General features: G+C 40.2%; 1 protein-coding gene and 1 long non-coding RNA gene across 18 annotated transcripts; both read right to left on the bottom strand.

Moving 5' to 3' along the window:
* Positions 1 to 16,735: 16,735 nt before the first annotated feature.
* On the bottom strand, positions 16,736 to 54,739 carry MYB (MYB proto-oncogene, transcription factor). Of its 16 annotated transcripts, none has more exons than XR_001718752.3 (16): positions 54,341 to 54,739; positions 49,876 to 49,993; positions 47,994 to 48,065; positions 46,020 to 46,112; positions 45,556 to 45,776; positions 43,341 to 43,575; positions 41,981 to 42,061; positions 41,439 to 41,543; positions 39,896 to 40,150; positions 38,576 to 38,938; positions 36,847 to 36,989; positions 35,698 to 35,812; positions 35,340 to 35,607; positions 34,152 to 34,262; positions 32,576 to 32,683; positions 16,736 to 18,046 (listed from the first exon to the last, which is right to left on the bottom strand). XR_001718752.3 is itself a non-coding variant. In XM_016956327.3 (16 exons), the coding sequence occupies exons 1-16, from the start codon at positions 54,361 to 54,363 to the stop codon at positions 17,930 to 17,932; spliced, it is 2,277 nt and encodes a 758-aa protein (XP_016811816.1). In that variant the 5' UTR covers positions 54,364 to 54,735; the 3' UTR covers positions 16,736 to 17,929. The 16 variants fall into 16 exon arrangements, 14 of the variants coding, with proteins under 14 accessions (XP_016811816.1, XP_016811823.1, XP_063668718.1 ...); XM_016956327.3 differs by having other exon boundaries at positions 35,482 to 35,607; positions 41,448 to 41,543; positions 54,341 to 54,735; XM_016956334.3 differs by having other exon boundaries at positions 35,482 to 35,607; positions 54,341 to 54,732.
* Positions 54,740 to 59,661: 4,922 nt separating this feature from the next.
* LOC134810217 (uncharacterized) lies at positions 59,662 to 70,779 on the bottom strand. Of its 2 annotated transcripts, XR_010157777.1 has the most exons (4): positions 70,295 to 70,779; positions 67,079 to 67,166; positions 60,553 to 60,648; positions 59,662 to 59,824 (listed from the first exon to the last, which is right to left on the bottom strand). It is a non-coding gene; the product is annotated as an uncharacterized LOC134810217 (long non-coding RNA). The 2 variants fall into 2 exon arrangements; XR_010157776.1 differs by lacking the exons at positions 59,662 to 59,824; positions 60,553 to 60,648 and adding an exon at positions 61,255 to 61,607.
* Positions 70,780 to 121,896: the final 51,117 nt, after the last annotated feature.

Here is a 121,896-nt window from a genome sequence, read left to right as displayed (position 1 = left end):
AATCCCCTCACGCTTTGAATTTCTCTGACTTCCTCTTCTGCTACTTTCTAGAGAAAATTCTCTGCTTTAAAGGGCTTGCCTGCTGGGCTAGGCCCACCAGTATGATCTTCATGCAGGGTGGCTGACTCGGGAGTTTAGTGACAACTGCAAAACTCTTTCATAGCTGTGCCTAGCTTAGCATTTGCATAAGTAGGGCACAGGACTCTGCATGAAGGGGTCATCTTTAGAATTCTGCCCACCACAGCTACCAACCTGGAAGCACTTTAGTCCCCTCTGGGGGTCCCGGATGAATGTGGAGGTCTCCATGTTCCAGAGCTGGTAAGAGTATGTTCTGCCAGGGTGGCTTCCGCTTCTGGGGTTACTTGCTGCGTATGGCTTGGATTTTGTCTGCTAGGCCTCTCTGTCGTCTTATTCTTTGTCTTCCTTGGGTGGGAGGTTTAGAGATTCTGCCTACATTTTTCCGAGGCTAAAAATTCTTTTTAAAAGCATGTTTGTTGAAATGTATACAGGAGCTAGTTATATTGGACTAGGAAGGCATTTTGGAGTATATAATCCCATATAATAATAGATTCAATGTCCACAGATTCTTTATTAATCAAATGAATCTCTCTCCCTCCCTGTGTGTGTGTGCATGCGTGCGTGCATGCGTGTGTGTGTTTATTTACTAGTGATATGGTATGGTTACTAAGCAATCAGAAGGGACACCAACTATGAGTGACACACACAGCTAAATAACAGCCCTGCTCTGCTCCAGTATATAGGAGGCACTGTATTAAGTGCTATGGGAGACACCAAGATGAATAGAAAAAAAGGGGTCTGACATAAAAATCTTATGAGAAGCTAGACATGGTGGCTCATTCCTATAATCCCAGCACTTTGGGAGGCTGAGGTAGGAGGATCACTTGATGCCAGGAGTTTCAGGCTGCAGTGAGCCGTGATCGCACCACTGCACTCTAGCCTGGGTGACAGAGTGAGACCCTGTCTCAAAACATAAATAAATAAATAAATCTTGTGAGGAAGATGAAGTATGTGTATAAAGGGTAAAGAGAGATGAAAATATTCATAAACTGTTCTTTGAGGTGAGAGGGGAGAAGGATTATTTCTAGCTCAGGAGTCCAGAAGATTCCATGGGCTTCCTGCTCATGAGGAGAAGCCTGCAGACCAGGCACTCAGGACTTACACATCTCAGCTAGGGAAAAGCTGTTTCTCAAGGTTTCTCTAGAATATGCACACGAATGTACTGCAGAATATAAAAGGCCCTTTGATGTCCAATACAGGAATAACTCTGTTTTCTGAGTTAGACCTAATTTTGAATATTTAAAAAATTAATCATGACATCATGATGTCATCAATTTCATGACGTCAGGAGACTCAGAGACTAGTGAACAGATTATCTATTGCTATTTTGTTCTCCATCCAAAGTAATATTATAGAATGTTCAGATGTTATCTTACTGGCCTTCCATCTGCTCACAAGATTTCCTCGTTTCAGGTTTCTCATCTTTTGATGAGCAATCTTGAAACTGGATTCTGTTTCAACAACTGCACTTATGCTTTAAAGGGGAAGACATGCTGACCTTTCTGGTGGCACCTTTCAGGGTGCAGAGGATTGCTGTGGTGCTCGCTTTGATGGATTGTTTGCAAAAATGGCTGCAATTATTCAGCTCCCTCTGCAGTGGTGGAGTCTGTGTCCACTCCGCTTGACTCTCAGCTGATCCTGTGGCCTGCTTAGACCAAGAGACTGCAAAAGAAGTGACTGTCTGTGTTGAGCCCTCATCTCTAGAGACAATGCATGCTTCCACCTGCCCCTTTCAAACTCTGCTGAGCTGCCTTGTGAACAAACAGCCCAGGCTCCTCATCCAGCCCAATCCAGAGGCAGAGCGGATGGCAGTTGCTTGAGGGAAGGCATCTGAGGTCAGCAGAACTAGAGATTCACCAGAAGGAATTTATGGCTGTTATTTTAAGACACTAAGTTTTGGGTTGCTTTGCTAATATGATCATAGTTCCATTTCTCTTCGGAGGCAGGTCAAACGGATAAGTCCCACCCTGTTCTTGGGAGCAACATTAAACAGTAGTCTGGGACAAAGGTTTCTCACAGAAACTTCACAAGCATGATAGACTCCATATGTTTCAATAACAGGCAAAGTATCTTTCTGTGAAAGTCACACTCAGATTTTGTGTAATTTACTGAAGAACTCCAGTTAAAAGCCACAGTATTTTATTTCCATCGTTTTCCTAAGAGTGGAAAAAAACCATTAAATGCGTGATACATTTTAGGGGCTTCAGACTTAAAGGAGAATTTAATTGAGGGTCTTCAGGACCTCTGATCTTTCAAAATCCTCTAGTGGTGCCATTCACACAGCATTGGCCAAATTTTGGGGGTCGTGTCTGAAATGTTTGGATAACAAAAAAGTCTTTTTATGTTAAAAATTATTTTACTTGATTTCTTTTCTTAAGTAATATTTACAGGGTACTTTATCTTTTTTACTTTATCTCTTACAGAACATTTAAACCTTATAACTTTAAGATGTAGGTATTATCCCCCAAACCCTCCCCCACAAAACACACATGATACATGAAAAAAACTGAGGCTCAGAGAGATGAAGTCACTTCCCATAATGGAAGAGGCAGGGCATGTTCTTATTACCATCTGACACCAAAACTCATCCTTTTTCCACATGTTAGTAAAAGATCAGTGGTTTGGCATCAGATAGTATATTTCCTTTAAGGCCTTCAAAATGTTAATCATTTCTCTTCTTGCACATTTTTTTTTTAGAGACGGAGTTTCGTTCTTGTTGCCCAGGCTGGAGTGCAATGGTGCGATCTTAGCTCACTGCAACCTCTGCCTCCCTGGTTCAAGCGATTCTCCTGCCTCAGCCTCCTGAGTAGCTGGGATTACAGGCACGCGCCACCACACCTGGCTAATTTTGTGTTTTTAGTAGAGATGGGGTTTTACCATGCTGTCCAGGCTAGTCTCGAACTCCTGACCTCAGGTGATCCACCCGCCTTGGCCTCCCAAAGTGCTGGGATTACAGGCATGAGCCTTCATACCCGGTCTAACTTCTGTCTTTAATTTAGAAAATACGGAGTAAAGAAATCATTAACTTATAAGTATAAGCCATTTAATTTTTTAAAAAGGTCAAGTCCAGTTGCTCACACCTGTAATCCCAGCACTTTGGGAGGTGGAGGCAGGTGGATCACTTGAGACCAGGAGTTCGAGAGCAGCTTAGGCAACATGGCGAAACCCTGTCTCTACAAAAAATACAAAAATTAGCCCCATGTGGTGACGCATGCCTGCAGTCCCAGCTATTCAGGAGGCTGAGGTAGGAGGACAGCTTGAGCCTGGGAGGCAGAGGTTGCAGTGAGCCATGATAGTGCCACTATGCTCCAGCCTGGGCAACAGAGCCAGACCATGCCTCCAAAAAACACAAACACATACACACGCACACACACAAAAAAACCCCACAAAAAATCCCATAAGATCTCTCCAGTCTTACTTGTATGCTCAGCTTTCAAATGTTTATAATGTACCACTAACCTTACTAGTGCATGGCATTCACCCTTCCTGTCAACATTTTATTATGAATATTTTAAAAGTCCAGAAAAATCAAAAGTTTTTTCTTTTCTTTGACAGAGTCTTGCTCTGTCGCCCAGTCTGGAGTGCAGTGGTGAGATCCCGGCTCACTACAACCTCCGCCTCCCAGGTTCATGTGATTCTCCTGCCTCAGCCTCCGGAGTAGCTGGAACTACAGGTGCACACCACCACACCTGGCTAGTTTTTATATTTTTAGCAGAGATGGGGTTTTGCCAGTGTTGGCCAGGCTGGTCTTGAACTCCTGACCTCAAGTGATCTGCCCGCCTTGGCCTCTCAAAATGCTGGTATTACAAGCATGAGCCACCGCTCCTAGTCAAAAGATTTTTAAAGCAAACACCCATACACTTGGGCCTAGATCTACAATTGACATCTTACACTACTTGCTCTAGCATAGCATCAAACCATCTAGCCATCCCTATCCATCCACCAACCTATCTGTATTCACCTTTAATTGGATAGGTAGGTAGCCCAGGACAAAAGACTGTTAAGAATATTGCTTTGTGAGCAAAGGTTTTTCACTTCACCTTGGCACCAGGTTCTGCAGACAAAACCACCAATGATCTGTAAGTCAACTTCAAAGGAAGGACACCAATAAAAGCGCCAACTGCAATCAGTTTCAAAATGACTTACATAGTCTGAATGGTGGCATTGCCTGCCTGCTCATAGGAAGGGTTGGCAAGAATGCAACTCCTGCCCGGTGGCTCAGAGAGTGTTCCTTCATTGAAGCTCTAATTCTGAGTCATATTTTGGGTCTGTCTTTATTTTCTTTCTTTCTTTTTTTTTAAACTCCTGGGACTTCCTTCTCTATAGTGATACAAACAAAGATACAAGATAAGGAAAGAAAATCATGGACTAGGGGTCTGTAGAAGGGTAGAAGATTATCTCACGGCTCTGCCAAAGGGGTTAGATATCTGGGACAGAGGGTGAAATCCACTGAGTAGAGAAAACTAAAAAACACATATAGTGGTGGAGAGAAGAGGCAAGGCAACTCCAGAAGAATGATTCAGCTATTATAGAAGTTAGGAGGAAGAGCAGTCAGCATGTGCTACAGAGCTGGAGTTCTGGCAGAGTTCTGGAAGTGGGGCCCTGGAAATACTCCACAACTGTTTTCAACTAGAATAAGGCCCACATAGCCCTATAATTGATTTTATGTCCCAAGCACATGCTACTTCATGTCCCAGACTACTCTCTTAAATAATAATTGAACCAAAGGGACCCCATAATCAGTATTATAAATAGATTTGAGACTTGTGACTTAGGGAGCTCCACAAATTTCAATATATACTGGTTGTTTTTGTAGATGGGGTGGGGTGAGCTCTCTGGCTGCCTGATTATGGTTGCTGGGAGCTTCTCTAGTGAGCGTAGTCCTGCAACTCCTCCTCTCCCTGCTAAAACCACCACCATCCTGCTTGGAGATAAGAAGACGTTTAAAAAATGTTAATACCTATTAAGAGAGCACTCAGAGGAAAACAACTAGAGGAATGGGAAGAGGATGGAAGGAGGGAATTGTGGAGAAACTTACTAATTGTCTTGCAGTAGTCAGTCAGGAAAAATTCTACTCCACCAAAATCTATTATTGGTGTAGTACTTTATTCATGGATTTCCCTGTGGACAAGATTACTGGGACTTTAGCTTAAAAAAAAAAAAAACATGAGGGCCTCTGATACTAGTTTGTAAAAGAAAGAAAAAAGAAAAAAAATTCGGCTGGGCTTGGTGGCTCATGCCTGTAATCCCAGCACTTTGGGAGGGCGAGGTGGGCAGATCGCCTGAGGCCAGGAGTTCAAGACCAGCCTGGCCAGCATGGTGAAACCCCGTCTCTACTAAAAATCAAAAATTAGCCAGGTGCGGTGGCACGTGCCTGTAATCCCAGCTACTCAGGAGGCCGAGGCAGGAGAATCGCTTGAACCTGAGAGGCAGAGCTTGCAGTGAGCCGAGATTGCACCACTGCATTCCAGCCTGGGTGACAGAGTGAGACGCTTTCTCAAGAAAAAAAAAAAATTCAAAAATTAAGCCCAGATCAAAAACAATCCTGTCACCCTATTGGTTATGAAGATAATATGAGGCTGTAACCATTTTGAGAGACAGGGGGTGCTCTTAGTGGGCCTGTAGACCTGCGTGGGCAGAGGGAACAGCAACTGAGCCATGGAAATGAAGACTAAAGGGGAAATTGTGCCATCAGAATCACCGCAGTATCCCAGCTAACCAACCTACCAGCTCAAGGCCTGAATATTGTTGCTGCTGAAACCCTTTTTGTTTCTCCCACACGTCTCTTTGTGTCCTTACAGAAAGGCCCCATTAGCTGAGACCACCTGAGTCTGAATGTGTCTTGGGTCTTTGCAATCTTAAGTAGCTCAAATAACTGGAAGTGGAGACCTCTAATTCTAAGATGGGCTAGCACTCTGGACACTGTATGTGTGTGAGGGGGGCAGAGGAAAGAGCTATATAATCTTCACTCACACCTCCATAGCCTTCCTCTTGGGAATTATGAGGACTATAGATATATTAGAGGCAATCTAATTTCATAATTGATTAAATAGGCCTATGTTTATAGCCAGTGGCAATAAGAACAAAGTAGGAACCTAAATCTGACTCCTGGTGAAGCTCACTTTTTACTCTTCTTTTTATTTATCAAGCAGTGCACGTGCTTTCTCTCTCTCTCTCTGTCTTCCTGCCCCCACACAACTCAACAATCTTTCCAAGTGAGCATTCTCTCCCTGTTTTCCAGTTGACCTAGTGATGATAGACCTTGGCAAAATGCTATTTAAAAGAGGGATTTTCAGAAGGCTAGGAAGCCCTGGGCTCAGTGATTTCTATGGGCCACTACAGTATTCCATGCTTCCCTTTTGCAGCATTCATACCCACTCTTGAGGTCATGTATTTCTCTCTAGAGTGTATGTTCCATGAGGACAGATACTGTTTGTCTTGTTCACTGCTATATCCTAGCATCTAACACAGACGAATTGCCAGCATAGACTCTGCCAGAATTCCATTATCTGTTCAGCAAACACATACAAAGGACTTACTATGGGCCCACGGAAGATGGTAATGGTACAGTGGTTTTCAAAGTGTGGGTCCTGGACCAATGGTATCAACGTCACCCGGGAATTTGTTAGAATTACAAATGCTCAGGCCTCAACCCAGACCTACAGAATCAGAAACTGAGGGGTTGGCACCAAAAATCTGTGTTTTCGCAAGCCCACCAGGTGATTGGTTGCATGCTAATGTTTGAGAACCACTATGCCGGCTTGCCCCAATTATTTATTACAATTGTCCACATTCTTTTCTCCAATTGGAAGGAGTCTATAGCACCTAGCACATGCGTATTGCCAAAAGCTCTTGGTAGTTCCATAGTTCTCAAGCCTTACTGCACTTCAGAATCACCTGGGGTGCTTTCCAAAATTACCAAGGGCTGGGTTTCTCCCCCTTGAGATTCGGCTTCACTTGGTCCTGGGTGTGGCCTGGGCATTGATTTTTTTTTTTTTAAGTTCTTCAGATGATTCTAATACACAGCTAAGATTAAGAATCACTGAGGTAGCTGGAAGACTACAAAGGGAGCGGGGAATTGAAACTGAACACACTGAAGGAAGCCAAAGTATTAGGTTGAGTCACATGAAGTTGACCACATATTGTAGGTCAAATCAGTCAAATATTGCCAATTTAACCTACCAGATGTTCTCAACTCCCAAACAGAAGCAGTCATGGTGTGTAGCCAACAAAAGGACCTAGGTAATAGAAAAATCACGGCTGGGTGCAGTGGCTCACGCCTGTAATACCAGCACTTTGGGAGGCCGAGGCAGGTGGATTACCTGAGATCGGGAGTTCAAGACCAGCCTGACCAACATGGAGAAACCTCATCTCTACAAACATCCAAAATTAGCTGGGAATGGTGGAGCATGCCTGTAATCCCAGCTACTCAGGGGGCTGAGGCAGGAATCGCTTGAACCCAGGAGGTGGAGGTTGCGATAAGCCAAGATCGCTCCATTGCACTCCAGCCTGGGCAACAAGAGCAAAACTCCATCTCAAAAAAAAAAAAAAAAAAAGAAGGAAAAGAAAAATCATAAGCTCAGTTACTGTTTAACTGAAGCAGAATCCATTATCTTCACCACTAATACTGCTATTGTGATTTTTGATTACTTTTCTTCTAGGGCTGGGGTCACAAACTTTTTTCTGTAAAGGGCCAGATAGTAAATATTTCAGGTTTTGGAGGTCACATGGTCTCTGTTGCAACTATTTCACTCCACCATTGCAGCAGAAAACTAACCATAGATAATATGGGAAATAAAAGGGTGTGGCTGTGTTCCAATAAAACTGCATTTATTAAAACAGGAAGTGGGCCAGATTTGGCCAGGAGCTATAATTTGTCCATGTCTGTTCAACAGTATTGGTTTTTCCGTAAGAATGTTAGAAAGTAGGTGTAAGTTGTTTTAGACTTTTGCATGATGAAACAGCTGGCTTGTGATATGAACTAGCTGTAAGACATACAGAAAGCTTCCCGATGTTGCACAGCCTTTAAGTGACACAACTGAGTATTGTTGGGTTCCTTCGACTCCCATTTAAGCAGAAATTTTAAGGCTTGGGGATAGAGATGGGAGGAGACCCAAAGTGTGGAAATGCCTCCCTTCCTTTACTTGGTGTTTAGCAAATGTTATCATCAAAGGCATTACCTTCATGAGCAATACACACTTCAAACAAACCCTCTAAAATCACTGTAGTTTTGTTACCGGTAGAGGGTGTCCAGGTTCTTGGTGTCTTGGACAAAGAATTGGACAAAATGTGCAAATAAAGCAAGGAAAGAATGAAGCAACACAGGCAGAGATTTATTGAAAATGAAAGCATACTCCACAGGGTGGGAGCAGACCTGAGCAAGTGGCTCAGGAGCCCAGTTACACAATTTTCTGGGACTTAAATACCCTCTAGAGGTCTCCCATTGCTTACTTGGTGTACACCCTATGTAAATGAAGTGGTGGCCCATGATCAGTCTGATTGCTTGTGGGAGGGGATAAATTAGAGGCTGAAGTGAAGTTACAAAGTTATACTCCTATGCAAATGAAGACTTGACCCATGACCAACCTGATTGGTTGCAGAAGGGGACCAATCAGAGGTACTTTCAATATTTCATCTGCCATGCGGAAAAAGTTGGGGGGTTGTAAAGGGAGTAGCCTCTGGTCCTTCTGATAGTTGGGCATGGCAAGTTGGGGGTTTTCCTTTTGATTTAGTTCTAGGAATTAATTGTGAATCAGCCCTAGGTTCCCTGCCTCTAGACCCTATTCTCCTGCCTCAGTTTCCCATATTTTCATGACTTCATTTACTCAGAGATAATTAGAGTTGGAGGGAATCTATGGCTGAGCTGATCCCAAATAATTTATAGCTGAGCAAGCAGAGACCCACAGAGATGAAGTGGTTGACCATAGTAACACATGTAGGGTGGAGGTGAGACCACTCACAGATGCTCAACCACATTCATACGTGGATTGTCTGAATATTTACTGAGCACTTATGTCATGTTGGGCATTGGGTTAGACACTAAAGAAAAAAGGGAGTTTCCACCCTGAAAAAGTTCAGACATGCATTAACCCATGAGCCACAGTTAAGCATGTGGCTCTGAGTGTCTGGAGACAGTGGACAAAGTTTTTGGGGAGCAGAACACCTGCTGGTTTCATTACTGATGAAAGTTAGCTGAGATCTCACCACTGCACACTCCAGCCTGGGTGACAGAGTGAGACTTTGTCTCAGAAGAAAAAAAAAAAAAAAAAAGAAACCTAAGGGGTCCTTTCTGAAATTTCTGCTGGTTAATTTCCAAGCTTTTCCTTTATTTTATGGTATCATCAATTATAAGACTCTATGGGTTTAATAAGTTTACAACAAAAGAAAAATCAGACCATGTTAAAGACACAATCTGATGTCAGAAATGGTAAAAGATGAAAAAGAATATGTTAAAGAAATATGGTTATTAAAAAAGCAAATTTGAAACAAGCCTGTTTCTTAATACATCTGTGACTATCCAAGAAAATATTACTCTGCCAGTAACTTTATATATATGTTTACATATTGTTTATATGTAAACATATATGCTGTATATGTAATACATATTTAATTGTTTTGAATTCTGTCTTGCTTGCAGAGGAGGTGCTCAGTAAATATTTGTTGAATAAATAAATGAGTTACAGGCTCTTGACAAATAATCTCTTACCTGTTGTTCTCTTTAACTTGTATATTTATGCCCCTTATTTGCTGATTCATCGTCATTTAGTGAAATTTCATGATGGAGTGGCATTCATTCGTATTTTCAGTCACCGTATTTAACCAGAATACGTGCTCCTAATGTCTTTCATTTCGGAATATTTGAAATGGGGAAGGAAATAAATTTGGGATGTTCAAAGTAAGGCCAAAGTGGCGAGTACCCTAACCAATGACCACTTTCCAGAAGGCTTCAGGTCATACACTGAACACTGAGCACCTTGACTCGGAAACTGACCAAGGAAGGGAAGGGAGTTGTCTGTCCATCGTTAGCTATTTAGGACCATTAAAGAATAGGTGGATGGATTTGTATTCTTTAGAAAAGTGACCGAATGGAAACAAATCCTGACTCTGCCTAACATCTGCCCCCAAACACAGGCGAAGGGTGATTTGTTAACTTACAAGTTCATTTCAGAGGATGTTTTCTAACAGGAAAACCTCACAATTATATCCTTGGTATTCCAATGTCTCTGGGCTACTAAAGCTTTCTTTCAATTTTGTCTTTGATCTGAGGTTCTCCCTGGGCTTTGTAACTATATACAGGATTAAATACTTACCCCATTTAAATAGAAATCCCAAAGCACAGAGGAGTAAAGTGATTTGAAACAAGGGTTTTTGGCATGTTGATTAGAGACTGGTTTAGAACCAAGGATTTCTGAATGAAAATGTGTGTGTGTGTGTGTGTGTGTGTGTGTGTGTGTTTTTGGTCTTGTTTTGTTTATGCGCTTAACTTCGTGAGATATAAATTCCCTTATGACAGATCATATGCAATTGAACCATATTTCTAAAGAGGTTTAGATATATACAAAATTATGCTTCCCCATATATTATAAAAATCAAACAAAAGATGGATCAGCGGCCGAGGTTAGCCTTTATTAGTACCAACATCTGGAACATAATAATTCCCTGGATTTAAGAAAATCTACTTATAGTTAGGGTCTTAATATTTTTCTAATACTCTATAGACAAATGGGCATTTTAATTAAAAATTATGGGCCCCAAAGGAATTGAAAGCTATTGGGGAGTGTTTAGACAGAAAACACAGGGTTAGGGGGAGTAAGGCAGGGTGTTTTAGTGTGGTCCTCTCAGACCACCTGCATTAGAATCAGCTGCAAGCTTGTTAAACCTTCCTAGGTCTACACCTGACTCATAAATCAGAATCCGAGGGTGACGTCAAGAATCTCCATTTTAAACAAATTTCCAATGTGTTTCTGAGGATCATTGACTCTACAAATGCATTCTAGATTAAAGAGTAAAAGAAAATATAAAATTAAGCTAAGAACACCTTCAAGAACAAATATTGGCAGAATTTCTTAATGACCAAAATATCAAAATATAATCAGATTATTCCATATGAAAAATTCAGTAGAAGATTTGGCTTTTGAAAATGATGAGGAAACTTTTAGAGAAATTATTTGTTGATAATATTCTGCTCTTAAAAAAGAAAAGAGTTTTAAGTAATCAGTTCTTCCTGAACTAATTACTTTATGGACTATAAAACGTGAAAACAGCCCTTATGAACTTCGGATCAAAAGATATGTTTTCAATAAGATTTTTCTGGGATTAAAGCACATTCTTTTGAAATTAAGAAGCAGTAGGAAGTGCACTATGTACAATCCAATTAACTGAGTATAAGATTCAGGCCCTGCCAGCATTTGGCCCTGCTAACCTAAGGTTTAATTTTATACTGTCTATGAAAAAGGGATTTGAACAAAATTATTTATATGAATCAGCTATAAATAAGTAATTTTATATCCCTGCCGAAACCATTCCATAACTCCCCATATCTCTACAGACAAAGTTCAAGCTCTATTTACACCGCTTTTCTCTCTGGCCTCGTATCTTTTTTTTTCCTCCAGGTTTCTCTTTCAGTTTCTCAAAACTCACCTCTCAGACATCACCTTTCTTCTTCTTTTCTCTCTCCCTCTTTCTTCTTCCCTAGCATATTGAGAGCACTTCATAAATATTGTGTCATTACTAACAAGATTATTACAGGTAATAGAAAAAGCAGACACATTTAAGATACATTTTGCAGATAGAATATTCAGGTCTTTCTGAGCATTTGAGTGTAAGGAGGGTAATAAGGTAAAGAGAGAAACCAAGGATGACAAATTTTTGGCTTGAGAAATGAAGAAATTAAGATACAAGGGCCAATTACTGCTAATGAGAAAAAAGCATTTAAATGATTATGAGTTCTGTTTTGTTCATACTTAATCTAAGATGCTTATATGGGGAAGATGTTAACATGGAATAGGCTGCAGGAGTCTAGAATTTCAGAGTGGGCTCAGGGGTGAAGAGATGGTATTTAAAGCCACAGCACTGATGAAATCCTTTAGGAAGAATGATGGAGAGAGAAGGAGGAAAGGGCCACTTGAGGCCCAAAGTGAGGAGGAGCAGCAAACAGAGGGAACCAGTGAGAAGCAGGAAAACCAAGAGAGTCATGCCTGAAGCCAAGAGAGAAAAATGGTTAGAGAAAGAGGGGGTGTCAACTCTGTTGACTGCTGCCAATAAGTAAAGTAAAATGAGGCCCAAGAAGTGACTACAGCATTTGGCGAAGTGGAGGTCACTGGTGACATTGAAGAGGCAGGCATGGAGGAGTGGGGGCAATGAAAGTTCATGTGGAGTGGGCAGAGGGGAGGCAACCTGGGGAAGTGGGGACCTGCCATACAGAATTCCCTTAAGCAGTTTTGCTGAGGAGCAGATAAATGGGGTGGTATGAAGGGGTATATAAGGGGATATTGTCCACTTGAGTCCAAGAGTTTGAGACCAGCCTGGGCAACATGGTGAAACCTTGTCTCTACAGAAAGTACGAAAATTAGTGGGGCTTGGGGGCACGTGCCTGTAGTCCCAGCTACTTGGGAAGCTGAGGTAGGAGGATCACATGAGCCCAGGAGGCTGAGGCTGCAGTGAACCCTGATTGTGCCAATACTGATTAGCCTGGTATGACAGAGCATGACTCTGTCCCCCCTCCCCCAAAAAAAAAGAAAAAAGAAAAGAAAAAAAATTAAACTATACTGATTAGGGAATATTGTCTTTCCTGCTGGAAGTTGTAGACCATGTTAATGTGAGGGAATAATTGGGAGAGAGAAGACAATGATGATGTCGGGGAGAGAGAGAGTATTCACAAGATGAAACCCCTGAGGATACAGAGGAATGGCTTGCAGAGGCCAGATGGATGGGCCAGTCCATGACTGCAGCTGGGCATGCTCACCCATGCTAGCAAGAGACAGAGTAGGCATGCAGGTGTGGCTGTTGACGGCTTCTCTTTTCTCATTCGTGTATGAGTCAAAGTTATCTGCGGGGACTGGGTAGAAACGGGATGGAGAGTTTGAGAGAAAGGGGTGTGAAACTGTTGTTTGGAGCATGGGAAAAATATATACTAACTAGATATACTCAGGTAGTAGAATTGCCTGAATGTCCAAATACAATATATCATCATGAATTTAAAGATAAGTTGTTATATTTGGGTGTTTTTATTCAGCAAGTTTAAGATGTCACATCTTACTCTACTGTCCTTTCCAACTTTTGCCTGACTTTATCTGTCAGTCCTGCCTAGGTGTCAGTTCTGTAGGAAACCTGTCTTCTTCCTCCACGTCTTGATCTGGTGCTCTACGTGGTCTCCGTTATCCCTATTCTGATTATATTGTAGTAACCTTTACTCATCTGTATCTCCCATCTGAACATAAGCTCACAGAGGGCAGGGACTTTGATCTATGTTGTTCTGAGCTCTAACCCCAACTTCTGACACAGCACCTGGCACAAAATAGAGCCTCGACATGTACTAGTTGAATTAAAGAAATATAGTGTAAAGACAAATATCAAACAACCTCTTTCATTTCCATATTAGCATCAAGATTACTTTCTTTTCTTTCTTTTTTTTGAGATGGAGCATTCCTCTGTCGCCCATGCTGGAGTGCAGTGGTGCAATCTTAGCTCACTGCAACCTCCGCCTCACAGGTTCAAGTGATTCTCGTTCCTCATCCTCCCAAGTAGCTGGGATTACAGGCACGCACCATCACACCCCACTAATTTTTGTACTTTTAATGGAGATGGGGTTTTGCCATGTTGGCCAGCCAGGCTGGCCTCGAACTCCCGACCTCAGGTGATCCACCTGCCTCAGCCTCCCAAAGTGCTGAGATTACAGGCATGAGCCACTGCACCTGGCCAAGATTATTTTCACTGAATATTAATTTAAAAAAATTATTAACTGTTTATTACCAGAACACTAACAAGTTCCATAAGATTTATAGTTTAGCTTCCTTTTGCTATAGGGAGCAAAGTTACTAGGTATAATTGTATATAAGTAAACTTTACTTTTGAAATTTATTTATTTTCAGAGATGGGGTCTCTCTGTGTTGTCCAGGCTGGTCTCAAACTCCTGGGCTCAAGGGATCCTCCCACCTCAGCCTCCCAAGTCGCTAAATTTTACTTTTACAAAGAGATTTGTATTTTAGCTGACTTCCTTTCCTCAAGGATGAGGACTTGGTGACTAAGGAAGAATTGATTTTTATAATAGTAATGGTTCAAAGGAGAAAAATAAGCCCCAAAGTTGTAAGTATTTTAAGTGGAGTGTAATAGACCTGCACATCACATTTTTTTTGGATTAGAAAGCAGCAAGCTTAAGGAAAAATATGCCCTCTACTTCCCACATACATATTTGTACAAGGAGAAACATATTAACTAAAATATGTTAGAATGATTAGTAATATTTTGAGAAGATATAATTGAGTTTTAAAGTAAGTTTTTAACATAGAATAGTTTTAACACACAATTGGGGACATGGGTCTCGGAGGTATTCACTTTCCCATCGCTGGGTAACAGACATTTTTCTCTAATTGATCATAAGTCATCATGGTGACTTATCTAATCAACAGGCACGGCAACATTTTACAGAGATGCAAGAATGTATTTACTTGCAGAATCTTCACAATAACAACCTTGACTTGAAATGCATTTTTATCTCCAGTATAATTAAAATATAAGTAAAATGAAGCTTTGAGAGATTAAGTAAAACATACAAAGTCACACAGCTGGTAAAGGGTAGGGTCTGAATTCAAATCAAGATTGGTGGCCAGGTGCGGTGGCTCACACCTGTAATCCCAGCACTTTGGGAGGCTGAGGTGGGAGGATTGGTTGAACCCAGGAATTTGAGACCAGTCTGGGCAAGATGGCAAGACACCACCTATATTTAAAAAGAAAAAAAAGATTGGTCTGGCTTCAAAACTGATTTTCTTTCAATAAAGCAAGACAGTGAGCCCCTTATGGGATGCCCTGATGATATCTAATGTCCCTTTCAGTTCTAATATTGTATAATTTCTAAAGAAAGAATGAAGTTTATCCCTGGGCATCTCTCTTATCTTGAATTTTCAGTCCCATCTAGAGGTCGGGGACACAACAGTCTTCTCAGTGTCTCTCCTGTTCTCTGGATGGACATACGCAGAAGCAACTTCACACACAGTAACTCACAAGGGCAGCCTTTCATTTAAGTAGTATATAATACTGTTTTTACTTGTACTACCTGAATTCCTGCTGTAGAGAGCAGGATGATTTTCAAAATTGATCAGAACAATCAACGTTTTGGAGATGCTTGTGAACTGGGTGTGCTGTGTGAGTATTTGACCATAACAGCTAAATTTACACTCCTTTTCATGAAGTTAGGTTTTTAGTCTCTAGTTATTGGGTTACAAGCGTGTTGGAAATATAAATATCTATTTCAGTTCTGTAAGATGTTGAGTTCACTCTTGTCATTAATAATTAAGTGACCTCTCAATCTAACTGTGTAATTGGCAGTGCACATTATCAGCAAGATGGGCATTCGACACACTACACAGCAAGCATCACTGGACTGTGGAAAGTGTACATAATAACAAACATTTGTATAGTGCATTACTTAATAAAAGTTTCACTGTGGGAAAGAACTCATTGCCCAGATAAGGAAAAAAGGCTCAGAGATGTGAGTGACTTGTCTAAGTTCAAACTGCTAGTAAGTGGCAGAGTCAGCGCTTGGAAAAATACTCAGAGAGGGCATGAATATAAAGAGCTTCCTAACACTGGGAAGACGTGTCACGTCATCTATCAGCAGGACAGTAAAAGTCCACCAAATCGACTCAAAAACTAGTAATTAGGCGTAACAAATCCTTGGCTCTATGAACACCAAGTGTATCATGCCCATGAGAATTCTGAATTGGAACAGAGTGAGTAAAGGAAATTTAAAGGAATTTATGTTAAAAGGGATATTACAGCATAGTGAAGAGAACACTAAGCTGAAGATGGAGCCAGTAGAGATTCATCTGTGAAATGGGGCTATTTTGAACAAACGACTCCGCATACCCTTGAAGGCTCACAGGCCGGCTCCCATATGGGAGCTCCCTTGTCCTCCAGCTTCTGGTTGGTTCTGCCAGTGAGGACCCCTAGGCAGAGATAGGAGAAATGGGGAAACAAAGTTAGGGTTTACCCTTGGCTCCCTCCCTGTGAGGTCTCCTTCGATGGCAGTGGTGTCGTCAAAGGCTAGTGCTCCTCTCAAGGGCTCCTGCTTTCCTGACTGTCCCCCTCCAGGCGGCCTTCCAGGTGCCTTCAGGCCTGCACCCTGTTGCTCTCCTAGCCCCTGCCCACATCTGTGGTATCAGTACATTTGTGAACAAATTCCCCTTACAGCATCCGCATTCAAATGCCGCTAGACCCTGACTGATGCATTCTGGAAGATTCCTCCCCATTGTCCATGTGATTGTTTGTGAACTATTTAACTCGGTTTGCTTGTTCTTTCTTCTCCATTGTAATGATTCCTGGCTTCTTCACACGAAGTGCATATGGTGTGCAATTATTAGAGGAAAGTGCTTTGAGTCTGCTCCATTTTCTTTAAAGTGTAACTGTTGTCCATAGTGACAAATAAGAGAGAAAACAAAAGTAGGTAAAATAAGGGCGCATCTTTATTTTGCTACAAGGCAGTGAGTACACCGTCATATCTCAAAAGTTCAGTGCTGGCCATCTTGCATCAAATGTTCTTAAGGCAGTGACTGGCTATCAACCACAGTTTCTGTCTCCCCAGTTGCAAACACAGGATCCATGCAACAGTTCTGAGACCATACACTTAGAAACCACAGGGGATGCGGATCAAATGCAGAACTCCCAAATTATAAAACAGTCAGGCTACACTCAAAACAAAACACAGAACATCAACAACACACATCTCCCAAAAAAGAAGTGCAACGCATGCTTGTATAAACCAACAATAACAAAAAAACCACAATAAAAAATGCAGAGTCTCCCAAACAAGTTTTCAAATGTATTGCAGAAGGAAAAAAAATGTATATATATATAAAATTAAAAAGTCTGAAATACTAGTGCATAGTCAATTACCTAACACCAAGTTTCTTTTCTTTCCGTCCAAGCTCTACTGCCCCTCTGATACTAGCAGCATGTCTACAGGCTAAGACCATAGCAGCAAAAAACGTTTTTCATTTGGCATTTACAAAATTAAATTACTGAATAAAAATATAATTTTTTATAAAACTATTTCTTACAGTAATAATTTTTAAAGCAAGCTAACAGAAAACTCATAAAATGGTTCGGTACAATAAATGTACCTTCAATGTCATTAACCATAAATGAGCATTTACAATCTGGATTAAATGTCTCATGGTATTAAGTCTACACTTAGAGTAATGCTTTTACTGATTTTTAAAAATATATGCATATGTTTAGTGATCGAGAAAAGTGAAATACTGGAGTACCTTTTAATGTGTAAAATTTCAAAAAACCCACCACAGGAAAAAATACTGATCTGTTGGATCCTTTAAAATACAGATAAATCATTTTATGTTTTTTTTTTTAAAAAATCTGCATTAAGATATTAACAACTGGCTACAATTCATTACCTAATAATTTAGGTAAGACTGTTATTTATTTTTAAAAATCCTTTTAGTTGGGTGAAATCCAATAAGACTTCATTCAACTAAATGCACTTGGTGCTGCTCTCAACTGTTGTACCACAACAAAAATAGGTTCTTCTCCCATTCATGAAAAGTTTCATGTTGAGGAATGATATATCCCAAGTCAACTTGAAGTGTTCTGAAAACCATAATGCTTTTCTGGAAATGTCTCACATGACCAGTGTCCGGGCTGAGAATGCATTCACGTATTTACGAGCTTGACTGGAAGCTGTCATCTGCTCCTCCATCTTTCCACAGGATGCAGGTTCCCAGGTACTGCTACAAGGCTGATGGAGAAAGGGACGGCAACAGGAGCGTCAGACAAAGAAGCTCATTCTATAGACCCAGCAGGGCCAGCACTGACCAACAGATGGCAAGTGGTTGACACCAGGAAGGCTTTGTCAGATAGAATCTTACCTCCCTGGCCCCCAGAAATCCGGTGTTCTTAAGGGATATGGATGATCAGAAATTATTTGTTAAGAGGGAAAACCCATTCCAAGCAGCTTCATAAGATATAATCCCATCTTTATATTTTAATGCCTTCCGTCTATTAGGCAATTTTACAAAGCTGGAGATAGGAATGAGCATTATTCTCCAGATACCTAAAGTGAGCTATGGCTATCTACTCACTAAGCAAACTGCTGAGTGTCGTAGCCACAGTGCAAAGCAGCTCATGCACGCACTGGAATTGATCAACACCTGCTAAGTGTCATATATATGTTTTCATCAATTACTTCAGAAATATTTATCAGTATAGTTTAATTTTTTTCCTTTTTTTTTTGAGACAGAGTCATGCTCTGTCATACCAGGCTGATCGGTATTGGCGCAATCACAGCTCACTGTAGCCTCAGCCTCCCGGGCTCAAGTGATCCTCCTACCTCAGCTACCCAAGCAGCTGGGACTACAGGCACGTGCCACCAAGCCCCACTAATTTTTGTATTTTCTGTAGAGACAGGGTTTCACCATGTTGCCCAGGTTGGTCTTGAACTCCTGGACTCAAGTGATCTGCCGGTCTTGGCCTCCCAAAGTGCTGAGATTACAGGCATGAAGCCAGTATAGTTTAATTTTTAAAGATACACTAGAAGATACAAGATGGACCTAATATCTAAGGACAGCATCTCCATGCCAGGGACAGTGGCACTTCACATTTCACATGCATTATTTCATTAAAACAGCACCATCACCTCGGGAGGCAGGTTCATTCTCTCTCTAGACAGGCTCGAGAATGGAGACAGAAAATGGAGGTAACTTGCCCAAGGCCACTCTGTAGGTAAGTGGTGGACTGGCTTTGAACTTTGCTGTCTCCAGCTCCTGCGATGCCTCTGTGTTGCCTCAAATGCAAACATGTACTATTTATGCCCCACTTGGTTTCCAAAAGGATGTAAGATGATTAGAAAAGAAATACAAGACAACAGAGTTTAAAAATGTGTATAAAGAAGAGTCATAATAGGGAAACAAATTTGGAAAAAATAAACACAGTTGGCCCTCTGCATCTGTGGGTCCCATATCTGTGGGTTCCACATCCATAGATTCAATCAATGGCAGATCAAAAATATTCAGAAAAAAATAATTGCTGTGTATTGAACATGTATAGGTGTTTTCCTTGTCATTATCCCCTAACAATATAACAACTATTTCCATAGCATTTACATTGTATTAGCTATTATAAGTAATCTAGAGATGATTTAAAGTATACAGCAATGAACGGGTACAATGTACATTATTCCAACGATAAATACACTCACAGCCTCGAATTTGACCACTATGCAATATATCCATGTAACAAAATTACACTTGTACCCCACGAATGTATACAAATAATAAAAAAAATTATATGGTAAGATGTGTGTAGATTATATGCAAACACAATGCTATTTTATATCAGGGACTTGAGCATCCCTGGACTTTGGTGTCCTTGCGGGTTCTGAAACAAATCCCCCATGGACACTAAGGAACAACTGTAACATGAAGATGGTATGAGATTTGCACACGAAACACCTGGCATAAAGCACAGTGCCCCAGCTAGATGTAACCTCCTGCTTGACTCTGATCTCTCTAGCAGTCAATGCAGAGAGGGGAACAGAAACAAACAGATATAAGATTTGGTGGCTGTAAGCTCAAAAGGAAACCAGTGGGTTAGAAAAGGCACTATTCCTGGTATTGCTATCTGGAGGGATTATTTTCCATGGGACAAAAGAATAAGAAAGGCCTTAGCTGTTCAGAGCCTGCAGTGTCCTTTATGAGACAGAATGGACACAGGTGAAACAGGAAGAATAATAACAGGCCGTGTGCGCAGGTTTGTGGTGTTGTCCATGGGAAGAGGGGATGGGACACTGAGGAACTGTCAAGGCAATGCTGTGGGGAAAGGGTGAAAACAGCTAAGATTAGGGGAGAGAGAGGTGGAAACGCAGGGATGTCATCCAGGGAGCGAGATAGCAGGAAAGAGGCAGGAAGCTGCAATTTGTACATTGCCAGTGGGAGGGGATGTGGAGGGGGGGAGGGCTGAGAAAGAAAGGGTTAAACGACAACATAAAACAAGCCCTCACTATAGGCACCGCATGCCTCTAAGTGTTATTGATATAACTCCTCTCATTTAATTCTCACACAAAACACCTGTGGCATAGCTACCATTCACTGCATCCATTTTACAGACCAGGCAATTTGAAAGGAAGAGAGGATTTAGGCGCCATACTCAAGGTTACCCGGGTAAGAAATGATGGAGCAAGAATGTCACCCATGGGACCACACCCCTGGTGAGTACCTGACGCTGCCTCTAATTCGAGTTCTTATCAGGAACAATAAAAGGAACCTGGGAAGTTGTGTGCTCAGGGCACCAGGGCCTTGGAATCCAGGAAAGTGCTGAGATGGGGTGTGAGAGTCACCAGACTTCTTAGCAAAGAAACATAATTCTACTAAAACAAGGTATGGGTACAGTGGTAGGGTTTCCTTGCCTAGTTGCTGCAACAAAGTTTCCTGACATAGGGTTTGCAGTGTAATGTTCTAGCTTTTAAACTTTCCTAGGGCACAAAGCTTGTGCCATCTCCCCACTGATGTCAACAGCACTGTCTATGAATAGAAATGTTCACTCTGCAAGCTCAGAGGCTCAACATATAACTTGAAATACTACATAGCAAGATGGATTATCATAATATTTTCCAGGAACTGAGTATCTCAAAAATGACAAGACAAAGATAACAGACAGGTATTCTGAATTGCCTTCTATTCCGAATTTAATGTTTTCCTAAACAAAATTACCAGGTTAGTTACAGTATTTGAAATAGTTCTGAATAAATCACGTTTCTCTAGCCTCAAGCATGCAGGTGAAATACACATATCTCTCTGGTGTCTATCTGTCCATACAAATTCCTGAAACATGAAATTGACACAGGAAACCAATTAAAAAACAAAATTTAATGTTATCTTTTCAGTTACTGAGCTTGCATTTGTAGTCGCTACAACAGTGTGACATTTAATAGTGACTACTTCAGGGTGAATAGTTCAATATGGTGAATATGAAGTACGATGCAGGGCTTATGGCAAGGATTAGATGCACATGGAGCCAAGGACTTGGATCTTAAAGAACAAGTGACAAAACAGGAAGCAGAATGAAATATCTTAATATCATAATATCTTGTATGTAAATTTAAATTTACATAAAGACACACATAGAAAAGAAAAATACTTGAAACAAATGGAGGGGAAGGGGAATGAAGGTGAGAATGGAGATGTGAGAACCAGGAAAGAAAGGACTGCTTCTGTTTTACTCTAGCTAAGAATTTTTCCAAAGTCTTTAAAATGGCCTATTAGAATTTTTTTTTTTCTATTTAGCTGGGCTTCAATCAATATAGAATTTTCTTGTCCATTTTTCTTTTTTTTAGATATAGGGCCTCATTCTGTTGCCCAGGCTGGAGTGCAGGGGCGTGATCACAGCTCCCTCAAACTCCTGGGCTCAAGCGAGCCTCCCACCTCAGCCTCCTGAGTAGCTGGGACTACAGGAGTGTGTCACCATGCCCAGCTATGTTTTTTAAAAAAAAATTTTTGTAGAGAGCGGGGGTCTCGCTATGTTGCCTAGGCTGGTCTCAAACTCCTGGCCTCAGGTGATCTTCCTGCCTTAGCCTCTCATAGTGTTAGGATTAAGGATAAGCTAATACAACCAGCCAGAATTAATTTTCTAAATGCGTAAATTACCTTAAATGCTATGTTAAAACGATCTTATGCTTGCTATTACTATGCCTCCTGTTAAAAGTCAAGTTCTGTGTCTTTTTTGTTTTTGTTTTTGAGAGAGGGTCTTGCTCCTTGCCCAGGCTGGCATGATCACAGCTCACTGCAGCCTCCATCTCCGGGGTTAAAGTTGATTCTCCAACCTCAGCCTCCTCAGTAGCTCAGACTACAGGCAGGTGCTACACTACACCTGGCTAATTTTTGTATTTTTGGTAGAGACAGGGTCTCGCTGTGTTGCACAGGCTGGTCTCAACCTCCTGGACTGAAGTGATCCACTTGCCTCGGCTTCCTAAAGTGCTGGGATTACAGGCATGAGCCACTACACCTGGCCTAAAAGTCAAGGTCTGATCCTTTGTAATATAGTCCTTAGGTTGACTCAGAATTCCCAAAGTCGATTCAGGAGAATCTAGTACTAAGTATTATCAACTGAATCTATTTTCAACTTGAAATCTGACTGTGTTCCTGTGAGATCCCCTACACAGCTCATCACTGTATTCATATTTAGCTCTTCCTCCAGGACTAGGTATTTAAAAATGAGATCAATATAAAGAAGGTACCATATATTTGTAATTAGAGTTCTGAGAGACCTTTCCAAATAGTTAGCTTCTCCTAAGTCAAAAGAGAATTTACCAAGAAACAAATAACAATGAAATATCCAAATTCCAGAAAGCATAGCATTTCTGAGTCATATATCCCCTGAAGCTCAGAGCTAGGGCAGCCAAGATGACTTGGAACGCCTGATTCTCCCAGTATAGACAAACACCAGGATGTGGTAGCCACCATGTACGAGAACCACTGTGTGTAGGAACAAAAAGGCCACCAAGCATGAGCGAGGCAGCTCCTTTTCTGCACCAGGAAAGCACAAGACAAGCACATCTTACCACAATAAATGAAACAAACTGGTCAGAGTAGACATATGCCTATGTCGTGAAAGTCAAGGAAGATCAGAAGATTGAGTACTTTGGTACAAAAAAAAAGAAACGCTCCCTTTCTCCCATCTTACCTGAAGCCTGGGAGCCCCATGCCAACTTTTCATGCAGAAAGAATTATTTTGACAAAGGAAGATTAATGTCTTTGTGCTGGAAGAACATTTTTAAATACTGTCATACATATCTTTGCAAATTCTCCTTGTTCTCTCTCCCTAAACTTTAGTTTCATTTACCCTAAAGAACTGCTGAGAATTATGGGTTTCTGCATATGAATTCTTGTTAAGTTACTAACCCATGGTGCTCTTGCAGACATGTCACTCTATCATAATTCATTTCAACATTAATAATCCTACCCACACATCCTCCTCCTGTGGCCGGGGAGTCATCTCGCTTATCCTGTAATGTGCCTTTAATTGCCCCTGGGCAGAAGTGAACTATAAACAGTCTGTCAAAGCTTTAACTGGGATATCCTGTTAAAGCACTTTATATAAATATTGCCATCCTTTGTAGAAAACAGAAGAAATAAAAAGAAACAAGACCATGTCCACAGGTGGTTTTCTGTCAGAATTAGATGATCTTCACATTTTCATTTAGAACATGAATAGTTTTTTCATCAAGCTGAACAAAAACGGTTCTTATTATTATATTCATACAGCAACTTCACCCAGTATCTGCTGGCTTCAAAAGCCTTGGCAAATTATGTGTTTTACAATTTGCTGACCTAATAAGAAACTTGTATAAACTAAAAAAAAAAAAAAAAAAAAGTAAAACCAAAGCAACTCATCAGATGGTATCATGTTTTTATTGTGTTTTGTTTTAAAATAAGCAGGCATCAATGGTATCTAAAACAGTAAAAAATAAGAATTTTCTGCTTATTCTATTTCACCTATCTGAAAAAAAAAATACTTCCTCTGGACTAAAATTCTAAAAATGAGAATTCCTTCCCAAAGGGACATCTTTTGAAAAAATGGATCAGTTATAAGAGAGACTGTAGAAATCTTTAGTTGTCTTTGGAAAGTCAGAGATAAGCTTAAACTGAAATGTTGCTAAGGTAAGATTAATGGTTACCAAACTTTTCTCGAGAGTAAATGCTTCCCTAGGTTGGCACAAATCAATTAAATGACTCCAACTTCAGCACTACTGATTTTCTATAGAAAATAATCTTAAAAGTTAGGGAAATAAAAATCGAGACGGTGATTGGAAGTTGCCTCATCCACCAATGACTCCACTTCCCAAGCCTAACTAACAATTGCAAATGTGGATGGACTTTTCCCAAATTTGGAGTTTGTCCCCGATGTCTCTAGAGGTCTCTTCACCTTTCATGTTGATAGACTTTCTAAGTTTATATCATATAGCCTAGGGTGGCACAACTTTTTGCAATATCCTTTTCCTTAGTCACATATGAGTTCCAAACTATTAAGATTAAGACCAAGTGCCAAATTGCTCTAAAGCAATTCTATCTTTGCTGGCCTGCCCAAGGAAGATTTTTATCTCAGAATGTTTATTCTCTCTAAGTGTCACCAAACAAAACAAATGAAAAATTCACATCTCAAAATGTCTGGGGCAGGGCATTCTGACTCTGAGCTCAACATAGCTTCTCCCTTCACTTAGCCCTTCTCAGTTCAACCCAAAAGCTATACACAGAAAAGCTGCTTAATTTATAACATTTTTTGAAAGCAGGTCACTGAATTACTACTGACAGCCACATGAATTTCTGCCAGGGTAAGTGGAAAAAAGTGACCAAAAGGGAGAACCAAATGAGTGTGCAGGCATCCAGGGGAGCGGGTCAGCACAGCACACTAGATGAAAAAGGCTCGGAAAGATCTCTGTCGTGTGCAGACGGTTTCCATGTCTGTTTAAATGACAACACGAACAGCAGAAAAATAGAGAAAACCAGTAAATCAGTTGCTTCATCTCCATCATACCGCGAGGTCTGACTACATTTATTTCAAGGAATCAGTTGAATCAGCTCTCTCTTTTGGTGACCCACTGACACAGTTCTGTAAGAGTGGGACAGGGAATAGCATGCCAGAGGAAATAATATACCACAATGAAAAAAACAAACAAAAACCCGAAAAACAAAAAACCACCCTGGCCTTTGGTGAGGGCTCCTTGCCTGCATTTCAAGGACAGGGACTATGCGGTGACTCTGCCTAATAATATCACCTGTGTATAGTGGCAAGTGTGCCGCCATCTTGAAAGCAATATTATATCCATTTGATCTTCACAGTAACCTGTGTGATGAGTGAAGGATATTCCATGGTCCCAAACTTATAATTTGCTTAATTGTGTTCACTTGATGAATTAAAGTCATGCCATTTGAAAACGGTGGAGTCTAGCCTGGAACCCAGGTTCTGTTGCCCCCATGCTTGTTTATTATACTGCTCAGCAGTGCCTATCAGGCAAAAAGGGCTTGCCTTATTTTTTTGAAAAATATAAAAGTTCATAGACAAATAACAAAATAGGAGCAATCTAAAACGCGCTGAACCGAAAGCTGAGGGGAGTATCAACTGCTAGCAACATTTTTAAATTCTTTGATACTGTGTAAATGTGTTTAAATAATAATGGCTGGAGAAATTTCTTTAACTCAAACTCTTTGTTTTAAAAAAGTCAGGCCATGGGCAAGCCAAGTCAGGAAATTAAAATTTAAGGCTGTCATTCTGTGGTTACGAAAAAGAGGAAAGTGAGTGAGTAGAAAGCCTATGAACACATCTTTTACACTTGGGTTTTAAATAGGAATAAAAGGAAATTATAATTTAAGAGAAAAATACAGAAGTTCAGAAGGCTTATAACTTAAAGCACAGTTTTTGATCTACCAATAAAAATGTCTACCTTAAGGAAAGTTGATTAGCATAATGTGCTTATTTCAAAACAAAGGAAATGGAAAGCACGCTGAGGAAAGCAGGCAACTCTTTTCTCCTTGCTGAGGAGGGAGCTATGCGTCTGCCTCGGTCTCTCTCGGGTAACTACTGAACGGCAGAATCCAGCAGCATTCCACAGTGCCTTTCCTACCACAAATGCACGCTTTCTAGGCTGAATGTTTTCTCTACTTCCTCATTTGTGACCATTTTATAAGCTTCTAGACTCTATCCTCTATCCCACACAATGTGGAGAAAAGGCTGAATACTGACAATGATATGACATGAAAATCTCATATATTCTGAGCCACATGAAAGACACAAATATGAAAAACATCTCAGAACATTTTTATTATAAGAATATCCTGTTTGCTTTTACAATTTAAAATTAAAACAACTGTGAAAATATAAAAGAAACATAACAATTATAAGATTATGTAGCTGTTGCAAATTCCTTTTGGAAAAAGACTAAGTAATTAAAAAAACAAACATAACATGAGTGTACATAATGGCTTATAAAAGCCTCTATTTAAGCACTGTAGATTATAGATTAGGGGATACATGGAGAGCTCTGGATTATTAAAATTCACTGAGTCTTGGCTGGGTGTGGCGGTTCACGCCTGTAATCCTAGCACTTTGGGAGGCTGAGACAGGCAGGTCACCTGAGGTTGGGAGTTTGAGCCTGGCCTGGCCAACATGGTGAAACCATGTCTCTACTAAAAATATGAAAATTAGCTGAGTGTGGTGGTGGGTGCCTGTAATCCCAACTACTTGGGAAACTGAGGCAGGAGAATAGCTTGGACCCAGGAGGTGGTGGTTGCAGTAAGCCAAGATTGTACCACTGCACTGCAGTCTGGGTGACAGAGTGAGACTCTGTCTCAAAACAAAACAAAAAAAATTATTTGTATCTCAATGACAAACCACATAACAATGGACAGACTTAGCACCCTGATTTTGGTGTCTATGTACCATTTCTCACTAAGAGGATTCAGAGCACCATGTGGAAATGGCTGATTCCAGTAAGAGAGTAAGGAAATGTGGCTATTAAATTAAAGCAACTTAAATTCATTCAAATTGAAAATTCTGCTCCTCGGCAGCACTTGCCATATTTCAAGTGCTCAAAAGCCACTGGCTATCATAGTGGATAGCAGCATGTTAGATATTTCCTTCACATCACCATAGAAGTTCTATTAGACAGCACTGGACTAGAGAGTAAAAGAGATTTAAGAGGCTTAACCAAATGCAATGTGTGAAATTGTTTCAATTTTGATTCTTTTTTGGATTAATGGGAAAATTTAAATACACCTGAGAATGAGAAGATTAAAGAATTATTGTTAAATATGTAATGATGGTATTAGGTTATATATAAAAATGTCTATTTATAGAGACACATCTGGAAGTACATGAGAATAAAATGTTATATTAGTTGGAATTTACTTTAAAATACTTCAGGCTGGGCAGGGTGGCTCCTGCCTGTAATCCCAGCACTTTGGGAGGTCAAGGCAGAAGGATTGCTTGAGCCCAGGAGTTTGAGGCTGGGCTGGGCAACACAGGGAGACCCCATCTCTAAAAAAAAAAAAAAACTAGCTGGTCATGGTGGCATGTGCCTATAGTCCCAGCTACTCAGGAGGCTGAGGTAGGAGGATTGCTTGAGTCCAGGAGGTAGGCTGCAGCGAGCCATGATCTTGCCACTGCACTCCAGTCTGGGTGACAGAGCAAGGCCTTGTCTCAAAAAAATAAAAAATAAAAAACTGGCCGGGTGCAGTGGCTCATGTCTGTAATCCCCGCAGTTTGGTAGGCCAAGGCGGGCCGATCATGAGGTCAGGAGATCGAGACCATCCTGGCTAACACGGTGAAACCCCGTCCCTACTAAAAATACCAAAAATTAGCCGGCATGGTGACAAGCGCCTGTAGTCCCAGCTACTCGAGAGGCTAAGGCAGAAGAATCACTTGAACCCAAGAGGTGGAGGTTGCAGTGAGCCGAGATCGTGCCACTGCACTCCAGCCTGGGTGACAGAACAAGACGCTGTCTCAAAAAAAAATAAATAAATAAATTAAAAAATAAAAATAAAAACTTCATAAAAAAGAGATGAGGTAGGCCAGGCATGGTGGCTCACATCTATAATCCCAGCACTTTGGGAGGCCGAGGCAGATGGATCACTTGAGGTCAGCAGTTCGAGACCAGCCTAGCCAACATGGTGAAACCCTATCTCTACTAAAAATACAAAAATTAGCCAGGCAGATGTCTGTAGTCCCAGCTACTCAGGGGACTGAGGCAGGAGAATCGCTTGAACCTGGGAGGCAGAGGTTACAGTGAGCTGAGATCGCGTCACTGCACCCCAGCCTGGGCAACAGAATGAGATTCCATCTCAAAAAAAAAAAAAAAAAAAAAGAGATGAGGTAAATATGGCAAAAATGATAACAATTGTTGACTCTAGAACATAGTATATTTTCCATACTTCTATGTGTGTACAAAATTTATAATAAAATGTCAAACACATAGCTTCTTGGCATTTCTAATTTTAAAACAGCAAACATGATTTATACATATTGCATGTGCATTTATATGTATGTTAGAAGCAAAACCATAATGGCCCAGTATATGGGCGTCAAAAATAGTAATAATTGCTTGTCTAAAATGTTATTGCCATAGTCAAGCCGGGGTGATTAAAACTGAAATGATAAAACACAGAATTGCGCAGTTCCTGTGTTCTTCAATAAACTGTTCTTGCACCTAAGTTATTTAGACAGTTTAGAGGGACAGACGATCAACTGCATTACACCAGTTGCAAACATTTTACATTTTAGAAGTATTCAAATTTTAAAATATTTTGAAACTCCTATTTTGCTGTTTTAATAAAAGCATTATGACAAAAATGTCTAGATGGTTTGGCTAAAATCCCACTTAATATTTGATTTATTATAAGTACAAATTACAAAAATTATAGATTATATAAAGTACTCTTAAGTAAAATACATATCATTTAATAAATGTGCAATATGTTCAATAATATCATGTGTGAGAAATATGCCTAATTAGGTCAAACTGAATTATCAATAGAAATATATGAAATAGCACTGTGTTTTAAACAAACAAAATTACCAAATTGCATAAAAACATCTATAGAAATATTATTGAGTCAGGATTATATGAAATATAGGCGATGTATGTTTAAATATTTAGAGTCACTTGATGCATTTTCCAATACTTATCACAACAGTCTGAAACATTTTAGAAATCATATATTTCTGTGGTATCAGAAGCTAGAACTCCAGGACATAAAATGAAGGAGATACTTGGTGTATAACATTCATTCATTTAGTGAGTATTTCTTTTTTCCTCCCAACTGGCAAGTATGTAGAACAACATTCACTAAGTATTTCTTAAAATAAATTAGCATCTATTATAGCAGATTAAATTTTTTTTGTTTGTTTGTTTGAGATGGAGTCTCACTCTATTGCCTAGGCTGGAGTGCAATGGCACGATCTGGGCTCACTGCAACTTTCACTTCCTGGGTTCAAGCAATTCTCCTGCCGCAGCCTCCCAAGTAGCTGGGATTACATGTGCGCACCACCATGCCTGGCTATTTTTTTGTATTTTTAGTAAAGACAGGGTTTCACCATGTTGGCCAGGTTGGTCTCAAACTCCTGACCTTGTGATCCACCCGCCCCTGCCTCCCAAAGTGCTGGGATTACAGGCGTGAGCTACCGCGGCTGGCCTTAAAAAAAGTTACTTAGAGACAAGGTCTTGCTCTTATCTCCCAGGCTAGAGTGCAGGGGTATAATCATAGCTCACTGTAACCTCAAACTCCTGGGCTTAAGGGATCCTCCTGCCCTAGCCTCCCAAGTAGCTAGGATTACAGGTGTGTACCACTACACCCAGCTAATTATTATTATAATAATAATTATTATTTTTTGAGATGGAGTCTCGCTCAGTCACCCAGGCTGGAGTGTAGTGGTGCTATCTTAGCTCACTGCAAGCTCCGCCTCCCGGGTTCATGTCATTCTCCTGCCTCAGCCTCCCAAGTAGCTGGGACTACAGGTGCCGGCCACTACGCCCGGCTAATTTTTTTGTATTTTTAGTAGAGACGGGGTTTCACCGTGTTAGCCAGGATGGTCTCGATCTCCTGACCTCGTGATCCGCCCGTCTCGGCCTCCAAAAGTGCTGGGATTACAGGTGTGAGCCACCACGCCCAGCCCAGCTAATTATTTTTTAATAGAGACTGAGTCTCGCTATGTTGCCCAGGCTGGTCTCAAACTCCTGGTCTCAAGCTATCCTCCAGTCTTGGCTTCCGAAAGTATTGTGATTACAGGCATGAGCCACTGAGCCTGGCTTTATAGCAGATAATTAAAATATATCTGGTCAGTGTAAACCAGTAAACTATATGGTTTAGACAGGAGTATTGACTCTAAAATTAACTTTCAAGTCCCAATTATTCAGAGTTTGATAGAATTGACAAATATTACCTTCACCATACACAACTTAATCTCAGTGTACAGATGTTAGAATCCATAAAGTGCCAATATGACTCACTGATAGACAGGAGAATACAGATTAATAAAATAGAGCTATAACTTAATTTTGAGTTTCAAAGATAACCAATATTTCCATTAAATAAAATACAATTATACTGATAAAGCTCAATACTGAACTATGGGTTTCAACTTATGTAATGGTAATTGTCCCCAAGTATGTTGATGTGTTGGCTTTTTGAAATTTAGAACAGACTTTTTCTATACTACTACAAATACAAGTTGGCCCCAGACTAGGTTAGAAAATATAGGCAAAACTTAATCTAACTTAATTAAAACACTAATAGCAGTAGTTGAATTCTGTTCTCTAGAAACCAAGGGCCAAGTAACTTAGGTGGGAATAATTAAAAAAAAAAAAAAAAGCAAAAGCTTTTCTTCTGGACCTAAGAACAGCTCTCATGAAAATTTTGAAATGGCTGCCCTTTGCCTTGAAATCTTTGTAACTCCCTTTCTGCGTTCCTCTTATGTCTGGGTGGAGTTCATTCTCTTCCTCATCTCCCAATTCTTTGTGATATTCTTGTTTTTGAGATGGAGTCTCATTCTGTCACCCAGGCTGGAGTGCAGTGTCATGATCTCGGCTCACTGCAGCCTCTGCCTCCTGGGTTCAAGCGATCCTCCTGTCTCAGCCTCCCGAGTAGCTGGGATTAGTAGAGATGGGGTTTCACCGTGTTGGCCAGGCTGGTCTCAAACTCCTGACCTCAAGTTATCCACCCGCCTTGGCCTCCCAAAGTGCTGGGATTACAGGCATGAGCCACTGCGTCTGGCCTCTTTGTGGTATTCTGAGTCTTCTCCACACGGGGCCGACTCCAGCCTCACTGACGCAGGAACTTGTCCAGATTCCCCATAAATACTGACTCCCTGTCTCACACTCCAGTCCACAGCCATTTTACCAAAACAACTGCTGTCAGAGAGAGGCCAGGAAGGAAGCAATCTGATTTAATTAAACAAAATGTGCTTGCAATCCTTATTTTAAAATAATACTACGCACTGGCCAGGTGCAGTAGCTCACACCTGTAATCCCAGCACTGTAGGAGGCCGAGGTGGGCAGATCACTTGAAACCAGGAATTCGAGACCTGCCTGGCCAACATGGCAAAACCTTGTCTCTATCCAAAAATACAAAAAAACAGCTGGGTTGCCGGTGGCTCACACCTGTAATTCCAGCTAATTGGGAGGCTGAGGCATGAGAATCACTTGAATCTGGGAGGCGGAGGTTGCAGTGAGCCGAGATCACCCCACTACACTCCAGCCTGGGCCACAGGGTAAGACCCTGTTTCAAAAAACAAAGCAACATCAACAAAAAACCCTGAAAAACTAAGCATCACAAATACTTAAACAGGGCAAGTTTTCAGATTCTCACAATTTGGAATGAGAAACTATCACAAGAATGGGAAATCCCTTTAAGGTAATGGGCAGACTCAACGGCTGCTGTCCTATGATCGTGCCATTTAACTTACAGCAAGAAATATGACCTTCAGCTTCTGAATCCAGGCTCTTCACTTCCTCTAGGGTTATGAAGTTTCCCTCTGCAGGCACAGGGGGATGGAGGAGAGGGCTCTGCAGGTGGCTGGGTATTGGGCTATTTAATGTTAGAAACTGCTTTAAATAATTTAGAGAAGCAAAATTTGCATTCTTATTTACATTTGGCTCAGGATTAATTTGGAATTTGTTATATTTCATCAACACACACCCACTTTAGGGTTACAAGGGAAATCTCTTTTGATATTAAAACCTGACAGCAGATGGTCAACTTCAGATCGGCCTCACAACATTGACAGTTGACTTTCTTATTCTGACAGTCAAATACATTGCAATTATTTTCTGTCTGACTAATTTCAGACTTCATTTAAAATTGGAACAGTCTCTGAGCTTTGGTTGCCTAGGGATACAGCATAAAAAATAAAAAATTTGGAACATAAAGTAAACTATATTGATACATTTTTATAAAACATTTGAGGGCAGAAGAAGATAGTGACACACGTGTAATACATCTTAGTCTCAGTCACAGTAAGAAATGTTTCATTTCATCATGCTTTGGGGAATCTGCACTGATAAAAAATTTCTAGCATGTCTCATATGAGTAGCAAAAAGGAATTATTGGATTTTTCTAGACATCAAGAATTGTATAAAAGCATTACTCCCCTATGTCTAAAATGTTGAAAACGAAAAACAGACCACCAGCACTACCATCACCACCACCACCACCACCACCACCACCGAAGATGACAGTTTTTCAGTGAATGAATTTTAAAATACCAATGTTGGAATAGTAATTACCTGCAAGGGGCTCGCCAGGGACCTGTTTTTAGGTACTGTAAATGCTTTGAGAACATTGTCTTCATCTTCTGATGCTGGTGCCATTAAAACGGAGCTTGTAAGAATATTCTAAAGGGAAGAGAATAATTTGAAATTTAAATGAGGTTGGATAATATGAGAGCCAACATTTTTCTAACACTGTGGAGAGTAGATTACTATGAGATGATACACATTAGCATAAAAAAATGCACTTATCTGCCAGAAATTCTCCCCACTATGAGCTAAAAGGAGAAATCAACTATGTCTGAACCTTAATCCCATTGTGGCAAACATCACCACAACACAAAGCTCCTTTGGGATCCCAGAGTTCCAGGCATGTGTTAGGCACTCAAAAAACATCTGCTAAATGAATTAATAAATACATGCCTTTCAAAATAGAAGATTTACCAAGTTCTGGGGAGAGAACACTTTATTCCATATATTGGTACAGAACTATCAATATTTTAGAGCTATAAATTATTGGCAAAAAATGGTGAAAAGTAGGGAATTTAGAACAAGACCTTCTGAGTTCCAACCCAGCACCATCCCTTATTAGGTATACAATCTTGAGCAAATGACTAAACCTCTTTGTGCCTCTGTTTTCCAGTTGACATAATAGAAATGATAATAATACCCACCAGGCCGGGCGCGGTGGCTCACGCCTGTAATCCCAGCACTTTGGGAGGCCGAGGCGGGTAGATCACCTGAGGTCAGGAGTTCAAGACCAGCCTGACCAACATGGAGAAACCCCGTCTCTACTAAAAATTCAAAATTAGCCAGGCATGGTGGCGGGTGCCTGTAATCCCAGCTTCTCGGGAGACTGAGGCAGGAGAATCGCTTGAACCCAGGAGGCAGAGGTTGCGGTGAGCCGAAATCGTGCCATTGCACTCCAGTCTGGGCAACAAGAGCGAAACTCCGTCTCAAAAAAAATAAAAATTAATAAAAATAATACCAACCTTACAGGATAATTGTGAGAATTAACTGAATCAATTCATCGAAAGCCCCTAGAGCAGTACTTACCACTTAGTACCTACTAAATAAATCTTAGCAGTTGTTATTAGCTCTGATTTTCCTTAAGACATAAGGACAACCCTTCACAAATTATAAACTTTAAAAATGGTGGTAGTAACCCAAAGCAATTGGGTACAATACTGGGCATCTACTATAGACAACGTGGTTGATACCATATGAGATGCTACACAAACCAAACAAGAGACAACTTAACAAGAAGACAATATTATTTAGAAGACAAATAAAGGAAAATATATAAATGAACATAGTTTTTATATCCATGTAGATTTTTTTAAATGGCCAAGGCACTCAAATAATGAGAAAACAAATAATGAAAAAGTCTGCAATGTTTCTAATACGTGAAAAAATCTCAACTTTATACTCTACATTAATAATCATTTTTTAAAAATCATGTGCAGGAGAACATTTAGAAATAAGATGTGTTAAAGAGGGAGTGCTGAAACCGCAGCAGCCCTATGCCACACACAGGATTTTGTGAGGCACCAGTGTCACATAACAACTTGGGGGCTGGTGCACACGTACTTACCGGTGCATCTGCCACAGGCGAGGTCTGCGTGAACAGTTGGGTATTCAGACTGTCCCCTTCCCAGTGGTGTGAGCAGAAGAAGTTTCCTGATTTATCAGTTGGAGATTCCACCTAAAAGCATATAGAAAGTTGTTTCTAGAACTTCCTATGAAACATGTACAGTCAGGAGTATATTTCTGGCCAGTCCCTCAAATACTTTTATAAAACTATGTTGCTAACTTACATTATCAGCTCAATATGCTCTATCTTCTGGATTCAACAAAGAAACACTGATGGCAAATTTAAAATGTGACTAGCTCCAAATTTACTGCCCCTGTAAAGCTCCTACATTTTCAACCAATGTTCTGATTCTAGGTGTTTATTCTATTAAGAATATATTTTAATGATACACCTAGTAGTGTTGTATCTGTCAAGGATTTTATTTTGGTGACATAAAAGATCTTTTGGTGACAAAAGACTGGTTTTTAATCACACTTCTGGTAAAACTCTCCATTACTAAATAATCAAATCAGATTTTTAGCTATAAAAAACCAAATACTTATCTTTATATGAAAATAAATTCAAGAAGCACTGTATCTAACCTGGTGGAAAACAGCTGTTGCCAACAAGCTAAAACTTTGATCCTTGCAGGTTAGATTCCCTTTTTTAATTTTAATTTTTATTTTTTTTGAGACGGAGTCTTGCTGTCACCCAGGCTGGAGTGCAGTGGTACGATCTTGGCTCACTGCAAGATCTGCCTCCCGGGTTCACACCATAATCCTGCTTCAGACTCCTGAGTAGCTGGGACTACAGGCACCCGCCACCAAACCCAGCTAATTTTTTTGTATTTTTAGTAGATACGGGGTTTCACCATGTTAGCCAGGATGATCTCGATCTCCTGACCTTGTGATCTGCCCACCTCGGCCTCCCAAAGTGCTGGGATTACAGGCGTGAGCCACTGCGCCCAGCCTCCCTTTTTTTAATACAATTAATTAAAGATACTATTATTTTCATTTAAATTCCAATTCTTCACATCTAAAAATGAAATATCAACTTTATATAATCAGTAATGTTTAAAAGTACATTAAAAACCTCTTTCCCTCCCTTTTCTTGATACTCTCTAGCATGTTTTCTGTCCAAACATGAAGTAGATAGAGATGGCTTGGCTTCCCAAAGGAAAGGTTGATGATGCCTACAGTCTGGCAGTACCTTTTCGCTGCACCTTGTATGAAAATCTTGCACGAAAAGTGGTGGTGTTGCACAGTGCCAATGGCAGACACATCAAGCTGCACACAAGGAACAAAGGGGGCAGGATTCTCGGCTTGTTGCTTCCAAAGGATTGCGTGTTTACCTCTTGTTTGATTTTCTTCAGTAAGGGTGGTCCATTTTCTTGAAACTCAGCAACAATTCCAGATTCATCAGATTCCTGTTTGATCACATCCTGCAGATCTTCTACTAGATGAGAGGGTGTCTGAGGCTAAAGGGAAGAGTGGGTATTTTTGCATCAGAGAGAACTCCTGATGGGACTAATAAACCAATGAAACCCAAAAACTTTTCTAGAACTTACTAGCATCTTCAGGGGACCGTATTTAATTTCTTGAGCTGCAAGTGCATGTTTGAATGGTGTAGGAGTTCTTGGAGAGCTTTCTAAGATTGACCTTTTGATAGCTGGGGTTCTAAAACTTTAAAAAGAAAACAAGCAGTGGCTCAATACAAAAGAATAAATGTCCCTACATGGCTTTACCTGTTACATTTAACATTTTTCCACTGAATACAATAAACTCTGTTCCGGATATGGAATTGGGGTGTGCTGATTAATCACGTTATTCGTTAAGAAAAAGAGAATATGCATATCACATATTTTCAAATATTTCAAAATATTATACCTCGAAGACTAAAAGCATTAAATGATTTAACATCTTTCCTTAATGGCTCTGAAGACACATGTAGTGCCTATGATCTGTATAAGACTATGAGCATCAAGAAGACCTGATGTCATTTACAAATCAGGTTTCCCTATTCATGAAAACAGAGCCCATACTACAAAACATGTTAAACTTTTAAAATTTACTTTTTGTACTTCGAAATAACAGTGCATTTCTTTTCAAGGTTTCTGATAATTCACACTTTCTCTACCATTTCTCTGAATTGATTAAGGCTTTATTGAATAAAAATGACTGCTTACTCATCCCTTGGCTTCTAATCATATAATATTCCTGGGGATGTCAGAAGAGGTCCTATCTACACATAAATTCAAAAAGAAAAAATAAGATTAAAAAATACAAACTAAAAATAAATAAATAATAAACAAATAAAATTAAATAAAAATACAAACTAGGTAAGAAACCATACTCGTTCTTATTCTGAAGCTTACAATTAGAGAGGAAAGGAGGTTGAAAATCTGGCTTTCATAAGAAGGCCTTATGGAGGGAACAAACAAACTGAATGGAAAAGTTTTATGAAAACTACTTGTGCATATATAGGAAATTTTGGAGTAAGTTACAAAAGGAATCTAGTTTATCTTCCCATCTTCTACCTGTAGGTAGTTGTAATATGCCCAGGACAGATATATTCAATGTGGGAATAGACATGATTATATATAAATGGTCAGTAAAATTATGCACATACAAGTGGATCAGACATCTGGGAACTATATTCCATTAATTAAATATAAGTAAATAAGATAAATCATTTTATTCCTGAACCAAAGACTTACACAGTATTTTCCTTTTGAGTTTTCACAGTCTGGTCTCTATGAAATGGTGTTGTAACAGTCAATTTGTGACCAATGAGGGGGGTGGAAGTTAAAGAAGGCATTTCCAAGTCTGAGTTTTCATGGTTACTGGAAGTGTTTAAGAACTAAATATGGAGAGAAAGAAAAAAATACTTAGATTAGATGGTAATACTTTATTCTCCCCAATTTAAAAATCACACCTAGATAACAAGAATGTTTTACTGACCCACTATATTAAATAATAAAGATGCTAACAAGCATGTTATATTGACTAGGGTATTGTTTTATTTCAATTGAGCACCCAGGATTTGGGTGTGGTTTCCAAGAAATAAAATTTAGGGTCATTGCTGAAAAACTTGCAAAACTGTGAGAAAATACTCTCAATAAATGACACTTGTCATTAAAGAGAATGAGATGTGTTCTTTATTAACATTTAAAAGGCTTTAGTGATTTTGGGGAAAATAATAGTTAATAATTAATAGTTTCCTTTCATACTTTGTTTTTTCTCTTTAATAATCTATGAACCAAAATTAGTATTACAGAAGGTTTACATTATATGGAAAATTCTTGAATAATAAACTGTGTCTCTCAGAACACTAAAGTTCTGGGAAAAAACTAGGTGTTCCTTAAACAATTCCAAGGTAAAATAAATTTGGGAAATACAACATATCGTAATCTCCTCCTGGAAATTCACAAGGCACAACGGCATATTAATAACTCTGAGAAGGCCTGCAGTTTAAAAAAAAAAAAGTTTTTAAAGAAATGGGGTCTCGCTATGTTCACCAGGCTGAACTTGAACTCCTGTGCTTAAGCGATCCTCTTGCCTTAGCTTCCCCAGTAGCTAGGACTACAGGCCCATGCCACTATGCCCAGCTAAGAAACCTACTTGTAACTTTGTTTGATTCAGTGTTTCCCAAATGTATATACCTATATCATACCTAAATCTGTTCTTAAAACAAATTCAACAGATACAATTGGAAAAATGTTTTAAAGTGCCAAATTATCTATTAATTTAATTATTTAAATAATTTAGGAACACAAATCTCTGATAAGAATTGTGATTTTCATGCCTTAAAAAAGCTGTATGAAATAAAAATATTCCTTGGCAAAAACTGCACTAGTAAAATAGTATGGCACAACTCAAAAGAGCCAATGTTGAGAAACTGAAATTAAAAATATGTTCTTTTCCTTAAGCATTTGTTTCTCATCCTCTTCCCAAACTCTTCCACTTAAAGATGAATTGGAACCTTTAAATTTTCTAGCTTTAAATTTTCTAGTTGCAACCCAAATGTTATATAAACACAATTTGGTTCCCTCCTCCCCTGGGTCAGTGAATTGCATAAGAATAAATGAACAACAAGGAAGAAATGATGTTAACAATTTTAAAGGGAGGGATCAGGTGGGAGAAAAAGAAAGGGACAGAAATGTTAAACTCTAGTGTTGAAGGAAATAAAAGTACGTTTCATGCAACTATCTTTCAAAACCACCCAAAAGTAAAAGAGAGAGAATGATGCCAAAATCAACAGTTAGCCTGCAGACAGCCTAAACTTTGGGAGGCAGTATAACTTAGCAACAGCTAGATTCAACGACAGAATGAAATCAGCAAAGGCAGCAGTAATTAGTCATTTGTTCCGAAGTATTAGTTTCTAGATTATTAAGGCTCAGGTGTCTGTTGAAAATGAGTAACAGCTGTGCAGAAATTGTGTTCTACCTGCGAGGGAGAGAAGGGTAGGCTTTTGACAGGGGAACGCTTGGGAGTTGAACTGCTGACGTCAGCAAATATGAAGGAGCTAGAGTCTCCAGTGGCTAAGGGGCTGGCCTGGCCCCGTTTTTTTCGAAGGATGACCAGTGGAATTGTGCTGTGCCTTGCAGGAGGTAAGACCTTGGGTGGGTCAAGTGAACTCTCACTCAACATACGTTTGTTCACCCTTGGGCTAGGTTCTCCTGCAGGTTTAGTCCCATTGCCCTCTCTTTGCTGAAGCTGTAGGGCTTTGCCTGTGTGATGTTGGCTAGGTGAAAAATCTGCTTCTTCAAAGAATTCAAAACTGCTGAGATCACACCATGATGAAGAATCCTGAAACAATGTGGGAGGCACAGAACTTTGAGATAGTGTGTGCCATCATCACCTGAAACAGCACTGAGAGAGAGATGCTCAACGCAAAGCAAACACTGGGCCCGTTGGTTTGGCTTCTTGAGCAACAGCTTCGAGATGAGCAGTTGCTCTATTATACTGCAGTAGAGCGGGGTCTAGTGGGCTGCCTCAAGGCTGGCCCTCTGATGTGCTGCAGGGACCTCCCGACACTCTACATCTGCATGCAATGGAAAGCAAAATGAAGACCTTTTCTAGATGGCATATTATGGCAATGGTCATCTCCTATCCAATGAGTGTGCAATCAATGATTTTTAATCAACTGGGAAAGGAACCAAGTGTTCGCTGAGGAGGTGCTGAATACAAATTTGTTTCACGAAAGATGATTCATCTCAGTGAAGCAATGGGACCAGTAATCAATAATCACCATTTTGTGGAAAGAGCCAGGTATGACCAAGGAGCTGATTATCACTTCAAATACACTAAAAGATTGCTTTCAGCTCTGAGTAAGCCAAATCATTAATGTGCTGTTCAAAAGCAAGACAAAATTCTAGAGAAGCACCATGAAGTAAGCAAAGAAAAAAAAAGTTAAAAGTAACTCAAACACCATTCCGTTCCCATAATCCAAGCTCTGCTTTATAAGTCATCAATCTGACTATTTTTAAAAATATGACTTTTGAAGGAAAAGTGTGAAAATGTGAAAAAAAACTCTTCCTTCAAAAGTCCTATTTTGTAAGTATTTATAAATACTTTTGTCTCTCTCGGTAGGCTATGAAATCAGATCTTTGAAAAAACATATTCATGAAGATGAAAATCATACTTCTACCTTTACATTAATATATGCTAATAACAGCTTGGCTATAGAAAATGGCAATGATTTAAGAAATGGGTTTTCTAATTTATCTTCCAGAATCGTTAACTTCCCTTCACAATTCTACTTACAGAATCTATAAATTGGAGTGTTTCTGCAAATTCTAAGAGGTTCTTAACATTATCCAGAATGGTGCCCTGGTGGACGATCATGCACCTTGCTGGCGAGGCGCTTTCTTCAGGTAGGGAGCCAGGATCCGCTGGCAGAGATGGAGTGGAGTGGTGTTCTCCCAAACAGGAAACAGGTGCACTGTCTCCATGAGGTCTGGTGTGGTCGGCAATGGTGGTGCTGTGCCACCCGGGGTAGCTGCATGTGTGGTTCTGTGTCTAAGGAAGGGGGAAGGGTGTAGAAATAAAGAGAGGACAGAAGAAAGGGAGAAGGAACTTAGCAATGTAGTTGCACAAGGTATCAGATGCTGTTGGAGGAAAGATAAGAGTAGTTGCATCATCCCAAACTTACGCCTATGAAACAGTTGTCAAGATGTTTCCTTTTATCAATGCAAGACCCTGTTTTTAATAGTGCTAGAGGTTGTACCTATATGATTACCTTGTTATCATTTTGTAAAAATGTCAAATCATAGGTCTATATTTCGAAGTATAATTATCATATTGTCTTAAAATTCCACTTTAATATAATTTGCCAAAGGTCCATAAATGTTTGCTGTGAGTGAAGAACTGAAGAACTGTCCTATTTGCATTCTAACCACAAAAAAGCTAGAGGACTCAGGAGTTAGAGTTGCTTTGATCTACACATATTCTTGTTGCTTCTATCCCTTTCTAATGCTACAGATTGCACTGATGCAGTGAAGCACTGCCAAATCAACGTGGTTAGGAAAGCAGAAGAGCAAATTAACAGAAGTCTCCTTACAGTATGACCACACAACAGGAGAAATTGCAAAACATTAACTAAAGTTAAAAAGTGGTCGAACTAGCATGTGCACATAATCATCTTATTATTTAACAAAAAATAAATTTACCCCTAGGAATACCTACTGGGCATCACTTCTCTTTTATTGTCTTTGTTGGTTAACTATATATGTTGCAAAGCACAAGGAGCCATCCCAGTTGGCTGCCCAGTCGCTAAAGATGTCAGAATTCAGTAATGGCCCACATAACTTTCACACATGCAAATAAAAGAGAGCAGCTAATGTTATTTATGAAGAGGTTTTATATATAACCTTTTACATGTATATACTGAACATGCATCAAATCATGCCTGAAATTATAAAATATGAAAATATAGGTTAACAAAATAATAGAAAAAAACCAAAATGGTACCATATAGATACATAGCTCTGTAGAAAATGCAGATTTTCATTCATTTTATCTTTGCTAGTCTTTAAACTGATTATAGTCCTTCTGAAGAAAAAAAATTGATGATAACAATCATAAGTGGATATTGCATTTTTATTGCAATTACAAAAAGACTGCTTCCAATTTAATCAGCATATAATCTGATACCAACTACATTTTACTACAAGCAACTTCTTGTGTTGAGACATTCTGAATGGATATATGGAGCCTTGCTAAGTGTAATATTTAGAAGAGAAGAGCGCTTAGGTAAACTGAGGCAAAGCTGCTATCCCCTCATTCAAGCACATGATGACAGTCTTACTGGTAGCACCTGCTGTCCTTTTAGCTCATTCTCGGTTGACATTAGGAGCAATTCTAATTCCTTTATTCGCTTTTCCTTCTCAGGGTCTTCATCATTATAGTGTCTCTGAAATTACAAAGTAAGGGAAATAAAGACAAAGGTCTGATTGGAAGCTGCAAATACAATGGGTGTAGCCAATATGGTCATGAGGTGCTGCACAGCCCAAAGAGCCTCACTGTGACAACACCACCAACCAAATTTGGCTCCTGCAGAACTCTTTGTGAATGTTATTTCAGACTTAAGGGAGTGATGTGAAATCTCAGGCTAGAGTGGATGCTGACTGATGAGTTATTTCACCTTGCAACATCAAAGAATCAGAAAATTCCAGAGCAAACTCATTCTAGAAGACAAGATTAATAGATTGCTGGCCAAGACTCTGCTCTCCTCTCCATGTTCCCTTTCCTTTTTACTTTAGTTGCTCAGGTGAAAATATGTGTTTAGATGAAAGAAATAAGCATTTCTTAAGAGTGGTGCTTTGAACAGTGAATGATCAATGATCTTACCTGAATGGCTGCGGCAGCTGGCTGAGGGACATTGACTATATTTACATGTAACGCTACAGGGTATGGAACATGACTGGAGACCTAGATGCAAAAGACAAAACAAAGGCCACGTCATTCAGGGCTACATATGCTTCAGGGGACTTGGCTTCCTGAGGTTTTGTTCTGGGACTGAGAGAAAAAAAACACTTTACTGATAAAATACCCTAAACAAATTTTTAAAACCTTTTAATGTGAAATTTAGCCAGGCCTTTAAAATGGCTAAACAGCTAAAGGAACATGGTGAAAAATCCTTGGGAGGTGTTGATGAGCACTTTAAATTTTGGGAAGTGTTCCTTAATTAGAGAAAAACACAATGAAAAAAACAATAAAAAATATATTCTAAAATACATTAATGAATGTTTCAAAATTGTTTCTATGGGAAAAATTGATGGCACCAGCTGTTTGTAAATAAAAATATTTTTCTTGGAATAATTTTGAGTTTTAATAAAAAGCACAGGACTTCTTATGATAATTTATTCATCTGAGACCTTTCTGTAAAGTTTGTAGTCAAATCCATGGACAGAGAAGAATAAAAACTATTTATGAACATGTTTTGCATATAATTTGCATATGAGCTCTCTATTCTTGGGTAAGTTTTATCATTTAATATTGTTATTCTTAAGATTAAAGTTTCTCGATTTTTTTCCTCTTTCTTCTTCTTTTTCCACCTATTATGGATTATCACTTTCCCTAAATATAAATATCTAGAAATAAGGAAGGGATCACACTGATCCAACGGAGACTAAAAGGAGACATCAGAAAATGAATGTCACAAAGTTCTGCTCCTGACTCAGAGTAAGAAGGTAAACACTTACTGAGTGAATAAATTAAGACATGTCTGCCTGATCACTGCCAGAATGAAACATACCATAACCACTGAATTTCAGTGTCAAACTCTCTCCTCTTTAAACATAATACTACCTTCCCTTTTCGTTTTGGAAGAGAAAAACATTACATCTACAAATGCGACTCCATTCCCCTATTCTTCAACAGTACCTTAAGTAAATTTACATTCAAAGGTTGCCTTCAAATTAGATTTGAAGCAGCAATTTAGAATCGGACAGCTCGTTTTCTAGTCAGCACTATCTCTATGAGCTGTGTCACCCTGGGCAAAGCGCTTACCATCCTCGTTTCTGGAGACATAAACCAGGGGTAACACACAATACCTACACCCTATCTACTTCAAAGGGCATAGGTGAAGACTGGCCATGATCATGCTCAGGAAAGTTCTCTGAAAAGTATACAACTGCAAAGTATGATTATTACCTGGAGCTAAACTAACCGTCTCTCTCATTAAACTAGATTCACAGGAACGGCTTACATTTTGTGCTTCAGAAATGTGGTAATAGGAATAGTCGTTGTTAACAGTGGGCTGGCCAGTGGCAGGGAGTTGAGCTGTAGGCGGAGCCTGAGCAAAACCCATCAAATGACTGTTCTTCTGGAAGCTTGTGGCTGCTGCTGGCTGGCTGGCTTTTGAAGACTCCTGCAGATAACCTTCCTGTTCGACCTTCCGACGCATTGTAGAATTCCAGTGGTTCTTGATAGCATTATCAGTTCTGCACAGAAAGATATCACACGAATTTCACAAACAAAAATTTCAATTCAGATTAAAGGGAATTGACAGAAAACTGTTTCTAACAGAGACCTTTCCCTTGGGCCTAATAGTTGTTTTCTCTTTTTAATTGTTTCCTTCTTCTCCACCCTCTAAGATCAGGCTTTCTCTATTGCTTAGTTAGATTTCTCTTAGTTACACAATCTGGAATGCATGTCGTTTTCTAGAAATATCAGTATCTTTTAACCACTTCATTTCCTTGGTAAAGGAGTATTTTTCAATACAATAACGCTTCACGTTTATTCTGACCGGTCGCGGTACAAGACTCCAACACAATGTAAAGTTCCAGCTGCCTTGGGGAAATTGCTCCTTTGAATGTGGCACAGCAGGGCCTACACACCACGAGAGGGACATGGTGAAGTTTGGTGGATGATAAGATGCTGCTGATGAAGAATACTTCACTCTTTATCTCTCAAAGCACTAGTGAGAACTTCTGAGACCAAAAAACCTCCTACCCTTTGAAAGCCACCCCAATCGTTTTCTGAATCAGACAGAGACGAGAGTGGAAAATGGGATCCCGAAGGGAAAGATCCTAACCCCCAGTATATTTTCAAAAGGCAACGCATTTTTACTAAAGTCTTTCCATTCTCAGGAAAACAGTTTCTCAATTCAAAAAAACCGTTTAAGCCTCCCTTTTTCTATTTCAATGGGGGTGGGGGAATGTATGCTAAAGAAAGAGGAAGTTCAATAGCCCTGTTAATTTTGAGAAGAATCAGCAGTGTATCCTCTCAGGCCATATGGGAGGAAAGGCCTTTTTTTACCAACCTCTTAAAATTTCTAAGTTTATACTGAACCACAAGGGTGCAAATGCTTTGGAGCATCACTAGAGAATACTATACAAAGTTTCTCCTGGATTATGAAGCTCAAGAATAAAACTATTTTTAATATTTTTGATCTACATCATTTTAATGTAAGATTTATCATTAAAAGTATTGCTTTCCAAAGGAACAAAATCTGTTATATACTACTTAAGTGGGAAAAACGGGACAAAAATGAGCTTCCATAGTTATCCCTCATAATGAGGTCATTTTCTTGCCTTGTTCATTAAAAAGAAAGCATTATTACCCTGACATTATTTAAAAACCTGGAAGTAGTATGAGAATTCAAGAAATACATTATTTCTTTAATCAATGAAGTAAAAAATTAATGAAAAGTGGTATAATGAAATGAATACTGGTGGCCAGGTATGGTGGCCCATGCCTATAATCCCAGCACTTTGGGAGGTGAAAGGATTGTTTGAGGCCAGGAGTTTGATACCAGCCTGGGTAACATAGCAAGATTCCATCTCTACAAAAAGTATTTTAAAATCAGCTGGGTGTAGTGGGGTGCACCTGTAGTCCTAGCTACTCAAGAAGCTGAGGTGGGAGGATCCCTTGAGCCCAGGAGTTCAAGGATGTATTGAGCTATGATCATGCCACTGCACTCTTGTCACTCATGTGTGACACAACAAGCCTCTGTCTCTAAAAAATAATAATTAAAAAAAATAAAAGAAATGAATGATGGTTATCAGGAAAATGGTAGCTGAGTTCCTTTGAGTAACTTAACCAGCTACGTGAACTGCCAGAGACAAACTGTCTTCAGTTTCTTTCTATGCATTTAGAGTTTTATAGTTTACCAAGTCCTTTGACATTCATTTTACTTGATCCTAACACTGGCCCTGTATGATTCATTTTGGAAATGGGGAAATTGAGGCTGGGGAAAGCTAAATGTCTTCACCCAGGGCTCACTGTCAGGTGGATCCTGGAAGTTCTCAACCAAATAAACTCTAAGATGTCTTCAATCTCTAAAAGCTATGTAGCTGGTTTATCTAATAAAACACTTACGACTGATGAAATATAATTTACTCACCATACATTTAAAGCAGAATGTTCAATACCCACTCCCTCATTCTTCCCGATCAATATATTTTTTGACATATTATTACCGTCCAGGCAGTAGCTTTGCGATTTCTGCCCATCTGTTCCCCAGTCTCTTGTGTGCCTGGTAAATAATTCTGTCTTCCTCTTCTGTCCAGGAGGTTTTCTTAACTTCTGGATTCAAGTGGTTATGCCACCTCTCCCTACATTGTTTTCCAATTCTCCCCTTTAAGTGCTTGGCAATAACAGACCAACGTTTCGGACCGTATTTCTGTACAAGCTCTATCACCTTCAGATAAACACACAAAAATAACCTATGTTTTAAAGTTATGTAATGAGTCAGTATAATCATTCTTCAGTGTTACAAGATCTTTAGAAAATTTCCAAAATTTGCTTTCATTCACTGGAAATATGGGAATAGAGTCCTCTACTTCCTGTTTGCCCATTTTACCTGCTTCCTCAAATAGGAAAATATTAGCATTTTGGGAATATTCGTAATTACGAGTCACACACCAATGAAGAAAGAACTTACTCTCTGATCTTCTTCTTTGGTCCAAGGACCCTTGATGAGCTCAGGGTTTAGTACTTTCTGCCATCGGTGCTGGCACTGCACATCTGTTCGATTCTAGACAAATAAAGTATGCACCACCATAAAGATATGATGTGATAAGCACGTGAATTTTTTGTTGTAATAGGAATCACACATAGACCATATGCAGTGAAAATATTTAAGAACATTTTAGAGCATGTTTAGAGCCCATCTATCCCTCATTACTTACAGGCTACAGAACATGCAAGTATATATCAAAGTTGCATCTAAAATTAGACACTCTGCCTCCTGAGGGAAACATTCCTGCCACATGATCTAAAGGACCATCGTACTACACATGTGCCTGCCAAGTTAACCTTAACCTCAGATACTTTTGCAGAGTATCTACATAGCCTGAGGCTTGATAGAGATTCTATGTTGTCAGGCTTTCATGGAAACCACCCTAAAAGACTAAAGTTTGCTTCCCATTCAGACAAGAGATGCGCTTCAATCCAGGACCAAAGTATTTATATTGCAGAAAGAAAAAAGATGCATAAAAGATAGGTCCTATGTTACAGGAGTTTGTAAACTTATAAGAAGGAAAAGACAAGTAGATGACTGACTATCACAGATGCTGAATTTGATTCACTTGGAAGAAAAGACCAAAGCAAAATGATACTGAAGTGAGGAGAGAAGCATCTTCTTAGGAGGAGAAATGGTTTCCTTGGGAGGAGTCTTGGAGAGATCTTCATAAGGACTTTGAAGGATGGACAGAACTTTAATTGGTGACATAAAGGGAGAATATTCTAGGAGGTGGGAAGACCAGGAGCAAAAGCCCAGAGGAGGTAAAGCAGAAATAAATTCAAGCAAACCTGCTTAGAGAGAGGAAGCAGGAAACAGAACTGGAGCTGTAAGTTGGGGCAATAGAGGAGGGCCTCTGTGTGCCAGGTCAAGGCAGTTTACTTAATTTGTGAGATTCTGTCACTGTGGTTGGTTTTGAAAAGATAAGGTACAGCTGCATTTTAGGAAGTTCCACCTGCCAATGGTGTTTGGGATGAATGGAAAAGTAGAAAACTGGCTGGGCACGGTGGCTCATGCCTGCAATCCTAGCACTTCGGGAGGCTGAGGTGGGCAGATCACTTGAGGTCAGGAGTTTGGGACCAGCCTGATCAATATGGTGAAACCTTGTCTCTACTAAAAATACAAAAATTAGCCAGGCATGGTGGCGGGCACCTGTAATCCCATCTACTAAGGGGGCTGAGGCACGAGAATCGCTTGAACCTGGGAGGCGGAGGTTGCAGTGAGCTGAGATCGTGCCACTGCACTCCAGCCTGGGCAACAAAGCTAGATTCCATCTCAAAAAACAAAAAACAAAAAACAAAAAAAAAAAGAAAGAAAAATGGAAAACTACAAGTGGGGAAGCCAGTTAGGAAGTTATATGATAGTCCAAATGAGAGGACAGGAGCCCAACCTTCAGCACAGCCATGAGAATGAAAAGGACGGGACTGACTATAAAGGAATTCCAGGGTCCTTAGTAACTGCTTAGATGTAGGGATTAGGGGAATGTGATAAGTCAAGAAAGGTCTTCAGAATTTTAAACCTTGGTGCCAAAAGTATTGCTATTGACAAAAATAGGGAATTCAGGAAAAACTGACTTGGAGGAAATATCAAGTTTAATCATCTACCATGTAACAAATCATCAAAATACTAATTATCCTATAAATGAAAAGATAAAACAAGAAGCAACTGTTTTTAAAATTGGATAATCTAAATTATAATAATCGATTCTAATAATCTAAATTCTAATAATTTAATTATATGCATTATAATATAAAATATAAGTTATGGGTAGGGCATTTCTCCCACTTCTTAAATGTGAGTAAATTATACACTATCTTAATAACTCCTCCTAGAATATTTTATAGAAATCTTTGGGAGAAGCTTTCCTTTCGTTATAAGAAAAACTTACTAACTTACCGGGAGATAATTGGCAATAACTTTCCAGTCATCTGTTCCATTCTGTTCCACCAGCTTCTTCAGTTTTTCATCCTAAGACATTTAAAGGTAATCCTAGGATATCAGTTATTTACTATATAACTCTGTTCAAGTTAAAGTGAATGAGGGAACGAATCTAGAATAAAGAATCTCTCTAAAGTATCCAAATACAGCAGATATTAATGTAACATACGGACTTGGGAGTATAGATTTATTTAGAGTCAGACCAGAGTTGGCATCTTGACTCAACTATTAATTGTGTAAAGCGGGTATACCATTTTACCTTTCTGGGCCTTAGTATTGCCATCTATAAAATGGAAATTAACAGGGTTATTTGGGGATTACATGGGGCAATTTATTAACATGAGGCTGATATTAACAGGGTTATTTGGGGATTACATGAGGCAATTTTGCAAAACATTTATCATAATGCCTGGCATATATTGAGTGTTTATTATAAATAACTGCTTTACTCTGTTAGGAAAAAATGCATTCCAGTGCTAGATTCAGTACACGTTTACCTATGGTAATAAATAGGATCTTGAGCAAGAAATAGAATATTTCCAGTTAGTTTAACTTTTTATAAAGAAATAAAGACCATTTTTAAAATTAAATTTGAAAGCTATATAAGAAAATCAGTTAGATTTAGATAGGCCAAATGTGTTAGAACATAAAAGACATTAAACATTTCCAGCTAATCAGTTCTTTTAGTTTATATGCTGTTCACAATCCTACCAGTTCATAAGTATATAAATGCATTCCTTCTTATGTTTCTGCAAAGGTAACATTCACACACAATGGAGGTCCCCGGTACAATACAGACACAAGAATTAGGAAACCAATGTTGACAACAGAATTTCCGTATCATAAGGATTATCCAAGTGGATAATCTTAATAGGTAAAATATGAATTTCCTATGGGCCTCTCTGGGAATCCCACCTGCCTGTTAAAAGGAGCTCTGGTTTAAATGAAGCAGAGAACAGTGAAACTGAAGAAGAGCCAATACCATTTATTGTAACATGAATCATCTAAAATTAGTTGCAAAAATGTTTAAGAACATTAGAGAAACTTTTCTCCACATATTAATAATTTTGCTTCTAAAATATTTTTCCATTCCTACAAAATCAAACTTTTGATAAGCCAGCCGAAAAAGAAACAGGAGAAGCAGATGTGTCTCCATCCATTATCGGATGCTTTTAAAACATACCTTCATATAGATGGCTCTGTTAAGTATATCAAGGATATTAAATGAATACACTGTAAAAAGATGAGTTCTCTGAGTGTTTTGTTTTATTCTTTTGTTTGTTTTGTTTTTGGGAGTAGCAAGTCATTCACTTATCGAGAGAACATTTATTAATATCCTATTTTGGGTCCAAGCACTTGTGAATTCAGGAAACACAAAGATGAATAGACATTAGCCCTGCCCTCAACAGACTTGCAGTCAGCTGGAGGAGGTATATATGTCCCAGCAACAATAAAGTAGAACATGCACTCATGCATGGGATCACAGGAGGATGCATCCAATCCTGTCCGGCAAAGCCAGGGATGGCTTCACAGAAGAGGTGATGCCTTCATGGGTAATGTAAAAGTAGGAAGAAGAGGTGGGACAAAAGGATGAGAACTCAACAGGCAGAAGGAAACACAGATGAAGCCTAAAATGAGAAGAGGACATTCAAAGAACTGCAAATAGTGTGGAAATGGATAATATAATGAAGTGGGGGGCATAGGGCACACTGCACATGCGGGCTAGGATAAGATCTCAAGGAGCCTGCTAATGAGCTTGAGCACCTGTAGTTTAGTTGAAATTTTGTTTTTTATAAATTATACACTCTATTTTCTGCGCCTTGATAAAATGATTAGTTACCTCTTCCCGGGTCCACCTTGTTTTCCCCAAGTGACGCTTTCCAGACTTGGGAAGCAGCCCATCATAGTCATGGTCACACATCTCAAAGTCCTCATCATCCTCGTCACTGCTATATATGCTGCAGAAATAAGAATGGGTAGACGTGGGCTGAAACAAGAGGATTTAGACTACTACTGGATTACAAAACTTACACAAAACTCCTCAACAATCTTTTCAAAGGTTATGAAGACAAAACTTTGAAAACTTGCACAACAAGATTGTTTGCTGCATTCTGTTGCTCTAGTACTGTAAACTGGTTCTGCTGTTATGGGTATCCACAGATACGGCCAAGGACCTGGCACCTTCCTATTCCCCTGCATGTCTGAACCTGCTGTTACTATTAGACCAGGGACAAGTTACACATTTGGCCACCTTCCAACCAGTGAAGGTTTAAGTTGAAAACTTAAGGTTAAGGATAAGAAAAGGAACAAGAACCCATGTCCTTTATATAAGTGCACACTCAAAATCTTTGGCATTTGTCACATCGTTTAAATAATATTTCTCAAACATAATAAACAATTCAACTATGCTATTCCAATGGGGTTTTTGTTTTATTAAAAGAAGAAAAAAATCAAGAAGTAGTACAGCCCAAAACAGAATTATAGTGATCCCATAAAGTCTAGAGGATTAGAAGAATCTAAGAGGAAAGGATTTTAAAACCAAAGCAAAGATAAGAACATTGAGTGATCAAACTTTAATGTTTTGTAAATAAAATTAATACCAAATTGCTCACAACTCCAGGCCTGGTTGATCCAACTTGTGCCCATGTTTACAATACTTAGTTTCTAGAGTAACTAAGTGAATAATTAGGCCACTTGTTAGTCAGAGTCTTACTTACTCTTGTTTTTTCTGTCTCTGATGGAATGGTGTTTGAAATATTATAAAATGTAACCTAATCCAGAAGGGATTTCCCCAGAAAAAAGCCATGGATTTAAAAGAACCCATTACTATTTTCGAAAGCTTTTTCTTTTATTTAGTTAACCTAACCTAGGAAATTTTATGACTTTTGAAGAAGTAACTATATGCTTACTGTTTATCATAATCATAATGTTTGTTAATCTAATCAACTGATCAGATGACAATAATTTTACAGACACGGTTTATTTTATAGTTTTTCTTATAAAACTGAAAATAGGAAAAATACTATCTTAGAAACTTCACTAAAATTTGTCATTGCAATGTTGGGAAACCCATTAAACTAAGACCAATAAAAACAATGATATAAAGCCATATCATAATGTAAATCATTGTTTTTAAAAAGAAAAGTTATATTCATTACAGGTTTTGTCTTCCCAAACTAACTCACATATGCATATTACCAGCCCCCTACAAGTGAAGTTGAAGTGCTTATCAAAAATCCTGAATTGGGGGTTCTCATAATTTAAAGCTATTATTTTAAGCAACAATCTGATAGTCCAGGTTGAATGGCGACATGATGTAATCCAAATTTAAAATACCACCACCACCAAATAAAATCCCAGGAAATATATATTTATAATCTGTAATAATTCCTTTCATTTAGTGTCTGTGTTTTGAAACAATAGCCTAGTTCTGTTTCCACCGTCAACAGGAGGCACTAAACAACTTCTGAACGAGAACTACAAAAATGTAAAACACGATATGATAAAGCAAAAAAAAAAAAAAAAAAAAGCTATAAAGCCCAGAGGTGTAAGTCTGCATCTTTTGAAAGATTCATAGGGAACTCCTTGGAAAGCCCCCAAATGCAGTCCCTTGTGAAATGTGAGAGACACCAAGAAAACCAGAGGAATCTGAAACTGCAGTCATAGATTCAAGTCGAATTAACTTTTCAGGTTTGGCTGGATCTAGAGGTCACATTTTCAGAACTGAGCACATTTTTCAGAGTAGTCATTGAACACCTCTCTCTCGGCAGCAGTTTAACAACCCAGGAACAAGCAACTTATTCAGCCGCCCGCAGGGGGCAGCCAACGTCAGGTGAGAGCACGGGAATCAAAAGGACTAGGGTTCTGGAGGCAAAGGTTCTAGTCTAGCCTCCACCTAGCTGTATGACTTGGACAAATCACTTCCTCTCTCTCAAGACTTCAGTTCCTCGCCTTTACAATAAGGGCTTGCTTGGATCCTATTTCTAAGGTACTTTCCAGCGCTAATACATGAGCATGCCATGTCCTTCCGTGCCTCTTAAAAGCTAAGCACAGAGGCAAAGATGTGCAAAACCAAGGTCTTGGGGGCAAGGTGGAGAGTGACTTCTGCAGGACCTGAAGGGGCCAGGACGCAGCAGGGCGAGTCCGGGGCTGCTCACGCGCCCAGCTCCTGAGTTTCCCTGCCAGGCTGGCCACCCAGGCTCGCCTTTGAACTTTGCATGCGATTTGCTTGCTCTAAGTCGTCCTAGAAGCATGATTAATTTCTACTAAGGAACCTGAAATAACTTTTCCTTTATCTGCTCTGACAAGATCTCAGACCCAACAGTCAGAGGATTTTCAAAGGCTGATTTCAGGGTTGATGCACTCGACTCCCCACCTGCTAGACCCGGTGTGGTTACAAGAGTACAACTATGAATGTTACATTCTGTCAAGGAAACAAACCGTGCAAAGAAACGAAAAAGAAAAGAGGTGCTGGGGGTAAGGAAGAGGGAGGGGAGCGGGAGGAAGTGCCTTGTGGCCGCTACTGTGATTCGGAGGGGTTCAAACTCATTTCGCTGACCTGGTTAATATAATCCCTGCCGAGTTGACGCTCGCCCTTGCAAGAAACGGCTCCGAGCCCGCAGTCGGGTTTCTCTTCCCCTGAGGCAGGTTCAAGGCTCCCGCCCCTCCCAGCCGCCTCCCCTCTGGGCTACCTGGAGCCTCAGGGAACCTGCGCGGCCCCGCCCCGCGGGGGCGGCCGAGACCTCGGGGCGCGGAGCCTCTGCCGCGCCTCCTCCCAGCACCCCTGGCCGACTCCCTCCTCCTGCTGCCAGTTTCAGCTCTCGGAAAAAAAAAAAAAAAATACAGATGACCCCGGTAGCTGTCCTGTGAAGTCCTAAAGGCGAAAAGTGGAGCCCTCGAGGGGCAGCACACCGCCCTGCGCCGCCAGGCTCCGGAGGAGGCATAGGTAGCCCGGAGCTCCCCCAAGTCGCCCTCTCGTCCCCAGAGCCCAACCAAGCCCCGGCGCTGCTCCCCGCCCAGCCCAGCCCGCGGGTGCTGCTGCAGGGTCTCCACCCACGCTCTTTGCAACTTCCCAGCACCGCGCGGGGACCAGCGCCCGCAGGCTCAACAACAAACCAGTAGGAGAAAATCAAACAATCTAAGGAAAGGCGAATGGATTTGCTTTGCCTCCATGGACTTCTCCTTAGAACTCCTTCGCGAGGGTCTGTCCGGTCACCGCGCCTCGGCCGGGGCGACCTAAGGCGGCTGAAGGAGGGTACGAGAAGGCGCGGCGACCTCAGCCGCATCCACGTGTGCGCGCCGCGCAGGGACCTTTCGCCTGGGGGCAGAGCCCGCGGGGATCGCGTCCCGGTTGCGCGGCAGCGGCCTTGGGTGCTGCCGGCCTCTGTCCCCTTGAGCCGAGTGGCGACTGCGACGGCTGCCGAGCTAGCCCTGGCACCCGCCGCTCGCAGGGAGCCCCGGCGTGTGCTGCTGGGGAAGTCCAGAGGCCGCTGGAGGCTGGGGAACGAGCAACTGACAGTTCGGACGAGGATTTCCCTCCTCCTCCTCCTCTCCCTCTTCCCATCTGTCCGGCCAAAAATGTGAAGGGATTGCACCCATCTTCCCGGCGAGCCTCCCTAAGTGCAGTGACATGTGCGACGGCGGCGCGTGTGGGTGCGCGTGCAATGTTTGCAGTGGAAGTAAAAGCCTTTCAGAGAAAAATGATTCGAACCTCCAAAACCAGGTCTTAAGACAATTTGCAAAAGTAGAGACCCCTTTATCCCCCTAAAATCTGCTTTTCAGCCGCCTGTCAGCTGACACTGGTCCTCGCCTCCATAAAGAATGAATGAAATTTAAATGAACTACCTGCAGCTACTAAACAATCCAGCATTTTCCCTGTATCTGCCATATGCTCTGCACTTCCAAGTCCAAACATATCTCAATGCATCCAGCAATTACGCTGCGGATCCCTCGCCGACACCCGCGGCATCAAGCCAGGCACCTGGTGGGCTCCCCGGGGCTGGTGGGCACCGCTCTGCCCTCGGCTGGAACGTGCTGCTTTCTTTTTCCCCCTAAAGAAAAATGTATCCCCATGCAACTTGCAAAATGAGCCGCAGGGCGTGCTTCCCAACGTCCGGATACATTTCCCGCAAAGACTCTTCCATTCATCAGTCTCTGGAGCGGCTTCTGCTGCCGAGGCAGGGGCTCCAGGTCCTCGGAGGGTCTGACAGCCCCTCAGATGATCCCGGAACGAATTCCCACATGCTCCCGGGAGCCTGGCGCCTCGCGCGCCCCCGCCCTCGGCCGCCCGCCCGGCTCCCCGTTACCTGTGCCGGGGTCTTCGGGCCATGGCGCGGCGGGCGCGGGGCTCCGCCGAGAGCCGCGGGGACCGCACCGGGCTGCCGCCTCCCGCTGCCCGCCGCCTGCCTGCGTCCCTCCCCGGCTGCGCAGCGGCGCTCCGCACCGCTGGGGCGAAGTTTCTCAGGAGAAAGAGGAGGAGGAGGTCACGGAGGAGGAGGAGAAGGAGGAGGAGGAAACAGGTTGATATTAAAGTGTAAACTCTGTAAACAGAGATGCCATCAAACAAAGAGCTTTGGACACTCCCCCTCCCGCCAAATCTGGCGCCCCTGCAGTGCGCACGCGCCCTGCCCGCCGCCTCCGCGGTCGCCCTGGCTGCCGCCCGCGGGGCTGCCGGGCCGGCCGGGTCGCCGCTCCCATTCGGCGCTCGCGCCGCCGTGGTGCGCCTAGCGCGCCGCGAGGCCCGGGAGGCGCGCGGGCAGGGAGCCCGGGGCCGGGGAGGGGTGGCCGGGGGCCGCGACGGCGCCTTTTCCTGAGCAAACCCCGCTCCCGGGCCGCGGCGGCGCCGACCCGCGCCCAGTCCCGCCGCCTCCCCTCCTCCCTGGCTGCCGCACCGCGGTCGCCCGGCTCCGCGTGCTCCCGGGCAGCGGGACCAGAGCTCCTCCAGCTCCCACTCACTGTCGCGGGGGCGGCAAGCGGTGGGGGGAAATTCCCGCACAGAAGATTGGATTTTCGTCAAGATTTACAACTGTGCCCTCTGGAGACGGGGAAATTAGGAGTTGGAGGAGTAGGGGATGTGAGCATATGTATTCATAGGATGTTTGGCTAGGGTTTTTTTTCCTTCTTAAATAAATAACATCTCTAATTTAACTTGTTAGTGACAAAGGACGCTTCAGTACAAGTGGGCGGCAACTATCACCGCTCACTAATGGAGCGCCCCGGCGGAGCTTTCACTCCCCTCCCGGATCCTGCAGCCGCTACCGTCGTATTGTCACATGTCCTTCACTCTCACCCCAGCACACACCCGGGCCCCACCCACCCCGCCCCGCCCGGCCCAGGCGGTGCCCACCGCACACCTCTGCTCCCCTCCCTGCACAGCGCGCGCACCCTGGATTGCACACCTGCAAAAAAAAAAAATACACGGGGGTCCAGACAGCCCGCCCCTAGCAGAACTCAGGAAACCCCACGTTTGCATGCATGGTTTTAGAAGTAAAACAGTTTGTGATTTTGGAGGTCGGTATCCCTGCTTAGTGTCATTTGAGGGCTCTATTTTACGAGATAAAAGTCAGCAAAGGCTTTCGTGTTGTTTAATGAGGGTCTCCAGAAGTAAAGGAAGAAGATAAGTGCTGAATTTATAAGGATTGATGATTGGGGGGATTTTAGGGGAGTTTTAGTTTTACTTCCGTTTATAGATTAGAACCATTGGGGATTTTTTTTTCATTCTCTGTACACACTAATGTATTTTTCCTTTAATCTTTTAGGAGTTTGAGACTTCTGCTGACTGGGTTTGTGGGTGTCCCATGTGCCCCAGCAGTTCAAACTTAGCTCAGAAAGCATTTTTTCTTACTAAAAAAGCATGTTCTTACTAAAATGAGTCATAATTTTATTAAACGGTGAAGCATGCGAGGTTTCAAGACTATCTGGTGTTTTAGACTTTCTTTAAAATTGTTATATAGTTTAAATCTTTATCAAGTGTTAGTTGCTAGTAAGGTTTTAACATTCCTTTCCTCCTGAGAAGAAAATAACACTGAAACAAAATTATTGTGAGATATTTCGGATCACAATTACAAAGGACAAGGCAAATTAATACTTTTAAAGCCAATATTTATTTCTAGATTCTATAATAATTTTCTTTCTTCACATCAAAAATAAACAAAATCTTTTAAAAATATCTAGAATAAACATCTAGAAACCACCCCTAAAGAAATTGCATTCTGGCTTTCGGATTGCTTTATGAATCTAACTGGCAAGATTCCCAATTGCTGAGTCTCTTGGACACAATGTGAGTATCTGAACCCTTTGTGAAGTGAGTTCATAGCCTCTTTTCCAAAATTTTAGGAGGTGTGTAACTACTCCTAAGTTCTTGAACCCCTTTAAAGTAGAAAGATACTAAGTTCAGTTTTCCTTTTTTTCTTTGTAAATCATTTTCCTATGTATCATTTTGAGAATTTATAATTTTTCATTTCCCAGATATAGTTTTACATTTTTCCCTCAGTTGTATGACAATAATATGTTTGGGAATATGCATAGTCCAATAAAGAATTCACATGCAGTAATTTTATTAGGCTAATGTTGGATATATTGCTATCTGATAAGCTTATGGAAAAACAAAATCAAATGGAGTTATCAAAATTCTTGTATGGATGAAACTATATTTTTAAACTCATTACAGAATGTTTGTATTTATACATTTTCTCTCTCCATTTATAATTATTACAAAAGTATTTTTAGATGACAACTTTACACATTTCATCACTTTTTTTTTTTTTTAAGATCTGCTTGCTACATCAGTTATTTCAGCTGTGGCAGGGCTGCACTGGAGCTAAATTTGGGTACAGCCTTTCATTTGCAGTGCACTAGAAAGGGGTCAGAAAACTCTTCTGTAAAAGACCAGATAGTAAATGCTTTGTAGGCTATGTTGCATATTCTTCTGTGTCTTTCCTTGTCTGTCTGTCTTTCTTTTTGTCTTTTTTTACAACCCTTTAAAAATGTAAAGCCCGTTTTTAGCTCAAAGGCTGTATTGAGTCTGCAGGCCAACACTAGAGTAGTTGGCCAACACTAGAGCAGTGGTCCTCAATCTTTAGAGCCCAAGTGTCCAATCTTTTGGCTTCCCTGGGCCACATTGGAAGAAGAAGGGCCACACATGAAATATACTAACACTAACGATAGCTGATGAGCTTAAAGAAATACCGCAAAAAAACTCATAATGTTTTAAGAAAGTTTACAAATTTGCGTTGGGCTGCATTCAAAGCCGTCCTTGGCTATATGCGGCCTGCGGGTCACAGGTTAGACAAACTTGCTTTCGAGTGTATCAGAATTGCTGGGCGTACCCATGAAAGATGCACAGTCCCAGGCTGTCCCCCTAGAGACCATGATTCAGTAGGTTTGAGATGAGGCCTAACAATCTGCGTCTTTAACAGTAGTTTTCATGGAAGGTCTGCAGAGCACTGGTTGATAATCTCAGTATCAGAGTGAAGGCAGACTGCTTTGATACACTTTTACCTTTTTTTAAAATAAAAAAAATCTGTATATTTTTGAGACAGGGTCTCCCTCTATTGCTCAGGCTGGAGTGCAGTGGCACCATCACAGTTCATTGTAGCCTCCACCTCCCAGGCTTAAGTGATTTTCCCATCTCAGCCTCCCAAGTAGCTAGAACTACAGGCATGCACCTCCATGCCCAGTTAATTTTTAAATATTTTGTTGAGAAGAGGTCTCACCATATTGCCCAAGCTGGTCTCAAACTCCTAGGCTCAAGCATTTGATCCTCCTGCCTCAGCCTCCCAAAGTGCTGGGATTACAGTTGTGAGCCACTGCACCCAGCCCACTTTTACCTTTGCCATTTGTCTCTCACCGCCTTCCTCTCCCTCATTCACTTTCACCTCTCCTGGGCTAAAGATTCAGGCTCTCCATAACCCAAACTAATTTAACTCCGTGAGAAAGTTGGTGCTGCTGACCAGAGGGCTGTGGCTGCCTGTTCCTTCTTCCTTCGCTACTGAACTTCAACCTCAGCTTGAAGGAAAAGGTATCGCTTGATCACATGCTGCTCATCATTAGGATTTTCCTGCTGAAAAAAGCAAGCACTGGAGAAGGGCTGAAGGACAAAATATATATAAAAGATACAAATTCTAGTTTCTTTGCTTCTAATTGCTGGGCAATCCTGGGCACGTGGTGGATCTTTAATCCTCGTAATCCACATCCCAAAGATGAATGAGGCTCATCAATGGTGAAAACAGACCAGATTAGGGGCTCCATGTCTCTACCACCCACCTTTCCTCACCCACTCAACCCAGTTTGGCTCAGGGCATTAAGAGGGAAATAGTTACAGTAAATGGTTAAAATGAAGACAATTCTTAGTTATTTCAGTTAATGAAGAACAGCTGTGGCATGTATAATTGAAATCCATAGTTTTGAGATAAATCTCCTGTTGACTCCCCCAGAAAATCTTTTAGTAATGACAGTGGACTAAGTGCTACCTCAATGTAGCATGTTTCATAGAACCTCCATAACAGTGTAGTATGTTTCATAGAACCTCCATAACAGATAGTGACCAAATAAATTTTTATTTTAAAATGATTCCTGGATTTGGCACTTCTTGTTTGTTTCCGCTCTCCAGATTCTCATCAACTTATATATTCCTATGACAACCAACCCACATATTTTTATTGTTGTTTGAGCTGTCTTGTATAAAAGATATGAGTCTTTCCATAAGGAGGGAAGGACAGTCCAGAGAAAGGCAAAAGTAAGAGCAAAAGCACACAATCAGAATCCACAAGGCATGTTCCCAGCACAGGAAAGAAGGAGCTAGCCAGATTGCCTGAAGCAAGGAGAGCTTTGAAGGCCGGATTCGTGTATGTGTGTTGAATAGCAAAGCTATATTATCAGAGCTGTGTGTGTGGAAGATTAATCTAACAGTATTGTCAGATAGATTGGAGTGAGAAGAGACAAGGGGAAGAGGCTAGGTAATTGTCTGGGGTAGGACAGTAACCGTAAGTGGAATGAAAAGGAGGAGGCAGATCAGAAGAACATAGGCAGAGCCTTCAAGACTTAGCAACTAATTGGGTTGCTAAGGATATTAGAGGCACCATTAATAGAAATAGGGAAGTCAAGAGGGGAAGAGAAGTATGCACTGGGAGATTCAAAGAGGAAAGCATGTTTAGATTTCGGTATGTGAAATTTGTGGTTTCTTATGGAAGACATCCGGGTAGAGTTGTTCAGCAGGTGGTAGAGAGTGTGGGATCAGAGCCTGCTGGCGAAGTCAAGCTGGGTCAGGAATACACGGGAGCTAAATTTTGTGAGTTAGTTGTTAGACACAGCCATTATTAAAAAGTAAATTATATAAACTTACAGTTAAATATATTTTATTTTAAAAGACAATAAATATTCAAAACTCATCACTTCCTATTTTATGACATTTTCCTATTATCTACATACTTGAGGTTATTTATGTCTATCACACAATGTAATATGTGCTGTTGTGCATCTCTTTCCAATTTCATATGTAGTGATGTAATGTTAGTAGCTTGAAATTGGCTCTAGTTGGAGTATTTACACCACAGGAAATGGCAAGTGCTACAAATAAGGGCTTTTTCTTATTGGAAAACTGATTGTTAAACATTCACCAGTAACACATCAAATAAATGCTTTATTTAAGAGTTTATTTACATGAAGGCAACAACTGTGCTATTTCATAGAGTTGCTAATGTAGAGATCTGACCAAGGGAAAGTCTTTGGATAATATTTAAGAGGTTAAAAGACAGGGCTGAGACTGAGAGGTAGAGGCTGGGTGGAGAGACCTGTTGGGGAATAAAGAAAGATTATATATATATATATATATACACACACACACACACAAATGTTTTCTTCTTTTAATAAAATTCTGTATTTTTCCAACTGATTTTGAAAGGCTTTGATTTATTTGAGGAAAAGGTGGCTTTCAAATACACACACACATACATATATACATATATGTTTTGAGACAGAGTCTCGCTCTTATTGCTCAGGCTGGAGTGCAATGGTGCGATCTTGGCTCACGGCAACCTCTGCTTCCCGAGTTCAAGTGATTCTCCTGCCACAGCCTCCCGAGTAGCTGGGATTACAGGCACCTTCCACCATGCCCAGCTAATATTTTGTATTTTTAGTAGAGACGGGGTTTCACAATGTTGGCCAGGCTGGTCTCGAACTCCTGACCTCAGGTGGTCCACCCTCCTCAACCTCCCAAAGTGTTGGGATTACAGGCGTGAGCCACCGCACCCGGCCTCAAATATTTTTATATGTGACACAATAAGAAGCACATCTTACATCCTATCTCAACGCACATGTGCACACACACACACACGCACACAGAGCTAAGAAAAGTTCTGGCCATGTGTGGTGGCTCACACCTGTAATCCCAGCACTTTTTTGGTATGCCGAGGTGGGAGGATTGTTTGAGACCAGGAGTTTGAGACCAGCCTGGGCAACATAGTGAGACCTTGTCCCTATTAAATAATAATTTTTAAAAGTTTCACAAAACAATGCTTACCCCTTACTACCAAGCATGCAATCTGAGACCTCTTCTCTTCTCTTCTCTTCTCTTCTCTTTTCATTCTGGTCAGGATCCCAAAGTTGTTTTCGTGCTCTGTTTATAGGTAGTGAATCACAGTTTGAAAAACATTGCTGTAGAGGATGAAGGTCTTACCTCTTTCTGCTTTAGAATATCTGTTTTATGGAATCGTTAACTTTTCTCCAAGTGACAGTCCTATCTTTTTAAAGCTTTCGGGGAAATTCTTCAAGACCAGTTTACAGATGTAATTTCTTTCTTTCTTTCTTTCTTTCTTTTCTTTTTTTTTTTTTTTTGACGGAGTCTAGCTCTGTCACCTGGGCTGGAGTGCAATGGCACGATCTCGGCTCACTGCAACCTCCGACTTCCTGGTTCAAGCAATTCTCCTGCCTCAGCCTCCTGAGCAGCTGGGATTACAAGCGCCTGCCACCACGCCCAGCTAATTTTTGTATTTTTAGTACAGACGGGGTTTCACTGTGTTGGCCAGGCTGGTCTTGAACTCCTGACCTCGTGATCCGCCTGCCTGGGCCTCCCAAAGTGTTGGGATTACAGGCGTGAGCCACTGCACCCGGCCTACAGATGTAATTTCTCTCCTATCTCTTCTCACAACTGTTCTTAGTCAATTCCCCTCCTTCTCTATACTTTCCCACATGTTATAAATGTAAAATAGCAGCTTTCAAAGTTAGTCAACAAAATAGTAAGCTTTTATTAGTAGAAATGCTAATAGAAACAACAGCAACAAAAGATTAATAACATTTAGGGGCTTATTGGAATAACAAATAACAGGGTGTTTAAGGCAGGTTCATCAAATGTATGAGCAGCACACAGTTTCTCTGAGCCTCATATTTCAAACCTTCAATCCATGGAGGCTGCAGTAGAGATCTTTAACAATGTTTCCAGTCTTTAATATTCTGTTTCTTTCTTAAATACTCAGGTCTCTCAATTTACCTTTGTATCCCTGACAATGTTTCCATAGTTCCTTACAGTTGATAAACACATGTGTTTACTTAGTGTTGGGCACTGTGCAAGGCTTGGGCCTGCAGAAAGAAAGAAGTGGAACTTTTACTAGATGATTCCTGCACATTCAGGGCCTGTTTTCTCTTTCTATTGTCACCACCTTCTTCTAGGCTATTATTACTTCACCCTGAACTACCATAACAGCCCCCTAATTAATTTTCCACCCTGTGGCCACTTTTCCCCCATGCATTCTACATCCCACTGCTCAATAATCTCATTATACTCACTTTTAGCATATTAGTCATCTGTTTAAATACCCTTAACTGGCTCCCTAATGTTGACAAGATAGAGATCTGAACTCCTTAACTTGGCATTCCCTATATTGAGCTTGCTCTGGCCTCTGTGCCCAGACAACTTTACCCCCAGGGGTGATAGTATTTAATACCTGAAATGGCTCATGTATTGGCCAATCAGAGTGGGCCTGGCTATAGACAATCTGCAGGGCTTGACGGGCACACTGACTGCATGCCATTTTGCCTTAGAACACAACCTACCTTCCAGCCTTATCTCTTATCATACTCTGTTCACTCTGTTTCCTCCCCAAAAAACCATTGGCAATCTCAGGCCTTTGGTTACGAGCATGCCTCCTGCCTGCAATGCCTTCCTTTCTCCTCTCTGCTTATGTAAGTTCTACCCATTCTTCAGGCCCTGCTGAAGTCCAAATCTTCCTTCTGAAGCCTTCTTGGACCTTGCTAATCCACAGTCATCTCTTCCACCTGTGAGTTGTGTTAATACCTACCTTCCCTGACTCTTATTGAGTGTATGGCCTATGTTACCTTTCTTTGCTATCATCTATCTATCTATGTATCTATCTATGTATGTATGTATCTATCTATCTATCTATCTATCTATCTATCTATCTATCTATCTGTCATCTATCTATTACCTATCTATCTATCTAAGCATCATCTATCTATCTATTTATAAATGTGTCGTATTTCATCTGGAGCCTTCGTTATAGGTCAGAGAGGAGAGACAGTATCTTTTATCTTTCTACCTACTCAGTTCCTAGAACGGGGTCTTGAACATAAGTACGTACATAAATCTTTGTTGTGCTGATGACAACTGATGAGAACTAGTTGGAGCTGTTTTATTTATTTTTTATTTAAGATACTTAATAGCACGTTATATTTGGCTTTAGAGATTACAACAGGCTGTGCCATATATTATATCATTTAATCCTCACAGCAGTTCATGCCTTTCTGCCTATGTCTCCCCTGCAGGTATTATTTTCCTCAATTCCAGGTCAAGTAACTGAAATTGAAACAGGTGAAGTAATTTGCACAAGGTCACACAGATAACATTTACCAGAGCTGGGACTGTTTAAATGAAGGTTTTTTTGTCCCAAATCCAAAGTTCTTTCCGCTACTCTCTGGCAGCCTTCAACTTTTAACTCCTATGCCTTTATGTTCTTGTAATTCTTCCTGTATTGTGAGTCCTTCAAAGGGATTCAATTCTGTCCTCAGATAAAGGTTGATAACCTTACAAATGATAGCAAAATCATAATTTTAAGCTTACTTGTAGTGCTTTATTTCTATGATTTGGATAGATTGCTGTCTGTTTGGCAATATGACTTTGGAACTGTTTTTCTTTTAAAGCATGATGTTTCACATATTATTTTTCTGAATCTTGATTCTGTCTCTCCTACTTTATCATTGTATATTTATCTGATTGTTGACTTTACTACATCCTTATATAATATTGAATTTACCTCAATGGGCCATCCATTTTAAAATTAGTCATAAAATCAATAAGTGAATGAGTGCTTAATTCCAGCAACTGTAGGTTTTTTTAGGCTTTGTGAAAACCATTTGGTAAGAAATGGCATGTTTTTTAATCACCACTATGTCTTTCCTTGTTTTTTTTTTTTTTTTTTTTTAACCGAAGTCTAAGAAAATAAAGTTTTTAACTCGAACAGAACAAGAAGAAAGGAACGGATTTAAGGGAGTTATTTTTCTTGGGCCCTTCACAGAAGTGGACTACATGATTTTAAATGTGAACCCTGTTAGGATGAAGTGTACCATAACTCTACTCTTTCTTTTACATTTGTTGCTAGAAATACAAAGTTTGTGGATGATGTAAAAAATCAATTTTACAAAGTTTTGACATCTATAGAAATTGCTTATTCCAATTTACTCTTCAGTTAAGGTAACGGTTCTGAGAAAAATAAAAACAATCAGTTTATGAAACATATCAGTTCTTGAGTTATCTTAATTTGGTTTCAATATTTGTGTTAAGCAAAACATTCAGCCTCTAAGGAAACTATATCAAAGTGTTTATAATCCTTTGTTTTAAAATTTTGACAAAGTTCCAAAGTGCTAGTTCTGCTGGGAGCTTGGGGAGGCTCATTTGATCCTTTAGTTTGGAGCTTGACAGAGAGCACTTTGGCCCCAAAAGGCGGAATTTGTTTGAAAAATGTCAGGTACACCAAAATCGTGATATAAAAGCTCTTATTTCTTTATCAATAATTGATAAATTATAAGTGTATATATTTATGGGGAACAATATGACATTTTGATATATGTATAAAATTTCTAATTATGTTTTAATCTAGGTTACATGGAGTTTTGATAACTTTTTCTTTTTTTTTTTTTGAGATGAGATGTTGCTATGTTGCCCAAGCTGGTTTTGACTTCCTGGGCTCAAGTGATCCTCCTGCCTCAGCCTCCCAAGCAGCTGGGACTTAGAGGGTGTGCATAGCACTTTAGCTGGCTTTTAGATTGCATATGCTTTTTTTTCTCTGAAAACTCTTTTGCTGCTTTTTTCTTTCTTTTAAATAACTGGTAGTTAAGAATATCCTCATGGAACATTTAAAGAACAATATCTATGCAAAATACTTTTTAAAAGAAGATACCTTTTACCTTCACACTGTTACATGTTTTTCTCAATGATTTGACATACATGCATATAAAGTTGGTGTTACTAATATTTAAAACTCTGAAAAAAACCTCACTCTATTGCACTTAAAGGTAACTTTCAGTGTGTAAATATCAAAATTTTCATGATGATAATGTTGATGAAAATCCCCAAAACATTTTGTCATAAATAGGTCTCTTTGAAAATATAAGATGGGAACAGATTTTATTAATAAAAACTTGATGCAGTTCCTCCATAGTGGTGTACAATCTTGTGCCATGTTATGTCTTCATTGGTTCCTTTTGAAGACTGTCAACAGGTTTTGCATGTAATGACTCATTCAAGAGAACATGCCAAGCAAAGTTTTGAAATTAGAACAGGCTTGGTTGTTGACGTTCTCTCTCAGTGAATGGCATTACCACCCTTTCAGTTGTAGTCAAGCCAGGAACTTGGAGTCGCCCTAAACTCTCCCCTCACCGACATTCAGTCAAGTTCAAAGCCCTGCTAAGTTCACTGCTTTATTTCCCTCCTTTTTAATCTCTGTTACCATCACTTTAGTTTAGAGAATGATCAACTCCCTTGTGCTGGGCTAGCCCCTCTCAGAGCCATTTTCCTCTCACCTGTCAGGCAGAAAAATTCCTAAACACAGTCCTGGCTATAATACTCCTTTGCTTAAAATGCTGCTGGTAGCAGTGGCTCTTGAGCAGAATATCAGTGTGATCTGGAAACTGTCTTCAAACTCCACATGCCTCCCCTATTTCTTCCACCAATGTCCCCTTCACCCTAAGAAAACCCCTACTCTTAAGATTAAAGCATTTCATCTAAGGTTTTTATAGCCTCATATTACACTTATGCCCGAGTAACAGTGCACTTCTCATAGGTCCTCATATATGCCATAAGGACTTGTGCCCAGATATCTCACTCATTCTGAGCCTCTGCTTGCTACTCTCCTCCCAGCCTTCTTTGGTGACTAATTCCTGCTCGTCATTATAAATTCGTTTAGAAACCTGCTGCACAAAAAGTCTTTCATGGCATACTGTGAATGCCTCCATGCCTCCAGCAGAGTACTTACACAATATCCACTGTTTCATGTCTCACTCTTGCCCTCTGAAAGAGGGAATCATACTTTAGTGGCATAAGAATAACCATTTAACACTCAGACTCCTGAGTAACCATCTCCAGAAGTTGAATTCAATAGGCCTAGCTAAGACTTAAGAATATGCATTTTTAACAGGCAGAATCAGGTGATGCTGACGTGATGGTTTCTGGACCATGTCTTGAGAAATACTGCACTTGGATATAAGCACCTTAGAGGCTGGAATTTTGGGCTCTATTAACCTTCACGTAACAAATCACTTACACTTTGTAGATGTCCCATAAATATTTGAGGCAATGAATTAAACTGAGCATAGCTTTTAATTCAAGAGTTATGTCAATTTCAGTATTTTTAGGCCTTTTCACTTCTCCAGTCCTATCCCACCAAAGAAAATCCCACATTCTTGCCCTCTGTCTGCCTGTCTCAGAGAAAGTAGCATCTTTGAAAACCTTCAGTAGTGAAGAATCTGAGACTCAGGCCTGTCAAAAATGAAAATTGGTTAATAAAATAAAAAGTGACATTATACGTGATTTTCTCTGGTTACATAGCTCATTGGGTTTCCTTTAGGACAGTGCTGCCAGATAAAATTCAATTCGAGCCATATATCTACTTAAAATTTTTTTGTGCCATGCTAAAAAAAGAAGAAAAGAAACAGATATCCCTAAAAAAAGAAACAGATATCCCTAATTGTAATGACATATATACACATATGTATACATATGTATATATATACTTTTTTTTGAGATAGAATCTTGCTCTATTGCCAGGCTGGAGTACAGTGGCATGATCTCGGCTCACTGCAACCTCTGTCTCCTTGGTTCAAGGAATTCTCCTGCCTCACCCTCCTGAGTAGCTGGGATTACAGGTGCACACCACCATGCCGGGCTAATTTTTGTATTTTTAGTAGAGACAGGGTTTCACCATGTTAGCCAGGCTGGTCTTGAACTCTTGACCTAAAGTGATCCTCCTGCCTTGGCCTTCCAAAATGCTGGGATTAGAGGGGTGGATATGTTTCATTTAAACTAATATATCCAAAATGTTATCATTTCAATGTGCAGTCAATAATAAAAATTATTAAGAAGATATTTTACATTCTTTTCTTGGTACTAAGTCTTTGAAATCTGGTGTATATATTATACCCATGGCACAACTCAATTCAGATACTCAATACTCATCAGAAATACTTTATTTACAAATTTAGAATTCATAAAATGTATAGTTGGAAAAGTAGATTGCATACCCAAGTTGTTTAAAACATACTTAAAATTTTTTATACTTAAAAGTTTTCCTGTAACTAAAGCAACTGTCAGTTTTAAATTTAATATTAAATTAATTAATGTTAATTATAAATAAGTTAGTCATTAACTATCAATAAATTAACAATCAATAATTGTTAAATTAATTAAAAATAAATAAATTTTAAAATTCAGTTCCTCAGCCACACAAACTGCAGTTCAATTGCTCAATGGCCATATGTAGTTATGGCTCCTATATTAGACAGTACAGCTGTAGGGCATGGAATTGTTCAAGGTCAGATACCTTGGCTTAAGGTATTACGCTGTCTTCAAGTTATTCATACTCATCTTCATCATTTTCTTAAAGATCAAATTTGTAGAATTCCTGAGTGCTGGAAAATAAAAAGATTTATCCTAGTAGGTTCCAGTTAGATCATTTGATATTCAGCTTTTGATCAAACAATAAACATTTACCTTAAATGGATGTGTAGGCTGCCTGAGTCAGTGATAGCAGGCAGGGTAGAAGGAGGGCAGGACGTACATATCTGACTTGGAGTCAGAGACCCTGAGCTTGAGTCCTAGGGCTCCCAAACTCACTGTGCAGCTTTGGGCAAAATGTTTAATATTTGACCCTAAATCTTCATCAATATAAGAGAAATGGTACGTGTACTATGCATGACCCCACAGAACCAGAGTGAGGATCTAGTGGATAATATATGTCCAAGTGTTTCATAACCTGTGGATAAATTACTACAAGAACACAAATATGGTTTGTAATTAATAGATTGAGACACTAGATTAATAGCTACTATTTATTAAGCATTTGCTATATGTCAGCCACTTTTTTAGACTAATGCTAACCCTCAAAGCATCCTTGCCAGTAGTGAGTCTTATCTCCATTTGACTGAGGAGGAAATAGAGCAGTTGAGAGTTTAAGTACATGTGCAAATTTACACAACCTTTAAAGTTTAGAGCTAGGTTTTGAACCCAGGCTTTTATGATCACAAAACCTTAGGGCTTTCCTAAGAGATTTTTTTTAAAGTGATATTATTCCTAGATTTCTTTTCAGTAATTGAATAGTTCATCTATGAGTATTGCAAATAATGAGTGAACTGAGAATACTACTTATTTTAAGAGGGATTGTGAAATTCCAGACCTATAAGAGGGTTAACTCATTGCAACAAATAGAATAAAGAGTAACTCCACAGAGATTTTTGAATAAGAATTTACTCCAGCTAATTTTCCAAAGAAGGAATACGTGACCTACTGAGGTCAGTAATTATTGGCATTTCTGGCTTTGAGTCATTCCTGGGGCCATAGGACTTAGTTGGCCATGATTAGGCATAAACTGATTAAGAAAACAACTGGGATTTAGTAGTATTATGGTCAGTTTTCATGTAAAATGTAAAAGCTTTTCCTTTATGGAATATATGACTTGGTGTTAGTGAAGGCAATGAAGGGAATCAACAACAAATCAGCACCTCTGATATTTTGAGTATCACCATGCAGAAATCAGCTTCCAAAAAATCCAAAAGGTAGGGCTTTCATTTTATTTAAGCTATTTAGATATCCTCTGGATCACTGATTTGTACCAAAAAGGATGCAAGGGAGCTCTAACAACAGGACCTAGAAAATTTATGTTGCCTCCATATAGTAAAAAAGAAATGTATCTGTCTTTTATTTTTCCTTCTGGGATTTCAAAAATAATTTTCAAGATTCATAGTTGGCATGGTGCTGTGTTGGACATATCACAAAAATAGGGCATTTATCACTTCTTCTTTTTTTTTTTTTTTTGAGACCAAGTCTCACTTTGTCTCCCAGGCTGGAGTGCAATGGCGTAATCTTGGGTCACTGCAACCTCCACTTCCCGGGTTCAAGCAATTCTCTCGCCTCAGCCTTCTGAGTAGCTGGGAGCTGGGATTACAGGTGCCCACCACCATGCCCGGCTAATTTTTGTATTTTTAGTAGAGATGGGGTTTCACCATGTTGGTCAAGCTGGTCTCAAACTCCTGACCTTGTGATCAGCCTGCCTCAGCCTCCCAATTTATCACTTCTTTGGAGGCCAACAAACACTCAAGGAGGGTTTACTTTGTGACAAGCACTTGCTAGGAGCTTGCAGACAAAAGATGAGTGTGACAAGTACCTGCCCTTGGAGGTGCTTAGTGGGAGGAAACCAGCATGTAGTAATTACCATACAAGGTGCATAAAGTTCTGTCGGAGGGAGCTTGGGTTATTCTTAATTCCAACAACCAGGTAAGAAGTTGGTGAGCACTTGCCCTATGTAACCCAGGCTTTTCTTTTCTTTTTCTTTTTTTTTTTCTTTTTGAGACAGGGTCTTGCTCTGTCACCCAGGCTGGAGTGCGGTGGCACAATCACAGTTCACTGCAGCCTTGACCTCCTGGGCCCAAGTGACCCTCCCACCTCGGCCTCCTGAGTAGCTGGGACCGCACATGTGTGCCACCATGACTGGCTAATTAGTTTTATTTTTTGTAGCAACAGGGTCTCCCTATGTTTGCCCAGGCTGGGCTCAAACTCCTGGGCTCAAGTGATCCTGTCTCCTCAGCCTCCCAAAGTGCTGGGATTATAGGTATGAGCCACCGTGCACAGCACAATGTTAAGTGTTTTCAGTAGATTGCCCTGAGCAAAGTTACTTTCCCTGTTGTTCTGACACTTAATAACCCTAGGGTGTTGTCAGACTCCTGTTCCAACCATTGCTTTGAATTAAATGACCACATTGATCCATTTGTAATCATTACCTCTTGGTGTACATTAGTTTTTGAGCTGGGGGTTTGGTCAAGAGTAGGCCCACATGAGACTCTGGAGTAAAAAAATCTCAATTAACCTCATTAGGTAGGTGATAAATCTTAGCAAGTGTATTGCATTTGGTAGCCTTGGAAAGAGGACTTTTTCAGTTTTGCTCTGCCTCTCTAATAAATGTAGTACCCATAAATGCATGTTATATTCAACATGTTATAAAGTGCTTTTTAAAAATAATTTCTTCAAAGACATATAGTTTTTTGGCTATCATCGAAGTCTTTAAGAATTGTAGTATTAGATTCTTATTTTCTGTGTGGTACATATACACCATGGAATACTATGTGGCCATAAAAAAGAAAGAGAGTATGTCCTTTGCAGGTACATGGATGGAACTGGAGGGCATTATCCTTAACAAACTAACATAGAAACAGAAAACCAAATATCACATGTTCTCACTTTTAAGCAGGAGCTAAATGATTAGAACACATGGATACATAAAGGGGAACAATACACACTGGGACCTACCTGAAGGTGGAGGGCTGGAGGAGGAAGAGGAGCAGAAAAAATAACTATTGGGTACTAGGCTTAGTACATGGGTGATGAAATAATCTGTACAACAAACCCCCATGACCCAAGTTTACCTATATAAACCTGCACGCGTACCTGTGAACCTAAAAGTTTTTAAAAAATAGATTCTTGTTTTCCTTACTGTAAACAATCATGCCAAGGCCTCTTGAACTGCTCTCTGAGAGCAACTACTCACCTAAAAGAGATGAGTGAATCCATTGTGGCATGAGGGACTCCATTTACTGTCCAGTCTCCTGGGAGGAACTCTGCAGCCATGCATGTCATACCAAGAGAGTCGCTCCAGTGATTACTTCCCAGAACAAAGAAAACCTCAGGCCAATATTAAATATCCAATCTTCATGTTGTGTTCCACCTCTACGTAGATCTAAGAGAAGCTTGATTTTGAAGGTAGCATCCCATAGCCTAACTGAAGGCTTTGAAATGAGATCGTGGCTTGTCTATCACCAAGTGAAAGAAAGCAACAGATATGTCCAGGAGACTGAGATCCTTCCTCTGAGACTGGCTGCAGCATCTCTCCTCCTGAGATGCTCCATTTAGTGAGTGACAGCATTGGGGGTGACGTTCTTTGGGATTCAGAAAACAAGAGCAAGCTCTCCTATTTTCTGTTTTCTCTTCACAGTTCTGCCTGCCTTGCCTAAGGGGAGTTTTTGGAAAGAAACCTCCCTTCTTAGCCACCCTTCGCTTTGAGAATACCAGATAACTCCTGAAGGTGGGGGAATTCAGAACTAAAGACAGAAGCTGACAATCTGGAGCCAGCGGATAGATCTGCAGAGGCTGCATCACCTGGGAGTCAGTGATGGCAACCCTGCAGGATCGGAAAGACAGTGTTACCTCAGGAATATGTCAGGAAATAGAAATATATATAAAATAGTATATGTGTGTATATATATATGCAATAGTATATGTGTATATATATGTATACATAAAAGTATGTATATATACATAAAATGAACATTCTGAACCTATATGAAAATTAATCGAAGGAAGGAAGGATGGGAAGTAGAAGTAGCAATATTTGCAGTGTTTGTGTACTAAAAGTTGGTCTAATTTCCTGACCAGTGTGTACATTAAAATATTGCCAGTATTCTATGTGGCATGTGATTATCTGCCATGATTTTCTTTCCTTAAAAGTTTTTAGGCTGGGCGCGGTGACTCACTCCTGTAATCTCAGCACTCTGGGAGGCTGAGGTGGGCAGATTACTTGAGGTCAGGAGTTCAAGACCAACCTGGCCAACATGGTGAAACCCCGTCTCTGCTAAAAATACAAAAATTAGCCAGGCATGATGGTGCACACCTGTAATTCCAGCTACTCAGGAGGCTGAGGCAGGAGAATAGCTTGGACCTGGGAGGTGGAGTTTGCAGTGAGCCAAGATCACGCCACTGCACTCCAGCCTGGGTAACAGAGCAAGACTCCATCTAAATAAATAAATAAATAAATAAGTAAACGTTTTTAATTAAGTTCTCACTCTACTTCAGTGCTCCTGATAGAAAACACTCATACAAATTAAAAATTCAATGTATATTTTAGGTCTGTGAGTAGACTTTAGGAGACAAAATTTTATGTAAAATACAATGAATATATTCAAGTTTTCATTTTTTAAAGGCGAGAGTTTCCATAGCAGTCATTAGATTCATGAAGTCACTGTTGGAACCAAAAAGTGAGGAGTCACTCGTGTCTTATTATGTGCCATTTTGTAGAATCAACCTAATTCTGCCTTACAGAATGAAGCTGAAAGAAGTTCAACTAATTTAAATCTAGTTCTAAACAACTATTTCATCCATAAATGTGAATTTGATGGAACCATAGTCAAGTATGTTATTTGCTACATACAAAGATTGGAGACAAATCTAAGTATTGTATTTTATAATTATTAAAAATTAAATCGTGTAGTTTTCTGCCAAAAGTCAGAAACTTCTAGTTCAAAGAATTTGCTTTTAAAATGTAGTTGTTGATTTCCAAAAAAAGATGAAACCTTGTGTAAGATTTTGGTATAAGAACGTTAATCTTTTCCTCTCCCCAGAAATACACATTAAACTAAAGAGAATCAGAATTCTAGTCATAAGCTTTTATTTTTTGCACTTGAAGAACTGAAAGCTTTCTCTGTTTGTTATTTTCTGAAGGAGGGGGTTTCCTGTGTGTCTTTCTGAAGTTCTGGGGATCCCCTCATCTTTTCAGTCCTAGGCACCTTTTTCTTCATATTGAGCATCCTTTGAACCAATAAGAGTGTCTGTGGCCACGGTTTGCCATCCCCTGGCAGAGCGATCTGCGTTTTTTCTTGACTGAATCAGGGTGCTGCCTCCTGGTATAAGGCTTGAGGTATCTCCAAGTGCTGACTGCAGGGCCAGCCTCAGAAGGAGACAGAAACTGACTGATTTGAAGGCATGAAAGACTGGATTCTCAGCTGCACTTATCATATTCATGATGTCTAAATTTCTTTCTTTCTTTCTTTCTTTTTTTGAAATAGCATCTCATTTTGTCACCCAAGCTGGAGTGCAGTGGTGTAATCATGGCTCTCTGCAGCCTCGACCTCCTGGGCTCAAGTAATCTTCTCACCTCAGCCTCCTGAGTATCTGGGATTACCAGCGTGAGCCGCCATGCCCAGCCTGAAATTCTATTTTAAAAAATGTACTACTTTGAGGTTTTTCTACTCCTTTTCTTACTATTATTAATCTAATATTTTGGCTAGGGGCATTCGGACATCTATTTACATATAAACGATGAGAAAAGAGGTTGGTTGGTGGGTGCATGAGAACCTAGGAGGGAACAGTTGGGGCGGGTTCAGCATGGGAAGCAGGGAAGTTCTCCCAGCATGAGCTTTGGCTGAGCCTCTTCCAGGAGGAAGAGCCCAGGGCTTGATGCTGCCGCTCCTGCTGCAATGCCAAGAATGGCCACTAGGGAACTGGGCCCACTTGTCAACTTGCCTTCTACCCAAGTTGGTAATAAAAAAAGCCTAAAACCTGCGTCCGTTTTTCAAATCATTGTGGAGTAAAAGATACATATTTCTTTTATGCTGAGATCTGGAACTTTAAAAAATCACAAGTGGTGTTTTAAATGTATTATTAATGCAGAACACTTTATTATAGTTCAATAAAGAATTCTATGTCTCCATTACACAGACTAATGACACCTCCAGACATATTTATAGTAATTTTCCCAGCTGATACAGTTTAATTAATGATATAAGGACATAATTACATGTTTCAGTGATCTTTCACATATTTACAGGAACTGCTGTAACTAGCTTAATTAGAGTAATTATGTAAATAGCTGATAATGCACAACAAATTACAGGAAAAAATCTTCTATAGTTTGGTGTGTTCAATTTCTAAGCAAGCTTATAGAAGGAAAACATTTACATCTTGGGATAAAATGTAAGACTATGTGGCCTCTAAATTTTGTTGTTCCTAACCCAGCAGAACATAACTGTTGGAGGTTTAACAGTTAACTTGTCTTCCTTTTGTAGTTCTGTTGCAGACCTCATGTCAGTTGTTGGTTGTGTTCTATGAAATTGCTCATTCTGCTTTGCCACTGGCTGAAGTTTCATGATGAGTTTTTTTGTCATGTTGGGTAGTTATTATATTGCACTCACTGAGAACTGGAAAGGGCGCTTAGGGAAAAGGTTGACAAATCTCACACCTCTTTTTCATTTCCTTTCTTGTCCTTTCTTTAACTGATATCTTCTGTTTCCTTCACACTCAAACACAAAGATGTTTCTTTGGACTGTCCTTTAAGCACTCTTTCTGTAGTTAAACACATATTTGTAAAGACTACAATTGATGTTCTCCTGTGGAGTTCTAGTTCTGGTTACCCACCACTCAAGTCCTTTCGATGTTGTCTTTCTCATTGAAGTGATCAGCCTTTGAGTCCTTAGAGAGAAGCAAGAGCCCCTTTTTAAGTGAAATAATGCCCCTCCTTAATCAGCTGGTGTGTTTCCATTGGCTGACATCAGGCACGCCCTCTAACTTCCTTTACTTTTGCAGACTACTAGATCCATATCTTGGTGCTTCTTGTGGAAGAAGACCTAAGGAAATCCAACTGAGCCAAAAGAAATATCAGCCTTAGGTAGAGGATAGGGTCAAATTTTAATTCCAGTTTGCTTAAATCAATGACTCATCATTTTGCTCATTCATGCTCTGCCTAATTTTTCTGTCTTTTACCTGCCCTACTTTCTGTCCTGCTGTCCCACAGCATGAGACCTCTCTGTTGGTCAGGCCAGACTTTTTACTGTCCTGTGAACACACTTCTAAATCCATGTATTTATTTCGTTTTTGTCTTCCTTTTTACTGGATTTTACCAGTTTTTGAGCCCCTCTTAAGTTTACTTCCTGCAAGAAGCCTTTCATTGCTAATCTCATTGATTTTTATCTTCCAGGACACACCCTACACTATGAAAATCAAACAATTCTACACTGTCACATATTGTGCATCCACCTCTTCTCTCCAACTACATGGAAGCTCCTGGAGGACAGAAGAACTGTGATTGATACTTTATCTCCCACCAGATATCAGGCATTCAGTAAATTCTCATTCACAGATTCAGGAATATTTAATCAGGACCTCTACATGTGATTGTGCAGACTATGTACACACAATTCTAGGGGGCACCATCCAACATCAACTTTGCAAGGCTTTTTACTGTTACAAATATCTGCCTCTTCTACAGTGCCTCTTGCTGCAGCCACTGATGTCTATACCCTCATCTTTACCAATTGGTCTCACCCTGCAGAAATCTGGCATTAGTTAGTTCACCTCTACACAATAAGATTCACTAATCTCCCTCAAAGAATTCACAGTCTAACAGGTGACACAGACATACAAGTAAATAATTGCTAAATCTTTGGATATACAGAATTATAAAAGTATATGGGAGGGCTGGGCATGGTGTTCCACATCTGTAATCCCAGCACTTGGGGAGGCTGAGGTGGGTGGATCACTTGAGGTCAGGAGTTCCAGACTGGCCTGGCCAATATGGCACAACTCCATCTCTACTAAAAATAAAAAAATTAGTTGGGTGTGGTGGTGTGTACCTGTAACCCCAGCTACTCAGGAGGCTGAGGCACAAGAATCACTTGAATCTGGGAGGCAGAGGTTGCAGTGAGCCAAGATCGCGCCACTGCACTCCAGCCTGGATGAAAGAAGACTCCATCTCAAAAAAAAAAAAAAAAAAAAAAAAAGCATGCAGGAATTGCAGAAATGGCGTAGGGGAGAAAGTAATATTTAAATTGTAGAATTAGCAAGTCTAACTGGATGCTGGGTTGAAGTGGGGAGAGTGAAAGAGTCTAGGGTCACTCCTAGGTTTTTGGCTCTGGAGACTTCATAAGTGATGGTGAAGCTTGTGGGAGAGGGAATTCTGGATAAGGAAGAGAATGTCTGGAGAAAAATGAATGGTTTGGGATGTGTGGCTTCTGAGATGCCTGTGACACAGGGGAGATAACTGGTGAAGCATTGTTTTCATGAGCTTTGTGCTGAGAAATGGCAAAATGAGGAGCCTCAGCAGATAAGTGGTGGTTATATGGAGTGTTGGAGTTCCCAGAGAGAGTGTGTGTACAGGATGAAAAGCGAAAAGGGCCAAAAACTGAGTTCCTGAGGGTAGGAAGGGGAAAGCTAGCAAAGACCAGGCACAGGCAAAAAAGCCCCCAAAGCCCCAAGTGTCACCCCATGTCACAGGTCATGAGTTATGATAACTGAGGATAGACCCCCTCGAAGATCCTGCCTTAATAAATCCAACCAAATGGCAATTTAAGCATGAAATTTTATTTCCATATGAAATGGGTAGATAAACATTTCCTTTCTAAACTTTGTTCACATTTTTAAAATATAGCAAATCCTTTAGAAAATTATTATCTTTTAAATAGAAAGATTAAGTTGGAATTAAATAATGAAGCAAGTGTCCCTTGACTGTGGAGGGTAGGTCGAGGTGTAAGAACCAGTAAAGTGAGATCATCGGGGCACACTGGTGAACACAGAGGAGGCAGAATTGCTCATCTGCCTTCACAGCCCTGCCCCCATGGCCAGTTTCCTGTCACAGTGTGCTGTGCTTGGCATGCTTGACCCTGAAGTCCCTTGCAGGAACCATCATTACCCATTGCTTTCCATTTCTGTGTTCTTTTCCCCTGCTCTCCTCTGCTCTACTTGATCAAAGTCTGTTTTAGGTGTTTATCCCATCCTTGCTTTACAGCTTCTTACAAATGGCTTTAAATTCATTCTATATTCTTATGATTCTGAATTGTCTTTTCTTTTTTCTTTTTTTTTTTTTTGAGACAGGGTCTACCTCTGTTGCCCAGACTGGAGTACAGTGGAGCGATCATAGCTCACTGCAGGCTTGAACTCCTGGCCTTAAGGAATCCTCCTGCCTCAGCCTCCCAAAGCCAGCTTGGATCTCTCTCTTCAATTCCAGACTGACGTAGCTAAATACCTGGTCCTCATTTTCCAACCCTTCTCTCTCACGCAGCTCCTTCTAAGTCTTTTCTTGCTTGTTGAATGGTAACCTCATTTGCCCAGTTATAACATTTGGGGGTTATCCTTGATTTCTCTCTTCATAATCCATTAAGAAATCTTATTGGCTCTACCCGTAAAAAATATCCAGAATATGACCACACCTCCCCACCTCTCTTGCTCCTGCTCTGTTATTAGCCACCGTTATCTCCCACCTACAATATTATACTGTTCTTCTAACTGGCAGCTTGCTGTCTATTCTCAACACAGCAGCCAGAATGATCCTCTTAACAGGTAAATCAGGCCATGTCACCCCTCTTCTCAAACCCTTTTTGATGGCTTCCCATTTGAGAGTAAAAACCTAGGACTTGGCCAGGCGCAGTGGTTCTTGCGTATAATCCCAACACTTTGAGAGGCCAGGGTGAGAGGATCCCTTGAGGTCAGAAGTTTGAGACCAGCCTGTGAAACAGAGTGAGACCCCATCTCTACTAAAAAAAAAAAAAAAAAAAAAAAAAAAAAAAAAATTATCCTGGCGTGGTAGCCTGTGTCTGTAGTCCCAGGTACTCAGAAGGTTGAAGTGAAAGGTTCTCTTGTGCCCAGGAGTCTGAGGTTGCAGTAAAGCTAAGATTGTGCCACAACATTCCATCCTGAGCAACAGAGCCAGACCCTGTCTAACAAAAGTAAAAACCTAGGTTCCTATAATGAGTTATGTATGATTCACCAGCTGCTGCCCCCATACTGGTTTTGTACCTCCTTCTATTGTTTTTGCTCAGGGCTTCCAATCACCGTGGCCACTTGGCTGAATTTGGACTTACTGGGCTTGCCCCACTTCAGGACCTTGGCTCGTTTTTTTTTTTTTTTAACCTGGATGTTTTTGTTTTTTTCCTCTATCCATGTGATTTGCTCCCTCACAGCCTTTAGGTCTTTTTTGTTTGTTTGTTTTTTGAGACAGAGTCTCCTTCCATCACCCAGGCTGGAGCGCAGTGGTAGTATCTCAGCTCACTGCAACTTCTGCCTTCCGGGTTCAAGCGATTCTCCTGCCTCAGCCTCCCGAATAGCTGGGACTACCAGTGCGTGCCACCATGCCGGGCTAATTTTTGTATTTTTAGTAGAGATGGGGGGTTTCACCATGTTGGTCAGGCTGGTCTCAAACTCCTCACCTCAAGTGATCCACCTGCCTTGGCCTTCCAAAGTGCTGGGATTACAGGCATGAGCCACCACGCCCTGCCCCTTTAGGTCTTTATTCAAATTTCTTTTTGCTGTATGATCCTCCTGTACACATCAGTATTTAAGCTCCCCGCTCCCACATTCCCAATGCCCCTTCCTTGCTGAATTTTTCTTTTCAACATTTAAACACTTTATTTGGACTTATTTATCTTTTTAATTGTCTCCCCTGCCTCTAGAATATAAACTGAGAGGGCAGGAGGCATCGTTTCCCCCAGCTGTATCTCCTGTGCCTGGTGATGGGCCTGGCACATGTTGGGCACACAGTAATAATTGATGAATGAAGGAAGAGAAAGGACACAGTCACTTCTGCACAGCTTGTCCATAGACTCTCTGTCATCCCTCAATACCATTCAAAAAGATGTAAAACCCTTACTGTCTTCCCAACAGCTCCTGGATTGAGTGGGAAGAATTAATAAATTCTGTCTAGTATACATGGGTTGGATATGGAGTAACCAAAATCATCCTCTTCTACTTTTTTCTATCTCCCATTATCAACTATTGTCTTTGTTGTCATTATCTTTGTTGTCATTATCACTTATTGATCACTTTTTTATGCTCTAGGAATTAGACCAGGAACTTGACACACATTATCCCACTTAATCTTTACAGTAACACTATAATTTAGGTATTATATACCCTTCCTTTTGAGATGATGGAATTGAATGTTAAAGAAGTTAAGAAATTTGGCCAAGATCACAGCAGCTAGTAAGTTAAAGGGACTCAATACTGCTATCATTTCTCATACACCCAGATTTATATTTGAAATATATCCAGCCAGGCATGGTGGCTCATGCCTGTAATTTCAGCACTTTGGGAGGCCGAGGTGGGTGGATCACTTGAGGTCAGGAGTTCAAGACCAGCCTGACCTACATGGTGAAACCCCGTCTCTATAAAAATACAAAATTAGCCAGGCAAGGTGGCAAGCACCTGTAATCCCAGCTACTTGGGAAGCTGAAGAATTGCTTGAACCTGGGAGGCGGAGGTTGCAGTGAGTCAAGATCACACTCCAGCCTGGGCAGTGAGAGCAAAACTCTGTCTTAAAAAAAAAAGAACTATATCCATACGTAAGACTGGAGCTCCTTGTAAACGGTTTGGGCCACGTGTTAACAGGCAATGTAATAAGTTCCAATACAGAATAAATAAAGCTACAAAACAAAACAAAGCCTTTTATCAAAAAACATAAGCTCATTTAAGTAAGTTGAATTATGGTGGGCACTGCTATACTTGGGAGGTTGTTCATTTCAATAGAAAATGATAGGTAAGATAGAAAAGAGGGTAGCTGGCAAGGTGGCTGAATAGGAACAGTTCCAGTCTGCAGCTCCTAGTGAGATCAATGCAGAAAGTGGGTGATTTCTGCATTTCCAACTGAGATACCCAGCTCATCTCATTGGGACTGGTTAGACAGTGGGTGCAGCCCACAGAGGGCGAGCTGAAGCAGGGTGGGGCATTGCCTCACCTGGGAAGCACAAGAGGTCAGGGCACTCTTTCCCCTAACAAGGGAAGCTGTGAGGGACTGGGCTGTGACGGACAGTGCATTCTGGCCCAGGTACTATGCTTTTCCCATGGTCTTCACAACCCACAGACCAGGAAATTCCCTCAGCTCCCTATGCCACCAGAGCCCTGGGTTTCAAGCACGAAACTGGGCACTCGTTTGGGCAGACACCGAGCTAGCAGCAGGAATTTTCTTTCATACCCCAGTGGCACCTGGAACGCCAGCAAGACAGAACTGTTCACTCCCCAGGAAAGGGTGCTGAAGCCAGGGAGCCAAGTGGTCTAGCTCAGTGGGTCCCATCCCCATGGAGCCCAGCAAGCTAAGATCCACTGGCTTGAAATTCTTACTGCCAGCACAGCAGTCTGAAATTGACCTGGAATGCTGGAGTTTGGTCGGGGGAGGTGTGTCCACCATTACTGAGGCTTGAATAGGTAGTTTTCCCCTCACAGTGTAAACAAAGCCACTGGGAAATTTGGACTGGGCAGAGCCCACCGCAGCACAGCAAAGCCACCGTAGCCAGACTGCCTCTAGATTCCTCCTGTCTGGACAGGGCATCCCTGAAAGAAAGGCAGCAGCCCCAGTCAGGCGCTTATAGATAAAGCTCTCATCTCCCTGGGACAGAGCACCTGAGGGAAGGGGTGGCTGTGGGTGCAGCTTCAGCAACATTCCTGCCTACTGGCTCTGAAGAGAGCAGCAGATCTCCCAGCGCAGCGCTTGAGCTCTTCTAAGGGACAGACTGCCTTCTCAAGTGGGTCCCTGACCCCCGTGCCTCCTGACTGGGAGACATCTCCCAGCAGGGGTCGACAGACACCTCATACAGGAGAGCTCTGGGTGGCATCTGGCGGGTGCCCCTCTGGGACCAAGCTTCCAGAGGAAGGAACAGGCAGCAATCTTTGCTGTTCTGCAGCCTCCACTGGTGACACCCAGGCAAACATGGTCTGGAATGGATCTCCAGCAAACTCCAGCAGACCTGCAGCAGAGGTCTTAATGCCTGACCATTAGAAGGAAAACAAACAGAGAGGAATAGCCTCAACATCAACAAAAAGGATGGCCAACAGGAACCCCATCTGAAGGTCATCAACATCAAAGACGAAAGGTAGATAGATCCACGAAGATGAGGAAAAACCAGCACAAAAGGGCTGAAAAATCCAAAAACCGGAATGCCCCTTCTCCTCCAAAGGATCACAACTCCTTGCCAGTAAAGGAACAAAACTGGACGGAGAGTGACTTTGATAATTGACAGAAGTAGGCTTCAGAAGGTGGGTAATAACAAACTCCTCTGAGCTAAAGAAGTGTGTTCTAACCCAATGCAGGGAAGCTACGAACTTTGAAAAAAGGTTAGAGGAATTGCTAACTAGAATAACCAGTTTAGAGAAGAATATAAATGACCTGATGGAGCTGAAAAACACAGCACGAGAATTTCATGAAGCATACACAAGTATCAATAGCCAAATTGATCAAGTGGAAGAAAGGATATCAGAGATTGAAGATCAACTTAATGAAATAAAGTGTGAAGACAAGATTAGAGAAAAAAGAATGAAAAAGAATGAACAAAGCCTCCAAGAAATATGGGAGTATGTGAAAAGACCAAACCTACGTTTGATTGGTGTACCTGAAAGTGATGGGGAGAATGGAACCAAGATGGAAAACACTCTTTAGGATATTATCCAGGAGAACTTCCCCAATCTAGAAAGACAGGCCAACATTCAAATTCAGGAAATACAGAGAACACCACAAAGATACTCCTCAAGAAGAGCAACCCAAGACACATAATCATCAGATTCACCAAGGTTGAAATAAAGGAAAAAATGTTAAGAACAGCCAGAGAGAAAGATTGGGTTACCCACAAAGGGAAGCCCATTAGACTAACAGTGGATCTCTCTGCAGAAACCCTGCAAGCCAGAAGAGAGTGGGGCCAATATTTAAAATTCTTAAAGAAAAGAATTTTCAACCCAGAATTTCATATCCAGCCAAACTAAGATTCATAAGTGAAGGAGAAATAAAATCCTTTACAGACAAGCAAATGCTGAGAGATTTTGTCACCACCAGGACTGCTTTACAAGAGCTCCTGAAGGAAGTACTAAATATGGAAAGAAAAAACTGGTACCAGCCACTGTAAAAACATACCAAATTGTAAAGACCATCGACACCATGAAGAAACTGCATCAACTAGCAGGCAAAATAACGAGCTAGCATCATAATGACAGGATCAAATTCACACATAACAATATTAACCTTAAATGTAAATGGGCTAAATGCCTCAATTAAAAGACTCAGACTGGCAAATTGGATAAAGAGTCGAGACCCATTGGTGTGCTGTATTCAGGAGACCAATCTCACATGCAAAGACACATATAGGCTCAAAATAAAGGGATGGAGGAATATTTACCAAGCAAATGGAAATTAAAAAAAAAAAAGCAGGGATTGCAATCCTAGTCTCTGACAAAACAGACTTTAAACTAACAAAGATCAAAAAAGACAAAGAAAGGCATTACATAATGGTAAAAGGATAAATGCAACAAGAAGAGCTAACTATCCTAAATATATATGCACCCAATACAGGAGCACCCAGATTCATAAAGCAAGTTCTTAGAGACCTACAGAGACTTAGACTCCCACACAATAATTGTGGGAGACTTTAACACCCCAGTGTCAATATTAGATGGATCAATGAGACAGAAAATTAACAAGGATATTCAGGACTTGAACTCAGCTGTGGACCAAGCAGACCTAATAGACATCTATAGAACTCTCCACCCTAAATCAACAGAATATACATTCTTTTTGGCACCACATTGCAATTCTAAAATTGACCATTTAATTGGAAGTAAAACACTCCTCAGCAAATGCAAAAGAATGGAAATTATAACAAACAGTCTCTCAGGCCACAGTGCAATCAAATTAGAACTCAGGATTAAGAAACTCACTCAAAACCACACAACTACATGGAAACTGAACAACCTGCTCCTGAATGACTACTTGGTACATAACGAAATTAAGGCAGAAATAAATAAGTTCTTTGAAACCAATGAGAACAAAGACACAATGTACCAGAATCTCTGGGACACAGCTAAAGCAGTGTTTAGAAGGAAATTTATAGCACTAAACGCCCACAGGAGAAAGCAGGAAAGATCTAAAGTCGACACCCTAACATCACGATTAAAAGGACTAGAGAAGCAGGAGCAAACAAATTCAAAGCTAACAGAAGACAAAAAATAACTAAGATCAGAGCAGAACTGAAGGAGATAGAGACATGAAAAACCCTTCAAAAAATCGATGAATCCAGGAGCTGGTTTCTTGAAAAGATTAACAAAATAGATAGACTACTAGCCAGATTAATAAAAAGAAAAGAGAGAAGAATCAAATAGACACAATAAAAAATGATAAAGGGGATATCACCACTGATCCCACAGAAATACAAACTACCATCGGAGAATACTATAAACACCTCTAATGCAAATAAACTAGAAAATCTAGAAGAAATGGATAAATTTCTGGACACATACACCCTCCCAAGACTAAACCAGGAAGAAGTGGAATCCCTGAAAAGATCAATAACACCTTCTGAAATTGAGGCAGTAATTAATAGCCTACCAACCAAAACAAGCCTGGGACCAGACGGATTCCCAGACAAATTCTACCAGAGGTACAAAGAGGAACTGGTACCATTCCTTCTGAAACTATTCCAAATAATAGAAAAAGAGGGACTCCTCTCTAACTCATTTTATGAGGCCTGCATCATCCTGATACCAAAACCTGGCAGAGACACAACAAAAAAAGAAAATTTCAGGCCAATATCCCTGATGAACATCAATGCAAAAATCCTCAATAAAATACTGGCAAACTGAATCCAGCAGCACATCAAAAAGCTTATCCACCATTATCCCAGGGCTTCATCCCTGGAATGCAAGGCTGGCTCAACATATGCAAATCAACAAACCTAATCCATCACATAAACAGAACCAATGACAAAAATCACATGATTATCTCAATAGATGCAGAAAAGGCCTTTGACAAAATTCAATGTCCCTTAATGCTAAAAACTCTCAGTAAACTAGATATTGATGGAACATATCTCAAAATAATAAAAGCTATTTATGACAAACCAACAGGCAATATCATACTGAACGGGCAAAAACTGGAAGCATTCCCTTTGAAAATTGGCACAAGACAAGGATGCCCTCTCTCACCAGTCATATTCAACATAGTATTGCAAGTTCTGGCCAGGGCAATCAGGAAAGAGAAAGAAATAAAGGGTATTCAAATAGGAAGAGAGAAAGTCAAATTGTCTCTGTTTGCAGATGATATAATTGTATATTTAGAAAACCCCATTGTCTTGGCCTAAAATCTCCTTAAGCTGATAAGCAACTTCAGCAAAGTCTCAGGATACAAAATCGATGTGCAAAAATCACAGGCATCCCTATACACCAAAACTAGACAACAGAGAGCCAAATCATGAGTGAACTCCAGTTCACAATTGCTACAATGAAAATAAAATACCTAGAAATACAACTAACAAGGGATGTGAAGGACCTCTTCAAGGAGAACTACAAACCACTGCTCAAGAAAATAAGACAGGACACAAACAAATGGAAAAACATTCCATGCTCATGGATAGGAAGAATTAATATCATGAAAACGGCCATATTGCCCCAAGTAATTTATAGATTCAATGCTATCCCCATCAAGCTACCACTGACTTTCTTCATAGAATTAGAAAAAACTACTTTAAATTTCATATGGAACCAAAAAAAGAGCCCGTACAGCCAAGACAATTCTAAACAAAAAGAACAGAGCTGGAGGCATCATGCTACCTGACTTCAAACTATACTACAAGGCTACAGTAACCAAAACAGCATGGTGCTGGTACCAAAACAGACATCTAGACCAATAGAACAGAATAGAGGCCTCAGAAATAGCGCCACACATCTACAACCATCTGATCTTTGATAAACCTGACAAAAACAAGCAATGGGGAAAGGATTTCCTATTTAATAAATGGTGTTGGGAAAACTGGCTAGCCATATGCAGAAAACTGAAACTGGACCCCTTCCTTACACCTTATACAAAAATTAACTCAAAATGGATTAAAGATTTAAACATAAGACCTAAAACCATAAAAACCCTAGAAGAAAACCTAGGCAGCACCATTCAGCACATAGGCATGGGCAAAGACTTCCTGACTAAAAACACCAAAAGCAACAGCAACAAAAGCCAAAATTGACAAATGGGATCTAATTAAACTAAAGAGCTTCTGCACAACAAAAGAAACTATCATCAGAGTGAACAGGCAACCTACAGAATGAGAGAAAATTTTTGCAATCTATCCATCTGACAAAGGGCAAATATCCAGAATCTACAAAGAACTTAAACAAATTTACAAGAAAAAAACAAACAACCCCATCAAAAAGTGGGCGAAGGATATGAACAGACACTTCTCAAAAGAAGACATTTATGTGGCCAAGAAACATACGAAAAAAAGCTAATCATCACTGGTCATTAGAGAAATGCAAATCAAAACCACAATGAGATACCATCTCATGCCAGTTAGAATGGCGATCATTAAAAAGTCAGGAAACAACAGATGTTGGAGAGGATGTGGAGAAATAGAAATGCTTTTACACTGTTGGGGGCAGTGTAAACTAGTTCAACTATTGTGGAAGACAGTGTGTCAAATTCTTAAGGATCTAGAACCAGAAAGACCATTTGACCCAGCAATCCCATTACTGGGTATATACCCAAAGGATTATAAACCATTCTACTAAAAAGACACTTGCATGCACATGTTTATTGCAACACTGTTCACAATAGCAAAGACTTGGAACCAACCCAAATGCCCATCAATGATAGACTGGATAAAGAAAATGTGGCACATATACATTATGGAATATTTTGCAGCCATAAAAAAGGATGAGTTCATGTCCTTTGCAGGAACATGGATGAATCTGGAAACCATAATTCTCAGCAAACTAACACAGGAACAGAAAGCCAAACACCACGTATTCTCAGTCATAATTGGGAGTTGAACAATGAGAACATGGACACAGGGAGGGGAACATCACACACTGGACCTGTTGGGGGTTGGGGGCTAGGGGAGGGATAGCATTAGAAGAAATACCTAATGTAGATGACAGGTTGATGGGTGCAGTGAACCACCAAGGCATGTGTATACCTATGCAACAAACCTGCGTGTTCTACACATGTATCCCAGAACTTAAAGTGTAATTAAAAAAAAAAAAAGAAAGAAAAAAGAAAGATACAACAGGGAAATCATGTGTTATTAGAGTCATAGTTCATACCTTAACATCCCACTGTAAGCACAGGATACAAAAAGTCCAGGAAGTCCTGGATAAACTTGCAGAATATCCAGTACCAAATAAGGCATGAACTGAAAAATTCCAAAATTTATTTCCAAGTACTTTTCGCTACTGAATAAAATTAATGGATGCCTAAAAAAAAAAAAAAAAAAGAAAAGAATAGGTAAGATCTTATTCTGACTAATTTATTGAAAATAGATAATAAATTTTGCATTCTTCTTACAAGTCAAAAGTCTCTTAAAAGTCAAAATCGCTTATGGCAAAGAACAGGAATAGAAGATTATAATCAGACTATAACTAATAAGTTATAGCTATTGCATATAACTATAAAAAATAAAACTACAACTAATGTTACTTTGTCTTAACTGTCCTGGTGAAATTTTAGTCAGTTTTCCAAAGGAAGCAATTTAGATCCCTAGGATCAAGAAAACAGAGTCAAGAAACCAGTTTTAAAATATATATATTTATAGACTGTGAAACCTATACAGTTTGCTGTTCATTCAAGTAAAATAAAACATTTAATTTTAAAAACTGGTGACAGGAAAGGATTTGACCGTGATCATAGATGGTTTAGAATGATAATGTGGAGACATACTTTCTTCCTCCCAGAAACCATTTCAGTTCTTCCTCTTAGCATTTCTACGTCTTATTTGCTTATAAAGCAGAGGTTTTGGGGGTAGGGGCATGGGATTGAGGACGAATGTTCGGATGCTGGGGACCGTCTAACGGCACAAACTGAAGTCAGAGATATTGAACACAGTGTTTAAAGAGGCTGTTATTTCATCATGAGTTTTGTAACTCCATAGAAGACACTTGAGGAAATTAGTAGCTTATACTTACATGTGCATGTTTTCTATTTTCAACAGGATTTTGTAAGAGAGAAAAAACTTAAAAATTAAGAGCACACCACTCAGTTGATGTTATACCAGAACAATATGAGGTACCTTGAAGTCATTCAAAAATAACTCTCCCATGTAAACCGTCACCTTGCAGACACTACACTTCCTTTCTTTCATTTAAAAAATTGGCAACTTGTCCTTCTAAGTCAAGTGCTCCATGCCTCTTTCTTCTTCCTTTTTAAGCAGCTAATAGAAAAGAAGGCGGAGTACATTAATAATAGGTGGTATGAAGGATACATTTAAAGGCCTGTAGGCATGCATTTGTCAGAGTACTTCACTTAGAAGCTAAAGGAGGTGCTCTAAGAAGATGAGAGCACGTGTACCTCTTAGAGTAGTAAAGAACTGCTTTACACACACCAGAAGACTGTTTACTAGTGCAGGGTATTCGTTTTCTTGTTATGATGCATGCAAATAATTTTTACTTTTCAGGTGCCTCATTCAGTCAACAACTGTTCACCAGTTCCTTCATGTTTTTGTTGCTTACTAGAATTAATTTAAGATGCAAACGTAAGAGATTTTAAAACCCTGTAATGGTAATTGTTGCTTTAGGAAAATACAGTTAACTTCTGGTCTCCCTAGCAGTCAAACCCTTCAGATGTTAAGGGTTCACTATTCCCCTGGTCCCCATCTTCATTCTTTAGTGAAAGGTTTAAAAAAATGGGAGTTACTTTCTCCTTGTTTTTGTTTTTTCTTCCACAACATACATTTGGCAATTTGAACCTCTTATCTCTGTAATGTAGAGGAATTGGTTTATAAACAATTTCTGAAATTGACTTTCCTTAATTGTAAGAACAATACGACTTCATTTGAAAATGGTTTTAGCTAGAGAATGTAAATACAAATACTCTCCTCATGTCTCTGTTTCCTTCACAGTTTTCCTCATGTTGTCTTCATCTTCTTCTCCCTTTTCTTCTCCTTCATCTTCTCCTCCTTCTCCTTCCTCTCTTCTTCTTTTTCTATTTTACCTATCTGTATTTGGAAGGTATGTACTGCTTTTTGCATTTGTTCTTACGCAAGGATTCTGCTTGTGTTCTTAACTTTATTGCTACCCTACTTTTTTGCTCCACTTTCAACCACTGTTAACCCAATTGACGCCTGACTCAGAAAAAGTAGTCACTTTCCCTTCAATGTCATGGGAATTTATTGAGACTTTTCTATATCATGTTATGACTGTCTTGGATACTTACTCATTCATTATCATCAGTGCTAAATATTGGTGATACAGAGATAAATAGTAACAGAGATTCTCGTACTTGAGGAGACCAGTAGTCAGGGAGTTGTTGTTTATAATGAATGTTGATATATTGTGGTCAGTCCTATGCTAACAGTGTGTATCAGGGATCACAGCCGAATGAGAAAGGATCACAAATGAAGGACTTCACAGAGGAGGAGATACTGGGTTGGCACTAGCAGAAGCATATGGGAGAGAAACTCAGAACATTTCCCAAAGAGGAACTAGCATGAGGGAACAATATGGAATTATAAAGTGTGTGACCCTATGGAGACAAATCAGATAAAGAAAATGAATGACCAGCTAAGAATGATGCAATGAAAAGGGGTGGAGATTGTAGAGAACTAGAGAACATGCCACATTTAAAGCAAACAGCAATTACTTAGCTTTGACTGGTTGCTGCCATGCAGGATGTGGGCCCAATGTTAGTGAATCTTCCATTTCTTTACAAAAAAAAATTAAAGTTCTTTTTTTTTTTAATTAGCTATCTTCTACAGGAAGGAGAGAAAAATAGAAGTTCTGTAAAATGTCCAAACAAAAATCTTTTTAAACACTCTCAGGCCCAAACAAAACATGTCTGCAGGATGGATGGGCCCACAGACCTACAGTTGGCAATCTTGGCCAATAACACACTCCGAAAATGGTTAGTTCTGGATAGCAGGATCAGGGAGTGTGTTCTGGGGAACAGGAGAGCTGGTAGGTAGTGGTTTAAGATAAAGATGGAGAGATATGTTGGAGATAGTTTGTAAAAGATACTGGATTCCTTATACTGGCAGTTTAGATTTCATTTTAAAGGTAACAGAGAACAATAAACAATTTAATGTAGAAAACATTGGGATTGGATTTATTATAACTTAGTGAAAATGTTAATAGTAATTGATTTTTTGTATTAAAAAATTTCTGAATATAGATTTATATGATCTCTTCATAGAGATAGTGTGCATAGACATTGCTTTGGCTACAGCTGTCTACCCCAGGCCACCCTACTACTCTGTACTCACTGAAGCCTGGTAATAAATGGGTTTAAAGAAAAAAAAAAAAATATATATATATATATATATATATATTGTCTGCAGAGGAGTAGCTTCAGTACTTGTTTGTAGTTACAATTAGTATTAATCACGTACTCAGGAACTAAGCGAACCATAATACAAGTCTATTACCACCACCTCCACCACATGTGTTTACAGATGCAATTGTGTAAACTGGGTACTCAGCCAGAATTGTCTGTACTGTTAAAAAGGGTTGTCAGCCACCTCCCATTCTCAGCATTAAACAGAATCAGCCTTGCTAAAAGCAATTTGACATGCACAGCTAGAATAAACACAACAGAACACTTCCTTAGACTTTTACTTGTTTGTGCATAGAGCTGGGTCAAAGTTGGAGTGACCTCATGCCAGAAGGAAGTGACTGGGCTATCACACACTGTCTACCTGCATCATGGCCATGGCTACTGGCATTGCTTTGGCCACCACTGTCTAATCTAAACCACTCTACCACTCCCTTCTCTCTACCCGCCGAGGCCTGGTAATGAATGGGCTTAAAGGAAAGAGATCTCTATTTTCTACCAGAGGATCAATGCATTGCCATAGCTGCACATACTGCGAGATGGTAGGTCTACATTAAAATTCAGCCCTTTCTTCGGCATGCTGAAATGAGACTCCGATGATCTACAGTCTTGTATATGGAGGAGTCTGACTTTGTAGTGGGGTTTAATGTTCCTGGCATCAAGTTACGAGCTGAGTTATAAGCACCGCAGGAGGGATGTGTTCTCTTGCCTCCTCTTCACTGGAGCTTTAAGTAGGGTCTCTGGCTTTACACAGGTCCAGACAGAGTTTAGGGTCAAAAGTTGAAACTAATGACTAAAATTGTACTTGGAGCATTTAGTCATAGTAGGTCTTAGAACTAGGACATAACTATCCTTAAGGGGAAAATGAATCTTCAAATCTCTACCAGCCCAGAGGTAATAAAGCAGGAAAGTTCATTTCAAAGTAGAACTGTGGATTAGGAGTGATGAGCCTAACTTCATTTGAAGGTCTTTGTCAAATCACCTTTTGTCTCTCTCTCAGTTGGTCCAGTTGTAAAATGGAAGTAAGTATTGTACTTTCCTACTTGATGGAAGTGAGTATCCTTTGAATGTGTATTGAGATCGGCAGGCGAAAAGTTCTTGATGGCGCCTATTCTTATTTTTATTGGTTAAAAATTACCCTTGTATAAAAAAGAAAAGACAGTCCTCTTCAACTCTGCTTTAATTACAACAAATACTTCATGTTAGAAGATGAACCAGATAGAAGTTAGTCTTTAATTAGACTTTTACTTTAGTTAATTTCTAATGAGTGGTATGTTTATTTGGTGACTCTGGAGTATAATACAAATGGTGAAAGTGAAAATGAAAACAATTTTAAGAATAGATGAGGCAATGGAAAATTCCTGGGCTTTCTCACCCTTCTGTATGCTGCCCATTGGCAGTCAGAGAAAGGCATAACCAAGTTTCCTCACAGATGTTGTCCATATAAACCCAAATCTTCCATTCCCACTTTCACCCAAAAAGGGGAAAAAAGATATCCATAATTAACGGGAACTCTGGGACTCAATTTTTATGGTTTGCCAACTTCCCTGTTCTAACTTTCACTACTTTCATTATCAGTATCAAAGACTGCATACCCTGGAATCACTTTTGCTCATTTCCATTCCTAGCATTTATTTTTGTAGTGATTCTTTTAACTCACTCTTCAATTATTCTAAGAAAGTCTCTGAGTTCTTATTTTTCTCATCATGTTTTTTGATCTTATTCACCTCCCACCTCACGTTAACTTACAAGGAAAGCTTTGGCTCTTCCATTTAATACACAATGTTGGCTCTTTGATCTTTCTTTTTCTTTCTTTCTTTCTTTTTTTTTCTTTTCTTTCTTTTTTTTTTTTAAGTGAAAGCAAGTTTAATAAAAGTTAAGGAATAAAAGAATGGCTACTCCACAGGTAGGCCAAGCAGCCTTGTCTCTTTCTGAGAGAGGTGGGCCATCTACTGTTGCCTTTTGGTATGACTTTGAAATTAGAAAATTCTGGTGGCAGAGTGTAGGTAAATTTATAAAATAAACAACAATTCAAGCAGTTGTATACGTTTACAAATTAAGCCTATTCGCAAAAATATTGTTTAAAACATCGAATTCATTTGCTATTACTTTCATTATGCAATGCACATTTTTTTTTTTTTTTTTTGCCTAGCATGGTTAGGGATGAGGAGGCAGAGAAGACAGATGCGAGGTCTTGAATAAGCTCAGCACTCTGATAACAGGCAAGCAAACTGTTCCTGGCTTTGCCGCACATTAGAATCACCCAGGAAGCTCTTAAAAACTCACTAAGGCCCAGGCTCCACCCCCAAGAAATTCTTGTTTAATTGGTCTGGGATGGGGCTCAAGTATTAGTATTTTTTCAAAACTCTCCAGATGATTCAAATGTATTAGAGTCAAAAACTACTGCTATTGATTTTGCAGCTTTTTATTTCTTAGAGCAGGTTTTTGTTTTGGTTTGTTTGGTTTTTTGTCAGTAAGCAAAGAGGCTGCTTTTGTCAGGTTTCTCACAAAGCAGAAGCTCCCTCATGGAATATAGTTCTAAAAGGGTTTCCAGAGAGAAATTGTCAAGACTTAACATGGCCAAATGACCAAATCCTGCCACTGGCCAGTCAGAGCTGAAAATTTCCTCCTGAACTTTTTGTATTTTTCAATGAAATGTGTGCAGCGAATCAGAGAGAAATAATTTCATTCACAATTCTGCTCTCCCTTTGGTTGAAAGTGTCAACCTGAGCTAGTTACTTCACTTCTCAACTCTAAAAGGAGGACAATGACAGCAGGTAAATCACAGGGGCTTATAAGAATGAAGAGAAAGCATGCACACCCAGCCCTAGCACTGAGCCTAGCATTTGGCACATGGGAAGTTCTCTGTGAACGTTAAAATTGCTATTGGTAAAGGGAATTGTACTGAGTAGCAACTGTAGTGAGTGATGTTTATTGGTTTCAGGAAATGTCTTTTTAATTTTTGCTGAACTGGCTTTAGTCCCTAATGGATTCTTTACAGAAAGTTAAATTGAACTGCATATAGTCAACTCTTGACTTTTCATGCATAGCTAAGCAGTTTAACTAAATTTAACTACGATTTTACTGCCAAAATATGCTCCTACGACTATGACTAGGCCAGGATACAGCTCACGTGTCTACAGAGGAATAAACTAAAATCTACTTTTTCTCTTACAATCCTCAGCAAGATGCTAATGACGGTGTGTGGGCATGCTCCATTGTCAAATGATGCAAGCTGGGTTTATTTTTCCTTCAAAAATTGCTTTATAACAACCTTAAATGAACTGTTAAAAGTAACCAAAAACCAAAAACAAAAAAATCCATATCTACCTATCATCCTAGCCTCTTACCCTAACATGGTTGTTAACTTTTTTTTTTTTTTTTGGCTTCTTCCAATTCTATTACATGTTTGACCCGTATTATTCTTTCCTGACTGAGGAATCACTGTATTTATTTTGTATTTGATCTTTTCCCCTTGGAAAGATCTTGGGCTGCGCAGCTTAGTAAGCAGAAGCATGAGCACCGGTGTCCGAGTCAGTGCCTTCCGAGTCTACGCTATTTCTGGCCGTATGACTTTGAACCCTTAGCTCAACCTTTCTGTGCTTCATAAAGTTGTATGAGGATTTATTATATGGGTACTCCACATAACTTCAGCTATGATTTAACAGTTTTTTGTAAGTCCTTTCAATTTGCTGCATGACATACACTTTCATTATTTAAATGCTGATGTAACTTCACCAATGAAATGTTAATACTCTGAGGAGTGGAAGTTGTGTAGACTAAAAAGTACAAATTTCTCTTCTTATTTTCCATATTAAATTAATTTTTTTTGAGACAGGGTCTCACTTTGTTGCCCAGGCTGGAGTGCAATGGTGCGATCTTGGCTCACTGCAACCTCCACCTCCTGGGCTTAAGCAATCCTCCCACCTCACCTCCTGAGTAGCTGGGACTACAGGCACATGCCACCATGCCCGGCTAATTTTTTGATTTTTTGTAGAGATGGGGTTTCTCCATGTTGCCTAGGTTGGTCTCGAACTCTGGGCTCAAGCAATCTGCCTGCCTCAACCTCCCAAAATGCTGGGATTATAGGTGTGAGCCACCATGCCCAGCCAAATTAATTTGAATTGGATACATCCCAGTGTATTGAGCGAGTATGTGTAGATAGAAAAGAATGAATAAGATACGGTTATTTGAGGAAGATTCTACCAGACAACCATGCAAGACATTGTTATGTAGCTCAAGATTACACAAAATGAATTCTAAACCTCTGCCAGTTTACTGGGTGGTTCGTCACAGATGAAGAAGTTACTATGGACTCACTAGACTCACATTCAAATGAATCTGATCAAGAGAATGCTTCCTTGACCGAGTGTGGTGGCTCACACCTGTAATCTCAGCATTTTGGGTGGCAGAGGCAGGTGGATCACTTGAGGTCAGGAGTTCCAGACCACCCTGGCCAATATGGTGAAAACCTGTCTCTACTAAAAATACAAAAATTAGCTGGGTGTGGTGGCGTGGGCCTGTAGTCCCAGCTTGTTGGGAAGCTAAGGCAGGAGAATCACTTGAACCTGGGAGGCAGAGGTTGCAGTGAGCTGAGATAGTGCCACTGCACTCCAGCCTGGGCAACAGAGGGAGACTCCACCTCAAAAAAAAAAAAAGAGTGCTTCCTTTATGTGAAGCACAGTCAGGTATGGCGTTGGTGGAGAAGAAAGACAGAAAGATTAACTCTGCACTTCACACTTTCCACCTTCAAATAAAAAGTGACTAGCTGATGATTTACTGGGACTGGGGATGATCCGTGATGCTCATTCATTCAACAAATTGTCATCACACCTTTGTTATTTGCCAGGCTATGTGATAAGGATGCCATGGGAACAGAAGCATTCAGGGCCCATCCTCCCAGAGCTTACCATCAAGGAGGGGAGACAGACATTAATCAAATGATCAATGGAACAGTGTAAAATTGTTCAATCGACATGCCCTAGGAGGGAAAGGTGCATGGTACAAAGCAACAGTCTAGAATTAAGGTAGTTGACCTGGCCAGGGAGGTCAGAAAATCTTGCTTAAAGAAGTCACAGTTGTGCTGAGAACAGATGAATGAGTAGACATTGATTAGGTGTAAAGGAAGGAAAGAGCATCCTAGCAGAAGGAACAGAAAGTACAAAAGTCCTGTTGCAGGAGGAAGCAGAGCAAGTAAAGGGAATTGAAAGAAGGCCAGGTGGCCAGTCCTGTGACAGAGTGGAGTGAATTACCCTCATGTGGATTGAGCCAGTGCTGTGCTGGAGCTGGCTGTACTAGCTTCTGTGAGCATGATTCCACACATATCTCTTTTCAGCTCCACCTTCAGGGATGTAAAGTTTGTAGCTTGAAACTGGCCAAGGTGGATGCATTTGCGTAGTAAAAATCAGCCAGCTCCCCTACCTTCCCACCCCCTTGGCTGGTTAAACAGCACACCACTGGATTGGACTATGTGGAGCTAGGTCCAGATTTAAAATCCAACCATTCCAGATGGTCTGGGATCTGAGATTTGAAGCAGGGAAGAGACACATCTTGGGAGACAGCAAGGTTGTGACTTTCTGTGTTTATCATGCCTTATACAGCCAGAGCAAACTTGTTAGGTATGAGGACTGTCTTCTGCCCTTGTGCTTTTACCCTTTCCTTCTTTTCTTTTCCCTTCCCTTCCCTTCCCTTCCCTTCCCTTTCTGTTGTTACAAATTTAAATGACTCAACATTCATACAAAATACTGGAGGAAGCCGAGTTTCCTCCCCGCAATCCCAGGATGGATGCCTCTTCCTCATGGCCCCTCTCACCTTGAGCTCCAGCTGAATCCTCTCTCTATGCACTCTTCCGCCTGCTGCCCCTGCTTGCTGCTTCACCCCAATGAGGTCATCACCTATCTCAAGGCCATTACCTCTCTTCTTTTTTTTTTTTTTTGAGATGGAGTCTCGCTCTGTCACCCAGGCTGGAGTACAATGGCGCAATCTCGGCTCACTGCAACCTCTGCCTTCCAGGTTCAAGCGATTCTCCTGCCTCAGCCTCCTGACTAGCTGGGATTAGAGGGGTGCACCACCATGCCTGGCTAATTTTTGTATTTTTAGTAGAGACAGGGTTTCACCATGTTGGTCGGGCTGGTCTCAAACTCCTGACCTTGTGATCTGCCTGCCTCGGCCTCCCAAAGTGCTGGGATTACAGGCATGAGCCACTGCGCCCGGCCCACCTCTCTTCTTTCATTCCCCAAAGCAGCACCAGCACCAGGCACAGGAAAGAAACCACCTTGAACTTCAAGTCCTTATTGCCCTAAGCTCTGGCCTTGGATGGTCTTTCCTCCTGGGGCTCTCAAAGCCCTAGCATCCACCTTCCGTACCCCGGTTCCTGTAATATGATTTGGAAAATTTAAGTTTGCAGACTTTATTCCAGATTAGGCTCAATGTGTATCTTTGCATATCACAAAAGCTCACCATATTGTTGGCTAAACAAAAGAAAAGTCTCCCAGATTGACCCTCAGCAGTAGGATAAACTAACAATATGTTTGTAATTATAATTTGTTTTTTCCTTGGCCAAGATTGTCTTTTTAAGCAACGTTCACTACTTCACCAACCTATGATCTTGAGCCTTGGGTTTTTATTGTTTGAACATTAATTTTCCTTCACAATGGCAAGTTTGTCATAAGTGGAGAGCTGGAAACACTATCTCTTCCCTGAACTGAATGTTGGTAGGTCAGTTCATTTTAGACTGCAATTTACAATCTTCCAGTGTTGCTGAGATTTTTTTTTTTTTTTTTTTTTCACTTTTTGAGACAGGGTCTCACTCTGTCGCCCAGGCTGGAGTGCAGTGGTGCAATCTCAGCTCACTGCAACCTCTGCCTCCCAGGTTCAAGCAATTCTTGGGCCACAGCCTCCCGATTAGCTGGGATCATAGGCACCCACCAACACGCCCAGCTAATTTTTGTATTTTTAGTAGAGACAGGTTTTTTTGAGATGCAGTCTTGCTCTGTCACCCAGGCTGGTGTGCAGTGGTGCAATCTTGGCTCACTGCAACCTCCACCTGCCGGGTTTAAGTGATCCTCCTGCCTCAGCCTCCTGAGTAGCTGGGATTACAGGTGCCCGACACCAAGCCCGGCTAATTTTTGTATTTTTAGTAGAGACAGGGTTTTGCCATGTTAGCCAGACTAGTCTCGAACTCCTGACTTCAGGCAATCCGCCCACCTCGGCCTCCCAAAGTGCTGGGATTACAGGCGTGAGCCACTATGCCACGCCAGAGATTTTATTTTTTTTAGTTTAGATTCCTTGGCATAATTAGAATGAGACATTCTGCACTCCTCCCCTCATTGGGTCTGGAACCCTGGTTGCTGGCGTGTTGCTGCAGGTTTTCTTCACCATCACAGCCAGCTTGCAAGCTATTAACAGCATCCCTGCTGGGCACAGGGGAAGCATTAACCCTAGCACCTTTCTCTTCTTCTCATCTTCTTATTCTCCTAACACAGAATTCCTCTGTAGACTTTAAAGAAAAGGTTCTCTGTGCCATTTCAGCCATAAAAGAAAGAAGCACCTAGAGGGAATAGAAGGAAGGCTGCCTTATTGTTGAGAAAATACCTGGCCAGTTTAAAGTTACAGAGTTTTTTTCTCGGTGCTTCAGACTTCCTTAGGCTTTCCCTTTCAGTCTCTTTTCCACCCCGACAGAATCTGTTCAATTCATTCACACTAAGGTATAAATGACTAACAAGACTTAATACATTATCATTTCTAGAGCTATTTTCATTTCATTAGGGTAAAAGGATTTAGTTAAAGGAAATATTATTACTGGATGGAGAAGAATTATGTTGAAAAGTCATCTTTGGGCTGAGCGCGGTGGCTCACGCCTGTAATCCCAGCACTTTGGGAAGCCGAGGCGGGTGGATCACCTAAGGTCAGGAGTTTGAGACCAGCTTGGCCAATGTGGTGAAACCCCGTCTCTACTAAAAATACAAAAATTAGCCAGGCATGGTGGCATGAGCCTGTAATCCCAGCTACTCAGGAGGCTGAGACAGGAGAATCGCTTGAACCTGGAAGGCAGAGGTTGCAGATTGCGCCATTGCACTCCAGCCTGGGCGTCAAGAGTGAAACTCCGTCTCAAAAAAAAAAAAAAAAAAAAAAGGGAAAGAAAAGGTACCTTTGTGACACCTTTGAAATTATTTTCCCCACTCAGTGGGTCACTCCTTGAGACTAAATATGAGGGCAGAAATTGAAGGCTTGTGATTTTTGGATACAGAGGTCCCTATTGTAATGAATTCAGCACTGATGAATAAAGTCAGTTTTCCCTTTTTAGAACTAGATTGAATTGGTCCCTCTTTTTTAAGGTAAAATCTCTGAGAGGGGTTGAGAGAAAGGAGGTAGTATCTTCTATCCAATCTTTTATTAATATAAATGTGTATTACTCATCAATACTAGCCCTAACGCTCATCTCAATAAACTCTAAAACAGCCATAAAGGAAGGAAAACAGGGCTAGGCGCAGTGGCTCACTGCTGTAATCCTGGCACTTTGGGAGGTTGAGACAAGAAGATTGCTTGAGTGAGGTGGAGACCTGCAACATGGGGAGATCTTGTCTCTAAAAAAAATTTTTTTTTTTGAGATGGAGTCTCGCTCTGTTGCCAGGCTGGAGTGCAGTGGCATGATCTCTGCTTCCTGGGTTCAAGCAATTCTCCTGCCTCAGCCTCCCGAGTGGCTGGGACTACAGGCATGCGCCACCATACCCAGCTAATTTTTTTGTATTTAGCCAGGTGTGGTGGTGCACACCTGTGGTTACAGCCACTCCAAGCTGCAGTGAGCCGTGATTGCACCACTGGGTGACAGAGTGAGGCCCTGTCTCAAAAAAAGAGAAGAAAAAAGAAAAAACAAAAAAGGAATGAAAACACTCACAGCCTATGTTGGTCGTGCCTGAAAATAAAGGGTCCTCAGTGCTATTAATCCTTGCCTTTGAACAAATCTAATTCAAACAAGAAATACTACAAATGCTGAAACTTGTCATTTTATTACCTGGTCTTTGCTCACACTGGTATCTTACATCTTAAGGTTTTGATAGACTATTGAGGCAAAGTCAAATAAACGTCATGAGGTCATGACTGGGGTTGGATTGGGAAATTTGGTCTACTAATTCCAGAAATGAGGACTAGAGATATGTGCAGATGGAAATGAAGGCCAATTAGACATGATTAACATGTAGATTCAAAAATAAGATAGCATAGCACTTTACTCTGAGACTTTGCCAGTATAGGTTAGTAAATTAAAATGAAATGCAGTCAAGTTGAGACATCAGAAAATGAGGTTCACAGCAACATTATGCAAACATCACAAGACCTGATTAGTGGATCTTCACGCTTTGGGAAGATGGATTCCCTAAAGCTGAACAGTGGGTTCTTTTGTGGTTTGATGACCTTATCCACTTTCTGAAGGAAAGGACTTGCACACAAAATAAGGGAGAAGTATTTTTGGTTAGGGCAAATATCAAAATTGGGGATGCATATAAAGCTTTAGAGTTGCCCAAAGCTTTTAAAAGTTACTGATATTTAAAAGTATTTGTTTCCTTTTATTTATGCCTAGGTTCTCCCACTACAAGATCTGCTTGTAATGGTGCTATTAGCTGCTATGAAAAGAAAACTAAATAGTTAAATATAAATTATATTTTGTGGATCTAAAGAGTAGGTGATTAGAAAATAGACTGAAGGATCATAAGTCCTGGATTATTTTTTAAAGTTCTACCTTTGCTCTTCCTAAGATTTCATTTCCATAAAGCTTTAGGCTGTTATGGTGCAAATTGCTTGTTGCTTAAGGGCAGCGAGATTTACTTAATGACTATCTGCAAATCATTTTAGAATCTTGAGGGAGGAATGTTATTAGAGCATAGAGCAGTAAATGTTCTCTGTGCAGGGAAAAGCTTCCCCAGCCCATGGCCACAGGCTTTGATCTCATCAGCCCTCATAAAGTCAAATGAATTTCTGTCCTGTGTTTTATAGAGACTTTCTTCTAAGGAGAGCAAACCTCAGTGCAGACATTATCTAATTCTTCCTCTTACATTCATGTAAGGTTGGGTGGGGCAGGTGTTATTATTACCCAACCCATTCTGCAGATGGGGAAATAAAATAGAAAGTTAAGTGACTTTCCCAAGGTCAAAGAGAAGCTGAACAAGAGCCAGGAGGGTTCAATTTGGGGTTTCCCAATTGGTGGCCCAGAGCTTTTGTATGCTGACCCCAGAATCATCAAGGAGCAGTTAGACAACTGGCAGGTCATATAGGGCTATGAAAGGAGAGTAGGATCCTGAGCCCAGGGGGCTGAGTGTTAACCCTTCTGTTGTTTACTGTGTGATGTTAAACAAGTTGTTGGTCCTGCTGGAATTAGTTCCTCTTCTTTAAAAGAGGGTATTCTATATTAGAAGTGTGTGCCCCACAAGACTGCTGGATTAGATGAAATAATGCATTTTCAAGTGACAGCATATGATAAAATAGTCCGCATCACATAACATTCCAGAGAGTAAAGTTTATGTCCATTATGTTGACATTCATAAGTACAAATATGAAAGTTAATCAATAAATGTATTATCCAGATTCATTTCAAAATATGCAAAGTAGTCCATCATTATATTTACTGTAGAATTTATATGATTTTAATGCAGTAAAGGTATGCACAAATCCATGTGTCTTTGATTCTTTCTTTCAGTCATTATTCCATGACCCTCACTCAGACACAATTATAATTCCTAGGAGGCCCAAGGAGAAGTCTCATTTGTACTCACAAGGAAGACCTACTAGCTATCATATGGTTCTGTCATTTGCTTCCTTTTCAAGCTTTTCCCCTCACCTCTTTGTGCCTGCCACAGCTGCCTGTGGTGCCCATGATCATCATTTCCACCAGGCACAGTTGTTGGGCTCTAGGCATGGCCACCACTGCAGCTGGTGTGCTGGGTTCCTCATGGAGCCCAAGAGCCCTGTGTTCTCTGAGTTTTCAAAGTACTACAACCAAGCTGTGTATGGAGCTGGAATTGCTGGTGGAGGTTGGCGGGGACTTTCCTCTCTACAGGTTAGACCTTTCTCCGTGGCTTTTCTTCCTGTGTCCTGATGTCACAAAGTTTTCGTGTAATGGCTTCATGACCCACACAGCACTTGGGGGCTGGGTCAGGGGAGAAAATTGAGGGTTGATCACTGTGCTGCTCTTAGAAGTAGCACAGTGCTGCTTCTTTTCTGATCACTAGTGCTGTTTATTAAAAAATTGGATCACGACTGTATTGTGCTTGTCTCAATTGCTTTTTTTAAGGAAGGATTTTCTTCCAAGAGGTATGTCAGACTCTCAGTTAAATGATTTCTGGTAGGCAACCAATCTAGAATAAGAGACATGTCTGAATCCTGGACTGAGCACAGCCATCCCTCTCAATTCTCCCACAGGGAAATAACTGTGGGCTGGGCATGGTGGCTCACACTTGTAATCCTAGCACTTTGGGAGGCCAAGGCAGACAGGCAGATCACTCGAGGTCAGGAGTTCAAGACCAGCCTGGCCAACATGGCAAAACCCTGTCTCTACTAAAACTACAAAGATTAGCCAGGCATGGTGTTGGGCACCTGTAATCCCAGCTACTCAGGAGGCTGAGACAGGAAGATCGCTTAAACCTAGCAGGTGGAGGTTGCAGTGAGCCAAGATTGTGCCACTGCACTCTAGCCTGGGTGACAGAGCAAGACTGCATCTCAAAAAAAAAAAAAAAAAAAAAGAGAGAGAGAGAACTGTGATGTAAACAAACAAACAAACAAAAAACACCAAAGTTAATAAATAAAAACATGATTTAAAGGTTAGTTTTTTATTCAATGTTTTCAACGAATCATATGTGCTCCTGGACTTAATTAACTTTATTAGGGAGTGATCGGTTCTTTAGTTTGTAGTAGCTCCTCTTTTCCCTCAAACATATGAGAATGAAAATAAAAAAGAACTATCCATTGACCACACATACTTAACGTTTCAGAGATTATAGCATTTATTAGGCCAAACAATGTCCCTATTTGTAGCTGGAAAGTCTATGTTCCAATGATTCATATAATTATCATTTTTTTGAGGTGGAGGAAGAAGATTATTCTAAATTTTTTTCTCCTTTTCCTTTTTATCCTGTCTGTCTGTCCTAAATCCAACTCCACATCTGGAGATATAAATGTTACAGATTATAAAGTGAGATTGTCAATCTGTTGCTGTTGTTGTTAGCATGAAAAACTATTTCCTCTGGGGGGAGAAAGGCTAATGACAGCATTCAAAACTGAATTGTTCAATTTCTGCCAGATATATGACATCTGAAAAATGATTTCACTTTTTCTTTTAAAAGACAAATTTTTAAAGCAGTTTTATTTTTTATTTTTGAGATGGGATCTCACCCTGTCACCCAGGCTGGAATGCAGTGGTGCGATCTCGGCTCATTGCAACCTTCGCCTCCCAGGTTCAATCGATCCTCCCACCTCAGTCTTCTGAATAGCCGGGACCACAGGCACGTGCCACCATGCCTGGCTAATTTTTCATATTTTTGGTAAAGACTGGGTTTCACCATGTTGCCCAGGCTGGTTTCAAACTCCTGAGCTCAAGTGATCCTCCTGCCTTGGCCTCCCAAAGTGCTGGAATTACAGGCATGAGCCACTGTGCCTGGCCTAGATTCACAGCAAAATTGAGCAGAGAGTGTAGAGATTTCCCATAAATCTCCTGCCTTCCCACCCACATGGATAGGCTCCCTATTACCAACCTCCTCGACCAGAGTGGTACATTTTTACAATTAATGAATGTACATTGATATGCCATAGTCATTCTTTACCTTAGGGTTCTCTGTTGGTATTGTGCATTCTGTAGATTTGGACAAATGTACAATAATATGTCCCCATTATTATAGTATCATACAGAGTATTTTCACCGTCCCCCAAATCCTCTGTATTCTGCCTATTCATCCCTCTCCCAATATCTAATTCCTCATATTTTTACTGTCTCCACAGTTTTGCCTTTTCCAGAATGCCATGTAGTTGGAATTATACAATATACAGCCTTTTCAGGTTGGCTTCTTTCGCTGAGTAATATGCAGTAAGTTTCTGCCATGTCTTTTCATGGCATGATAGCTCATTTGTTTCTAGCACTGAATAATATTGCATTGTCTGGGTGTACCAGAGTCTATCCTTTCACCCAATGAAGGGCATCTTGGTTGCTTCCAAGTTTTGACAATTATGAATAAAGCTGCTATAAACATCAGTGTGCAGAGTTTTGTGTGGACTCTCTTTTTTGGCTCTAAATATCTAGAAGAGTACTCACTATATACGTATTATGGTTTTTTGGGTCTGTTAAATTATTTATTTATTTATTTATTTATTTCTGAGACAGAGTCTCGATCTGTTGCCTAGGCTGGAGTGCAGTGGTGCGATCTCAGCTCACTGCAACCTCTGCCTCCTGGGTTCAAGCAATTCTTCTGCCTCAGTCTCCAAAGTAGCTGGGATTACAAGCATGTGCCACCACACATGGCTAATTTTTGTAGTTTAAGTAGAGACAGGGTTTTGCCATGTTGGCCAGGCTTGTCTCGAACTCCTGACTTCAGGCAATCACCCGCCTCGGCCTCCTAAAGTGCTAGGATTACAAGAATAAGCCACTGCGCCCAGACTGGGTTTGTTAAGTTATATTTGAGACTTTTCATGGAGCAGAACTTTTATGAAACTTAAAACACATGAATTGAACATACATTCCTGCCCTCACCCTGTAAATGTAAGTTTGGCTCAAAGATGAATTCTGAAAGAATTTCTGTGGCTGAACTAGAGGCATGAAGAACTGGAGGCTTTACTATGTATCTGGACTAGGCTTTTAAACATATACTCATTAGAATATGAAGATTTATTATGGTGGTTTTTTTTTTCAATATTCTGTTTCAGGACACTAAAAGTGCTGGAACAAAAGTGCTAAAATTTTGACTCCTAGTTTTTCTCTAGGACCATATGTGTATAACTAGATCAGGAGAAAAATCTGTAAGCTCACAGGTAAATTAATGTTCGTAAAATTTTCGAACTGTTCTTCTGGACTAAGAATGATACATTGAATATCAGAATGTTGCTCTGAATAGAAGTTTGGAGGTTTTCTTGAACTCTGAAAAATGTGCATGTTTTTATATATGCGTATGTGAGTGCACTGGCTGTTAAGGAAATAGTTACACTGACTAAACTTCTAATCAAAGGCATAATAGCTAAAGACCTCAAAGCTCATTTATTTTAATTTTTGTGCTCTAGACTTTTGACTAGCAAACCTTTATAATACGCACACAGGAGCCTAATAATAGAAATCTCACTGCTCAACTCATTTTGAATGTTCATTAAGAAGTACTTTTCCCCCCAAACCGAGAAGAGAGTTTTTTTTTTGGTACACTCAAGACTCCTATCAACTCTGTGGCATATAAATAAAGGGGTTAGAAAAAACCAAAGAACTTCCAGAATGACCGTAGGCTACAGGTGTAAGAAGAAAGCACCAACAATGTGGCATATTTATAAAAACTGGCAAATCACAGAAGAGACTGGATGGCATGGGGAAGGGTACTTGCCTCCCCTCAGTTTGTCCCCGTGCAAAAGCGGTTAAATCAAGTTACAGCCTGACCTGCTGGGAAAGTACGGTTTAGCAGTCTCACAATTATCACTGTTGTTCAGCTGTAAAGGAAAGAAGAGAAGGGTTTTTTGTTGTTGTTGCTCGATTTTATTTTGATTTTAAGAAGTGTTTCAGCATGTTTAGGAAGAGGAAGTTAGATTTATGCCAAGTTATCACTGATTTCTCTGGATATTCCCTCTTGCTCTCCTCCAGAGGTGGGAATTTCCCTACCTTTCTCCTTGCTTCCCCTGCTGCTTCCAGCTCAATAGTGGAACAACTTGCATATAAGCCTTTTCCTAGGCTGCCCACCTTTGACTGAATCCAGGCCTGAGCTAAGTTTTTGATATATTTGAATATAGTACAACAATTCAGGCAGAACTTTATCATCCAAAGAATCTTTTTTTTCTCAACCCAGAAGATAATTTAACAAGCACAGAAGAACATTTTCTCATCTGATTATCTCAAAATATGCATACATAAAGACATATAGCTTTGTAATTTTAATCTTCTTTATGTTATGTTTCCCCCTAGTTTATAGTATTTTGCTATATTTAAAAAAAAAATTTTTTTTTTTTTGGTCCAGATGCAGTGGCTCATGCGTGTAATCCCAGCACTTTGGGAGGCTGAGGTAGGAGGACTGCCTGAGCCTAGGCATTCAAGACCAGCCTGAACAACATGGCAACACCCTGTCTCTATTTAATTATTATTATTATTTTTCTGAGTTGGAGTCTCACTCTGTTGCCCAGGCTGGAGTGCAGTGGCGAGATCTTCGCTTACTGCAGCCTCAGCCTCCTGGGTTCAAGCAATTCTCCCGCCTCAGCCTCCCGAGTAGCTGGGATTACAGATGCCAGCCACCATGCCTGGCTAATATTTTGTATTTTTGTTAGAGACGGGGTTTCACCATGCTGGCCAGGCTGGTCTCAAACTCCTGACCTCAGGTGATCCACCCACCTCGGCCTCCTAAACTGCTGGGATTACAAGCATGAGCCACTGCACCCAGCCAAAAATTTTTTCAGAGTCAAGGTCTTACCCTGTCATGCAAGGTGGAGTGTAGTGGCACCATCATAGCTCACTGCAACCTCCTGGGCTCAAGTGATCCTCCCACCTTGGCCTCCAGAGTAGCTGGGACTATAGACATGTGCCACCATAAATGGCTTAGCTTTTTCATTTTTCATTAGAAATTCATAGTTTTTTTTTTACATTTAGTTTGGGAATTTCAAAATTTAAATTATTGCATATAGTTATATTGTTATCACTTATCATAATAGAATAAAAATAAAGATATAAGCTAGTGCTTATATTCTATTTTCAGTTTCCTCATTTACAGAATATTACTGAATCTTGACATTTTCAGTCACCTGTAATCCTGCTTCTTATTTAACTCAAAGATTTTTAAAAATTGATAAGAAAATAGTGGTTTTTCCCATTTTTAAAGATAAGGTTAATTAGATTATTTCAATTCTGAATATTATTTTATGCCCACACGATGGCTGTGGGAGAGTATCACGCTGGGAATGGATGGTAATTGTCCATTTTAGTGCTGTATAAGCACCCGAATGAAGTTTAATACTGAATTTATTAAAAGAGAGTCTTGATTCTATTCTGGGATTGAGTGTGGCCCTGAGGGCCAAAGAAATGGACATACGCATCTTGAATTATTGATTCTTTCCTACAGGGCGGGACTAGGGAGAGGAGTGGGTACCTCTGATTATTCTTTTTGCCTCAGGCTCCAATATGGTTTGGGAAGGCACTGATACTGATCTTATCTGCATTTAAAATTTTAATATTTTGTTCATCACGATTTTTTGTGTGTTAATTCAGATTTCTAAAATTATTCTTTAGAATATTATTTCCCTGGATGACTTTGTTTTTTATGACACACCTCCCCCAACCTTAAATTTGGTGCACAAGACAATTTTGTGCCTAGCCCTAGCCTGTTTTTCTGTATTTGCTGTTTCCCTAACTCTCAAGGGTGAGTATCATGGCCATCTCTGATTAGTTAAAATGCTTAGAACCTGAAACAGTACTCCACACAGAATAGATGTTTGTTAAGAGGTTAATGGTACCACTGATAGAGATTCGACACTTACACAGGCCAGGTCCCTTCCAATGCAACGAGTCCAGCGATGTGGGCCAAGGAGTCATAACAATTTGCTTCATGACCTCTCCCAAAAGGTAGGGAGAGGCGAGCAGCACTCCCTGAGAATACTAGGCTCATTTACGAAGTCAAAGCATCTGCAGGACCATCTTGAATGTAGCCTCTATACTGTGAGAGTGGCCTGAGTCTACATGATGTACAATATAGAGGCTATGGAGCTAGATCACCTGGGTTTGCAGTTCAGCTGGCCCACTTAGCACTTGCAGGACTCTGGGTAAGTTGCACAACTGTTGTGCTAAGTTTCTTTCCCTATATCATGGGGATATTAAGAGTACCTGCCTCAGATTACATGCCTGTAATCCCAGCACTTTGGGAGGCTGAGGCGGGTGGATCATGAGGTCAGGAGTTTGAGACCAACCTGGCCAACATAGTGAAACCCTGTCTCTAATAAAAATACAAAAAATTAGCTGGGTGTGGTGGTGTTTTTGCCTGTAATCCCAGCTACTTGAGAGGCTGAGGCAGGAGAATCATGTGAACCTGGAGGTGGAGGTTGCAGTGAGCTGAGATTGCGCCATTACACTCCATCCTGGGCGACCGTGTGGGCTTGAGACTCTGTCTCAAAAAACAAAAAACAAAAAAACAAAAAAGGATTACCTGCCTCATGAGCTTTCTGTGAGGATAAAATGAATTAATGCATGTATCTTTGAATAGGTTCCTTGGAAAACTGCCTAAGGCAAAAGCTTCTGTGTTAATTTTTTTTTTAGGGAGTGCAATCCCAGGAGGCAAGAGAGGGGAAAAGGAATGTAAGACAGGAGAGGAGGGAGAGCAAATACAGAGGGTGCATTGCGCTGCTGGCCCGTCTTCCTGATCATTTGGTCTCACAGAACTGCTCCAAGGCTGTATGAAAACGTCTAGAAACAGGCCCTCAGAAAGGAGGAAGAGCAAGCTATTCATCTGTCGGCTCCTTCCTGTCTCCTTTCTTTCATAGGTCAAAGTAGACCTATGGAGTTGGAACTCCACCACCTGTAAGAATTGCATTAGCTGGCCCTCTGGGCAGCTGCTAGGAAAACCAGAATCTCCACAAGGCCAGTCAAGCCAGTGTGCAGGTCCAGTGGTCTCTGTCAGTCACAGCCCTATATGGTGGCTCCTTCCACTTTAGCTACAGCAGCTACGGCAGCTGTGGCTTCACAGCCACAGGAACAATCTGAGCTGTATTGTTGGAGCCTGGATTCTTCTCGATACTCTCAAACCTAGAAACTAGTTGCTGCTCCCTCAGCAAAGTTTTTTTGTATGTGTTTGAGGGACATATTTGTTTTTGGCTCTGCCTGGTCTCTCTGTCTCCTACACTGTCCTTGAGATCTTCAAATATCTTTTTTTTTTTTTTTTTTGGTCATTTGGAGCTCAACTCAAATGTCACCTTCTCAGAAAGGCCTTCCAATGATGGGTGCAACTTTCCTTGTTCTCAGACATAAAGAGATGCATGTATATCCTTCTTCCCTTAAACTCTTAACCCTGTTTGTCAAATGCATCTACTTTTGTCCCACAGATGAGGACATTTTATGTTACAAGAGGAAAAGGTGAGAATCGGGGCCTGCGGCTCACTCTCACACTCTGCAGCCTGGCAGTTCACAGCCAAACCACAAATGGAACTAATGTCTCATTATTGGCTTCCCATCACATCTGACCTATTATGAATCAACCCCCTTTCCCTATCAATGTCAAAACTGGCTTGTTCAGGATGTGAAAAGATGTCATTTCTCTTCCTGTTTCTTTTTCATTCTCTTTAAAACAATTAATGTTGACTTTGAAGTCTTGGCTTATAGTAAATTTAGTGCTGGCAGTGAAATTTGGAAAGAAAAATCAGCCACTTACAAATATAAAAGATGCGTTTTACTTTATTTCTTTCCACTTCATCTTTCTATGCCTCCCTCCTCACAGAACATGTGTATAGTAACCCCCACCCTGCCACCCTGGGCTACTACAAGTTCAGTTCTTTATTCCAGGTACTTGTTCCTGGAATGGTTTCTAACCCTCTTTGGTCAACACATGCTAAGTTACTCACAAGGCTCGAGAATTCATATTTTGTGATAAAGATAATGTGTGATTATAAAATAAAAGTTCTAATATTTCCATTATAATCACCCTCTAATTTAATTTAGGGTTCTTTCAGGAATTTTTTTTTCTTTTTCTCTGCTTTCTTATTTGATCCACTTCCAAGCAACTTCTGTATAAAGGATAATGGTCAGAACTGACACCTTAACTTAATAAATCCAGAAATAAACACTCTCATAATGGATTGAATTCCTTGGCTTCCATGCAGCACAATCGTCTGTCTGTTGAGCACTCAGTTCTTTTTTAAATTTTTAAAAATTTTTTTATTATTTCAATAATTTTGGGGGACAGGTGGTGTTTGGTTACATGGATAAGTTCTTTAGTGGTGATTTCTGAGATTTTGGTGCACCCATCACCTGAGCAGTGGACACTGTACCCAATGTGTAGTCTTTTATCCCCTACCCCTCTCCCATCCTTCCCCCCAAGTCCCTAGAATCCATTCTATCATTCTTATGCCTTAAGTCCTCATAGCTTAGCTCCCACATATGAGTGAGAACATACGATGTTTGGTTTGCCATTTCTGAGTTACTTCACTTAGAATAATGGTCTTCAACTCCATCCAGGTTGCTGCAAATGCCATTATTATTATTATTATTATTATTTGAGAAGGAGTTCTGCTCTTGTTGCCCGGGCTGGTGTGCAATGGCATGATCTCAGTTCACCGCAACCTCTGCCTCCTGGGTTCAAGTGATTCTCCTGCCTCAGCCTCCCAAGTAGCTGGAATTACAAGCATGCGCCACCACGCCCAGCTAATTTTGTATTTTTAGTAGAGACGGTGTTTCTCCATGTTGGTCAGGCTGGTCTCAAACTCCTGACCTCAGGTGATTTGCCCACCTTAGCCTCCCAAAGTGCTGGGATTACAGACGTGAACCACTGCACCTGGCCTAAATTTCTTTAAGTTGGTTTTCACCTTTCTCTGATGCATCATTGAGTAGCTTAATAATCGACCTTCTGAATTCTTTATCTGACAATTCAGAGATTTCTTCTTGGTTTGGATCCATTGTTGGAGAGCTAGTGTGATCTTTTGGTGGTGTTATAGAACCTTGTTTCATCATATTACCAGAATTACTTTTCTGTTTCCTTCTCATTTAGGTGGACTCTTTCAGCGGAAAGATCTGGAACTCAAGCGCTGCTGCTCAGATTCTTTTGTCCCACATGATGATCCCTTAATATGGTCCCCTCCCCCTTCTCCTAGGGATAGGGCTTCCTGAAAGCCAGACTGCAGTGATTGTTATTGCCCTCCTGGGCCTAGCCACCCAGTAGGGCTACTGGCCTTCAGGCTGGTGCTGAAGAGTGTCTGCAAAGAGTCCTGTGATGTGATCTGTCTTCAGTCTCCCAGCTGTGGATACCAGCACCTGCTCTAGTAGAGGTCGCAGGGGAGTGAAGTGTACTCTGGGAGTCCTTGGTGTAGTTTTGTTTAGTGTGCTGGTTTTCTTGAATGCTAGTTATGCTAGCAGTGAAGTTGTCATGTGGATGGACTCAGGACCTCTGGTTAGCCAGAGTGTTGCAGGCAGTGGAATTAGCTGTTGTTTTCTCCTTCTTTGGGGCAGGGTTGTTCTGTTTTGAGTTGCTATAATGGCTTGGGTTGGTTGGCCTCCAGTCAGGAAGTGGCACTTTCCATACAGCACCAGCCGCAGTAGTAAAAGGGGGATATAATCTTGCCCTACATTGGCCAGAATGGGTCCTCGGGTGCCCCAGGTGATGGGCAGGGCCATAGAGCTCCCAAGAGCTTATGTCTTTTGTCTTCAGAGTTTTTCAGCTGTCTTGTGGCATTTGCAGCAGCAAGCCCTGAACACTCACTTCTATGATGTCTTGACTGTGGTCAACCAGAGTCTGGTTGGACCCGGCCATTGAAGGGAATGCACAACCATGTGAAACAAGTCTCCTCACTTCAGAGCACCTCCAATGGTGAGAAAGGTCTTTGAATATTGAGCTGAAATCTACATCCTGTGACCCTGGCCCACTGTACTGGTTCACCTTATGAAACAGTGCTTCCGAAAGCACTCCCTGTGGTTCTCCTGGAAATGAAATCTTTCCACCCTCCATGTGAGGCCCTTTGCATGACAGTTGGTGGTTGTGGAGCCCAGATCCCTGCTTTCATAAGCTTAAGTTTGAAGATCTGTGCTCCAAAGCTAAATAGAATAATGAGGCCAATGCTTCTTATGCATCCTAGTCCTTCAGATAGATGGAGACAGGTTATTGTTATCTCTTTGTTTCTCCATGTCATCTGTTCTCCAAACCATTTCCCCAATTTTTCCAACTGCCCCTTATAGGAAATAGCTCCAAGTCTTATTCTCTTCAAACTATGTTTTATTATTAGCATTTGTCCTAAAATTTCATACTCAGAACTAAACATAGTGCTCCAACTGTGCCCTGAAAGAGGTTGGGGAGAAGGGTAAAGAATGAAAGTACCAGCCTTCCTTCTTAGAACAGATACCCTATTTCTTATAAGAGAAATCATTGATGAAATTAAACAAATTTCTTTGGTTCAAGATCTTCACTTAGCTATAGAAAATTTGGTCTAGAGAGAAACAGTTTAAATATAACTATGGAACTGCAAAAGAGAATACTGATGGGTTAGCCTGAGCACTGTGTATGGTAAAACCTCACTCATTACTCTGGATTGCCGATTTAGAACTTTTGGTAGTTGGGATGGGGTTAAGATAAAGATTGTCTTTGGCTTATCTGTGTCAAGCGGATTTAGTAAGCAAAAAATGGTGTAAAAAATTGCCAGGATATACTTAATTTATTTCAGAGAACACATTTTTAAAGTTTGGAATATGATATCATCTGTATTCTCTGTATGTATTCTCATTTTATATATGAATAAAGTAATTCTTGTTATTTATGAAAGCAAGTCTATGAGAGTATCTACTTGCTGGCACTCTTTTTGGCCTAAGAGGACATCATCGGATAGATATAAGACAATAAAATTTTATTTTTTTAAAGAATATCATATAATTCATAGCTTTCAGTAGTTTAGACTGGCCTCTTTCTCTGCCTGAGTTGAGTCAAAGTTAACTGCATGGAACACTTGGTAGACCAGCTAAGGGTCCTGACATAATTTATGATGTTTACATATTTTTCCTTCATATGGTAACTCGATGGTTATTATTGTCTATAAGAACAGGTACATCTAAAACTCAAACAAATAGAAGATAATTAGTGAATCTTTCCCAACAAGTCATGAATATTGAGCACAGGACTAGTGTGGAAGCAAACCACTGCAGAGTGGAGAACTACTTCCTTCATTTATAGCTCCAAAATAACCTCACTCATTACTCTGGATTGCCTATTTAGAACTTTTGGGTTTTATGCCCCGTCTTTTTACAAATTATTTGTCTCTTCCTGATGACTCCTCTTCCTCCTTCCACCTCACTAGAGTTAGGGTTTGAATCTTAGTTTTCTCTGCCTAACTTTTTCTCTTTTGGAGAGTTCATTTCACTCTTATGGCTCTATCTCCACTTATCCTCTACCCCTGACTTCTTGATCTTTCTCTGTAACGCTATCCTCTGGACCAGCTGCTGCTATTTGATTTCGAGAGCAAAGTAAATGTTAATCAAGCATCCACTCTGTGGTCCTTCATATCAGTAATCTTATTTATCCTCATAATAATCTCTTGAGGTAGGCTGTGTTACTCCTGTTCAAATATGGGAAACCAGAAGCTTAGAAAATGATATTCAACGTTGTCTTAAACTCAACATTAGTTTGTGAGGATAATTTGATTATTGTCTGTCACTGTGAGGTCTTCATAATGTTTATAGACCATATCTGCGTTTGCTCAACAATTGTTTGTACTCTGCCTTGTAGACAGTAAGCACTAAATAAATATCTGTGAATGAATGAGTAAATGAGTGAATGAATGGTCAGATATAAATTTTAGGTATATGATATGTAATAATTAGTTTGATTTGAGAAGTCCAAAGGCAGCAAGAAGACTAGGAAGCAACTGCACCAAGCCAGATGAGAGACGACGTGTGTGGTGGTCATGAAGGTAGTAAGGAGATGGAAGCCATGCTCCTGGTTTACAGAAGAGAGGGCAGTTCATTCAGAGTAGAATTGCCCTGCAAAGATCTTTGGGTTCTCGCACTCACAGGATTTGGAGACTGACTGAACTCCCAGATTTCTGGGTGGGTGACAGGGTGCTTGATGTTGCCACCAACTAAGTATGGGAATACAGGAGAAAAATCTTTAGGTCTTTGAGCACCCCACTACCAGATTAATCTTCATCAGACACCATTTTCATTATGTAACTCTCAAGATCAAGAATCCATAGTGACTCTTTTCTGCACCACAAAACAAATACTGATTTTTTTATTTTGGTGTCCAGAGAACTTATTTTGGCATTCAACGATTTGGTACCTTCTCCTCCCCTGATCCCCGCTGGATTATAAACCCTTTAAGGGCTGGGAGCATATCACATAGTTTTTTGCTGTTGTTGTTGTTATTGTTGTTATTGTAGTGCCTAAACATAGCCCTCGGTGAGTAGTATGTGTGTAATAATGTTTGTTTAAAGGACTTGAAAACAATTATATAATGATGCCTTTGAAAGTCATGATTACGAGTATGGGGTAATTCAGGAAAATAATAATGTAATTTGCCTTTACATGAATTTATGTTACAATTCATAATAGCAATCATTTATATAATGAATTTCATGTGCTACATATTAATTCTAAATGCTTTACACTGAGGAATTCATTTAATTCTTACAACCCTATAAGATAGATATTATTCCCATTCTATAAATGAGAACACTGGGAAGTTAAGAACATTGGTTAAAGTTGCATAGGTAGTAAGTGTAGAGAGTTTGGATTTGGACACAGGCAAGTCTGGCTTAAATGTTCACGTAACTATCACATCATATACAGCATCTTGTAGCTAACTCAGGACCCATCGATTATCATAGTTACAAGATAAGTAGTTATCTCATTTATCAAAGATGAACACACAACTAAATGCTAAAAAAAAGAGTAATCAAAATCTTTATCACCTTTGAGCAAATGTATTTCCTAATTCTCCATCATGTTATACTCATGCTTAGAATTATTGAAAATGGTAAAGGTTTAAGAAGTTCTTTTGCATCTATAACTCATTTGATTCTCACAAAAAGTTGTGCAGTTGTGGACAAATTTGTTATGCCTCATTGTTTTGTTTGTTTTTTGTTTTTTGAGATGGAGTCTCACTCTGTCATCCAGGCTGGAGTGCAATGGAGTGATCTCGGCTCACTGCAACCTCCACCTCCCAGGTTCAGGCAATTCTCCCGTCCCAGCCTCCTGAGTAACTGGGATTATAGGCATGCACAACCACACCCAGCTAATTTTTCTATTTTTAGTAGAGACGGGGCTTCACCATTTTGGTCAGGCTGGTCTTGAACTCCTGACCTCGTGATCCACCTGCCTCGGCCTCCCAAAGTGCTGGGATTACAGGTGTGAGCCACTGCACCTGGCCTGTCATGCCCCATTTTTAAGAGGAAGGTGACACAGCAGAGCTGGAAGAGAAGAGTTTTGCTCAGGGCTCCTGTTTCTAGCCCAGTGTTTCCACAGCGTTAGAGATTGGGTGTCTGACCTGAACTCTTTCAACAAGAGCACAACTTTCAGGAAACAAGCTCTGGGATCCAGTGTTACCACACGTGTAGGAAATATTGAACTTTGGATTGAGATCTCCTAGGTCAGATGCGCATGTGTAAACCACCGAGATTTTGTAAGAATACTTGCTAAAATGTTTTATTCAAAATATTCCTATATAGTCTTCTAAAATTTTGAAACAATTTACTGTTTATATCCTAATTCTTAGGAGCTTTTTAAAAAAACAGTTAATGTTTTTTTACATTATTAAGTTTCATAACTTAATAATCTTAGTTTTTACCATCTTGCTGAATTACCAATAATAATTATTGCTAACAATGGTTGTGATTTGGTAACCTGTATTTGATTAATTCACTGAAAATTAATCTAGGCTCATAGATTCACCAAAATGGGAGGGGAGTAATAACAAGAATCTGCCACTTAGAGTTGTTCTCAGGATTGGCTATATGCATTAATTTACAAAGTGCTTCAAACAGCTCCCCATGCCTAGCAAATATTCAGTAAATATAAACTATTATTTTTATTAACATTATTATTAACATAAGTACTAATGGTCCATAACAATTACCTTTTCAGGATGGTATTCCAGTATTTTAAACAGTGGCACCAAGAGCTGTTTTATGGAAGACCTGTGTCCCCAACTATTCCTGAGAGTTCTTTTGGGATCTTTCACCTACTATTTTCTCTTAAGTCCTTACCAAGCCATTATATTATCCCAGGCCACTGTTAAGAGTCTTTCTCTCTGTTAGATAAAAGTAGTAGTTTTTTCCTCCAGTGTTATCTTCTAGGTGACATATTGAAAACTCAGTGGAAAGTTGAAGTCTGGAGTTAAATAAAGATCTAGTAGTGGTGTGAAAAGCATTTTATTGCTATTGTCTACCAGCTAACAACTTATTGATAAAGAAGATAAAAATTTTAGTGATCTTTATCAATTGTACCCTACAAGACTGATGCCCCTGTGTTTAACCTTACTTTGTGGTGATGGCCACAACTACTTTTTCGTTATGTCACCTGACACTATTTTTTTTTTTGACAGATCAAGAAATAAACTATTCAAAACAAAGAAAATCCACAAGAAAAAGATTTTGACTCATGAAAGGGGTACCCCTAACTTTCCTTGCTGGGTAAAATGAATCATTGTTAGATAATGACCTCAGGACAGACTTTTTAAAACAAAACATAATATTTTCATTTTCCTTTATCTTTGAATTTCACTCTTACGGATTTGTGGTTATAATGAAACATCCCTCATTTTATTTCAGAGCTATCTTCTGAGACTAGAGCCATTTCTGTGCCAAAGCTACAACCCTCAAAGATGCCTGGCTGTACACACTGGGAAATTCGTGTGAACAAATGAGCTAATGTACTGTTGTGTTCTGTATGACCAGTGGGAAAATAGTCAAGATTCCTCCTAATTCTTGGAAAATTTCTTTCCTTCCCACCTTCCCGCCCTTGTCCAATTTCTCTGGTTTTACCTTCCTCTGTCTGTTTCCTTTTCACTTCATATTGTCTTCTCCTATTTTCATTTCTTTTCTCCTATCTTCCCTCCATTCCTTTACCTTGACCCTTTCACTCTGATTTCTTCTATTATTTATTTCCATCTAGGAAATTCTATGGCAGCTTGTAAATCCAAAATACAAACCATTACTGATAAGACCGAGGGACTAAAGCTAAAACATGTAATCAGGTCATCTTCCTGTCCTTGCATGCTTGCCCTGTTTCCCTGAGAATTCAGTTCCACCATAGTTCTTGGCTCTTGGTTCCCTGTCACATTTACAGTCTTGTTCCTAGGCCTACCCCTTTATGCTTTGCATCTTTCTGTAATCTTTTTCTTTCTTACCTTTAGCTCACTCTACCAGACTCTGGTGTGGGTTTGCAGTGCTGCGTCTGCTCCTTGTCACCTTCGTGACACCTTCTGTGTCCTGCTTCTATCTAATTGTCCTCTAGTGAGCCCTACAATGAGCCTGCCCAACCTGCTTCAGGGAGGGCATGGCCATCTCTCCAGCTCACTCCTTCCCTGACATTTGCTAGGTCAGTGTCATCTCCTGGGCTGAATGGTTCAAGTAGTAATTTATTATAATATTTATTCATTCAACAAAAGTGTATCAAGCTCTATACATGATAATAAAGGTAGCAGACCTTTTCTTTTTTCACATATTCCTATTTTTCCTTGAGTTTCTTAAATTCTACTGAATTTGGGAAAGCAAATATTGTTATACATTTCGTCTAACACCCTTCAAATAATACTGGATAATTAATTTTTATGCAAAATTAAACCTAGCAGGCATTTTTAATTGAAGTATAATTTACACGGCACCAACCTCTGACTCACATTGTTTCATTGGCTCTAAGTACGATGTCCTCATAAAATTAAACAAAACAAAACTGAATGATTAACAGAGTTCTCCATTTTTGATTCAGACATTTGACCCTGTTTAGGTCTGAAGCTTTATACAGACACAATAAGAATTGAATAATAATAAGTACATTTCACCCAGGTGTTATTTGGGGGTTGTATGTGTTTACCAAAATGGAAAAAAAAAAAAAAAAACCAACAAACTGCACAAAACATATTGAAAAGTCCATGAGGAATCTGACTTATCTTAAAGTGCACACATTCGCAGAAAAATAAAGTTTCAAAAAGCAATGTATATTGAAGTTAGGACAAATACCCAAATACCTAATGCATGCAGGGCTTAAAACCTAGATGTTGGGTTGAGAGGTGCAGCAAACCACCATGGCGCATATATATCTATGTAACAAACTTGCACTTTCTGCACATGTATCCTGGAACATAAAGTTAAAAAAAATAAAAGGGCCGGGCACAGTGGCACACGCCTGTAATCCCAGCACTTTGGGAGGCCGAGGCGGGCAGATCACCTGAGGTCAGGAGTTCAAGACCAGCGTGGCCAACATGGTGAAACCCCATCTCTACTCAAAGTACAAAAATTAGCTGGGCGTGTTGACGGGCACCTATAATCCCAGCTACTCAGGAGGCTAAGACAGGAGAATCACTTGAACCCGGGAGGCGGAGGTTGCAATGAGCTGAGATCGTGCCACTGCACTCCAGCCTGGGAGACAAGAGCAAGACTCTGCCTCAAAAAAAAAAAAAAAAAAAAAGGAAACAACAACAACAACAACAACAAAACAATGTATGTTAAAGTGAATGGAAAACAGATTAAGATCCTTGTTGAGTCAAAAAAAATTATAGCTTTTTATGTAACTCACAGTCAAAAATAATGCTGAACATTCCTTACTTCTGTCTTTCTGACTTCAACCCTCAACAGAACGAGTCTTATCATTTTAATATTAGTATGTTAACAGTAATAACGATAATGTCATTAAGTTAAGTGTATATACAATTATAAGCACTATTAAGTTTTAGCTTGGTTTTCTTTTCAGGTAATTTTTAACAACCAATGTTTCTATTTGCAAAGCAATGCATGGATGTGAGTAATTGATATATTATTTGTAGTAACACTCTCCTTTGCGAGACAAGTACTCTAATTAAAATCAAGCAGATAGCATGAAATCACGCTAGCTCCAGCAAAATGAGCACTTTGGAAAATGCATCCCAAATGAGAAAATGAGATTTCCTTGAGTCTGGTGTCTTTTGTGCCTCTGTGCAGAAACACCACATAGCTTAGGACATTGAACAGAGATGTTACACTACTTCCCTGTTCTCCAGGCTAAAAATAAGCAGTATTTAAATTTCCCACTAAATCATTCTGCTTAAAGCTTAAAATATAAAATGCAGCATCTTCTCTTAATGAACACTTAAGGGTAAAGAATTAATGTGAACTGAGCCCCTGTGATGCATGTTATTTTATTTATTCCTTTAACACTTTGGGGTAGACACTGGTGTCCCTGTTTCACTGGTGAGGGAATCGGAGCTCCAAGAAGTTAGGTCAGCTGTCCAAGGTTGTGGAGGCAGAGATGCTATTCAAACCTATGTCTGTTGACTCCCAAACCCATGCTTGTTTCACTATATATTACTTACTTTCTCCTGTTTGCATTTGAGTTGATAGGACAGAAAATCACTCTGTCATCCATAGTTGCTGCCAGGTGTTTCCACTGGCAGGGGCTGAGGACAGGCTTACAACCTCCTCTCTTGAGAGGTTCTTTCCAAAGTGCCAGTTCAGAAAATAAGGATCACAAGAGTGGAAATAAGCAGCCCCGGACAGGCACAGGAACAGTGGAAGAGAGGTAGTAGAGACCTATTTACGACACTGTCCGAGCAGTGCAGTTGGAAGCTGGTTGGAAAACCATTAGGGGGCTTTAGAATAGGGGCAGATGAAGAAAGGGCAGGGGGGACTGGGAGAGAGAAGAGGAGTGAGGCAGGTAATACAGAATTGAGGGAGGGAGAAAATGGCTTGAAGGTGAAGAGGTTAAGTGGTTAGAGAAGGGAGAGTGGATGAGGATTATCAGAAGGCACAAGGAGGGCTTTGTGGTGAGAGCAGAGGGTGGAGGGCAAGGCACAGATGAGACGGGAAGGAACTTTGCCTAAAGAACGAATGAAAGAATAAGCGCAGTTTTATCTTCATTAGAAGTGGAAGTTTGTCTTATGTGACAGGTTGTTCCAACCCATTGTGTTGGGCAAAGATATTGGATTATCTCAACTGTTTACCATTAGAAATGTGTAGATTCCTGGGGCCACTTTATAGCAAATGCTCCCTAATATGTCCGAGCTTGTGGAATTCATTGTATGCAGTGGTGTGGTGAGGTGAAAACAGCATGTATTGAAAGTTCCCTAACTTCTGATCAATTAACCAGAATTCTCCCAATTTAAGAGCATACAGAGATAAAAAATAATTTTTCAAAGTGTAGACAACTTATCTCTGGGGGCCAATTCTATGTGATTCATAGATTTCCTGGGGATGAATTATACTTTAAAATATAACAGAGTCATCACCAGGTCCTAAAAGTCCTGTTTAAGTTTGTTGGAAATGTTGGGAAACTTCCTTAGATACCCAAAGGCCACATTGAGTTCACAGCTCATTTCATGGAGGTTTGCAAACCTTTCAGCAATGCTGAATTGGATTTCAGTTGAATTGCATGCGAACGTGGGCCAAGTTTCAAGGGAACATTGGGTATTTCTTTCAGGTAGAAGCCAGGTGAAACTCAAAGGGTCCAAACTGGGTTTTGCTTTGAGTTTCCTTTTGGTTCTGCTTGAACTTGACACTCAAAGTGAAACTCAGGAGATCTGTACTTCTTGCAAACTCGGGCTCAAAGGGAGGTTTTTGGAAGCAGAACTTGCATGCTGAAAATGCTGAGCTAACAGTACAAATTGGTGCTTCACTTTGCTCTGCTTAAACCTCTGAAGAGGGTTTCATCTGGAAAAAGTTTTCTTGTAGTATGTACACAGTTCAGTAAAGCGTTGCAAGAGGATTTGGGCTTGCCGATAGATTGCCTGCAACAAATTCCTATGATGCCAGATTGCCAACTAGAGTCCTCTAAGTAGCCTATGGAATGGATTAACCAAGTTCCTATATCACATCCTTGAATTTACATTAAAGCCATCTTGTTTAATTCAAATGAAATCTGAATGTATTACCTGGATAGTTGACCACAGTGACATGAAAATATTATCTTATTTGTGAAAATGAATAACTGGAAAGAAAATCCTGAGTTTCCTCCCCTCACCCCGCCTCCATTAAACACATCCATAAAGACCAACATATGACTGTCGTTAAAAGGTAAAGGCACAATAAGCATATAGATGACCCAATTTCCAAGATATTTTAAAAGATATTCTTCTGACCTGAATAGGGGTTGGTGCTAGGGCAGAGGGAATCTAATTTAGTTTTGGCAAACAAGCCTGAATACTAAATTAAACTTAACAGAAATGAGGGGTTTTTCGAGAAAGGAAACAGGCTGGCAGAATTTTGGCATATCAACAAAAGGAAATCACACAAAGAGAAAAGGATTAGTCAAAATAAAGATCAAATGAAGATCAAAAATAAATTGGCTTCAACCCAGGAAACATTTGTTACATTTTACAAGCAGGTCTTTCCTTCCCCGGTGTGAAGAACAGAGGAACCACCTGATCTTCCCTTAAAGGTCACTGAGCACTCTACATGCCTGTGATGAAATGCTCCTGGAGCCCCTGAGAAAGGCCAGCACAGGTGCGGTATTGGAAAAAAAAAAAAACTTCCTATTCCTATAACGATAAATGACATAAAGCCAATCATTATTGGTAAGCAGATTCTAAGGAAGTGATGGACCAAGTATTTACGCTTCCCAAGTACTTGCACAGTAGCTGCTTTCACATAATGAACAAACAATATCTATTTCACTATCTGATCTTTCTATATGTTAGGCATTCTGAAAGATAGTGAACTTTTTCAGTCTCAAAGGATCTTGTTTGATGCATCATTATAACCAAGGTCACACAATTTGTGGGGGCCTGTGCAACATGAAAATGCAGGATCCCTTGTTCCAAAAGCAGGAAAAAGTGCAGTAAGAGGTACTAAATGTAAGACTTTTTCTTTTCTTCTGGGACCTCTTTCTCGACTTACAGTGTTTTTTATTTTCTAATTAATGTTATTCTATGTAAAGAAAAATTAAAACTTGAAATCATTAGCATGAATTTTACTGCTCATTTTTATTTTGTGCATGGCTAGTCTTACAAGCAAACGTAAGAGCATTGCCTTAGTATTGAGGAATTACCGAAATTGTGCAATTCGTAGTTTGTAGTTCACACATACATACGCATTTCATTCTTACCAGAAAGGTGGAAATGCTTCACAAAATTAACTCAACTGTTTTCATTTCACTCCTTGATATGCGTATATTGTGGCAACACTCTCTACCTTCAGCTTACTGATGAGTAAGGAAGGCTTGAAAGAAAAGGAACTATGGGTTGCCCTATCTGTCCCTAACACAGAGGATTTACAGAAGGCTTTGCTGGAGAAAGTTACATCTGGAGACAGTAGAAGCAAAGTATAGATGTGAGAATTTCAGGATAATAGTCTGGTAAAGGGCAGGATTACTGCATGAGACTTAATACACTTTAGCACAACTGATGGTTTTATTTTTTTCTTGTTTTTGCATCTTTTGGATTCTCTATAATTAATTGACACATTTTCTAAGTGAGGTGTTCAGACTCATCATGAGAATTAGATCACCTCCACCAAGTGCCAGTGTCATTCAGAAACTTCCATCTTAGGTCAGAGATTATAAATCCAGTCCTGACTAAGCCATTCACACAAACATTCACAATATATAGGCAGTCCCAATATCTTTTCTAAAACAATGTCTAAAAATAAATGCTACAAACAATACAATATTTTAGACTCCACGGAGGAGCTAAAAATGGAATGCTGCTGGACATCGAAATGTTATTTAATTCTGAAAGGTGATTTTCTGTGAAATCAAACTCTGAGGTCCTTGTGATACTATAATTATCCTACCTGTTTAAAGAACAAGGAGGTCCCAATTGGAGGAAACCATTAGCTTTTGTGTTTTTGTGTGTTTTGTACTTTTTTCAAATAGATGAAGACATACAAATAAGATTTTAATATATCCTTAAAAAGAGTGCTGTATATTAGCTTCTGAATTTGAAATGCATTTACTCTTCATGTTGTTTTATTATTTTGCAAATAAACACACACAAATTATTTACAAACACATGCACTCATTTTACTGGTATATGCAAGTAAGTACCGATATATAAACTTAAGGAGCTATTATACAAGGATGGGTAAATTAGGTGAGTGTGGGCAGGAAGGGAAACAAATTCTCAAGGTGTATACTGCAGTGTCTCTTCAAATTACTTGGTGGTCTCGGACAGCTGTGGCATGCAAGGATCTGATAGACGGGCCGAGCATCAAGCCATGAAGCCTGAGCCATCTCTTGGGGAAAAGCCTGAGCAGAACCCGAAGAAATGATGACCCACACATTTTTATCGGAGGCATCAGTCAGAGAGCCAGTGCAGAAAAACACCATTTTTTCTTAAACCATTCAATTATAGCTAAATAGATTATCTTTTAAAACAAAAATGAAAAAGAAAAGAGGAGAAGGAAGGCTGATCCGCTAAGTATGTGAGATCATGTTTATACTCAGGGTATGGGCCCAGTCAGTGTTGTACCCTTGATGGCTACAGATATTCCTCTAAATCATAACCTCAGAGCTGTGCTTCATTAGTCATATGAAGAATCACAGAAGAAAATGTGGGTTAGTTTGTGCAAACGAAACACGACTCCAGGAAAAAACAGCGCAACGTGCGTGCCCTGGAGACCACGGTTCAGAAATATTTCACACAAGGGAAAAACATTTTATAAACAGCAAATGCCACATGCTTTTGAGTGTCTGAATACTAGAAGTGGCTTTTCACTCTCATTCGGTATCCCTTGTGACCAAGCATCTGGTCCCTACCTACATATAGCAATGACCACAAATCCTATATTTAGTAGATCTATACTTACTTGTCACTTAGAAAAATAAATTGCCCATTTGAATTTTTGTTTATTATGATCTAAAACTCACATGGATTATCTGCTTTACTTTTGCCCTTACAAGTCTGAAGGGAAAAAAAAGTTTAATTTTGATAGACATTTTTGGACTAGACTTCTGGGAGTATTTTATATTTTGTGATCCTCTTTTCCTTTTTGTAAATTTCTTTATGGGAAAGACAAGGTTCAAAAAGCAAGTGGTTGTGGTCTGTTTTCTTAGACTTGCCTGGCAGTGCCGACTCATTTCTTCACGG

This window comes from Pan troglodytes, chromosome 5 (genome assembly GCF_028858775.2).
Source record: "Pan troglodytes isolate AG18354 chromosome 5, NHGRI_mPanTro3-v2.0_pri, whole genome shotgun sequence".
NCBI classification, from domain to species: Eukaryota; Metazoa; Chordata; class Mammalia; order Primates; family Hominidae; genus Pan; species Pan troglodytes.
The sequence above is the reverse complement of the archived record's forward strand: the minus strand, read 5'-3'. Positions and strand labels throughout refer to the sequence as shown.

Coding starts and splice junctions, on each gene's coding strand:
- MYB (XM_016956334.3), bottom strand. CDS start 54,363: ATGGCCCGAAGACCCCGGCACAG. Junction 43,576..45,555: donor GCAAAGCTACTGCCTGGACG/GTAATAATATGT, acceptor CTTTCTGTGCAG/AACTGATAATGCTATCAAGA. Junction 35,608..35,697: donor ACGGTCCCCTGAAGATGCTA/GTAAGTTCTAGA, acceptor TCTTCCCTTTAG/CCTCAGACACCCTCTCATCT.